This window comes from Rhopalosiphum maidis, chromosome 3 (assembly GCF_003676215.2).
Source record: "Rhopalosiphum maidis isolate BTI-1 chromosome 3, ASM367621v3, whole genome shotgun sequence".
NCBI classification, from domain to species: Eukaryota; Metazoa; Arthropoda; class Insecta; order Hemiptera; family Aphididae; genus Rhopalosiphum; species Rhopalosiphum maidis.
In genome coordinates, this window is record NC_040879.1 from 24,658,309 (window position 1) to 24,802,487 (window position 144,179).

Here is a 144,179-nt window from a genome sequence, read left to right on the forward strand (position 1 = left end):
TGTGCGTATTATAATATTGTTAAAGTATTTCCGTCCGCGCGTTTCTGCGGCCACTGCGGCAGTCAAGAGTGGCATGTGTATGTGTGTGTGTGGGGGGGGGGCAGTGTTTAGGGCTGTTGCGTGCTCGAAAATAACAAACTGGTATTATTGTTATTATTATTGGTGTGACACCCCATCGTCCGTTTTGTCGTATACACTAAATTATAATACTTGATACACATATATATATATATATATATACATATTATTATTATAAATATCACATGTATAATATATAAACGGCAACGGCGACAAAAGAAAAACGTATTTATGTCTTTGATCGTCATCCGTTTTCGGCTAATCTATGTAAGACGCACAGGGCGGTATAACATTATACCCTACACATGCCTAAACCTGATATCGTTATTATTTTTATAACAGACTGTCTGACTTCATTTTTTTGTATTCCGAATGTACATTAATGCGATAACAAACTATTTAATATAACGTCAGACGGAGCATTGTCGCGTTTGACGGGGGTGCAGTAAATACGGCTGTTATATCCATTTCGCGTCCACCGACCACGACTCTCCCGAAACGTCTGTGAAATATTTAAAAATCAAAACCGTATACGACCGCATCGAAGGTTTTAGTTTTTACGATGCGTCCGATCATTCACATTCGTATTACAGTTATTTATATATTTGTGTTGGATATAGACATATTATAATACATGCCAATTATAAATCGTGTAACGATATGTCTTATGCGGCCTTCATAATTGCCTACGCAAGAATGTAGGATCCTATAAAATATAAAAAAATAAACACACTTATTTATATTACAAAAGTTTAATTACCAGTTATAGCCGACAATGTTAAAAAAAATCGATTATATGATATTGGAAGTAAAAGTTTATTAAAATCCACCAGTCCATTTCTTGAACACCTAATATTTTGTCTCATTTAATATTCTAGTTATGTGTTCACTATTTTCAATATTGGATACATCAGATTTCCTATCAATTTAACGTCTCCTTTACACAGGAAATTTTTCAGTTAAGCCAACTCGCAATTCTAATACCATACTCATCTTAGGCTACTATTCCAATCTACCTATTTGGTCTATTTTGAAATTTGTGATTTCTAATTATATAAGACCACATGTTTCACTGGCCATAGGTATTTTACGAGTATGTGTATGTAGACCGCGACGCTGCAAAACGATTACAACTCGTTTAACCTCTCAACTGCCGGCCCAGACACAAAAATTGCACAAAAGTCTCTCTCAGGCTCACTTTTCTTTCTATCTTTCTCTCTCTCTATTTCTCTTCCCCCTTTCTCCTCGCCACACACACACACACACACACACACACACACACACACACACACACACACAAACCTTCTCTCTTTTTCCCTCTCTATCACAAACTACATCATCCCCCTTTGACGACGAACTTTCGCGTTGCGCAAACATTGTGCGTGTCGCTATGGTAACGGTCGAGCACAGTCCGCGAACGCGATTCGTCCGCGAAAACATCAATACGTCCAGGTAACGATATCGTACGTACCGTGTTGATACAAAGACTACAATAAGGGCCCGAAATTGTGTGCAGTTCTATAAACTCGTGACTCGTCTCGTTGGGATTAACATGGAAACTATTATTATTTCAACACGCATAGGACATAGAAATTCAACTACACAAAAAAATCTCATGTATCTAAAATATGCATGTTTTAATATTCGTTATTTGAAATCTCTAAGTGTTATTCCCAAACGTAATAATTACCTGCGATTAAAATATAAATAAAGTTCATTTTACAATTACTTTTATAGAAAATTCTATTTATGTAGAACATAATAATTTAAACATATAAAGTATATAAAACTTTTATTTTCAGGCAACAGTTAATATTATAGTTATATACGTATTACACATAGTATAGTTATTAATTTACAATGCCACTATGGCACTATGTGTGCATGTGTCAATGTATAGTAATAAATGGAGTTAAACTAACAAAAATTAAAATTAATTTGTACCCGGCAAAATTAATTTACACTTTTTACATTTTTTTCAAGTACAATAATCTATATCAGTCATATAAAATCAAAAACAATAGTATAAAGTGAATATAGTATGAATATTCAAAGTGCAATACAAATTTATAACTTCTATCAAGTATACTATCTCCGAATGGTCAACAATCGACTTTTATCTAATTATTTTTTGATTTTTAGGCAAGAGGCATACCAGTGGCTTAATAAATTGTTAATATAAAAATTAATAATGATAATATTATATTAATAAATTGTATTTATCATTACGTGTGAAAATTGTTATGTGTATAATGAAAAATATTCTAAAATGTACAAATAAATTGTATTTTATACAATAATATATTATAATATTTTCACATAATATACATAATAGGTAGTTTTTTACCTATTATGTATTACATAATAGGTTAGTTATTTTAAAATGTGTTTCAATTTCAAAACGTATTATACACTAATTTCATTAACATATAAATACAGTGCAGTATAGACTGTATGAGGTACGTGTTATAACTATTGTCGGTAGTCGCTATATAATATTATTTACGATGATCATATCGATTTAAAGACAAAATTATAAAGCTGAAATTATTCCTAATCCGTGGATAAAATAGGTTAGATGCGTTTTATTATTCAAATTATTTATAATAAAAATTCGGTTTACATACATCTATTATTATTTATAATAAGTACTTAAACTAAGCGCTAATAAAAACTGTACGTTTGAACAATCAATGTTACTATGTTAAATGTATAAAAAATATAAATGCTCGGTGATAATATGTATTACCCACGTATATATGTATCACCATGTGCATGAATTTTACATTATTTATGAGACAGAAATTTATTAATATTGTTATAAGAGTATAGTTCAACAAATATTCAGGTATTATCGTTTAATATTGTTCATATTTTAATATATATATATATATATATATATATATATATTTATGTGTACACATAAAAATAAAATAACATTCAGCTTAAAACTCGTTTTTATAATACCTATCTTAAAACCCGATTCAATGTAATATTATGTTTTATGCATATTGTATAAGGTCCGTTGTCAAGATGACAGACGAATGTATATTTGCATATTTGTATCAAATTCAAAAACCATATAATTACTAACTAACTATAAAACCGTCTGCTTATTTAAAACAGAATAGGTAAATGATTTGTTTAATACAAAAATCATTATACGTTTTGAAATTTCAATTGGAATACGTATTATATTATAGTTGTAATTATATAATATTTAATAGGAATTGCATTTTGTTTAAAAATATCATGTTTCGGGACACGATGATAAGTTTATATGTACCTAAGATGTATGGGTACTTAAGAAATATGACGATTGACGAGGAATTTCTGACAATTTTTTGTTTAAATTTGACTTCTCTGATGTTTTCATAAAATCGATAAGAATGACTCCCCCAGCACAAGCTTAGCTTTTAGGAGGTGCTGTAATATTATAAGCTTGTTAATTATAACACAAAATGTATTGTATATTATTGTTGCAAATATATATTATAATTATTATTATTATTATTATTGTGGATGCTTACGCGTACATCAGTGTTCTATTTATTTTCTTTTTCTGCCTTACGTGTAGTTTAATAAATTTGTATTTAGCAGAATCAAACTTGGATTGTTAGATTTACTATGAATAATCGACGACTTAACCAATTATAAAACTTACATTTATAAGCTATGCCTTTAGTATACGAGTATGCTATAAGTAGTAATGTAAAATATTACAATTTAAAAATGTTCATATATCACAAAAAAAAATTTATATGTATTAAAAAAAGCCAACTAACAAATTTAAGTTTTAAAATAGGTAATTTAATTTTAAAATTTAAGCTAATAATATAATACCAGTAGTAACAATAAAATAACAATTTTGTTGAATTAAAATGTGTGTGCATGGAATATATAGAAATAGCAAATAATTCACAGATGATATTATCTTAAGTTCGATCAATTCAATCTTACTTGGAAAAAATTTGATTGATGATGTTGGAAAAGCCTAGGACATGCATGTGACCATAAGTACCATTGTACCAATTTTGAAATGGTAATGTAATATATAAAAATTACACACTTAGTCGAGTTGTTATAGTGTTAAAATAATATAATACGAATACCCGTGGCGTAACCCGTTTCATTATATTATAAGTAGTTATGTGATTTAAATTAAGTTGACGGAAAAACAAAATCCTATACTTTATTTGATATAAAATCAAAACTTGATTATGTGGGTGCAAATTTCCTACTGTGCGATGAGGGTTTCACGCCCACATAATACGTACGTTGGTTTGAAAAAAATTGAAATAATGATCGAACTAAATGCGTCTTCGTTGTATGACTATATAAGTACTTACCATATTATATTATATATAATGTGTCAACTCACCATGTATTATATTAGTAGATATTAATATATAGGAAATATATATAAGGTGTTTATTGTTACATTAAACATACATTATTTAAAAATTATTTAGGTTTTAAAAAATACCTGAATACTTTTTTTTATATAATTTGAATTTATACAAAAAGAAAATTTAAAAAATAATTAATATCTACAATCATTTAAATTTTAAATATATAGTTACGTAATATTACTAATTAGTTAAAACTGTTTAAAGTATTTAAAGCTGTGGTGAGCAGAATAGTTGAGTAAAATTTTGCATAATACTCATAAATAATCACTAATTATATACTTACAGTTTGCAGTGTTTGTACACATGCAAATTCTCAGAAAAACATTTTTAACAATAAAAATATTAAATATAAATAATTTTTTCTTATCGAAAATGTTGTTTTGTTATAAAAGTGTTTTGAACCACATATAACGTAAATTCCTTAAGAAACAATATGAAAATTACTACGATGCTTTGCAAACAGAACCGATTGCTCAGAAATGATAAAATAGTCGAAATATATCTACCCCATAAAAAGAAAAAACATATTTTAAACCATCACAATCGTCATCGTCTTCTATACGTGTCTACGATTCGCAATTGTTGCGATCACATGGAAAATTGGTTGTCTGGATCCAAGGGGGCGGGGTAACAAAGTGATTTTTTAAATACGAAAATAATAACCAACTCATCGCTAAAAAAATGGGTTTGATCGTCAGCTCGTATTTCGTTTGCATTCGACTGTCGAAAAAAAAAACCAAATAATGATAATAGCAAAAAACAAAACACGATGCCCCGACACCGTGTACCGGTACAGACTATATTATTGTGTGTATACAATATAATATGTTATATACACACAATAAAATCCCCCACGCACCGTTTTATCATTATTATGTTACACTGATTGCTTGTCGAACGGTCATCATCGCACTGTCGTCGTCGCAGTCGACGGGGTAGTTCACCGACGGGCGACGGCGGTGTGAGTACGGCGGGCGAGGGGCGCACGGACGTAATATAATATAATGCAATATTATAATAAACAATATATTTATTGTGTACAATATATCGAATCGGCCGTTGTCATATTTTCATTTGGTGTTGTCGTTTCCCGAAACGAACAATAAGAGCGGGGACCGACCACCCTGACGACCACGTGCCTCTAATCCCGAGTTAATTGTCAGGTGACGTGAACGCCACCGCCGCCGCTGTGCGCACTTCCTTCTTTTTGATTATTTACTCGTTAAATACGCGACGGTGGCCCTACTCGCAACCTATACGCGCGTACACACATAATAATATCATGAATATTATACGTATGCACGTCACAACGAAGAGATTGTGTTCGCCGAACCGATCGCTACACGCGAAATCGACGGCAATAATTATCAAACGTTGTATAATATGATGGCCTTTTATTATAATAATAATAATAATAATGATAATAATATGTCACTTTATATCATAGTTGAGTATCAAATTAATAACAATGAATAAATATTACGTCCGATCCTTAAACGCAATCGGGCGGGTAGGGGGCCTAAACATTTTTTAAATATGATTTACAACAGATTTTTATTTTTTAATATTATAAGAATTTTTTTTTCGTCTACATCACTAAAACGCAATCGTGGTTAACTGTTAATTTATAATTGAATTTTTCATCAAAAATGTTATATGGTCGATAATAAAAAGATTTCAAAATCTCAATTACGTAAAACATAGTAAATTTGCCATCAGCAGAACCAATTTTGTGTTACCAGTTTCAAATTAGTGAATTATTCACTTATTATATTAAACATAAAGATTAGAATATTATCTGCCGTTTTAAGCTGCTTCGTTGGATTTTTCACAATATTTCAATATTTTAATTTTTATGGTTTTTTTTTTTTAAATTAAATGGTTTAAAAATTATCAATGATCATTATATCACAAAAAAATTGAAGTATGTAAATAAATGTCAACGTGTGAATTACAATTAATAATAGATCGTTTACTCTAATATAATTTTTTTAGATTTTCAGCGGAGCAATGAATGTACCTATTAATTTTACAATGATGTGCGTGTGTGTTTTTTGTGTATATTTCATAGTATAGTGTTATATTATCATTATGATTATTATTAGTATCATTTTTCCGTGATCAAAGATGATAAACTTAAAGAAAAAAAGTCCATACTATCAATAACCTAAACCAAAATACACCAATACTGGCAATACTTTACATAATATACCTCTTATAAAACTATATGAATGTCAATATCAATAGTGAATATTAATATACAGCGTAATTGTAATCAATTTATGACATTCACTACAACACACACACACACACACACACACACATATATATATAACCTACTCGGATAAATAAATTATCTGCGATAAGAAACAAATAATATACCATGGTGAATGAGTAGAATTCACGTGACCGATGAATGATATATTATTATTGCAGTATAAGATGCTAAAATAGTATCTTAAATATTGTGTTGTACTGTTGTATATACATTATCTTTACATGGCTTTGGAGAAAAGTGGTTTAATTTCAATCGTACAAAGTTGTAAATGCTGTGGGTCCCAATTATATACGAGTTTTATTAAATGCAAATGACTTATGTATTGTTGTAAAACCTGAACGTAAAGACCGATAAATGATTTATTGTAAATTATAAATCAATAATGACCACTCGACGCCATACACATACCGCAAACGTCATAAAAAATAGAACATGCGATATAAAAGAGAAAAATATACTGGCTAAACTATACTTAAAGTCAGTGTACATAAAATACATAAATACTTATATTTATACAAACATATATATACTATCTAATAATGAAAAAATACAATATTAAAATTCTGAGTGGAGCGATGAATGTATTGATTTTACAAAGTGTGTTTTTTTATGTATAATATATGAGTTAATATAACACTATATGTCGATAAAATGCTTCTATTTTCAACTTTGTGGATGGTTTTAAAATTCCTAGTAGTTTTTTTTACCATTAGGAAAAACAATCAAAAAATTATGGAAAAACTGGAATTTTCACGCTAAACCAGATTTAAATTTACTAACATACTTATTATTTATATATAATAGCGAAATGAAGCAATGAATGTAATACTGATTTTAAAATAATATATATTATTGTTATTTTTTTATTTTGGTATGAAGACTTTTTTTTAATTAATAAAAATGTTTCATTCTTCAACTTCATAGGTGCGATTTCTAGTATAAAATTGAACCTAGTAAAAAATTTTTTGGTGGGTACCTATGATACATTGTTTTGTTTAATTTCAAAATTATATGCATATTGATTTGTATCTAATATTTAACGCAAAAAAAAATATAAAAATATAAGATACACAAATGAAAAATGAATTTAGATTGTATATAGTGGTATTGGGTACTATCGACAAATGTTAAAAAGATACACGATACAACTGTTAGGCACTGCTTATATTTTTGTGCAGTTCTTATAACCATTATATCGTTAGTAGCTACGGTAACCTATAGCAACTATATATATATATAAGTTTTGTTGTATAGACGACCACCCGTTCCGATTTGCTCTGGTCTGAGTCTATAAAAGAATATATTTTTCAGCGTTTTAGTTCGAAGTACTATACGTGGCTTAACATAATTAAATATTTTATTTTTTGACCATTTCGTAAAAATGTGCAAATTAATTAGTTATTTATATCATAACAAGCACCGGGCAGTACCAACAGGTGGATTTGCACTGAATGATTTTCTGATTTTTCGCCTTGACAATCACATGGTGGCGAATTGCCAATTAATATATGAATAAACTTATAACATATTCAAAAACAAGAAGTATTGTAATAGGTATAGGGGTAAGTAGCCCCATTTAGATACTGAATTATTATAAAACTCGCAATCGGTCCGCATCGACTGCAGTGTAGTATATATAACGATGACGATATACGTTTCAATCCCTTCCGCGAAAGAAAAAAAAACCGAACGTTTGACACAATTAAGGGTTACCTGTGTATTATACACACGGCGCACACAGTGGTGCTGCAATGGATAAACGTGACGACAAAAGGAATCAATTAGATCGATGTAATAATAATAATAATGGGCAGGCTTATCCGCGGATCGAGCGCGAGCTGCAACCCGCGCGGATACATTACACTGCACTGCACACACATCATCACGATGAGGTAGGTACGGACGGACGGACGGACGGCAGACTACAGCAGACCCGGAGAATGCGACAAAACAATTTTCTCGTCGTCACAACAAAGGTGACTCGTTTGACGGTAGCATAACGTCACGTCATAATATATATATATATATATATATATATATATATATATATATATACCCATCTCGCACACAGCAGTGGAATACGCGCCGTTTAACATCGCATATTGTACGTCACGTATATAGGTGAGGTATAGTGGCATTTAGGTGGCAGTCGCGATTTATAGCACAACATAATAACGACTCGCACACGTCGTAATACATGTAGGTGATAAAGAGGGACTGACGAGTGACGAGGACGCGGAACCAAACGTGGCTAGGTACTAATAATAGGGTTTACGGGACCGATGTTTTTCAGGCACACAAATAGTAGCGATAATAATAATAACAATAATATGTATGATTGTGTGAGCTACGTGGGATCGAATAAACGATTATGTAATGCACGGGGTGCAACGTCGTTTTTCTATATCATAAAACATACGTGTTTATTATTAATACGTATAGATCTCTCCGCGGACGACTGTGTGTGTACAGGAGCAATATTTATACGTCGGGTGAGAAATGTCAAATATCCATATAGACATAATATAGTACTTAAATACACACACATATATATATGTATTATTTCTTTATAGTTAATAATTTATTGTCGTATATACGTCTTTTCAGTGTATTATGTGGGGCTATATTTTTTGTAATTTTTCATACCTATTAGTTACATTTATTTTTTTATACACATTTTTAGTATAGTGCACCACCCCCACACTCGTCTAACCTTTGTAATACTTATTGGTACAATACCAATATTTCTTCTTGCTTTGTGCAAACTTTATCCTTTTGTACGTCGTTTGAATAATAGGCCTGAAATCGCATTAAATAATAATTACTCATTATTAATTAAAAGTTAAAACACTTCTCTTATAGTTTAAATGTTAGTTTATTTCATATTTATTTTATGATACCGTTGATGCTCATAAAGTCATAACACATTCCTATATTTATTTATTTGTATTTATACTTTTCAGTATTTTAATTAAAATTCAGTGACCGTAACTGTGTACAATGTTGAAATACTTGATAAGTACAAGCCAAGTTTCTCGTCGATGACGGTTTGCAACAGCGCGACAACCAAGTATCGGCCGCTAGACGGACTGTCAGTGGACTTGAACCGCGTGCAATCGTGCAGGAAATGACCTACAACGAAATCGTACGTACGACCACGAGTCGTATCATACAATTCGCGTATTATATCATATGTTATGTAATTTTATACGCACAAAGACGCGCTATCGTTTATCGGACAATACGATTTCCATAATATACTGTTTGCAATTACTCAAGTAAGTATATATATAGTATTGCTTGCCGCCGAAACCAAAGAGCATAATACACATAATAATATATTATATATATACTGTACGCGCTATATTGTTAAACACTCGCTGTTGTCGGGATAATAGTAATTCAAACGCTATATTGATAGGTCATCAAAAAGTTTGTTTTTTAGGGACTCTGACAGGCATCTCCGTGTAATGAGGAGTTGCCCGTACACATTAATTATAGTGTAATAAACAGTAGTGCGCATTCAACCCATATATATATATATATATGTATACAGGAAACGGTAGCGCGCGATTATGTGTACATATATATATATATATATACGAGCGCCTCGTCTAGAAGCTCTCGCCCATTGTGTTCGAGTGTGTATGCGCGCGCGCGTGGGGTCGACCTTTAGCGGCGGCACAATGGGGACCCTTTTTTTCCCGTTTGGTTTCAATCACTGTCGGATTAAAGTGCAATGTTTGACTGAAAAGAGGTCAATATTGCCTTCATTAGGGGCGGCGGTGTAGGCGCTGTCATCGGCTATCGTTGTCGTCGTCATCGTCGTCTGGATTTCTGAATAAAATTACTTTATTAAAATATCGTGATTATTAGTACCTATGTACCTACTATACGTATAATATAGTGCATGAGATCGCGGCCGTGTTTCGAGAACACGTTTTATTTTATTCATATAAAACGAGTAATGAAAGAATTTGACCATAACGGCCGCAGTGATAAACCTTATAAACTCATAACCAAGCAGTTGTCTACAATCCAATTTTCCGGAGATCAATGGAGATTTATAAACGAATGCGCCCGTTTACCTTTCATGGCTTTACACATCGTTTTGATCAAACACTCTATACATATAAATCCAACGCGGCAAATTCAAATCCTCAGAGATTTCGGATAAGTATTGATATGTTTTTGAATTTTTTCACAGCCCCAATAATAATTATTTTCCGAGAGTAACCAACAAGCCGCCAATAAGTGTGTAAAAATAAGTTTAATAGGTACATTTGCGAAACGATCAGCAGGAAAGTTGTAAATTATGAGTTCTAGAGAAATTGTGTTTTAGGATGGAATTTGGGACGGTTATATTTTGACGATCGATTGAAGAACGACCAAAGTGATGTACTGAAAAAAAATTAAACTGAAAAAAAATTAAACTGTTGCAGCCAATATCATAACATAGCTGTGAGTGATATAATACGTGTTATAATATGTGCGTAATAAATATTATCGGCAAACTATTCTACGATGAATACAGTATATAACTATTTACTAAATAAGCGAGTATACTGGGATAATACTCAAAATATTTTCATAGCACTGCTATAATTACTGTATACTAAATTGTAACTTAGTCTGAGTCGAGAAAACTATTTTATTTTATAAAGTTACTTTGACTAAGATTATGAATGAGTATGCTGAAATATGACTCATTTGATTATTCTTTATTAAAAGAAATGTTATCAATTTATTAAAGATAACGGATATATTGAATACATGTAATTTAAAAGAAAGACAATTAGAAATATTATTATGTTTAGATTTGTTGATTAAAATGTTGTTATATCTTTGTGTATACTTATTAATATACGTTTAAACTTATCATAACGTATGACCCATAAGTTATGAGCCACTTAAAAATAATACACTAACTTAAAGTATAGAGAAATTTCAACAATAAAATAATCTGAACGCTATACCTCTCCGAAAGTACAGTGGTCCTTGTTGCACGTACCTAGAAGTTGTCCACAACATACTACAATAGGAAATCAAATTTATAACAAAATTAATCACGGATAATTGAAATTTGAACACAGATAAACCGGTAAATGAAAATAATATTATAAAAGTATCAAAAAATATTTGCAATACATTCGTCGTGATTTCGCTTGGTGGAAACGTGTCATGGCCGTCGAAATCGCGCGGTACGAACGTCGAGAAATCAGATTTTTTTTTTTTTTTTTGTAAATCTTGAAGAGTAATAAACGGATATATCCAAATATCCAATACTCGTGTGTATGAATAATGTATACCTCGTATATTTTAGTAATGAAATATTTTCATAACCCACCAGGTGATTTAGACAGGTACAGCACTGCTGACACGACAGTTAACTCACAGAAATGTGACTTGTAAATTATAACACGCACGTCTTACCATACTGTCCGAGATTGCATGTGTATTATGTGTATAGTAAAATCTGTACATGGAGTGTATACAGTTTATAATCACATGCGAGTTAGAGACACGGTAATGTATATATATATATATAGGTTGTTATTTTAGACGCATATTATACTTGTAATGATCCGTAACAGTATAATATATTATACGACAATGGATAGGTAGGATAAATAAAATCCCTTTTGAAAAACGATTACGTCGATCAGATGAAATTGTTCATAATTTAATGTGGAACACTGGCACACTGCAACAGTTATATGATGATAAATAATAATACAAACACGGTGGCGGCGGCGGTGTCAATAAACGGCGAGCGACGCCGTTGACAGTCATTATTACTATTATTGTCGTTATGCTGTGTCGGCCGCGCGAGGGTCCCGCGCATTATATTTGGCGCATGCATTATCATATACATAAACGTGTCCGCGCGCACATATTTTATAATTTATACGATTTGAAGAACGTTCGCTTTAAGCAGATGCACGTCAGCGGTGCGAGAAGCCCTATATCCTAATCCGTTCTCGAGGTTTGTGATATCATAATTCATAGTAATAATAATAATATCCGAACGAACGACCGATTGCCATCGGAAACGCGTGTCCCCTCGCGGTGTTGTTTTTTTTACACCGTTCGACGCGCATATTATACAACATACATTCATATTATTATGTACATTATGCGATATGCAAACGTATGTTTGTTCGGGACGCGGCGACGGAGAGAATAAAAAAAAAGGGTTTGCGTTTTGAAAAAGTGCCGGAGAGACTGGCCGCGAGACTTAATGCCCGGTAAATTTGCGACACGCGTGATGTATGTATATATAATATGTGTATGTGTGCGTGTGTGACGCGTGTGTACATAAACGTGTACGCTATGTAGAACTATACTACGTCGGACCCTTTACTACTTAAGCCCCGTCCTCTGTGTTTGCTTGTCCGTATACATATGCACACACACACACACATTAAGTATATTATACGTAGGTATTGTCGTCGCGTCTAAAGCGGGGAAATACGTACACTAGAAGAAACTGGACAAAGGACGGGCATATTTTATGATATTGTTATTATTATTTTTTTCCAACCACCACCACTGTACATATTGTGATATTTATAGTCAATATTATCGTCAATCAACTGTTAATGCCATCCGAATAGGAAGCGGAACATTGTTTTCCCTTTCGTTTCACTAAGTCCTCTTATTGTCCGAGAAAAACAAATAATTTAAATTTTAATAATATATTATGTTTACAAATATACGATATCACACTTTAAGTCGCATTTCATTAATATTACGCATTATTGGATAATTTTATGAACCACTGGACTTTGACTTATCTTTTTCAGACATTGAAATAAAAATATGTAAATATTTTGTACTTGATTTGTAGTTTCGACAATTTGAATTTAATCGATTTTAAATTTATATAAATGTCTTTATACAAATATATATATATATACTTAGATATATTATATAAAAATACTACTACCTACATAATATAGTTGCATATTTTTTTTACCACCTTACATTGACTATTTAAAATGTCAGTATTTATCTACATAATTACTATAGTGTAGGTATTATATTTCCTATATCTATACAATTCACAAACTATATAATATGCAATGGCGTACTCAAGGGGGTAATATAGCCTCAGTGGCAGATTATTAAAGTATTTAAAGGTGGCAAGAATAATATTTATTTTATTAATATTTTATAACAACCATTGTTCATCATGAACATTTTTTATCAAATAGTAATGTTATGCAAAAATTAACATTTTTTTGCTATAAAAACATTTGAAGATTTGATATGTAAAGAAAATAACAAGTAACATATTTTTTTAATAAGAGAAATAATAAAGTTGGCATCAAAACTTTGCTTAAGACAACCTTATTTGAATGTCAATATTCTAAATACGTCTCTGCAGACTATATTATGTGCCCATATCACTTTCGCAGCTAAATTATCGCAATAACTGTAGTGCAAAACAATACAGTTGTGATATAGGAGATTTCTTAGGATTATTTATAGTTTTGACAGATTGTTGAAATAGAAATAAATATTTCATTATTTTAAAATGTACTTTGCTGATAACTAAAACATATCGTTTTCAACCTTTTCTTTATTATAATTTATAAGAAGTAAAAAAATAGCAAATATAATGTAATATTTATTCCGAAGAATTTTTTAATGGCTGTAATAATGACTATGACGCGCACTGTGTTTTAAATGTAATTAGGCATTTAATTGTGCATGTAAGTCGTTCCAAAAATCTGCGACACAAAGCCCCGAGGGGAACCTTACATCTTTACAGCAAGGGAGCTGCGGAATGAAATATCTGGTCTTTAAAATAAATCGGAGCTACAAAATACAAAGGCGGTTGCCCTATGACTAGTCATATTTTGATCAAAGAGAATGGTGTTATGGGAAAAGCTTAGTTGAAGAAAGTTGAAAACCCCTGTTAACACAATAGTCTATGCATAGGATAAATAACGATAATATAAAGTTAAATCAATGAATTTGATGAAAACTATTCGTTTTCTATCATATCGATATCGTACACTGTAGTATAATTTTTTTTCGCTATAAAATATTTTATAAGCAGACCACTTTATTTCTGAGAAGTGAACCATGAATATTCTGACCCGGGTATACATGCAAAGTCAAAATGCTATTGTACAGAAATTATTTAAACATTCAAAATACGTGGTCACTAATTGCATACTTATCGCTTTTATAAATTATAAGTTATATATGCATTGATCATAATAAATTTATATATATTATTATATTATCGAAATTACATGCCGCGTATAATGTTTTATAATGTTATTATACTCAATACTCATTGTAAATACCTATTATTATTATTTTTTCTACAAAATTTGTATAATGTAGTAATCCATTTAAAAATATCCCTAAACGTCGCATTATATGTTCCGACTGTATTGTATAAAGAAAGCAGACAATAGGTCCTTTCTAAACGAAGTTGTGTAACATATACTACGAGAAGAGAAATGTAATGAGAAAAAAACAGGTCAAAACGATCCTTAAAAAATGCATTTTTGCTGTCGTCGTCCAACAACAAAGGGAGGTATATGTTTTTTCTTCCGTAAGAAGATTAGTTTAATATATGTGTGCTTCGGGCGAACCGGAGAGTATTGAAATGAAGTGGCCTTTGACATTGTTGCGCCTAATCCGATTTTTCGTAAACACATATCGGTACTTATACACCCGTGTCAAGAACATCTTTTTATATTTAAAAATAATAATAATAATAATACATATGTATTATGTCTCCGAGGTGGTTCACACGCCCCCGTCCTTGCATCCTTAAACCTTTAAATTCACGTTATCCTACACAGTTTCTGAATCATGTAGAAGAGACATCTCCTTGCCTTTATAATATATTGTTAATACACGGAGGGGTAATGGAATTCAAGTGGCTTGTATTATTATTGTCATATATACGATTCCGTGACGTGAATTATTAATACTGCTGTGGGATGCCATACAAAATATAAAATTATAAATTATGATTCATGATATATTTGTACAAATAATTTATATCGTTTTTGTATCTTTTTTTTTCAATATATCGAATGTACAGTATACGTACAAATAAAATAGTTAAATTAAAATGTCATAAACATTTGATTTTAAAACGGTGATCTAAAACTGTAATTTTAAATTCATAATTTATCATAGGATTTTGTATCAAGCTACATTTTTTCAAATTTGAAATTTTTATTTTTATCGAAACATATAAGTATATATCACTTACCTACTTGACAATGATTTTTACAAAACCTTGTTAATTCGCATAATATAGTAATTTTATAATGTAACTTATAGTAACGGTTTTGTAATAACTTGAGATTGGTTGTGTTACCATATTTCATATTATTTCCATTTTATTATTATATATTTGTCTCATATGATTAAATTAAATTTATGCTTGTCTTTTGATTTTTATTGACGCGTTATTGACCACTTGTTTATTTTCGATTTTAATGATATTTTGTTCTACTCCTTTCGGTTTCATATTAGACGCTTTAACTGTGGTTAAACGATCAACTAATTGTTTCCTTTTTTTAATAACTTTAACCGGCTTCGTAGGTAAAGAATCAACACGGACTCCAACTTTGACTTTTGGTTTTGGTTTTGTGAAACTGGCAGGCGGTTTATTCCAACTATCATCGTCTAAACGTACAATAATACATTTATGAAGATTATATTCAAGACAACTATTTTAGGTATGACTATACCAAGTTTGAATAGATAAATATCTGTCTTTAGTGCTGTTTTAAAGCGCGTTTTTACGCATTTAGAGTGCATTATCAAGATTTGTTTAAATATGTAACCCTATTTGATTACGCTTAGTATTATTTAATTACTATTGATACGGCATTTTAATTATAAGACAAATATACAGAGATAATAGCAAATATATAATAGAAATCTATGTTTTTGGAAATATATAGAATTATTACTTATTTTTGTTTGGCTATTGTATTCAAGCAATTCGTCCTCAGAGGAGTCTTCGAGGAATATCGTTCTGCGTAATCGATCGATTCGGTCAAATTCAATACATTGCTTAGTATTTTTTGTCATTTCTCTGAGTTTTCATTTTATACAATGATGGAAAATAATTTTAATTAATTGTATATTATTAAAAATATTAACCCAATCATACCATTATACTGCAGGTACACCGTATAATACACCGTAATTCACCAAGCATGCTCACTTTAATAATGAATAAATTAGGGATTTATTCAAATTCTAATAATTGGAATTTTGAATAGGATACTTAAAGATTATATTTTTAAATACTTTGATTTTTATGCTATTTAAGTAGTTTCGCGTGGAGATAAAACTTCATTTTTTAAATGACAATCATCTTTTTTTACTGTAAATTGTTAAGTAGATTATTTTTTGAAAATATTAAGACCTATATACAGTTAAAATTTAAACAAGTAATTTTGAGTAATTAAATATTATGTAATTATTAAGGATATATCATATCTATGATAATAGATCTATCGTTTGAATGCTAAGTTATATATACGTAAAAAATATTATTTATTATATTAAATATTACACACTTGTATATTGCGAATGGGATTTTATTTCTTTAATTAAGATTTGTAATACTAATATTATAGTATATGAACTATAATTTTTAGTAGCTGCATAAAATTGAATAAGTCAGTAACGACAGAATCTGCTGTTCAAATTTTGATTAAGATGCGTGAAAATTTCTGAAAAAAAATAATTTACTTTATCAATTGACCGTAAAAAGTTTATACCACCGCGAAATCGTAAAGAATACGCTCCCTAAGTCACCTAATATAGTCTTTATATACACTTACAAATTCTAAAAATTTGAATTTGAATAAATACACTATTAAAGGAAAAAAGAGGGTGAGCATAGTTGCTGAATCACAGTTTTTGATAAATTATAAATATATATTGAATATCGTAAAGGACGAATCGAAATGATCGAAAATATTCTAGATGAATGAACATTAACGAGAATATTTTTGTTTCACTTCACGTCATGCGTCCCAATTAATAATTAACAAAATACAGTGTATTATATTATGGTTAATGAACAGCAGGTTGGCACAATGGCACTCTATATCATCATCTGATATAAAAATGTTTAAGAACGCTTGATGGAAATCATTAAATTTTCACGCAGACGAAACTCACATTCGACAATAGATACACTGTAGTCCAAAAACGCACAATACCTACCTGTATATCATTGAGATTAATAACATATATAATATGATTTTTTTGTAAACCATCGCTATCAGAAAACGACTGGACTCGTTGGAGCCAACGCTATACACGATATTATAATAGCCATACGTATCCACGGCCGGCGGACTATTATATTATTATTATTATTGTTATATCGAGGAACGGAACTTTGCGGTGAACCATGGTCGTCTGTACCGCGGGAGAAATAACAGGGGAGGCGAGGGATATGGCACGGCAGAGAATAGATATATATATATATATATGTGTGTGTGTGTGTGTGTGTGTGTGTGTGTAATATTATACATGGATGTAAATGGAAACCACAAATACAATTATTATTATTATTATTCTGTACACAGAAAAACCGCCATTTTTTTTAGAGAGATAGAGAACGAGCGATAGTAATAATAACCTCCTCCACCGCCTCCGCCTTCGAACGTAAAATACAATAAATGACACTTTGTACGACGTCACGCTCTAGCAAAGGTTAGACATAAATGCGGTTTCGACGCCAGCAGATTTCCCACTAGCCATCACGCTTGAATACGTATTATATGCGCGCACATAGGTAGTATTATATATGTATGTTTGTGTAATACAACAACACCGATGTAACAGGTATACGATGTGCGCCTTGTCAGATTGCGCAGACCACAAAAATTGAAATAAATAATTTACACCTATATGGCCACACAATGGACTTGGGTATTGTTACTTTTATGATATAAATACCTACGAAATATATAAATTTGACTATGAAGAATATTAGGGTAGGTTACCACCAGGTGTCTATTCTTTATATTCCAATTTCTTGAGAACCTCTGAACCTAAATCCATCGAATTGTAACGAATATACGCGCCTCACGTCATATATATATATATATATAGTACTATCTATATATTATCAAAATCCCGTTGAAATACATTAAATTATAAAATGAAATTACATAAAAAGTACGACAAAATGTTAATTGCAAGTTGTACTATACGAACAATCTATGTTAACTTAAGTATTTAATTTTTAATCCTTTGTTATTAAAATTGAAAATTGTATTTTTTAACCATATGATAATACACAAAATGATGACATTTAAGCTTAAAACAATCATAAAATAAATTGTAAATGATATTTATATACCTTATGACAAACTTTGTATTCTATATTATAATTTTAGATTCTGAGTAGAACGATGAATTTATTGACTTAATCATGATATTTTTTTTTTGTTCACTAAATATTTGTATTATTACTCGTATTTACTAAACACAATAACATTTTCAAAATATTTTTACTCTTTTTGAACTACGAGTATATTATAGACATTTGAAATTTTTGATTTATTTTTTATAGATGTCGATATAAACTTTTTCACTTGGTAAAAACCTTGAAAATTGAATACAAGGTTCCTCATAACTTATAAGTTGTTAGTATACTAGTTAATACTTGAAAAATATAAATAATGTTATACACAATATTTTTTATAAGCGTTTAAAGCTAGATTATTGACATATTTTGTCAAATTTGTGAAAATTTGGAAATTATTTTTTATTTAAAAATGTTTAGCAATCTTATTATTTGTACTTAAGATTTGAAAATTTAATATGATCCTCATAAATAGTACACAATTCAACCAACATTATATATTTAATATATACATTATACTGATATACTCAATGGTAAAATACAATCGACACACATCTAAACTATAGTATAGATTGGTAGAGTGGGACCTTCTTCCCCCTTTTTTGTTTGAACATAAAATTCTTATAAATATTTATTGAAAAAAATTGTGTATATATATTAACAGCTAAAATATTTTTTAAAATTATGTCGTAAACATATTGATAAAAATATTTAATTAAATTTAAATTATCTACAGTTATTCATTTGTAATTTACATTTACATTTGCATAAAAATTCTGGTTTATTCCCTATAATTAAAATAATTTTATAATAATATAAAATGTCTATAGTTCTTTTTAATATTTTTTCCAAATTTTGAGTAAAGTACAGTTAGGAATTTTTATATTTTCCATTGTAAACAAAAAGCCACATTGTAATATACCAAAATAAATCAGTCCAATTCAGAATTTAAAATGTATAATATTTATACAACTATAACGGAGACGCTGTCTAGAATTTTTATTTATGATAAAAAAAATGTCTACGAAATTATTGTACGTACCTTTATAATATACGGACAATTATCAACGTACTCGTGCCGTAGTTATATGGTGGTTTGTCGTATTGTTCGAATGAAAAAAATATTTTGGATGACAGTGTAAGTAACCGACGTTTCGTTTTTGGCACAGTCGTAATAATATAAAATTACGATCTACACGTTATTGTTGTAAATACGAAATGAACAAAAAAAAATAACTAAAGAATTAAATTTAAAAAAAATTGTTTGTTATAGAAGAATTAAGTGAAGTTGACATGGAAACCATAAGGTTGTACATGTTGATTCGCTTTTTGTTCATAGTCTCATATTTTATGTTTATATATATACACCATAACAGTATAGTGTATATAATTGTATATTGAAATACATAACATTTTATTCATAGTTTACATGTTACATTGTTGATAAAATTGACTTTGTATAGTGTATAATATATTAACCTTGTAAGATATTTTTTATTTTACCCTTATTTTTAATTTATTTTAGAGTTTTTGCGAAGCGAAGGATTTATAAAATGATTTTACAATGATTTGTGTTTTTTTAATTATTTTTTATGTTTTTAAAATAAAATAAAAATGTTTCAATTATAAACTTTTAAGGAATTTCAGATAGTAAAATGCATATAGTTGGTACTTTTGGGAGGTTGAAATTGAAAGTTCTCAGCACTTTTTTTAAATAATGGGAAATTACAAAAAAAATAAAGAAACATTTGCTACAATTTTAATGTTACTATTAAATTAATTATTTAGTTACCTTGGTCACCAAAAATTTAGATTATCTTTACTTAGGTTCTTCATTTTGTACAACAGATACCTATGTTATTGAATTCATTTAAATCATTAATTACAGTGACCTACAGAATTTAGTGGTTATGCCAAATGTATTCAATGAGGTATTCTTCACCTTGTTTTGTTATAATGTTATTTTTGAATTTTCTAAAAGATCGATAATTAAAATGTTTTTAATACACTTATAAAGTAACTTTGCGGTTAAAAATAAAAACCATAGTACATTTTATGGTGGATTAATAAATTTAAATAATTTTTAAATAGGTACTTGTATGTTCATCTAATAGATACACATATTTGTACATAAGTACACCTCAATAATACGTATAGGTAATAATAATGTAACAGAATTATATCGTAGTTTTAGTTAACAAAAGTATTTAGTAATAATAAGTAATATGATCATCAAACAATGTTACTAATTTTATGTAATATGCTGTTTCATCAGAAATTTATTCGAGAAATATCTGTTTTTCTTCTTACGCGAAATACTCTGTTAATAATAAATTGTCATTATTCTATGTAAAATGCACTGTAAATTCCAGATGTTATATTGCTTCATACCTGGTAGGTTCGGTCTAATATAGCTTGACCTAAGTACGTAATGTTGTCGAAATAGGGTCACATAATAAATATTGAAAAATTACAGACTCAACACGTGTGCCGTGTCAACTCATTTGTGAAATTTAACCCACAACCTCTTGAGTCCTTAATCGATTACATGACAGCATACAAAATATCCTTAGCTCGTGCCAAAAACACTTCCGGCAATACCTCAAAATGTCTAACGTTTCGCCGTATTTTCTAAACTACGTATTTTAAAATCCGGGTGCACCATCTGAACCATGAGTATTGAAGAATATAAACTTTTAATTTGATATATAAATTATACCTATTTGCAATCTCTATAATCACAGCACTCACGTAAAGAACAACATAGATTAATAAACAAACGACGAATAATTATAGTTTATTCGAAGAATCCAAATCACTATTTAAATGGTCTGGTATATCAATACATTTTATGGATGTTATTAAAGTAGTTTTATACTATAGAAGTATAGATAATTTAATTTATTCGTTATCATATTTTAAAATTTGCAAAGTTCAAATAAACATGGAATGTTAATGTTTCTAATTTATTCGAAATTATGTTATTATTGAAATTTTAGGTGCTAGGTAGTATATTATGCTATCCATGGAAAATATCTAAGTCATTAACAATTTTGTAAAGAAATATTAACTTACAAATTACACAATATAATATATTGTATAAAACAGAGAATCGTGACCACACATTTTGACCAGGCTTACAAATAAATAATGTGACGGCTAAATAGGTTCTGAAAATATATCATTCGGAAATGCTACTTAGAAAATACGAATAGAAAATTTTTTATAGTTAATAATTAATTGTATAAAATATAAGCAGATACTGTAATACATCACCTTAGTCATTGAAGTAGTCGAATTAGGCATTTTTAGAAGAGGAATAATTTAGTTATAAGGGATATTTAGTTATTTGATTATAGTTTTAAATTTAATTATCATTATGACATTATGCCGGTTATGCTCCAATCACTTGCAGTTTATATTACGCAGTATCTATTTAACTAAATAAAGTTATATATATATAACTCGCCTAAGTCATTCAATACCAATGCAAACTAGGTCACTTAAATATCTATCAGTTTTTTCGTAGATTAAATAATGTCAGTGCGGGGGTGACTAAATGAAGAACATTGCGGTACAATAAAGTGTATAATAATGTGTATATCGACTAATATATATGCTATAATAGCTTTTGAAAACCTTAAATCTTTATGATTTTAGTTTGTTCATTTTATCGATGCATTCCTACTTAACTTAATTTTTTGTCATATATAACCTAACTAAATAAATATAGCAACTGTAACGTGTGTAATTAAATATTTTTGTTTAAGTAATAGATGATTATATTGTATTTATATACAAAACATTAACATTAAATCTTATAAACTATTGAAATATACTATAAAAATAGTTGAATTTACATTAAAAATGTATTTTTATATAATTATTGTCATGTAAGGTTAGCGGTTAGCATTCTCTGAATTTCCTAGAAATTGAAAAAACTTTTTTAAAGTCATTTTTTTTTTATAATAATTAATACTTTATAACATTTATATTATTAAATTAAAATTAAATTGAAAAAAAATGTATTATATATAATATGATAATATAACGGTATTAATGCCAAAATAAATATTAATAAGTGAATCAAGTAATGTGAACCGTTTCATTACTACGAATATATAATTCAAGATTTAACTACTATTAATTTTAAACCCGATGTTTAAGTTGATAGGTAAAAAGTTCTGTACAATCCATGTATTGGGTCTCTATATGTATATTATTTTTTAAAGAATGGTAGTTATAACAATGTGAAACCACTGAATAACTATTTTTATTCTGAGGTATAATGCCTATGCTAGCCGCCAAGTAGATGTTATAAACATTTAAGAGTCGTCAATTAAATTCGAAATGTTGTCACATTTTCACTTAATATTTTACACTTACATCTTAAAGTTACACACACGATACATCTTCTATTCTTCTTTATAATGACAAGTTAATTGTCAAGTTATACGTTTCCGGAAATTGATCGATCGCATACGGACTCTGTGTGAATAAAGAATAATGTGTTTATTCTTCGTGACAATAATAACACATTCTACGCAATTCTAACGAATTCTCAGACATTTTATTCTATGTGACTTTATAAATAAAATAAACTGAAATCAGCATGCGTTCTAGTGAAAATAAATAGGACGTTCCGTTTTAAAATGTCCGATTGTGCAGAAGGTCGTTTAGAAAGTAAAAACTGTAATTGCAAAACGATGTATGGTAGTGCTATTGAATTGTCACCTATTGAGAGTTGAAAATTAAATGAAGATCATGAATTGTAGTATAAAATCAATGTTGACTAAAATCTACAATATACCATTTTAGATACTAAAGGTTCTTTTAATTTAAAAGGACTAAATAGTATATACTATGGGTTTTTTTTTTTATTTTTCAAGTGACTGCTATTATTGTTATTAACTACTATCTATCGGTCGTAAATACGCAGAAGCACTATTCTCACGCATAGACACAATATTATTTATAAACATACTATGAAATAAAAGGTAGAATCACAAAGATTAAAAATTTGGAAAGTCCAATAAATCTATTACCTGCTAGCTATACCTAAACATTGGTGTACAGAGACCATAATAATATCAATAACCTCTTACAATTTTTTTTTTTAAATAATTTTTTTTTCATTCTAATAATCCAACACTATAGTTTAAACTGAAATTTTACATAAAAACATAATACAACTAAATTATTATACATGTAACGTTAACTACACATTAAGTGGAGGACTATATGGCAGCGATGTGTCTGTAATCTTCTGATGGGACATGGATGGTAGTAGGCAGCGTGTTTTCATACAAGTAATGATTAGAGGCATTCCTAAAACTTATAGCTGTGGAGAAAAATATATTCAATATTAATAATACAAATAAGACGTGATTGACAGTGTTAAAAACAAAATTGATTTACTATAGATAAAACTATTATAAACATTTTTTTTGAATTTAATTTTATGTTTCGTTTTTAGTACAAAATATCGGTTTTTTTTTTTTGCGACTACCGCAATATAATATTATTGTTCTATCGTGTTACACTTTAAATTAAATTTTTCAATATAAACATTCCCCGACTGTTTGGAACAAAAAAATTCTTCTGTTGTCAAGTATTTATACGGTTTTTAACGCCCAATCGTTTGGCGGCGGCCGCGCGCGTAGACCTCCCGTGTATAATAGTCAGGCATTGAAAATAGCAGGGGAAGAGCAGAGGAACACAAAAAGGGGTTAGAAATGGACGAGATTATATTACGCGTGTTGCAAATTTACCGGGCATTAAGTTCGGGTCCCCCAGTATTCGATTTTTTTTTAACACTATACCCCTTTATATTATTATGATGATTGTGATTTTTTTCCTTCTTTCGTTACACGCTGGCAAAACATGCGTTAAGCACAGCATAATATAATAGAGCTCGGCGGCGTCACAATGACGGGGATAGTTTTAGATCAAAATCGGTAGCCGAATGTCACATATACATATTATACATTTATGAATTATGACATCAAACCTCTGGAACGGATTATTTAGAACGACTCTGAAACATAAACCCGAATAAATAATAATAATAATATAATAACTCATCGACCATTTACCGACATGTATAAAACATACCTCTACCTTTGTTTCCCTTAGAATTACATCTACTTATCATTTTAAAATACTACTACATATACACACACAAAAATACACACCCAGACCGATTCATTTTGTAATATATGATGAATATAATCTGATCCAACTGCAATGTACAATACGTCATGTAATTTGTAATATTTATGAAAATTATTTCACTTTAAAGTTTATACCATACATTGTTGCAGTGTTCATCAACCAGTGTGTCGCTGAATAAGTCCAAATGTATCATGAAGTATAATATATGACACAAAATATACAAACATTTTTGACACGACTTAAAAAAAACTAATAAGTATGATTTGATATAATTGTTATGATAATTGAAAATAAGTTCTGTTATCGACATATTTTATTTTACCAATTAAAATTAAACATTACTCATTGTTCTTATTTTTTTATTGTGTAACGTAAAATATTAAATATTTCAATACTGTGCAACAATATAGCACGAAGACTGAAAAAACATTACATTGACGAAAATACTCTACCGTGTAGTACTGTTCGTAATTTGAACGTAACATTATATTTTATGAAATTATAAAATAACTATTATTTTTTGTGAACCTTATCATTTTCACTATACAATATAAAGCGAAAACTGTAGATATTTGAACACATGCTTATCATTTACCATATTATAATGGGTAACCTACCTAGATATGCGATTGCAAATTTATTGTTCTTATAATAAATTCACAACAGGCCGACATATGTCTTGGGGGTAGGTTATAAAATAATCTGAACATTTCTAATATAGTTAATAAATATTTTGATTAAATGTTTTGTTAGCATAAACAATATATGTACGAGGAATAAAAAAACCATTTCGATTTGACATAAAAACGTCGTTTGTATAAGTATAGAAAAATCTGTTATCGTCATTTTTCTAATAGATCCGAGTCAAAAAAGCAATCGTTTCTAACCCTTTTAGATTTGTCCGGACTCAAATGTAATCATCAATCATTTCGTATTTTTCGTACGTGAAACATAAACAACCCCCTTTTTGTATGTCGCATGATGGTTACTATTGGTCGACAGTCAATTGTCGATTATAAAAAGAAAGCTGACTCCGCTTACAGATCCTATGGTCAGATATTAGTACTTACCCCAATGTACTATTAATCCGTTCCCCAAATAATATAAATGCAAAAACGAAAAAATAACAACAATGCCTTATTATATATAGATTGTATAAAGTAGTAAATAACGAAAAAAACACAATATAAAATAATGAAAAAAACATAATATAACCCACAGAAATAATGTACGAGAAAATATTATATTTAGTCAGAAATACTGTAAACACGTATTCCAGTATAATAACATATTATTACTAAACCACTTTAATGTTCATAACAATCATAACACACACACAACAATGTTATTGGGTGGTGTGCAATACACCGTGTGTTTATAAATATATAAAAGAGAATGTATCAGTTTTAGCGATTACTATGCTATAATAAGATTCATTGGCGCAAATCGGGGTGCTAAGGGTGCTTAGTAAGCTAAATTACAATTGTAGTACCTCAAATCCCACGATTATTTCAAATAATAATTAAAAATTTTGGACACACGGGGACTATCGAACTTATCGATTTTTTTTTATTCATAAATCAAATAATTCTTAATAATGAAACCATTTTAAATAAATATGATAAAATGCATACAGTGTCATTGAGTGTGTCTAATATGTAATTATCACATATATTTAAATATTAATAATAAATACGAATAATTTATTTTGCGTAGAATATTACACATAATTGATTTAAATTTTATGATCAATACAAATTATATCAAATGAACCTATACATGAATCTGTTTCTTCTAAAATTTATGTTTGGTATTAAAGTCCGTTATATTTTTTAGCGATTTGCGCCCGTGATTATAACGATATGCCGATACTCTGTAAAACGAGATTATTTTCTAGTTAGTTTATATTGTGGTCCCGTAATAACCGTTTACTATGTTACATTATCTTTGCAAAATAAAAAATTCCAAAACAGTCAATAAACAATAAATGACAAAAAATTTTCATTTTCAGAAAAGTAGGGATTTTAGACTTATTTACTTATACGTGTTATGCCTATAATAATAGCATAAATGTAATTTTTTATCAAAATCAGCGAATTTAATTATTATTAATTTACGGTTGTAAGCCCAAAATATTTCTTGTATTTTTTGCTGGCTTTAATAAGATAGACTTCCAGATATCTAAGCATTATAGTTGTCTACATTGTTTTTTTTCTTATTAGTCATTTATCATTATATACTAAAATCATAACTTCGATAAAAAGGTATTACAAATATTGTATTTTTTTTCTAAAGCAAAATCAAATTATTTTGTTTCATCGTTTACGTATTCGGTACCCATAAAATGATAATAATAATTATGATAATAACATAGTCGTGCACCTGTCCAGACGGCCATTTGGGCTTATATTCCTTACGTCCCGGGTCATTAGAAACTCCCGCGCCGCGTCGTTGTTGTCGTCGATGCGCACAGTGCCACATCACCGGTGAGTGGATGAGTTGATCGGAGGGAAGTCAAGGGGTAAGGAAAAACGATTGATCGCCGGATGGAGGACTAAATTGTAACTCAGACCAAATTACCTTACGTAATTACGGGGCACAATACTCGACGATTTTCGATTTCCGAGTGTTTCGAACGCGACTGATGCGCGTGAGACGTTTATAAAACAATTTCATCGATATTTTTTTTTTTTTTTTACCTATCCACCGTTCATCCTTATTTTTACGGCGCAGGTAAACGGTCGTAATTGTACCCGTCACAAAACTAAAAACAAAAATAACGTACAATTATTTTAAACTGTTGGTTTGGCTATTATACTAATAAGTCATATAACGCCAGAGTATTACCTTCACAAAACGAATATATTTTGACAGTTCGACGAGGAATGAGGACTGTTTTACAGGAAATATGATAAGCGTATATATAAATATGTTCGTGTTTTTATGTACGTAGTTTATTTATGTCTAATAGTTTATACATTGAAACAACAAAATTACTCTATACGATATGATGAATTTTAATATATATATATTTACTGATTTATTTTCAAATTATCCATTTTTTTTTTAAATTACTTATTAAAATACGTAAAAAACCCCGATAAAAATATAATAAAATGCAAAATCAATTTCTGAAATAAAATAGCCTGCAGTTGTTACGATATATGATGATGAAGTATAAAATTGTATTAATAACAAATATTATTCTGTATATTCTAATAATATTTAATCATACTACGACTATTGGAATTAGTTTAGTTTTTTTCATTTTTATTTTTTCTTTAAGTTTCTACTTGTAATGTTAGCATATTAAAACTTATATAATATTGCTTTAAAACTACTATACTAGATATAAAGCCTAAATTGAACAGTGACTGAAATATTCTATATTATTTTGAAATATTTTATATTAAACTTTAATTATAATTAATGACCTTAAACTTTATAGCTTTAGTATTTATATATTTATAGCTAAGTTAATTAAAATCGTTTTAATTAGTTAAATATATAAATGGAACAACGTTAAGTAACGGCAAATGCAAACGAGTATAATATAGAGTTCTCAAAAGTTCTTTTAATTTAAACAATTTTTTTTAATTTGGCGATGATTCAAAAAAATGAAATATAAAAAATAAATAAATTAATAATTTCTATATATTTAAATAATACGTTACAACCACCTCTTATTACAGTAGACATTCACTTCATGATAATACGTATCCGTTTAAAAAACTATTAAAATCCAAATAAATAACTATTTATTTCATATCATGTACATTTGTTATTACCTTTTCGTAAATGGATAAACATTAAGTTCACCCATATTGTGTAATGTTATATATTTATATTTTAATATAGTTTGTACTATAAAATTGACCTACGTAAACGTCAATAACACACACGTTATACTTCTATATAAAAATATGTTAGAGTCGAGTACTTGTGTGTACTTTTGCCTCGAAGATTTGTCAATATATAGGACTTATTGCCCCTTCTTTTACTGAATTTAGAATCTATAATCGCACCTTTACTTTGCAGAATTTTTATAAAATAGTTCAATAAAATACTATCCAACACATGTTTACATAAAAAAATAAGGCTTTCGTGAGCGACAGTTTTCGGTTTTTGGATATTTGAAAAAATTACGTTGTCTCGTGCCACGTACATACTTACCTAAATAATTACACTTTCATTTACGGGGTCACGCCAACAGCTGTATTATAAATACATATTGATACCTTTTTATTTTTTACAAATGTATTTATGTGTATATAATAAACACCCGCTTTATATTTTGTGTGTAATAATATAACGATGTGTGGGTGTGCGTGTCTGTTTGTGTTTAGGTTTATGACAGATATAATGTACAGGAAGTACATTAAGCATACGGTCGTCGGTCAATTTTAAGACTCGTTTTGACATAATAACAGGTGGATAACACTTTACCGTGACAATACTAAATTATATACAAAGTGCCATAGTTTATACGACTCTTAAACGTGTCAAACTGTTTCTTATTTTGTACATTACCTAATTACATAACAATGAATATATAGAAAAATAAAATCTACTCAAAAGCCCCAAAAATAAACAAGCAATGTAACAATGTATAACTATAACGATAATTTTTAATTATTTTATATTGATTTAAAAATTATAATAATTAATTCAAGATTTTGTAGGAAATAAGTAGGAAATAATATGTAATATATCATATTGTACAATTTTTATTCTATTATATTAATGTACCTATTTAAAATAAATGTTTCATACAAATTGATGTTACGTTTTATTTTATAAAAATTACGTATTTTATGTTATAGTAGGCATAAGAGAGTATATTCCCTTTATAGTTTATAAGCATGGTCTTATACTTTTGAATAGCTAAGGAAGAGTAATCTTTAGTCCTAGAAATTAATCCAAAATCCAAATCTAAATAGTGTACATGTATTATATATTATGTTACATACAAAGTCCGGAATTGTACGTTTCGCAATTAGTACAGTGATTTTTGTTCACACTGCGAATTGAACAATGTTGCTGTACAAAGTAATCAGATTGTACAAGTTATATTATACGATTCGCGATGTGTACAGTTCCGGACTTTGTATGTAACATATATATCATGTACTAGTATCCTATAAGAAAGTAAACACACAGTCTTTTAATATCAATTGATTTACAATCAACTATAGTATCGTCTTTAGACTTTTTCAACCCTCAAAAAAAAAAAAATATATAAATTCAAGTATATAAATAAATAATAGGTACATCGAAAAATGTAAGCAATTAAAAATAGTCAACATTTAATAAAAATGAGACAGTTTCCCGCTTAAATTCGATCCTTTACACTACCACTCTCAAGCCAACGCTTGATATCTATTTTAATCATTATTATTATTATTATCATCCCGTTGGAACAAGTGCATAATATAGCGTGCAAGTGTACAACACATGTACGCGGGCAATTATATAATATTCATCGTCAACTATGATTATATATACACGCATACGGCCGAGATAGAAACAGAAATGCACTTTTGATACATCTCTTCAGTGTAGGTATTATAATATTATGAGTGGACTACAATATATAATACGCGACTGGTGCAGGTGGATAAACTGACCCGGTTGTCTGGTGCAGACTCGTGAGAATGTGATGCAATCTATACTCCGGGGGACAATGATACTATTACACACTGTTCGCGGATATCCAAACCGTATATTACTATCTAATACATTAGCGATCGCGGACATTATACGCATCGTTTTATATTATTACTATTATTTTTTTTCGAGGGCATTAACGTCGTTCGATTCCACGACGCGAATATAATATGTATACACACGTAGTATGACGTAGGTATATACACCACACACACACACGCACACGTATCGTGTATAATGTATAGTAATAGAAAACGCCATATGTTTCGTGGAATGGATACAATATAAATGGTAAGAAAAAAATCGTTTCATGTGACAGAGCGTGTTGTATATGTTTTATGACGCCAAAACCGTGCCGTAGTAAGAGGAGGGTGACTGCATATAGCTGCTGCACGCGGTCCATATAATATTGTATTATACGACGTGTAGTGTGTTGGCTAAACATTGAACGTTTCAGCCGTCATCTCTGATACTGCTCAAATTACTTAATATGCTGTACGTCAACATGTATAGGGTATAAGGTGCGAATACGTTCAGACGACTGTTTAGTATCGCACATTAAATGATTTAATATTTTGTTTAGTATATAAGTATTCGAAAAACTTTTATAAATGGTTTTTAAAAAACAGCTGGGTAAAGGCTAAGACTATTACATTGGCACTGAAAAACGTTTTATTTATACGGTTACGGTAGAAATATGTTACACCGATATAGCCTATAACTCTATAACATCAATAGGTTAAATTCGAGTATAAAAACCTGTTAACTCCCTTTGCTGTATTGTATAGGTTTCGAGAGTGCACCTCGTCATCATTAAGTAGGTCATTGTATAATACATTTGATACATTTTAACGCAATGATATAAAATTGTATATGAAAAACGACTCCGATGAGAGAGTGTTAGGTTTGACTCCAAACGTTTTTTATTATTATTATAAAAGTATATATGTATATTATAATATATATATTCGTAGTACAGCAGTAAGTAAAAATGTAAGAAAATATATTGTCTCGAGAGAAGACTAGCGACACCACTTCAAGAACTATATAACTATAAATTATGTATTTGCGATATTTTTGAATTATCGTCAGGAATTTTTACGAGGAACCTTATATTAAATCACCAAGCTTTTTGATACGCAACATATAGAGTATACTTATTATCATCGATAGTCCGTCTCGTACTATGTGCCTTACAGCAGATTCTATTATATTCAAAAACTGGTAAAAATAATTAAATGATATTTCACGCATTAAAATTTAATGTCATCGCGATGTAACTCTTATATTTCTAAAAAAAAGTTCAAATCAACAGCTTCGCGCACTCTCCACGTCACCGCATCTCATCCAAGTACTCCATATATATATATATATGTGTGTGTGTATAAATATGTGAACCTGCGCAGTGCGCACAAAACGCCAGCCGACAAAATCCATCGCCTCTTTCGGACTGGCGCGTAAGCTGTTCAAATAGAACAATTATTCGCACGGCGACTCAGTGCGCGCGTGTGCCAGTAGTGACCGTGTAGCTGAATACTCTCCTCCACTTCTCCCCGTTTGACAATTTTCCAATTTCATTCACCCTCTCTCTGTCACTCCCTCTCTATCGCCACTGATCCCTGACACACAGTCCTATTGCTATTGCAGCAACGACCGTTAATAATATAATCTGTGCGCACGCCGCACCCGTCGGCGGTTTTACATACGTTGCTACACGTTTTTCCCATTTCGTTCGATCAGCGCCCGTGCGAGAAATAAGACGAAATCAAACACAAGTGCAAAGTACTCTCACGGTGCGGCCGCGGCATATATTAATCATCATCTCTCAGTTCAGTGATGCAAAGCTGCTAAAACACCAATATATACATATATTACATATAAATGTTACATAGTATAATGTTTATTGTTTGTGTATAATACGTACTCTATATTTATATAATGATACATATAAATAACTGATAAATATTGACGGAACGGTCTGATTATATATCTGTATAAAGACCGGGATATGTATATTATATATATATTGTTTTCTCTCTATCCAAAATATTTAGACAAATGACTAATGTTAATATGACCATTTGTTGTATTTTTGGAAAAACTACATGGGTACAAAAAAAAAAAAATTTGAGTTTTAAAATATCTACAGCATTTTCGATACGTTATGATAAACGATTAATGTTTCATCTGATGAAAAAAAAATACTCGTGTTTATACATAACATAGGTACATACTTGTCAACGTTGCTATACAAATTTGAATTTTTTCTTTTTTAATATATATATATTTATATATTTAATAAACAATAATCTATATATAAGATACACAATAAGCTTATACTCGTATGCTAAGGGTGGGAGTTGTTATTAATTCATTTATTTATTGAATTAATTAAGCAGCCGTCCATTAGTGACACTTATTATCTTCATTAATTTTAAAATTGTACCTATATTAATAATTTAAAATTTATATTCTTCGTAGTATGAATAGTAAAACAAATAATAATTTGTTGTAAATTATATCACGTATAAACATAGATAATTATAAAAATGATTAATCAGTTTTAAACTCAAGTTAATATAATTATTGTTATATGGCATTAAACAAGAAAAAATATGCACTAACTATTATAGTAAGCACTAAGCTTAATATAATATCTATTCAATACTCATTTTAAATTATAATTAAGCTATTGTAAGTAATTATATATAAAGGCTATTGAATTATACAGGGAGAGTGTTAAAATTTTCATATTTTTTTTTATTTTGATAAATACAATCAGGAGTTTATACGTATAAGAGCTCTTTAATATAATAATAAAAATAAACTTTTGAAAATTTACCTTATTTCATTCGATAAAATAGTTAAGATATTTTAAAATTATATTTGTTTGCATATTTAACTATATCAAACAATTTTTTTAAACGATTCATAGTTAATTTCTAAAAGGTAAAATTATATGAAATACAAAGTAATGAGACATTAAACACTAAGTAGGTAAGTAGACAATACATTTTACATGAAATATAATATACTAATATGCCACGTGAATCGGAACTTCTTACCAGTAATGATGACAATTTATGAAATGTATACATAAGTACATGAAAAAAATATAACAATTTTATAATAATATAAATAAAACTCAAGACTTCGAGTTATCCACGAAATATTTTTTTATGTATGAAAGATTTCATAATACACTTTGAACTTGAAAACTACTAAAAATAAGGGGAAGGGGATGAAAAAATTTACGACGTAGGTACCTTGTTAATGATTTATTTGTGGAAATAATAACGATTTAATTCGTTAACTATATATTTCAATAATTTTAGACGTTTCTTTTACATTTACGTAAAATTATACATTTATACTTATACGTATTAAATTACATTTTTAACGTTTATATATTTGATACCTACAACCTACTTTTAATGAGATAGTTACTGAACCCACTTATAAGTAATGTAATTATAATAATGCTTATTTGCAGCCAAAGTAAACTAGTACAATGAGTGGGTGCTGTATAGTTAAGTATTAAGACATTATACACAGGTATTTTATTACGTTAATTTATTGTTTGTACATGCCAATAAACTCATATAACTCATATAACATTTTATATGATAAATATATTAATTGTTACCTAGATATATTATTATGAACTTATCATTATGGATACAATTTAAATTAATTTCAGGTAGATATTATAATACAAGTATTTCAATTTTAGAAATTTCACGTAAAATATTTTATTATTTATATAATGTATTTAATATGAACTAGCTATCATATTTTATGTATTTTATGACTTTATTTAACGGTTATAATGACAAGTTATATAATGCACACAGAATTTTTCTTCGACTCGTAAAATAGGGGCCGAAAAGTGACATGACTGGTTTATTTTCTCATTGAAAAACACACATAGCTTAGCTAATACTAAACGTTTGATGTTATAAAATCGTAAAAAAAAAAAAATAACTAATTACGCATTCACAATGTGAAACATACCGTGCGATGTGTTCGTCACGCCCATTTTACATTAATCGGCATTTAAAATAGCCCTTTTCCAGCATTGTTTCAAAACCGGCCCTTTTAGACGGGTCCGGTTGGAAATTTGAATACAAGAAAAATGATCATTTTTTTTTTCAACGCAAAGTAAATGCACATTGTCCAGAACTGGTCACGCCTATATCCCGTAAAAATATATGAATGGGTGACCAAAGGCCTTTTGTACACATATTTGTTTGGGGGTCGTCCCTTTGCCTGGGGTTGTTATTAGCTTCCCGTAATTAATATTGTGTAATTGTGTCACGCCCCAGATACGATATTAAAATTCGGGACTATACTATGATTATACTACCTAAATTCAAAGTAATTGTCCATGGTTGTATTATAATATGATGAGCGATGTCATTTAATGAAATATAATATAGCTTGAAAATCTAACTTTATTCTCTACTGCGTCCAAACTATTGTAGTTCTCCGAACATATATTATGTAGTTAATTATCTAAGCACATCACGAAAACGGGACTAATTGTAATGAATTATTTTTTCGTCTATTGACATTTTTTTTAAGTTATCCTATAAGTTAAAACTTAAAGTGGAATATATGAAATTATGAATGAAAAACATGCAATTACGTTAAAACGTTTAGAAATGACCCTGATTTATGGTGTATTAAATATATGTGCATTTTTATTGTTTCCTTTAAATTATATTTATAATTAATATCATAAAAAAGATTATTTTTTAGTTGAATGAAGTCGTTATTGTAAAAATAAAATTGTAGAATAATATATTAATAATTAATTTTTTGATTAAATAATTCTGTAAGAAGATGTTTCATCTGCCGCGATAATAAGCTCATACTGGTTCTTACAAACAGGTGTAGACTTTTTGACTATAATAAAAGACTATTATTCAGCATACACTGGTTTTAGTTATATTTGTGCAATACAATTATAATGAATGAATAAATAAATATTTTATTTATGAAAAACGATTAGATCTCATTAGTTATTCGGGACAAGAATTCTAATTGATCTTTTTATAAGCACATTGTGAAGTTTATGTATAATAATTAATTGAAACTATGACAATTTGACTACTATTTGTTCTGAAGGCGAAATTTTATTCTAAGGGCTATGAAAAAAAAAATCACTGCTTGTATTCAATATTTTTTAATTTTCGCACGATAATGGTATATGACTTAATACTACTTGACTAAACATATTTATTTAAATTTAGTTTTAAGATTTATCTATTATATCATGATGTGCAGAGCTTATATATATATATAAAGATTTAATTTTTGACCAAAAATATAACAGTCGTATAATAATATGTTATTGTTATTATATGTACATTTTATTTGCATATCAAATTAATTTACTACCAACCACTGGGCTGCTAAAAATATCCACTGCAAATAAATTACATATTTTTTAAAGCGCTTCGTGCATAATATATGATATATTATTGTTGAAATCACAAACATATTTGCAGTTTAATTTTCTAGTGAATTTTGTATACGCAGCATCATCGTTGTACAATATATTTTATGTATCTAACCAATGTATGCGGGTATTGTGTTGCCAAGTCCGGTGACTGAAAGGTCCGGCCATGTCATAGGAATTTGCTTTGCGAATTTTCTTTTAAGCACATCCTACTGGCAGACATCCAACGTTAACCGGAACTTGGTTGTTGTTGGTTCCCGCGGTAAGTGTGGTGACATAAACGCTATTGATCGTAGTATTGTTTTATTGCGTCACGCGCGTGATCCTCGGAGAATTTGAATAATTGTTATGCGAAATGGTAACGTATTGTCACGGTGACTAGTCGTAGTTTCTTTTCTCGATAATGGTTTATATTTTTGAAAAAACTGTTCTCAAACACAGTATATAGTACATACTCATAAATACACCATACTATACCTATTACCAGACATCGTCCGGATTAAAGTTAACCTGTATGTAGTGAGTAAATTTGACACTCAATTGTGGTAAGAGTGCAATTTGTCTAGGATGGCAATTATATATTGTTTATCGTTGTAATTCAATAAAAATAAAATGATAAACGATTTAATTTTAAACATTAGATACTTATTTAATTCCTTGTACGGAATAGTATAATAACGTGAATTAAATATCTGAATACCTTGTTTTAAGGTTCTTTTCATGTATAAAAAGTGCTGATAGTAGTATTCCCATGTCTGCGTAGAAAAAATTAATAGTATGATGTTTAAAATCAACATTTATTGATTATTTTAAAATAATATTATTTCCTACTGTCCACTTTGGGCTTTATCGCCTGTAAAAAAAAAAAAATGTAAGACATGCCATCACTTCTTTTTTCTTCTCTTATTATATTGTTACCGCGAAAACTGCAGCTATGTACTATGTTAGAAAACAACTGCAGTCGCATTTCAATAATGCAATTCCCTACGTCGTGATGACACGAAATACACGCGCTGTCTAAACACGAGTAGGTAGATATTTTTTATTGTATCGTGTAACGTAAGAGGTACTTACTCTTTACTCATACTTACTATTTAGATATATAAAGGCGCAGGTACAGCGTGCTCTCTGCGCAACTGTCCTATTTATATACGCACCGGTAAGAGATGTTCGTCCGGAGGGGGTAAAATTTTCGGCGTACCTATGTACAGTATTCCCTTTCTGGTAGTATAATAACATGCTACTTATTATTTATTATCTACGCGGATCATCTGCCCCTCGCAACGAAATTGATACGTAACATCGTACGGGAGTAGGATAATCATGCGCATATACTACATAATATACACGCACACACGCGCGCGCGCGGGCGCATGCTTATCTACACGGTACATCTCCGCGGGGCGTTATATATACTTGTTATTTCGTCGGGTATATGTATACATTTTATGGACACTACTGTTTCAGAGACTCCGCGCCGCCGCCGCCGCCGCCGACGACGACGGGAAAACGTGTTTTTTTTCTTCAAATTTCGTTATTTACCCTTCTTTTTTCGCCACCAAATGTGACGGGGAGTTTTTTTTCATCGTAAGCCGCTTGCCGCTCGGCTTGTGACTCAGAACGGTTATAAATATATATATATATATAATACGCGCATGTCGTGGTGGTGTGCACTGTACATAGTACATTATACAACTGTGTGTATACATATACACTCTAGCTATATATATATATATATATATATGTTGTATTATATTCATCTCACATTCTCACCCTTATTACCGTTTTCCGTTTGCTGCTCGTGTTTGTGCGCACCGTGCGTTCCGACTGAAAACGTATGACGATGATGATTGTTATTATTAAGTATATAAATCATTAAAGTGTACGTAAAATATATTATGTACATGCGTACGGTGTAAACAGGATGTTGTACTGACGCCGTTTAAACGAGAAAAAAAATATCAAACGATTTTAAACGTCATGTCATATTAATTCTACACCCATAAGTTCGTCAGACACGGAAATACTACTACCTATGGACTTAAAAATAATAATAATAATAATAAGACAATAAACTGAAAAATTCTATAGCGCATAAATATACGCAGTGCAATAAATCATACTCACGTAAAATGTACTGTTTAGAGTATTCGATATTCATTTATTTCTTCGACTTTTGGTATATTATTGTGCATTTGTACTTATATTACGAGTAAACAATTATATATTCAAGTATGAGCTATTACTTCTAACTCAGTCGTCTATTAATGATTACTTGACTTTTATTGATATCGTCTTACGTATATCTGTAGATTATAAATCATAATTATTTTTTTGCTTATATAGGTGGTGCTGCAATCTAATTTATACTATATTTTATATATACAATGTATCACTTTATTTATTTTGCAAAATATATTATATATTTATTATTATTAATAATTACCCATATATGACTTATTAATAATATAAAATGCGTCCGTATCGATACACCTGCAATATCGTTGAGCAGTGTATTTAATTCAATTTTCTTAGTTGTGACTTTTGTACACCGCCGACTGTGATTACATCCGGTTGACATCCCACATTTGACTCCGCGGTGGCCTATACAGAAAAGGATTTTCGTTATACTTATAAATATTATAATCGCTTTAATGCGACTCCGTTAATAGTGCCCTCCTCGCATACGTATATTATATATATATATGGCGTAATTCGATGTTACATTTCATTAAATTAACACGTTGGCCATAATTTACGATTATCTAAATCCGCCATGCAAATGCGGGGTCGTTTATCGAGCTTATAGACACGTCGCTGAGCGACGAGGGTGGACAAGAAACGATTTGAATATCGTCGTGGATCGCATTATATAAAAAAAAAAAATCCCCGGGCCGTTGTCCCCCTCTCCACTTTCTCCGTCTGTTTTTTTATAATTGTCGCAGTCGTAAAACAACCCTTTTCGTTTTTTATTATTTCATTTATATATTGTTTTCGCTTTGACAAATTGTTTGTTAATTACGATATTACACATGTCGCGCGCGATAACAGTGTGCAGTGCTGCTGCAGGTGCACTAAACGATCGTCGATATTTCATCGGACGAAATATGATTTTATAAAAAAAAATAAAAAAATCTAATAACAACACGACTGAGAGCGTTTTATTGAAAGGGGTCGTGACAATAACCCTTTGCGCGTAACGTATGTCCTAACTATATGTGTGCGTACGCGTAATTTGAATTTTTGCGTCTGGCGCGTTGCCGACTTACTACGCACACAGGCACACATATGGTTCACAGTTCGTATGCATTATAATAGTAATATATACGACTCGAGCAAGATTTGCGAATCGTTTGAATTTTAGAAACGGGCCGACTTGGCTGATCCTGGACGGACCCCTATTATTTAACAATGCGTATCCTACTATCCGTCCGCGCCCGGCCACTGCAGTGGTTTATTAAAAACGAACAAAATATTACACACAATAATAGGCCCCATCGATTGGAATTTTAATAACATCGGTATATTACGCATACACGCGTGGATAAACTTACTCATACTCGTATGATAGTATATATAAGTACGTCGAAAAAAAAAACTAATATATACGTTTCTATATATGTATAGTAAAAAATAGTAAAAATGCGCTTATGTGAACCGAGTAGTATTTCAATAGAATAATAATACCATTTACGTAATTAATATTATTATTATTATTCACTAGTGTAGACATTTATTATTAATTTATCAATATATGCATAATTTTTATTTGTACTTGCTACTTACCATGTCTGTTATTCATATGATGTGATAACTTTAAGTCAAATATTAAGGAGTATTGGCTGAAAATATACTACAGCAAATCTAAAAAGCTAACTATTACAATTTGAGCTCAAAATTTTATGAAAACTTGTTTCGTTTTCGTACAATTTAAAAAAAAATTGTATAAAAACATTATTCTAGTAATTTAGTAATATATATGTAAATTTATTTAAAAATACGCCATTCTATTCATTAATTATGTTAACCCAATTACTTATGAAATGAACAAAAATTAACCTATGCCGATATTTTATAAAAAGTGTAAACATTTTTTTTGTTTTCATTTTGTATTCTCGCTTTAATTTTAAAATAATAAAATATTCCTTAACATTATATTAACTTTAAGTGTATCTAAGTGCATTAGTACCGTATATTTTCCAAAAAATATACATCCTTAAACTTTTTTATTTGATTAATCCGTTCTTAAAAAACCAAGAAAACTACGCAGGATGTCGACTTTAATTAATAATAACACATTAAAAATATTAAAATTTTCATTAAGAATAAATTACTTATTAAAAAATAACATATATTTGTGTTTTAATTTTTTAAATACTGTTTAAATTTATTTGTAACACTCTCAAAAATGTTAGTTGTATAAATTTAAACGAGTTCTGCATTTAGCAAGGAAAATATATAATATTATAATTATAACGTTAAAGGATTTTATATTATTTAAAATTTAACTGAAAATAGTCATATAAATGCTGTACACTTTTAAAAAAACATCAGCATTGATGTTTTCTTCATTTCACAAGTAAGGGTTATCTTAACGAATAAATATAATTTAAATTTTTAAATTATAATACCACAATAACATGTTTGTATAATTTTTTTTAATTTTTAAACCTCAATTGGTAGTTGGTACCTACACGACAATGAAACAAATTTTTTATTTTTCTATTAAAATTAAGATTAAAGTGCGTTCTGTTAATTATATCCAATAAGACTTAAAATTTATCGAACGGATGTTCATATGTATTGAATTAGATTTCTAGTCAACCAAATCCAAAATTTAAAACTCCAAAAATAACACACTCTAAAATACAAGTCTTACACACACAATAATATCCATATTAAAGGCATATATATATTTATTTTTATAGTCATACATATATATATATATTTATATAAATATTATTTTGGAATTATTATTTTACCGTGAAGTAATATTATATAAAGTACACCGCCGTCATCGCCATCGTAATAATTGTATAGTCCTTGGTTTTAATGTAATTTTTTATTGGTGACTAATACATATTTATATTCATATCTTAAATACTAAAATTACCTGCGGCGAACACCGATGCGCAATAATAATATTGCGTTTACGTAAAAAAATTAAAGTTTACGATAAAACTATAATTTAGAGGTTTTATCGTTAATGGCCGCATAGAATCGTTATTTAAAAAACAATGTTTAGTAATACGCAATTATTATTTCAATAGGTACATAATATGTTTCGTTATTTTTTCTTTAGAAAATATTTTGAAGCTAATTTATATAAATTGATAATATTTCGGGTCTTGCAACATATTATATACACTATTATTCTAATATATTGCGCTATTCAAAACGTTATAAATACTCAAAATGATAAAATAAATAAATAAAAACTATACTTTATTATTATGAATAATTACCATATTACACGGATGATACACTCATTATCTTAAAAAAATACGAATGTTTTTTTAAAAATTTGTTGGTCACCAAAATTACCTTAATGATTCATATCGGAATATTTTTTTTAATGAGCTGGACGAAGTTGGAAGATCAAATTCATGCACATAATTTGAAATAATTACAAATCACCATTGAATTTATAATAAATGTATAACAGTAATTCAATAAAAGTTCGATTAAACGTACTTTTCATGAAAATATGTGATTATTTACCTTTAAAATCTCCATTATACCTACATGTAGGCAGGTATATACTGATCGTTTCGATTTCTGAAAATGTCAGCGACATTCTGCGTGAAAATTACTAACACGTGCGACTCGTGCATCGCGAAAAACAATTGTAGATTATATTAAATTATTATTTATTGTATATACTCTTGTTTGTGCGTAGTATATTTCCTATATTTCCTATAACATGAGTGTGGCCGAGGACAATCCGTGGGAAAAAATAAACGGAATAAAAAGAGTGACAGAAAATATTGTGTTCGTTGACCGCAAGACGACATAATATATAGGTACGCATTTCTTTGGATCGCGTATAGATCTTTGGCGCGCATTGTGCCGGTTCTTCGAAACCTCCGAATATTGTAGGGCCGCATAATATAATGTATGCCTCGTACAGCTTCCCCAGTCTGCAGTTCGAACGGTCCGTCCGCTTTATACAGGTATATAATGTATAATATTTTAAATAAATTATATTATAACATGTATATGCGCGGTATGTCTGTGCGAGTGATGCTCACGCTATAGGGGACGATAACGCGCAGTGAATACTGTAAAAGAAGATCGCGTCGAACAGTGTGTACTGCGTATACAATGCCCGCGCGTTCTGACACAATATAATAAAATATGTCTAAGGACACTACGTTATACCTTATACGTTATAGATATACCATCATCTACACGCGCGTATATTGCGTATACGAATCTTAAAAGAAAACAAATTTATTACTCAATCGATTTACGGAAATTTAAAGAAAAACGTTGACATATTACCATCGGAGATCTCGCTATTTATACGGGTAGACGGATATTAATCGATTCCCGGCCCCACGTACGTATATTATTGTTATGTGAATACTACATCATTGGAACATTATACTGCTACCTAATAAAGGGAGACGATTCGAGACCTCAAGATTATCTTTGCCCAATATTCATCTGCACGCGCGTTCGCTGGTAAAATCCCGAAACAACACTCGCTGCTTTCGAGGGATATCTGTCTGTGTGGAGAATGTATATTATTTTTGGTCCTTTCTCACCCTCTCACTCCCCGGATTCCACCTTCGCCACTACGGCTGTCGGCGATCGGCGGCGATCTCTTATCTTTGCGCACTGCACAGGTACTACTAATAGCCTTCCATTAGTATAATATATGATATCGTTGTGTATAACATTATATATTATACGGCGCGCATACCTATATACATAGACACAGACGAGACGAGACATGTTATTATATACTATAGACAGACGATGTATGAGACGAAACTGCAAACTGCGTCACTGCAGACAAACGGATGTATTGCAGCCGAATCGTCGCGGACGACTGAAAATAATATAAGACGAATGATATTTTAGAGAAATTTTTATAATCAATACATAAACACACGTTTGATATACATATACGTACATAATATATATATATATATATATATATATATATATATATTTATAATTATGTCATGGGTCCATGGGCGCCCGGCGGGGGGGAAATACGGGGCATTTGCCCCCCCCCTAGAATTCAAATAGAATGTTGAACATTTTAACTTTTATCTTGATTTATAAACATTTCATCGATATTTTTACTTTAGTGTGTGGGGTTGGTATTTGATTTCATATAATTCTAACATATTTTGTAGTTCACAAGGAATAAACATTTTTAATATATTTTTTGGTGTTAAATGTTATTATGCCCCTTCCTGATGAATTTCCTGCGGACGCCCATGCGTGGGTCACTTCGTGCGATACAGCGAAAAAAATATACGTCGAATATACGTATTTATATATGTATATATATAACGTATAATATGTACACGTATAATATGATTTCCACGTCAACGGAATCTCTATACGGCGTACACACGTAGATATTATAACAATGCGTTTGGCTAATACGTTTCAATTTCGCGTCCCCTTCTGTACATCTTTATACAGTGTGTATACCTACATTATATTATATTATACGAGTAGGTTTATATTTATATATTACATCACACACCGCTCGATGATCTTATGTCGCGATTATTCTCGCCGATCCGGTAGGCCGCTGCACCTGTTGCCGCCTGACTGTGATCTCTTAAATCTCCACACACAGCAACGTGAGAGTTTATGTATACTATAATGATAGCTCACAGGCGCAAACACGGCGAGTTTGAAGGGAAAACAGGAATGACAGGATGTTAGGATGGCTGAAAAATTTTTTTTCGGTTACCGTACACAACCACGATTGGTATATAATACCTAATATATTATATATAATATAGTATCACGAGTACCTACACAAATGTGTTTGGGTTCACCCACCAGTCGAAGTTGTTGGTCGTCCGAGTGAGTCCACCGTGTACAATTTTAATATGTGTTTCTTAAATATTATCTGCAAGTATGATATTATCTTTATGTCTTACTTTAAGAATTATATTTGTTTCTTTTGGTTTAAAAGAAATTTTAAGTTTTACATTACTATTTATACTATTCGCCATACAACATAATACAAAACATTATTCCGTTTTAATCGTCGATAGCAATTTTGTTGTTTCTTGTTTATTAAATTTTTACTTTCAACTTTTCACTTCACTAATTAAAAGTTAATATTTTTAAGCCTGTTAAAAATATAGAACTAGCGTGGCTTTTGTTAGATGTTACAACGATAAATTTCCCGTTTAAAAATATTGAAAGATAACATTCGTTATATAGTGCAAATCAATCATATAACTATTGAATATGACGAACTACAATATTGTCAATAGTATATACCTAAACTAAATGATATAGTTTAGCGTGGTTATATATTATCAAATAATATAATGCAATATGTAAGTTTTCGAGTAAGATAATAAGAAGTATCAAAAAATTATCGACTAGTACGATTAATGAATACTTCATAGTTCATAATAATGTAGTATTATACTATCATATTATTATTATTAAAGTGTCAATTTTTCCCTAATCATTTTTTTAATATAATTTATAACATGGATTTTTTTTTTAATTTGATAAGAATTTTTTCTTCTTCATCACTAAAACCTAAAACGTATTGTGATTATCTGTTAACTATTAACCGTAATTGTCATTAAAAATGTTATACGGTTGATTAAATCGATTTCAGCAAACTTTTTTTCAAAATCTAAACTATGCAAGACATATCAAATTTGCGTTATTCAGCAGAATCAATATTGTGTTGTCAGTTTCAAATTAGAGAATTATTCACTTGTTGTAAGACTTAAAGGTTAGAATATTATTTGCTGTTTTACGTTGCCTCGTTGGATTTTTCACAATATTTGAGTTTTTATGGTTTTGTTTAAAAATGTTAAAAATAGTCAATGATAATATATATCACAGAAAAATTGAAGTATCGTAAATTAATGTCAAGGTGGACACGTAAAAACACAGATAATGTCAATTATAATTCATAATAATATATCGTAAACTCTGATATAATTTTATTTTAGATTTTGAGCGGAGCAATGAATGTACGATGTACCTATTGATTATAGTATTATTATTATTATTATTATTATTAATAGTGTCACTTTTCCGTGATCTAAGATGATAAAACTTGAAATAAAAATCGATACTATACCTATACCTAAATACACCAACACCTATACCTCCCATATAACTATGTAAACGTCAATATCAATAATGAATATTTACATATAGTGCAACTTTAACCAATACGTCACATTCACTACAGTACGTACTATTTAAAATTTGAATAAATAAATGATCTACAATAAATAATACATAATATACTATCACGGTAAATGAGCAGATCTCACGTGACCAATAAATGATATATTATTATTGCAATATACTATAATGTCTAATATTATAGTCTCTTTTAAATATTATGCTATACACATTAATATTAAAGTGGTTTTGGAGAAAAAAAATCTAGTGGTTTAATTTCATTCATACGTAGTTGCAAATGCAGTGAATGCCATTTATATATATATAAGTTTTATTAAATGCAAATTACCCATGTATTGTTGCAAAACATAAACATAAAGACCGATAAAATATGATTCGTTGTAAATTATAAATCAATAATGACCACTCGACACCATACTCAGACCGCAAATGTCATAAAAAAAAACACCCAACATGTGATATAAAAGAGAAGAAGATAATGGCTAAAGTATACTTAAACCCAGTGTATAATGTATAAACAATGTATTATATACTTATATTTATAAAGGCATGTACTGTACTGTCTAATATTGAACATTTATTTTTTTATTTTTTCTACTTAACACTTGTGTCTACGAATGGTGGACATTATGAAAATATATATATAATCTTCGCAAGGGCGTCCTCGAGAGAGAGTAAGTATAGAGATAGTTATCCCCTCTTAGACTTATTTTCATACAAATTTCACTATTTCGAGTCCATGACCATAATTAGAGCATAGATTTTCATGCAATCGTATATTTTTTCTTTTTATACTTTTGGATTTTTTTGTGAGTAATCTTTACGAATCGTAATAGTGTCAAGGTAATGACAATATTATTTTCTGCATACCTATTCAACGACTATTATTTATTGCATATTGAATTGATATTATAATATATTTTTATACTTTATTCAAAATCTAATGAAGTTATAAATTAATATCCCGTCTATAAGAATTTTCTAATAACAAACTATTTATTTTACATTTATACCTAATTAAATTTTTAAATATATTTGACGTTTTGTTTGGTATACGATGCATAAATAATTATAATAAAAAAAATTTAATAATGAACTTTTATTTTTACCTATTTTTTACAAATAATCTCGAATTTTACTACATATTAAATACACGATAATTATATACCTTCTATTTTTTAATGTATAAGAATCTATGCTTTTTAATTTTTATAATCATAATAGTTATAATAGCTGTATGTTAAATAATACATCTTACAATGAAAAATAGTGACAACATTAATAATCAACTTTTTTGTAACTATACAATTTTCAAAACTTCAATATATATAATATAAAAACTTTTTTTAGCATCAAAAAAATTCTTACAATGTTTTAAAATTATGGAAATTAATTAATTTATAGTTAATGCAACGACAAAAATTATCCTAAAAATGCACGTTTTTCGACATGATAGTATTGTATTATTTAGTATTAGTATTATATTTTTATTATTATTATTATATACTTAGACTGTATCAGAGTATATTTTAACATAAAAAGTAGGTGGTATGAGTGCCACCTTGTGGTTAACGAATGTGCACTGTACTCCATACCCCAAGTTCTGGAACACATAATTATCATTATTATTTTTTTTTATAACTTATACCTATAGTAAAAAATCCTTAAAATATGCTCTGGAACGTATTGGTATTTTGATATTTCATGAAATGGCAGATATAAATAGGTAGATGACACCTACATTACGTTAATACCTGACTAATCAGGCGGATCGTTATTAAACGTGTATAGGTATTATAATTTTAACTCAATAAATAAATATTTATCTCTATGCAGGCGAAAATCTCCCCGTTAGTCGTTACAGTGGGCGTTTGTTGTTCGCTTATGTTGATGTGTATAAATCGAAATTGGCGGAGCTCCTTTCATCCGAATAATGTTTCTCATCATAATATATCTGACCCAGCGAAATAAAATATAGGCACTGTTTACAACACACCATAAATGGCTATAAATAAATATATATCTATATATATAAGGATGAATGCATAGTATATGAAGACTTATACTACACAGGCGTATGGTCAGAATACATTTTTTGAAAACTTTGTTTGGTAAAAATAAAGAAATGTTTACACACAATGGGGTAGACTTCAAAAGAAACCGTAAATCATTTACGCCAGCCGTCGTTGTGCATCGCGGAAAGTAAAAACGTTTCACTCGACGCCGAAACATTGATGATTTATGATATTCCCCCACGGTTTCATTATTATTATTATTATTATTATTATTATTATTATTATTGTAATGTGTATCTTCGTCGAGTGCGAAAAAGAAAATAAAGGAAAAATGATATTACAAGGAATAAAACATTTGACGTCGTTGAAATGGTACAGCAGGTATACAAATACAATATTATGTCGTATGTACACCGCGCGCGGCTCTTTTGTACAAGCCCGATGAAAAATACGATTTTTCGTTTTCACTCTTTTCGACTGCCACGAGACACTTTTGAATTCCTTCGGGGCACTCGCAAACACAGCCATTATGTATAAATATATAATATATTACGTCGGGACTTCGGGAGACATTATTAAATATTTTATCACTCTCCGTACAGCCCCATTGGGACGTGTGACAGAATAATACGCATCCTCCCAAACATAATGCACAGATCACGGAACGGATTTTATTGAATTTTTATATTTTTATATTTGTGTAGATATAAATTGCATTTCATATTTTCGTAAATAATTGTATAAATAATACATTTTATATTTATATCACATTTCTCCCATAAAATTGTAAGGTCGTTTTCACATCAGACATTATACACGGACCCGATTGAGCTCTGCAACAACAGATAATTATAAAAATTTTAAAAATATGTCCAATAAGTTATTTGTTTTGAACACGTTTTTTAACAATTTAATCACTGAGCTATAGTGAGTTTAGAGGCATCACTGTCATTTTCTAGGTCAAGAGAACCCACCCGCCAGATTTTCATTTTACCGAACTTATTGGACCGTATTAAAACGACATTTAAAACTAACCTATATAGAAGATAAAATACATTAAATCCAATAGTATTTCCATTACAATATTGTATTCCTTATTAAACGAAGAAAAATTTTTCATTTATATAATTTTTATATTATTAGGAAAACAATGACAAGTTTTTTCGTTATAACTTCGGCAATTATTTTTAAATACCTTATGACCTATATGAAACGAAAAATTCATATCTCATACGAAAATATTTTTAAAAAATCGTTCATAGATATTCATGCTTTTGAAAGGAAATTTTTATTTCATTGTATTTTTTGTGTATTTGTTTGTTTTAAAATACTAAATTAAATTGATAAAATTTATATATGTTCTAAGGTACATGCTTCTATCTTAATAGTTTCATTTCAAGACCAATATATAAAATATCTTATTTTTTTGGTGCCATCATGAAAGGTGTTAATTGATATTTGCTTGACTAACCTGTGCGCGGGAAGGATGTAAATACAAAATATTGCGTTTATGTATGGCGTGTATGATAACGAGAGAATTGAAATACATAACGATTTCTTATGATGTGAAAAGGTACACGGAAAGTGACAAGAATTTTCAAGTATACTCATTTGGACTAATAACTGTAGATAAATTTATAATTTTTTGTAGCTACTGAAGTATAATATATTGTGGTAAATAGATGACAAGACACTATATTTATCTAACATCCGCATTTATTTTGAAAAACGAAATGAATATACCTGCGGTAATAGCTCTAACTTGTTTTGTTTTTGTTGTTGAAATAAATAAAAATCAATATTTTAATTAAGCATAAATAATCTTAAATTACGTAATTATATAGTATTCCTGTATTATCTTTATTGACTCAGTTTTGCTACCTTGTAGTCGTAACGACAACGAACATAATTTAAGTGCATAAATACTATAGTGAGAGAACAACTCACCAAATAGAAAGTGATGTTTGATTTGATTTTTTTCAAACAGTAGCAAATAGAATATTTTAAAACCAAATCCTCTGGAAAAATGTTCGCTTTATATAATATACAGTGGCGTATGTGAAATTCGATGAGGGGAGAAGATATTTTCACAATACGAAATAGTTTTCCCTCCTCGAAACTCATTAACTAACTTTTTCACTTTTTTATAGTAATATTTATATTTTTGATTTTAGGTAGTTGGTGGATTGAAATACTTATTCACTTTACAGTGATGTGTGTTTTATTTTTACGTCTAAAGATAGTGGAGAAAATGCCTTCATTTTTCAAATTGAGGGTGGTTTCTGGTAAAAAATTGTAGAGAGTTTATACTTTAGGCTTTATGGTGTTAAAAGTAAAAAAAAAACTTTTCAAAATAGCTAGGTCCAAAAAAAATACGAATATTTTTTGAAATTTTAATATTATTACTAAATTAAAGAATTGTTTGATATTGCTCTTTAAATAATGTACATCATAAAATATACTTTGTAAATAGCCTTACAGACCGTTTTCGCTCAGAATCGTTTTTTCTCCTATACAATGATTCGTTGTTGAATTCAAACTTGACACATCTATCACAGTAGCCTATTTAATTACCGGCGGTTCACGATTCCGCACGTACCTTATCATTCACAGAATTCCACACAAAACTAATTTGCAACGTTGCCAATTGTATTTTAAAAGTTATTTTAGACATAAAAATGTAATATTATAACATTATTTTGGTTTTTCCCCAAATACTTGCCAAATAGGGACAAATGGACGTAGCTGTTTGGACTTAATATGAATTGGACGTAAAAAATATATATAAAGAAAATAAATAATATTATAATAGATAATCATCAAAATATATTAATCTAACCTAAAAAATATTCAACACTTTAAAATATAATTTTTACGCGGATTCGCTCAAAATATTTCTCTACATTAAAATAAAATGTTAATATTTTTTTAATATTATTATATAAGATAAATACTTAATATTATTAATATAAATAACTATGTTTGACCTTTATACATTTTTTAGATATTTTAAACAATAAATAATTTTTTATATATATTTTATATACAATTTTACGTACTTACTAAAATAAATATAATTAATAGAAATAATTTTTTTTTGATATTATATTTTAATTGTTGGCGTACCATTATAATAAAAATTTGTTTTCGATATATTTTTAATTTTACTATTTTATATAATAAAAAATGTGTTTATTTAAATATTTTTGACTTATTTTCATAAACATAAACGGCTTATTAATTGTAATTACTGATTTATATATACATATATTTTTTTTACGTCCAAACAATGGCCACGTCCTAATTGCTATATGTCTGTTTGTCCCAGATCGAATACTAGCTTACCTGAATAGTCTGCACTCTGCAATACTCTACAGTGTACTACATATGTTTTATCTGGACTCACCAGTGACCTGTTCGATACTCGTTCGTACGTATGTATTACGATCGCATTATTGTGTTTTACGTGTTAATTACAAAAATACAAATTAAAATGAATAATTAATTATAGTATCAGAATAAAAAAAAATATAATGTTTTTGCAAGTTATGGCTATTCTGTAATTATGATGCGTCTCAATAGCGATGCGACGATTTAGGTTAAACAACTCGTCTTGCAGTTCATCTCGCCAATCGGAGACTATCACATTTTTTTTTTAAACTGCAGCGTTCAAAAGCTATACTATATTGACAAAATTACCGTTTTTGACCCACTGTACACGTACACCGAAGTCCAGCACAAGAATTGCCGAATTTAAAAAAAAATATATATAAAGCACCGAGGACGCGGAAATCAAAAATACCGTTACGCAATATCGCAATAATATAATTTATACCTTACCCATATAAATATAAATATAACGTTTATAAGTGTTTTCATATAGTCCGATCAATCATCCGTCAAATGGAAGCCAAACCGTCTACAAAACCGTATTTCCTGCAACGGGGAATTGACGACGATAATATGCGCACGGGGAAATCGAACGTTACTACCGGTGACCGCCGATTTTTATTCCGCGCGTCATATTTTTACTTTTGCGCGCCAATATTGTATCGCATTATTATAATACAATAAATATAATAATATATATATTTATTATAACATTTAACAGATCGATGACGTTTCGACGCGATGATTGACCCGTCTGTCAAGCGACATATACCCATCACCGTATCCGTTACGATGGCTAAACGTGGGTACGTAATACATATTATCCTCGTGGATATGCCGCGCGACTGCAGTTATTATTATAATTCACCGGTCGCAGCAATGTGACATCGGCGGACGGGGAAGTGCTCGTGTCAAAAAGTGACGAATTGGCGACGCGTGCACGCCGCCGTCTCATTGTACGTCGGACTCGGAGGTTTTTTTTGTATTTTTCTTTTTTTTTTCGTCACACACCGTGTAAGTACGTGGCGACCGCTTTTTTCGTCTTATCATTGTTGTCGTTATTGTTTCGTTTTTTTTTTTTTTGCCCTCCGTCAAAAGGTGTCCGGCCGGCGCCGAGGTGTCGATCTATCGGGCGCGTCACTCGATCGGGGGAAATCGACCGTGAAAACTGTATATGATCCGGTGTGTGTGTGTGTGGGGGGGGGGGGTGGAGAACATTCGAATATGACGGGCGCGCTGACGGAAAAAAATAAACGGTCGCGTTTCGGTAGCAAATAACCATACGTATACTGGTCGGTATAATAGGTATACACGGATTAGACATGCGTGTTTGATATACGTACTCGACGACGCGAAAATACATTTCTGTACCGCGGCTAATGTACACTATATAATAGGTACGCTTTGCGGTTGTTGTCAGGCCCACGGCGTCTTCGGTTGATCGAGTGCCATTATTTCTTTATATCGTTCTATGAAATCATACATAATATTGCATAGAAATTCCGCGCACGAGTCTCGTCCACGTTTTCGATTTCTTGCGAGTATTATCGACATTATCGTGCACACACGATGTAAGTGATAATATTATATTCTTCTGCTGAGAGAAAAAGGATAAGCCGGCGCGAAGCGGTTATGGATGAGAGACTGTGAAGAGGACTGTTGAAGAGGATCAGCCTACACGGAAAATACAAAAATAACCAAACAACATAATTATTAAATATCTGTATATGATGGGTACGTATAATATACTATAAAATATGATCAGAATACAATTATTTATATTATTTAAATTTGTAAATCGGTTGACAAATTTTATAATCGTACAATATATCATTATAAATTATAATGTATTATATATATATATATATATGTTTTACAGTTGAGATTAAAATCCAGCAGTGGCGTATTTAGGATTTCTTTAAGGGAGGAGATATAATTAAAATTGTCGATGCCAAACAGCTCAAAATTGTAATAACTACTGATAGTAGATAAATAGAAAAAAACACAACTATAACCATATAAAAATAGCTACAAAAAAATGGGTCAAGGGGGGATATGTATCTTCCTAATTCCCCCCCCTTAAATACGCCACTGCAGTCCAGTGGCGTATTAACGGTTGGTCCGTACCCCTAGAAGCAGATATTATTTTTTCTAAAGATGGGTAAGTCACAGACAAAAATTAACTTGGGTTTAAAGGTTAAAAATTAATATGCGAAAAAAAATACAAACTTAACTCAATTAATCAATTAAAAAGAAGTTAATGCATTTTTTTAATAATAATTACTTCCTGGGACATATATTATAATATAGTGATTGTGCAACTTTCATATTTTTGAAATAATAATAACTAAAAATTCCGGTGTACCGTAACTGCGCACGTATCGTGGCCATTTTATAATAATATATCACTTAAACTCCGCACGCAAAGTTTTTTTTTAACACCCTAACTTCACACATCTGTTTTTGAACACCGTAACTCCACACACAATATAATATATATATATTATATACACATATTAGATATAGGAAATACCGGACACGGCCTAAACAACCTGATCTAATATTTATATCTAATGAAATTCATATGTCACTACACTAGTTCAGTGGTGGATTAATTTTCACGGTGCCCTGAGACACGCTCAGTGTTTACAGCCTCCTTTTTTTTTAAATACTATCCAAGGATTGTAGTTTAAATGGGCTAACATCGAAGAGTGATGGGTTATCGGGATAGCCTCCCCGGGAGTGAAAAATAGTAATGGTTCAATTTTTTTTTTTTTAGTTCATTTTTTGAGAATAAAAATAAAATAACATATCAAATTTGTCACCCCCTACAAGTTGCCGCCCTAGGCTTGAGCCTCACGAGCCTTATGCCTATAGGAACTGTAGTGGTTAATCCTTCACTGCATTAGTTGCTATTTTAAGTTTTATTAACTTGGAGAGGCGATCAGTAATATAATCAAGTCCCATTCGCTTTTTTCTATCACTAATCATCGTTCTAATCGTTGTTTAAGTCGAACAATAATATTGGTATCGAATGTATCGATATGTTCATGTAAATGTCGGTACCGGTAGAGTACGATTGCGCGTAGTGCCGGGATAACAAAGAACACGAATTCGACTATTCAACGGCGTACGATTGCGCATGAAATTGGGTGCGACATTGCGAAATTTTTTATAAAAAATTTAAAATCATGATTATTTTAAATATTTAAATACAGATACAAATACATCATTAAAAACATTTTAACATTAATGAATCTTTATTTTATAATTATTTTAATTATTTAATGGCATCTTCTACTGATGTAGGGTAGGGAATAGAGTTTAATTAATTATAGAAGTTTAGTTAATTGTATTAGCTACTAGACATAGAACTTGTAGCTTTTCGTTTGCAACTATCCCGCAAAACTTGACTATCAATTTTTTGAATTGAATCTACAAACTGGTTATGTTTACTGTATAGACTAGGGGTGCTCAAACTTTTTTTGGTTACGATCTACTAAAAGTATATTTCACTTTTGAAGATCGATTTCTATAGAAAATTGTTTTATTACTAAAAACAAATTCTAACATGGTCGACTTTAAAATTGTTTGGCGCCCCTGGTATGTATACTGTTTTTTACAGGACCTCCATCTGTCATATCCATCAGCCCACGGTCTGAAGTATCGAAATGTGCGCCCATTCACTACTAACCAATCACTTCACCTTTCCGAAATATCGCACCCATTACGTGAATGCGTACCCGATTCCTGCGAAAAATTATTATCAACGGCAATTGTGTATAATTTTGATTTATATGTTTTTTGTTTACATTTCAGTCCGATTTCATTTTTTACTAACAGCACATTTCTTCGTTGGCTGTTTACAACACTTATCTCATTTTTCATATTTAAATAAATAGGTAGGTATGTAATAATTTAATAATTTTAAAGAATAATATTTTAAGCAACTACTTTAAGCAACTTAGGAAATAAATATATATGTTTTAACATTATTAATTATATCAATTGTATAGCACGCGAACTTTTGGTGTTTAAAATATTTTTAGAATGCGTTCGTTTTTTCGATCGTGCGAAGATACGGTACATGCAAAATTATTATACCTGTATTGAAACCAAGATCTAACTTATTATTTTAGATTCTGAGCGGCTCCAATAAAATGAATGTGTTGATTTTACAATGATGTGTGTTTTTCTTTGTATGTCATAGTTATTATTTCGATGCATAAGTTTTGTTTTTTTTTTCTACGATTTGTCGACCATATATTACCTAATTTAAATTGAAAGTGTACCCTCTTTATTCGTTTTAAATAATTTTAAACTATTATTAAAAACGTAAGAACAAATAATAATTTCATTTTAGAAAGAATCGCTAAAAGTCACTGGAAATGCGCTACTAAATCTTCTATGTTAAAAAAAGCACATCTACTATATTATCAAAAGTTTATAATCTATATATACCAAGTTGCATAAAAAATTGATAAACTTAACGGTTTTTTAAAATGTAATGGATCGATTTCCGATCACTAAATCATGTTTAAGAGGCCATTAGCTCATTAATCATTATTGATTCATTGAATGCTTAGTAATTATCACTAGCTATTGTTTATGCAACGTAGCAATAAAATTACAGACGATTTCCAAAAGTATACTAACGGTTTTACAATTGAATATAGTTTGACACTTTGTTCGGAAGATTAAATATCGATTTTTGCACGTTCCTCAAAAACTTATTTAAATTTAGATAATATAAAATATATATATAATGGTATATGACGATATTTTAAATTATTGATTGTTTGACGTGCAAACGCAATTCATAATAATATATAATAAATGCATTATACGTAAGTCACTGCAATGGCGGATCTAGGATTTTTTGTTTTCTTTTTTTGGGGGGGTTGCCTAAAATTTTTCAATTTTTTATATATATCTATCATATAATTGTGTAAACACAAACACAATATTTAGGATTTTATGTTATGCTTTACAATTAATATAATATATATAACTATCAAGGGGGGGATAGAATCTAACCCCTTGAATCCGCCACTGTGAGTCAGTATAAATATAATATATATAAAAAAAAAAAAAAATAATAATAATCATAATATAATAATTCTATAAATAAGTAACAAAAATAAAAAATAATTATAAAAAAAATAATAAAAACATAAGTATTTTCTCACACACACGCACATAAATACACATAAATATAAACGCACTACAATATATTATGTAGATGTATATTGTGTATACGTATATGCGCGTAAGTTGAATCTGTATGTAGGTATCTAATGATTTAATAGTTCAATCTTCTTTTCACGTCTAAATCCGAATCGGTAACACCGCGCTCTTGGTGTCTGTAGGCACGAGGTTTATCCTGATATTCTCTGATACGATCGTTGTATCTCTCGATTTGCTCTTGTAACATCCTGTTCTCGATCTATCGTAACGTAAAAAAAACCCCGTTTAGATCAAATTGTTACCCACAAACAGTTTTTGGGATACCATAGCATAATAATAATAATATAATATATTTATATACATCGAAATATATTATAACGGTTCGTTAGTAGGAATGTAGACAACTTTTCTATAAATTATAGCTTAAAAAATCGCTTTACAAAAATTGATTGAATGTCGGCAATTGACTAAGTGGGCCTAACCGACGCCGATGGCTATTATATGCGTTTAGACGTAATAAGTATCTCTTAGAATATAAATATATAATATATATAAGGTACAAGTACATAAAATCTCGTGAACACGATTATAGATATAGAAAAATGTGTTGCTTATTAAATACATCAAACCTATGTGAATTTAAATTGTTTTAAAACGTCAAACGCAAAACGCTTATAATGGAAAATTGAACACGCGTCGGATATATATTGTTTCCAGGGGGCACGATATTCTCGGAGTGCGTGTAGCAGTAATAATATGCACTCACCATTGCTCGTTCTTCGTCAAACTCCAGACAACCGATGCCGTCCAATTTGTCCAAGTCGATGCGCCCTTTCCACCGGACGCACACTCCATTCATTATGAAATGCGACAGTATGTGAACCTGTGTGGGCAAAGACAAATCGACGGAAATTAGTTACAAGTAAGAGCAGTGCAGTGTGTTAGTTAAAGTCAGAAAAAAAATAACAAAGAAAAAAAACAATTATACCATACAGGTATTATACCAAGCTATAATATAATATACGACCTAATCGTATACATTTGTACACGTGCACAACAAGATGAAAATATTTTTTAGGAAAAAACAATACTCTATTCATAGCTTTAATTTTAATTGCTAATTAATAATTATTGATAACTATGACATATAATCATAGTTCAGTAACTTAAAATTTATAAGTAATGCGTAATATATATATTTTTTTTTGTGACGAAAATTAAAATTTGTTCTGTCAGATTGCAAAAGTTGCTAAATGTCCACCGTATTTCAGATATATATAATTATTATTTGAGAACGCGAAAAAATTTAAAATTCAGCTTTTAAAACATAATTTTGATTTACAAAAATTATAGCTCTATAAATTAACTGCATTCGCTTGTGTAATAATATTTTTAATGTATTCGTTTATTAATTTTAAGTTTAGGTAAATTGAAAAAATATATAAATCGTATTTTACGACTATACTCGTATATATACCTAATATAGTATACAGCAACCGTGACTATGCTAATATTTAAAACATACGAATTAGAATAAAAGTTATAAATGGGGACAGAGACGGCGAGACATGTATAATATATTTCAATTTATAATAACATATTATTATTATCTATGTACATTCCACCACTGTCGTGTTTGAATAATGATTAATATTTTATTTGAAAACCTACCATATATTATATTTATTAGGTAAACAAAACCATTATATTCGATTTAATTATTATCATATTATCAAACGTACAAAGTATGTATATTTTTATCTTTTCTCTATAAACGAAAAAGACCTAACTTTTCGACTCACTCGTATATTTACGTAATAAATATTAAAAACTAATACACGTATAAATTATACAAGTATGTATTATGTCCTGTCATATCTTACACATATATAAATAATATAAATCTATTATAATATCGTATACACTAAAAAAACGATAATAAACAATTAAACATAACTTCCGCGTATAGAGCACGATATTATGCCGTAAATGTATAACCGTTTATCCATCGTATTTAATTTATTATTTCTATAATCAAGGGCTGAGGACATCACATGTATACCACATGTATAGGTTTAGTCATTATAAATTCAGCTAGGCCGTATACGTACAAAACGTATATATGTTGTGTGAGAGAGAAAAAGAGCGAAAGGTAGGGACGAAACGATGAGAAGAAATCGGCGGCGTGTCGGTCAAAACCGAAAGGCAGAGAACACGATAAAAAAAAAAATATTAGTATGGGGTCTTGGCAAAATTGAAGAAAAAAAACAAAGTATACTTATTAGAAGAAACGACGATATTATACTCGCATACTCAAACACGGTCGCCGACAAGACCGTAAACATCGATTTATGTGACCCCCTCAACCACCCACCCACTCGTCCGGCCATTATTATAATAATATTATATACTTATATTCTGGGGAGGAGTAGAAACGGACGGATGGATACGGTGCTGCTAGAAACCAGTACTGAAATCATCGATAAATTTAATCCTCCGAAGACACAAACGGCCTCTTATTATATACAATATATATATACCTCGTCTGCGCGATTGTATTGCTTGAGACAATATTGGAGCCGAAACAAAATGAATTTTTTTTATTATTTTTTTTCTCTTTCCCTCAACACCGTCACATTATAATCTGTTCGGTGTCGTGATTATTACAATAATTTCTAAAAGAATAACGTAACAAACCCCGAAGTGGGTAGGTATATATACTATATATACGTCCCGTGGCGGGTTGTTTTCAAACGTACCTATGTGCGATGCCGCCGCTTCGTTAAACGACGAAATTAATATTAATAATAATAATCCGTCACAATTACACTACATGGGTACCTCCGTCTGAAAATTAATCATCTAATAATACCTGAACCACTGGCAGAACCGTAAAAATCTACGACCTAATTTTACGACATTCACGCCGACCCGCAGCGCTGAGTTTGTATACGATTAATCGTAATCGAGAATAAGGCAAAACATTGTATGGCTAGGCGCCTAGGCATACGATAAATTATTCAGATGGTGATTTTTTAAATACATATTATATTATTCATAGTGATTGTTATAAAATATACAATTTAGATGAATGTAAAGTATCAACTGAGCCAAAAACAGCAATAGAATATCAATAAAGTATTTAAGCCACACAAAAATCTCGCCCATCGAAAAAACAATATTTTATAAAATTGTTTTAAAATTACCACTAAGAATTAGAAAAAGGTTATAACTTATAACTCATAAAAAAATTAATTGTACATATATGTATAGTACTATAGTGTATATTATGTTACGGCTAAAGTCCAAATTAAGCTAATGTACACATTATCCGGTTAATGCGCATATTATCCAATTTCGGATTTTAGGCGTGAATAAAAACTGTTAAGAAATGGATTATGTATACATTACCCGGCTAAAGCAACTTTAGCCATCGTGTTATGGCTAATGTAAAATGTTATTAATAAATTCATAATATATAATATTTTATTTCAATAAAATTAATTAATATAAGTTAACAATTAAATATTAAACTACATTTGATGCAAATTAACTTTATTTCTATTTATTAGATAACATTATTATTATTATTATTTATTTAAACATGGTAAACTTTGATGACATTTAGAATTGCATAAAATCAGTGGCGTCATTTTAATTATTTTTTTAATATTACACATGGCATATATATAGCAGGCCACTTAAGTGCAAGCCACTATAAATTATACAGACCTATTAATTTATAAACATGGGCCAAATTACTACAATATTAGATTTTAAATACGCATATGTATACCCTGCATGTGCGGTCCAAATAACACCATTGCATAAAATGCCAAATGCTTTGCATTTGTATTTATTTGTTTTGCAATTTGATTTATATGCACAACGTTGATAACCCTGATCACCTAACAATAACATATTTTTTGCGATTTCTCATAACAATATTTTTGTATTTGACACCTCGTCTACTGTAATGAATGGCTAAGGACAAATATCAAATTGAGACCTATTGTAATGTTTTTCTGTCGTTCCCTCGTTATTACCTAGTTCGTAGTATTTATTTATATTTATTTTTAGTATTACATTTAGTGCCGTTGAAAATATAATTGTATAATAATATATTTTTTAGTACATTTTTTCTACCCAGTCACTTCATCCATCAATCAATGGCTTATGTACAAAATATCCTGTTAATATACGAAACTATGATTCTAAATGTTAAGTATTTACTTTATCCATCTAGTATGGATTATGTGCGCATTATCCGGATAATGTACACTTTAACCATGTTTCGGACTTAAGCCGTAACATATACATTGTACACCGAACTATCTCTCTCTCTCACACACACATAGTTACGAAAAAAAACAAAAAATTTTATTTATTTTTATTTAATTAATTTTCTAATGATTCTGGTGACTGTGAGCCGCAAAAGAGGCTTAGGTCAACGGGTCTGATGGTGAGATCTTGGGTTCGAACATATAACACACATGTTTATAAGCATGAAGATTATAGCCTATAGGTATATACTAACAGGACATTAAGTGCTGCCCCAACTCATGCGATATATGCAGTTATACGTATATATATACGATCGCTACAAAAAAAAAAGGGATCACGAGCGAGTCCTTTTGTTTACCAACATCCAATTAGACGTGAAAACCGAATACAATCGCGTCGCACAGTAACGCATTGTTTTTACTCTGATCTATTGTGGAAACACGCGTGCCACGTGTTCTCCTCAAGACGTGTGCTTCTCATTAGCGTCGCACGACAAAATCAAACAAAACAAAACAAACGCGCGTACGACGCGTTGACAATAATATAATAATAATAATAATCGCGAAACGTACGTGCCGACGTCATAATACATTATTATTCACCTATATATTATATTATATTATATTCGTACAATGCACGCGGGAACAAATTTTACTTAAAATTAATATGATTTTGTCCGGTGATCATAATACATTTCGTGTATGATTTAATAGCATAATATATAGATAAGATTTAGCGAAAAAAAAATCATATATTGTAATAAGAACGCAGCGTCAGTGTTCGCAGTGCGTCCTTTGTCCCACGTTATACCAGAGCTCGTTAGCGTATGCGCATACAATAAGATTATGTTTATACATCGCACGACGTATATATTAATGTAATCCACGTACAAAATATTTAATGCCATAAAATACGTAGGTACCTATAATAGCAAAGGCGATAAGTTTTTAATTTTCTTTTTCTTTTTTTTTTAGTTAATTGATTTAAATTTTAAAGTTTCGAGAAGCGCAGCAATAACGAAACGCGCGATGTTCGAATTTAATAACAATTGAACGATAGTATTATTTTACCTAGATGTCCATACTCATTAACCGCGGCATCTATTATACCCGTCCATCGAATAACGCTTAAAAGTTAAAACTGTGTGTTCTTACATAAATTTCATAAATCGTGTAAAAATTATTTCGTATTAAAATATTTAAAATTTTAAAAATTTAAACAGTAAATGGCCGTCAGATAATGTATATCGGTCTTTTATATTATAATACATCTACCAACCTGCGGGGGGTGGATTTAGAATTTTGGTGGATCAGGGCAAAAATGATTACGATCCTGTGGATATAATACATTTCTTCATTATTACCTCAATTTTTTTTTTTATTTATTAAGGTATTTGCGCAGACAATTGATATTTTATTGCGTTTAACACACCTAGTCTACGTAATAATGTTCAGGACAATCAATAATGTAATCTAAACCAGTTAACTGCGAGTATTCCAAATTAATCTAAGTAAATTTTTATCGAAAATCCTCTTGTATTTAAACATAATGTAAAAATATATTGTGTTATTATTATTTTTATTATACTTATTAATATATTCATATTCACATTCCATAGTCTATTATAGGTACTGTAAATACGTTTTAAAATCATTCGATTAATACGAATTTATTCACCGCAGAATACTTAGCTAAAATGTAAAGTGTAAAATATGATCCACCACTGTTATGCACCTATAACATATTCTCGCAACCCTTACTACTCGTATACAATATTTTAGTAACAAAAAACCATTATTTCTGAGCGGTAGATCACAATATACACCTGAACGCAGGCGTTTTGATCCCGTATACAAATATACCTATAGGTATGTATAATACTTCATACTTGTTTACTATTATATTTATTTTTCTCGTTAATTCCTTCTTTCTTCTTTCTTTTTTTTTCAGAGGCGATGAAACGGACCCGAGTAAACACACGACATCACAACAGTGGCGTGAATGCGGAGAAATCGATCCCTTATAGACGGAGTATAAACACGTCACGGACACAACCCTTTTTTTTTCTTTTTCGATCATCCACACACAAGTTTCAATAACGATATAAAGTCACGAGAAACCGGATCAACGTCAAATAAACGCGAACAATGAATACGCCACATTTCTGTCCTATTTGTATCATACCATACACTTTGAAAATAATTTCACAGGGATTTATAATATGTATAATACTATGTATATATATATTATTTATTATTATACGAGCCTCGTATACTGCGAATAGCCCCCTCGGCATGCATCCCGTCGCATTCTTAATCAACTCTCAGCTGCCGCGTTTTAAATTTACTGTACATAATATATATATAATATAACAAATACAAATATATGTATATATATATATATAAATGGAACATATTATTATATTGAATATGGAATTTCTTTCTTTACAATTCTATAGGTCGATTTATTGCCAAAGAAAAAAATTTAACAACGTTTATAAAAATCCAATCTGTAGAGCATGTCATACATATTATATTGTATGTGTAGCTGTATATTTACGAATATAATATATATAATATTGTACAGAGGCACTTGAAAATATTATTCCAAAGAGTAATACGGACAATGATTATATTACTTTAAATGTATCCCGGTACACAGATTCATTAATATAATACAATATTAAGTATACCACGGTATAGGTGTAGTGGGCAAATCTTCGTTTGATGCAGTGAAGACACAGTAAAATTGAGAGGGTCTCTCGAAGAATAATCCCTCAAAATCTTCAAAGACCCCAAAATTAAATTTCATTTATATTTAAATTAAAAAATAATAATAAACATAAATTATATTATTATATTATAGGTATATCAATAACAATTAGTCTAAACGATATTATGATGTAATATAGGTATTATAAAATGTCATTAAAAACCATTATTTACCTGAGGTTAAATATTAAATTACTTCAATACGACAGCCACAATGTGACCTTTTTAAATAAGTAATAATAACCACAAGTTCCAATTTTTAAACAACATAAAAATAAATCATAAATCATTGCATCACACAAAAATACATTATCAATTTAACAGTTTAACACCTCGTAATTCATAATTCACAAGAGTATTATCTAATATTATCCGCCCAATGTTTCCAAAGCCACAATAGTACAGTACCTACTTTGAACATTTATCAATACAACTTTTTACAATATTTGCTACCGGTATTTATATTTATTTAAACAATTTTAATGTTTTGAAAAACATAAACATAGAATGTCTATCAAAACTAGAAAAATCTTCGGGAGTCGTTGTTATTTTACGTATATATAATACCTATTACGGTTTCCTAAGATTAAATACTGTAAATCTCGCAGGAAAAAGATCCGTGTATGAACATCTATAATATAACCTCAAGTCCGCGACAATAATAATTATATTTCATAGAAATATGATATATTTGAATTTTAAATGTTTTTATAGTTCATATATAGAGCGTAAATCATTAAAATAAAACGAAAAGTGAAAACTACGTTTATATACAACCAATAAGTTTGTATTTGCAGCGTTTCTCAATCTTGCAAACATTTGACATTACGACCACATTCGAGGAAGCGACCAATTTTAATTGAACACTACCAATTAAAATAGTTTTTAATTGTTACAACTGAAACATCTGAAACTGATTACAAGAACTACAGAAAAAAAAACCATACCTACGTAACCATATCAAGCTTTTAACCGAATATACGCAGTTTATTCGATACATTAAATTCTAATTGTTTTAAACGACAAGACCACGAAAACTTTTTGTATCATGAACACATATATTTTTCGTACATCGAAAATCGACACTCTATTATATAGGTATATAGGTATATTTTTACGATTATAATCAGTGTTGTCATTTGTGAAATGTCGAATACAAGGGTGTATTACATTCTATTCAATATGGACTCGCTATTAAAATTGATAGATGTGTTTTTAACACTAACCATAAACATTTTTGATATTTTTAAACTTTTTAATAATAAAAGTGATAAAAGATTTTTTTATATTTTGATTCATCTCATTAGTTGAATACATTTATTAAATATTATAAATACTTTTAAATTAGTTAAGTATCTTGAATAATTTTTCGGTATTTATTTTAACTTATTGATAATTTTTCATGACAAACCATAACTACTAGTCTATTCTTGAATAAAGCTTTATTTTACAACTATAAGTGTGTTTAGGTATCTAGATTTAATTGTATTACAAAAAAAAAAATAATGATTAATTATAAAACAATTTTGCAATGATTAATAATAATTTTTTTAACTGAAAGTAAGAGCCTATTCATTGAGTGATTTTTATTATGATTTGTTATCTGTAAATTATTAAGCATTCAAGTCTTTTACGCAAAATCCTGAAATGACGCATCCGGGCTTAATAATATTCGTGTACTTTTACTTTAACTCTCGTCTCGTCACCGCATCGATAATATCGCTCCGCCACTACCTATATACAATATTCAATGCACCAAGTTGCAGAAAACCTAACGTGACTAAGTATCAATAGAAATAACACTCGTATAAAACAACTCAATAATATATATTATACATATTATGTCAACATTGGTCGGACGTTTAGCGGGTACTCAGTTCCATAAATTAAAAACTAAAAAATAGGTACGTATCTATGAAGTATGTTAATATATTATTATATTTGAAGATGTCGCACACTATGTGAATGATATAGAACTAACAATCGTTTAATGGTTTATCGTTTATTGTTAATGGTCGTCGATCGTTTGCCGATTTCTAATCGTATAATAGGTACATATTATCGACTATCGTATACTTCGAAAATATTTCGCCCATGGCAGATTGAATACAAAATTGAATTGCCGCACTATGACTGACAATACATCAAATTATAATATTATTATTGTTATTCTAACAACAACTCGTATATAGATACATATTATATTATACGCTTGTGCATTATTATAATATTGTTACATTATATATGCCGACGAGTTTGAATTGATCGACTCGGAGTGCTGACGGTTTGACATCGTAATAATATTATATTATTATGTATTATATAATATACACTCGTGCGCATTGTTTAATGTAGCTGCTGATCGCAGGATGGGGAAGAAATTGAAAACAAAATTCAACTTCCCCGCTGTGACGTATTTACGTGTGCGCGGGTTCGTCTCAATTACCAGACGACTGGCAACGGGTCGCTATTAATAATAATAATAATGATAAAACATTATTTCTCTACTCTTTTGTTAAGTGTCCGATGCGCGGATAATCGGTGGATAACGACGATACGCGACCCGTTATGTATATATGCGCGAGTTATACTACAAGCCCGCCGACGAAGAGCGATAAAAAAATGAAAAAGGGTTTGGACATTGTACTCTATCTCTCACTCAATGTACATGCGCCGCGTCGTACTACACACCCGTTTAAATAATAACAAAAACATAAAACCCTTTCGCTGTAAACTGCCGTAATTAGATTTGTCACGAGTTTTTATCATCACGTGAACGCGTCCGAGTCATAAATCCGTGTTGAACACGCAATCACACGGTCGATTCTATATAATATTATATTGTATCATGTTCCGTCTGTGGACTAATCCGTGAAACGGACGAAACGGTATCTCTCAATCTAAAAAATAAAATCGACGGCGGCGTATGTATTACAAAAAGAGCTACTGCATCCCGCGTTGGCATACACGGTGATTCACTAAGCATGATCACCTCCGTTTATTTATTTAATAACCAATTGATTTAAATTATGAGTTAATTATGATGAATTTTAAACATTAATTAGACCATATTTTGGAATTTTTAAGATTTTTTTTGTACTACTCAAGAATTTGTGTTCTTTGGGTCATAAAATGTTCTGTTTATTAAATGAGAAGCCTCTTTTTTCTGTAAATTAATTAGACAAGAATTTTTTTAGAAAATGTTAAGGCTTAATAGAATTTATTATCGTATATACGATATACATTCATTATTGTAAGTTTATTCAGTAGATGCAATACCTTCTAATAATAGGATATGTTTGTAAGCCGAATAATAATGAATACAAATTTTCTATTTATAATAACCAGGGCAAAGTATTAACTATATTAATCTCTATAAACAATATGTTTAACAACTAACTGATTATAAGAATATCAACTTTATCAAAATCACTGGAATATACGGTTATGTTTATAATATTGTAAATAACAAATGTGTATCACATCATATGTACAAGTAATTCTTTTAAAGGAAATATTAGGTGATTACTAATCACTTATTTTCCCGTAAATTATTAATGTTTTTAGAAATAACTTTTTACGTAAATTTAAGTCATTAAAAAACAATATTTATGAAAATAATTATATTTTTACTATTTTTTAAGGTTTTACCTTTTTTGACAATTTCATATTACATATTTAACTTAATACGTCTCGCGCTTGTCTTCTTGTAATACGCACACACACTACGATGTAATATTCATCATCGGACTTGTGTGGCCGTGCGAGTGTGATACTACATATATAGAACTATAGAAGACGGCATTACAAAATATGGACTCGGGCTGTGTTCGAGGTAATGAGCTAATGCGAAGGTACGTTACGACGTCATTACACCACATATATAATATTATATGGGTATATGGATACATAGTGCAACATACGATACATGCGCATACCGAGTTTGCCGATTCGGAAGTAACGTCCGTAGACAGGGCCACCCAGACTATAACGGCTGTAGCGGTCGGGTAGATACTATATTATAATATTATACTATATTATGCGATACATACGATGATGATGTTACTCGTGACGGTGGTTTTATATTTTTCTCCGTCGTCTCCACGCGCGCGCACACACGCACAATATATTATTATTATTATTTTAATAATATATGTGCCTATGCGCGCGGACGTATTGTTGTAATATATTATAATGGTATGCCCACAAGTATAGCACACACTTATATTATATAGGATGATTTGCAAAGCATGGTTACCTCCTATTCTTCAATAATGCACTTATGAAAAAACGATTTTTGAATTTTCAAATATGCCTAAAGACCGCATTATTTTCAAACTTTATATTACTTAAAGAGTATACTGCAGATACACAAACTTGTGTTTTTTAAACGAGAAACTCTCTTTTCTACCGTAAAGGGAGTATTCGTTCTAGTAGTTTTTGAGTTGACTTTGAAGTGTATAATACAGATAAAAGCATCATTCTGGTATCTGATGGCTTAGAAGATTTGGGGACTACGGTATAATTTAAAAACTTTAATCGTTTATATTATTCTATCAATATTTTTAATTTATAAAAATACTCCAAGTATATTAAATAATTGATTCTATATTACATCTAATTTATAAACCCGTTTTTAAAAACTATTTATATTTTTATATTTTTTATCTTATTAAATTAAATTTGAATAACTATAGTTACTATTTCAGTAACTTTTTGTTTAAATTTTTAATTAGACATGCACATAAAAAGGACACTGCTTAAGTAGTACAAAAAATGCCAATAATTTGAATACATGGTCGTTAAATAAATTTAAAAATTCCGAATTATCAAATGAAAAATAGGGGTTAGCGTGCTTGCAAATGAATCCTTCTGTACATAAATAATATTAGATACCTACGAATAAAAAAAAAAACCTCATATAATACTATACAAAGGTACAAATACCTATACTGTTTTCAGGGATCGGTAGCTAATAGAGGATCACGGCAGGACCGGAGATATGATATGATGTGTATGTATGTGACTCTTCGGTCGTGGTTATGATATTATACGTGTAGCGGCGGTCGGTCGGTCGGGGAGAAATCGGATATGTAAATTCGATCTTCAAAAATCACTGCGGTCGTACGTGTGTGTAATAATAATCATATATTGCGGTCAGTACAAGTCGGTGGTTTTGGCCGTTGCGCGCGCGTATCGTGTGTCCTGCGCCAGGCTTTTTTTCGTATAATCAAAACAATCCGAAAGAAAAGTAACGACCAAAAGCAAGAAACAAAAAAAAAAACCACACGATATGCGTCGGTATTATATTATATTATGATTATATCCAGTCAAAATATTATTACACGGTTGAACGATTGCAAAATATAATATAATACTTGCATGTATTATAATATAATATTATTATGTAACGGACAACGGTCGACACCTCATCTCGTGCGATTGGTAAAAATTTATCGCTACTGCAGTCATTATAGATCGCATAAATCAGAAAAACAATGCACATATACTATGCCGAGAACGACGTTTCCATCATGTACGTACCACACATTAAAAATTATAAAATTTTTTTTCAGTAGAAAATTAGCATCATGAATTATTCGACTAATTAGATAAATAATAAACAATTTGCGAAATAAATATAATATACCTAAGTACCTACGTTCGTTTTAGCTGATTTCCGATGATTTTTTTTTATTTTTATGACGCATGAGTTGTGATATAATTTACGAATCTAATATTTATCCAATAAATATATTGCAAACTATTTAATAATATGGTTAGGTACTCATGGGGAATACACGTGAGTTGCGTGAACTGCGAATGAGGCCAACGAGAAAGTCAAAACTGACACACATCGCGATGACTCGTTTTTATATCTATAATATAATATACGCACACAATCACAATAATATTATAATATTATGTAATACGCGACTTTATGGATTTCGCTTTGCGATAAAAATTAAAAAATGGGAGATCCCTAAAAAACAAATCCTAATTCCTAATCTATTGTTACCTACAGTCTACACAGCACACACGCATATTATATAGGGCGGCACGCGTATTATATATCATATTAAATGTACGTTTAAACGGTTGGCCTGTACGGCTGCACAGTGGGATCGTTCACGTCGGCGAATCATAATTTATAGACATCGATAAATAAAATAAAAATCGGTCGCGGGCAATAAATGCATAAAAATCACATATTTGTATAATAATAATAATAGATAGGTAATATGCGTTTAGCGGCCGATCGGGTTAGGTTAGGTTAGGTGGTGGGCCGTTTTCACGCTTGTCGTTATTTATTTAGAACGGTCGTAGCTGGGGGGTGGCGAAGAGGACCCGCAGTGGCATAATATAATATTATTTATATATAGTCGAAAATGTGTACATATTATATAATATTATGTATGATGGGGACGGACAAAAGGGTTGCGTAAACGGACTCGGCGGCGGTGACTGTTGACAGATGTCTGTCTGCGATAAACAAACACGTATACACAGTACACACGTCGTACATACGTATATAGACCTAAATTTAATATACTGATGATGGATACAATTATTTATTGTCATGCGTCAGTCGAGTGCGTTCGTTTTTTTTTGTTTCCACGTACAAGTGCACCGCGCGAATCATTATCGTAAATGTACGTCCGAAAGCGGATCGACATAATATATTATATTGTTGTAATACGTTCGCGCACCTCGCCGCTGGACTTACATACAAAGACAGCGGATGCGATGTGTACCTATAAACACATACATATACGCGGTGTTTTTGGATCACGCTGGGAGAGTCAAAGAGGCCTTAATGTGACGACAAAACGTTCACGCTGGCAGTTGTACGCGTACGAGAGGGTTCGAATAAGGTACAAGTCATTACGACACGAGGGTAAATAATAAAAATAAAAAAAGGGTAAAAATAATCAAATAATATCAACGACGTGTGTGTGTGTGTTGTTTCCAGCTGAGAAATTCTTCCGAATCGACGCGCGTTCTCAATCGATTGGCTGCTGTATAGGTAGGCAACAATTATTATTCTACACAATAATATAATATGAGAGGTACATGTAGTAGGCACACTACAAACATGTATAACTGTTTTACTTCTATAGTATCTCATACGCGCGTTCGAGTGGAAATCAATTAAAATGGTTTCGTACGCTAAATCTTTACGGAAAAAACGAACAAACTTTTTTTTTTGTTCATCGATCATCATAAATATTTGCTTTTCAAATTATATTAAACACACCAATACATCACGCATTATAAGCGCCAACAATAAAAAAAGGGGCTAAGCCCCTCTAAACAAATGAGCTACCAAAAAACTAATACATTACGTAAAAATATATAAGTATCATAAAGAAAGAAATTTGTCAAATTTCATAAGTACAACTTATCAAGTAGCTCCCCATCCCCTCGAAAAACGTGAAGCCTATCTGCGCCTATATACTTTGTATATTATAAACTATAAAAGACAGACTTAACTACTTAAGATAAAATATCCAAGAAAAAAATGTCCAAATTGACATGTTATATTTCACGATGATATTAAAAATTGTAATGCCAACGATATAATATATTTTTTTTCAATTAATGGTCAGTGAATCGTGGAACATATAATGTATCTTAGGCATTAAAATTATATTTACGCTTCTTTCTTAAGACAAATAATTGGCGATAATTGAAATCTGTGTGATCACGTCATGTTAATCGGTATAAATAACTTTTATTTATAATTTTAATGTATTATTAATGTGTTATGTAATTTGCTATTATTTCAAACAACTCTTTTGTTGTTTTTAGTAGTTTTGTAGTGTAACGATAACCACCGGCGAAAAATCGCTCGCGTTATTATTTTAAGTACAGCACGTATAACCTCATCCATTCCCACGTAGTTAGTTTTGTTTACTCTGAACAATGCACCATATATAATATGAACCTATATTATTTTTTTATGTTTTATCACGCGTTCGTATTAACACCAATATCCGTCGTTGCAGACCGGTAATGTACGCGGTCGTTATAAACGACCCGCAATTAATTTCCGTGTCACACGGGACAAAACAAATAACGTTTTATAAAGAAATTATTATAAAATAGTCATATGAAAAAAAAAAAATAATAATAATAACAACAGAAAAAAACGTAAAACAGATCCCTTAAATGGCAGGAAATTTATATTATAATATATACCTGCAGGTATAACGACCATGGAGGTTATAGATAGGTACCTACGACACGTTAATAGATGTTAAAATGTTCTTCTTATTGTTTTAACGTGTCACGATTATTTTACATGCGTTATAATGCTGGAGGACTATCGAATCAGCTATAGTTACCCTTGGGCTTTGACAAATGTGAAGTCGTTTAGAGGGTTTAAAAAGGGGCGCGCGCGACGTTTCATTATATATAATAACGAGCAGGGGGGCTATTATTCTTGAAAAATAACTCAAACAGAATAAAACGTTTCGGGACGAGGTCATCTGCCGGATCAGCAGCAATTTATATATATATATACGTATACACTATAATATTGCATCGCTTAACGACGACGATAACGACGACACCCTCCAACCTCCCCATACACGTAGATTTTCGTCAAGTCATTACAGTACTATTATTATCATTATTGTTATTCAACAACGGCAGGGACCGAATAAGCAGGCCGATCTGCAGCAGTGTACACACATAATATATAATATTATTATGTAAATACTAAATACATAAATTGCACATATTATAATACACCTATTTATAACACACGATGCCGGTCTAACGATGCGCAATAATACGCCGCGGAGTGCTGCAGGTTATACACCTATACAGACATAATACAACACGAAGTCGTGTAGGTGCGTGTGTATGTTATATAGCCATATAGGCACTATCTGTTGCAGTGACGATTGCAGTTTGTAGTTGTTATACGCTTTGAACGCCAACACTGCGTATATAATATAATAATAGTATTAAATGCGTATAGCTACCTAATATGCTGTTACACCTGTTCACCGTTTAGCCCCTCGTTTTTATACATTATAATTATTATTTATATGATAACTGTGAGGATAGTTGGTATCGTTTAAATGTTTTATGTGAATAAACGCTAGAAATCATAGTTCTGTAATTTTTATACGCCATCGATGTTGATTTTTTTCAAAATAATGTATTATTATTTATATTTTTTCTAGACACAAAAAACTATTAGTGATGATAGTTAAATTCACGGTAATAAATGCACAAATAAATGCTTTGTTGAACGTCAAACTGCACTAAAATACTGCGGCTATGAATTTAGTCTCCTCGCTTGAAAACACTTGATAAATATCACCTGCGCTTACCAATAATTACTATATACATTTTTTAAAACGGAGATCTGCGCATCAATATGCCAACATAATACAGTCGACTACTGGAGATACCGCCATTGTGCAGGTAAATTTGTAACACGTTTCGTTTCGGTCAGTTTAAATAATTCCTCGAGAAAAAAAATATCTTCATTACTATCATCCGCACGGAAATTCATTCACTCAATTTCACATAATCCGGTACTATAACAAATCGTACCTCATATAATGTGTAAAGGAATACTCAAAAGATCCTTTTTCCTTTCTATAGTATGGTTCTTGGATCGCACCGACCAATATGTTCTATACTAAAAACGTAGAGGTTATTTTTTTCGAAACCTTAAAAGAAACATCCGCGTGGACCGAAGAGATTTAGATACTTATGTGTATCTCCTATTGTATTTTTTTTGCTAAATGACCATAATCTGTTTTCCCTTTTATTATTACAAATCATTGTTTTTTTTTGGAGAGGGGGGACATTATACCACCACCAAGTAACTTTTAAATATATTATATTCGTTTTAAAAATAACGGTATTTTCATTCATTTTATAATACCTTTAAGGTACCATTAACTGCAGCAAACTATTGTACTCAACTAAATAGCCGTTATAGAAGATTATTATATTATAATACCAAATAAGTACCTACTAATACAATATTCATAAAAGTACAGTTAGTACATAAGTAGATACATTTCTACATTCTATTAGTTATGCTTTCGTCGATTTCGGAATTTGTCTTAACATTTCCATACTCAACATATTATTATTTCTGAATAAAATTAAATTATAAGAATGGACATTGATAGTAAATATTAATACTCTGCTTTAGGTAAAGTTAATTCAACTTGAAAAATTTACCATAGATACCAACGTTACAAAGCTAACAATCTAACAGAATATAAAAAATATTTTTCAAAAACCGATATAAATAATGTAACGTTAGGTATATACATAGATGGTATAATACACCTATATAATATTATCTATATCGTGTTTTTAAATCTAAATAGAACAATTACATAGTATATTATACATTATACATATTGTCTTGTTATTCTTATACATTTTTTTTATATTATTATTACAACCACGTTTTGTTTTACATATTATTATTAAAAATCATTCCAGACCGTGTTGAATTATTTTCATTCTTACGGCACCAATATGGTATGGATGAATACCAATATATATGAGTACAGCATGTTTTTGTGTGTCCAATAGATAGATATTCAAAATATACACGCTTTTATGTTATAAACGGCTTTTCGCGCTACCAGTTCGTGATAAAAGACCATCCTATACCTATTTATACACTTAAGTTAGGGTGTACGGGGATATGTATTTTTTTTTTTTTATACAAACATCTGAAATTGAGACCCTGCAGTAAAACATTCAACCGGCCCTTCAGAAATTTGTCAAGCCTGTCTAGAACGCATATTTTCTATCAAAGAAACACGTCCACATGCCCTTTTATTATTTTATTGTTCATGGCCAATTTTGAATGTGACGTACAACGTAACCAATTGACATAAAGATATTATGCCGTCGACGATTTTACACGGTAGTCATGTATTCTAATTCAACGGTGTATATATAGAAACACTGACATAAAAATGCATTACCTATTCGCATTATAATATTGCAACTTGAGTTGATTTCGATACATGAAAATTATGCGAATCTTGTAGGTACTATAACGAATAAAATTGATTTTATAATTAATGATTTTTCAAACAAAAAATAATTTGGAGTAAGACAAGTATATATATTATGTATGTACACATAAAATATTATAATCAAATTAATGAAATCAATTTTTATATAAATTTAAATACGGCTCAAATTTCCAAGACCACCCCGTATGACGATTGACGATTTATATTATGGTCTTTATTATATTATACGTACGATTTGAACACAATCATATATGACTTGAGGGTGTATAATTTCACCGAATATATTATTTTTAAAGCTTTTATTGCAAATTAAACTATTGTGAATGTACCAGGGTAATTTTTTTTTTATATATTTTTTACCCAGCGTGCGTGTGTTCGCAGCATGTCGGGATTTGTTCGGGAAACAAATAAAAAAAAAAAGAAAAAAGAAACTACTATTTTTTTGTTTCCCCGACAAAAGTCATAAAAGAGAATAAAAACATATTCTGAATATTAAACAATGGATTATTGTTAATGATATAATAGGCACTCAGGGTGGCGGATCGGCGTGAAAACTAACAGTTCCAGTCACCCGTGGTGATTTGACAGACAGCTAACGTAGTGACGGGTATGAGTTTTATATATGTATAATAATATTAACCGTTTTGACACCACCCTCGTAGATTGCTTTATTTTTTTTAAATAGTTATTGTGTAGGTGGATTAAACGATGTAATAATGAGCTATACCGTATTATATAAAACATGTCTAATAACTAAATCATGTCCAATGCCAGTGATACCAAAAATTACGGTAATATAAAATATGATTTTCGCTTAAATATTTAAACACAATATATGGATACTATTTAGTAATTACGGAAATAAATAAATGTACCTATTTAGAATACTTTTATATAAGTATGTTAATATAAATTATACTCTTAATATTCTGGAATTTAAAAATACAGTTTGGTAAAGGTTAATCAAAGTTGAAGACTAGAATACCAAAAGTCATACCTATATATTATATGTAAAAAAATCTAAACATCTTCGTTTAATCTTATTGTATATAAGCTCTCCCGATTTTAATGGCCTCAATCTCCCAATGGTACACTTTCCCATGTATACCTATTTTAGTACTACCTAAAGGGTAAACGTTATTTTTCCCAAGTACCCGTCTATGTAATAACATCGTTTTTTCGTCGTATTATTGTCTCATTATAATTTATGTTTAAATTAATATGAATATACAAATATTAAAAAATTGAAGTATATAAATTATTTTCTCTAACTGTGTGCTATAATAATAGTAAAGATACCAATAAAGTATAGGTTTTAAGTATAAGTCGATTATATAAATTTCAATAGACTAAAACTTTGAACTTTTAATTTTGTACTAAATATTGATTATATACTATATATTATATAGATACTTCAGATAATCAATAAACATATTGCTAACCTGGAAAAGCTTATAATTTTTAAAAAAAGGAGAGTTTACCATATTCCCACTAAAATATCAAGTAATAGGCAACAATAGCTTAAATTATTATAGACTAAGCAAAAGTTTTATTTCAAATTAAATTAAATGTAAACATGTAAATTTAAGTTAACTAGTTCATGTTGTTTTTTTTAATAATATTTTTCGTAAAAATACATTTTAAGAGTTATTTTCTATTCCTATACCTAACCTTGAATTTAATAATATTAAATTCATAATACATATACCTAAAAATTTAGTCAAATAACAGTTAAATATTGGCCATGCCCGATAATTCCACGGTCCTATGGTTTTATGTGTCGTATAAAACGCAATACTAGGTATATAATAATATAGTAAAACTTATACCTATTATATATAGCACCTCATCATAAATTATATTTATTATGTTTGTGTCTGCATTCTGCTGCAGTGATGTCTAATGCGCATTTCTAAACAATAATATATGATGTATATAATGTGTTTACATATTATTTTCGGCTATATAACGTGTGAAGTACGATAAAATGGTGCATATCTGTTTTTCCATTTTTTTAACAGCTATACAATTAGGTTCAAAAAGAAAAAAGTCGTAAAAAAAATAAAGTAAAACATCCGATTAAATGTTTTGTTCGGCTCCAGAATAAAGAATGTATAATAGAAAGTCTTTGTCGGTCTTTTTTTTCGGCGACACATGCATATTATACACTCAGGCGATATCTTAAATAGATATATATGTATAAGATTTCCTACATTTTTTTAAACTTAAACTGGCAACAAATCGGTTACAATGGCCGTCGCATCTGGTATGTGCCCGGAACAAAATGGCGGCGACGGCACCCTTTGCGCCCTTTTTTCTCTTTCACTATTGATTTCCGTTTCCCCTTGTATAATACCATACACGTATTTGTCGCCGCCGTTTCTGTATATACGTACAGAGCCATTCGGCCGAGTGAGATGTTACATGTGTGCTGTGTCTATGTGTGCGTGTGACAATAATAATATAAATCCCAGAGGAAAAAAGGGAGAACGCGTCCCTCTCGTGCATTACATATACATATATGTTACGTATACATATATATATAGTTACAGAATATTACGAGTATTATATTATTATTTTAAAAGGATTTCTTTTTTATCTCCCCTATTTGCCCTTTTCTGAATATAATATACCTAACCTACAATATAAGTGCGCGTTTGTATTGTAAAAAAAAACGTAATCTACGCGAAAATCCATACAGACACTCCTCTTCCTGCTGCATTTTCGTCGCGTAAACACTGCCCCCCATTGATTGTCAACGCGTCCATATTGTTATTGTTATACTATTCAGTTGTTGATGAAATGTAATAATAATATATTAACATTGATAACACTGCGTATACATATATATAATCATATATCGTGTTATATACGTGTGTGCACGCGTGTGATATATAGATGAGTAGAATTGCCATGTTTGTATGTCTCCCAACAGAACGTTTTGACAACCTAAAACGGGCTATACGAGTGGAACACTGATTAATCGATATTATATGTGAAAAGAAACGTGCCAGTCATCAACTATATATATATTATAAATATAAAGATACCTACCCACATACATACAGTATACAATATCATAATTTTCGTTCGAAACTTGAAATGGTTACGCTATATATAAATATATAAAATAATTTTATTCAATTGTACGTAAAATATCTAAAATTATAAAAAACTATACAAGATACCAAACAATTTAAATACCTAGAAACTTTTGAAGTACAGGATAAACTCAAATTAAATATACTAAAGCCTAAAGGTATCTAAATATTATAAATAAAATAAAATATTTAATATTATGGACAACCATATCTTTATTCTTTATTATATTTTTAATTATTATTATGATAGTTGGCTAGTATTATGAAACAGAATATTTTGCATTGGTATTATGATAGATAAATAAATAAATATTGTGCATCCAACCATCAATAATAGTTCTATTATTTTCGTTATAATTAAAATAAAACTACATTTAGATCGATTTATACTTGAAATAAAATAATAATTCAAATAATGGCTTGTCAAGGAAAAAAAAGAAAAGAGTCACATGATGAAGACAAATATTCGTGCCAATATTGGAAAGATGTATACAAGAAGAATAAGTTTACTTTGAATTCAATTATTTGTATAGCGTGTTTTGGAATTGGAGTGATTGTATCTAACCATTTGAATAGATAAACAGACCTTTTTTGTTACCAATTCAATGCAATTGCATAAATAAAGTATACTTACACAAATAAGTTTTTGAATTTTATAATGCATTTATTTTTATACATTAAAAGTTTAAAAATAATAAATAAACAAAAAAATATAGTTCATCTTTCAAAATATATAGGCACAATAATATTTTTACAAATACGATATTAAATTTAATATTATATACGTTTATGTATTTGTTTAATTAAAATCAAAATGACAAAAAAAATACTGTTAAACCGATGCGTTTTTTTATCATATTAACGTAATCGTATACAATTCCAAATTATGTAGTCATTATTCTCATGTTAAATTATGAAACGTGGGAGTATAGTTTATACGAATCTATCATATTTTTCCCGCAATAGTTAAAAACATGCTGTATCAACCTAGATAAAACAATAATTGACCTAAATTACTTCAACCACAAAATCATATTATACTGAGTTATCAGCGGCTATTTATATTATTATATAATATGTTGTTATAAAACTATAGTAATCGAATAATGTAAAAAATTAATTGTATGAATAAAATATCAAATAGAATATATTTTAGTAAGTTTTAGTAAATTTAAATTATGTTTATTCTTAACTTCTTAAGTTATTTTTTTGCAGTTATGGGTTTTACTTACCATTCCCCGTTCTTTTTCGAAATTACAAGTACCATTGGTAGATTGATGGTATGGAGGAATTGGCATACTTGGAGTAAACATTAATTGCAAATTGGTTCCAGTCGCGGTGAATGCCTGCAATATAGATAAATAAATAAAAGATATAGGTAGTAGGTATTTGGGTATATTATATATTATTTTTTTATAGTCTTTAAATTTTTCTATGTTAATTAATAGTTACTGTGTGAAATCAAAAAATATTTAAATACAAGTTTATATTTTAATCATTAATAATTGTGTTTAAAATAAAAAGAACTTACAATGTCTACATGACCTTCACGGCATCCGATTTGAAATCTACTTTGACGTTCTTCGTGTGGTCTGTCTCTGTAACCGGTGTATCGAACCTAAAATCATATTATAAAACAAGTTATTTATATTTCAATATACAATATACATTATACATATTTGACGAAACAGAACTCAAAATGTATATATTATATTGAATCTAACTTTTCAAAATTGTATCATAATATACTATATGTTTATTATTCATGAATACTATTACAACTTTCAACTTCTAAGTTATAATAGCATATTAGCGTATCATTGCTTATACTTTTTTTACATTTTTTGAAAAAATGTTAGTTACTCTTTTTTTATTTAATTTTGATATTATACAATTTATTGAATTTTTGGCTAATTACATTTGTCAATTTTAATCTATTGCACACAGTACTTAAATAATGTATGTTTATAGAAACAATTGAATTTATAAAGGTAATAATTTCACAGAAATTTTATTTTTTTAATAATAAGGTTAACTATTTATATTGTGTTAACTATTCCTCTATAACGGGATAATTTGGTTTGATTATTTATTTTTAGTTTTATTCGTTTGATCAACTACAATTTTTTTAAAGAAAACGATAACTTAAATTAATAATATAGCTTAAATATTAGTAAAATATTTAGTGTACTTTGAACTTTTAACTTCAAAGTCACGACGCTCAATGAATTTTAAATATAATTAATATAAAAAGTAAGCCAACTTTAACATCAGTCTCTTCTATATAGTTGTTTAATTAACTTATGTAGTAGATTTTTAATATCTTGAGCGAATTACTTATTGATACAACACCTTTCGTATCATAAAAATTATTGTGAATTTATATTTTTATTTAAACCAGTAATATCTTGTATTATTTTTAAATACACAGGCCTAAATAACAAAATATATATTTCCAAGTTTATCCAATATTACAATTATCTCTACGTAGTGTAAGACTACATTAAGGCAATAAGGCTATTTAATAATAAAAATTTTGACCACAAACTCATAAGTTTGGAAGTTGTATCTACAGTATGTTATCTTGAATTGTATGTATACATTAATGTTTTTTATTATTTATTTTCTATAAGTGACAAACTAGTCAAACTATCAAGTTTAAGGCATAAACACATTACCAAGTACGTTAGTGGCGTCTCCAGCACAAAATAATTTTGTTCTGTATTGTGGGCTGGATTTAAACTTTCAGATAACAAGGATAAATCTTTATTTGAGGTCCTTAACAGTAAAAAATTTAAAATACCCAATATTTAAGTAATTAAGGAAAAAAATTAAATTCAATATTTGATTGAAATGAATAATTCTGTGTTATATCATCAGTGTTGAGTTATATTTAAGTACAAATTAAGTACCTACATCTGCTACATCTTATATAGAATAAATAAATTAGTATCTCGTTGGTAACTAAGATTTAAATTATGGAAATCTATATAAATCTCGATGTGTTATGCATTTTCAATGATCGTTTACTTATTTAGTCGTTTAAGCATTTTACATTAAATATAATATTACCACGACACCTTTTTATATATAGTATATATGACTATATGAGTACAGAATAATAATACTTTGCTAGGCTTTTCCCCTGTAATAATTTTCTTTTATGCTGTTGTCATAATTTTTAGATTACAATAGTTTAATGTTTGGTAAATCATATAACTATTCAAACGTTTATATCTATATACTAAAATATTGTTCGCTGGATGCCCCAATTTTGCTCTAGTTAAGTACTCAAATTATATCTTGACGTATTAATTTTAAATGCCCTGAAAACCCATCAAATCCGGATTGTAATTATAACTATTAGGGTAGATTTCTTCTATTACATAGGACATACGTATGATAATAAGATAATAATATTCAATAATAAATATTAATAATATTAATACCAACATTTTTATTTTTGATAGAAAAAAACAAAACAGTAAAATAAAAGTTGGGCAGGCCCGAGCCTAGTCAATAGTCGGCCTACCCTGTAAACGTGCCACTGATTTTTATAAATACGTGCAATGTGTTATTATATCTCCATATTTATATTACGAGTAAATAGAACATATATTTCAATATTTGATTTTACTAATTATTATACTAGATGATATCTAGGTAGGTACTAAGTATATGTAATTATGTTTATAAGAAAATAATTTTCATAAACAAGTATTAGTAGTATTACATTTGTTAAGAACATCTACAACATATACGAGTATTTATGTGTAAATGGGTTGTGCAGACTATATGTAAATAAAAAGGAATAAATCAATTTGGTAATTTTTCAAATAGAAAATAAAAACATTGGTAAAAACTAATAATATAATATAGTAATTTTAAATATAATTATTACCATAACACAACCTCATCGCCATACTAGTGAACATGACTATTGTAATTAGTCGCAAAAAATATGAAACTCGTTTTATACATTCAGTACAATATACAATAATGCGGTTAGTTACTTATAACGCATTCATTAGGTAAGGTTGGAAAAATTTCGTGATTCACCTTTCATTTTCTGTTGTACAATCTTTAATCTTTTTTACCTCTTTTAGATGTATGTTAAAATATACAAATAGATTGGAATATTAGATATAGGTAAACCGAATTACTCACTACCGTTTTGAACATACCTTATATATCGTTGCAAGTTATACAGACTTTTTAATCACTATACACAGCCATAAATTCAGCATTGATCATGCTCATGCATAACAGGGTATTATAATAAAAAAAATACATAAAAAATATTTTATAACAGGTCAGTCAACATTGTCATACAACAAATTATTTAGGATTTGAAATACCATCGGTGTATTAATGAAATAATAATATATTCATATAATATACAATGAAGTAACGTTTATTAGATCTATCTATTATTATATAAACTCATATAATTTACTATATTTCATTAAAAGCGAAAAATAATGTTATATTTAATTACGTTGAAATATATTATTGTATAAAGTTATTATATCGAAACTGAATTAATATAAATACCGAAATATTATTATATATATTCCCATATTGGTACTCTTATATATATTATTTTATTTACTGTTTTAGCAGTGTATTGCTATATGCTTTATAAACCCTTCCTCCCCAATCTAAATTGTCAAACCATCTCAGGTATTTTATTTAAAATATTTTTCTGTACTTTAATACTCATAATTGTCTTTTATTTATTTGAATTATTATTATTTATTTATTTTTGGCTGTCATGGTAGTCATAAAACAGTGAAAATAAAAAAATATAAAGCTCTTTTGTGTATTTAATAGAAAAACTAATATGTGAGAACTGTGAAGAATATAAATAACTTAATAAAAATATAAATTATCAAAACATTTAATAATTTATTTTTAATATAATAACATATAATGTATTGTGATTGTGTAATATTCATTAAATTATTATACTTGAATATTTGATTATTAAAACATTATTTATATTATATAATAACGATAAAAGGCGTCAACTAAGATAATACAAATAGTATACATTTTTAAACCTTAGTTTTACAAATTTATAATATAATCCGTATAAACTACAAAATAATAAATGTTTATTGAAAAAAACCCAGTAAATTTTCCATAGTTAAGTATCTATGATAATTTTCATAAGTATTGATGATGTACGTCAGTTTAAAAAATTAGATTAAATTAAAATCACTACTTATCGTATTAATTATTAAATAAACACTTTAATTTAACTGTAGACATTATAATAATATCATTATTCATTAAAGATTAAATAATAATTGTAAAACTATACTTGAACAATTTTATATAATACATTAAAATTTGACGTCATTAAATAATTATGTATTTTTGTACTTGGTCATGTATATCAACTTTCCTTACCACTGTACTTACCAGTGTTAAATGAATTTATTACAACCCTACTGTAATGATCATAATCATAATAATATAACCCTATGTAATAACAATAAAAGAATACTGTGTCACCGAATTCCAATGATACAATACCCATACACTTATATTGCCGGCCGAATTTTTCTCATTTAAAAATTCAATACCTACTCAAAATGCAATTCATACCATGACGTGATAAATAACAGTCTTTACACCCACCAACCTGAATCAGCGGGAGACTGCTTTGAAATACTCGAAAATCGTTTTAAACACACATCTACCATTAACCAGTTGTACCGCACGATATATACTATACATTTAAGTCACTAGAAAACCAAATTTCACGGTTAAATTATTCTGTTTAATTATGAATATGGGACTTTTAAAAATACACATTCAGTGATAGCTATGAATTATTCTGTATGTATTTGATATATCTTTTTATGATACTTAATAAAATAACATAGTTTTATACAGTTGAATGTGAAAATGAATACCTCTAAATGGGGCTTTATTATTTAAATGTATAAATATACATTATATCTAAGAAAATATATCTAAAAAGATTAATTAATTAATTAATCAAAATTTTTTTTTTTTTGTATAATTGTTGGTATAATGGCATAATGTTATGAGACTCCATACGTATTATTATCGCAGTATCATAGTACATTTTAAAACATTCTTAACTTGCTTCAAAATTAAAATATCAACAAAAAAAACCTATGTTGGTATTTAGACAATATTCTCAGGCACTTTTAAATTTTACAATAAAACAATTCACTCTAATATTAAAAATAACATAGTAAAATGGATTTTTCATTCTTAACGTATGAATGTCCTCTTTTAAAGAATATAAACTGAGGGTTTTCACACTAATGGGTCTTCCTCCTCATATAATTCATGTAGTATTATAATAGTAACAAACTAAGTAACTATAAGTAAGTTTGTTACTTAGTTATAAACTAATAATTAATGGAAATATTTATCTGTATACCTATGCTAATTTTATATTTATTTTAAAATAATACAAACTCCGTTCTTGTGTATAGCTATATACAAAACACAAATAACCAAAACTAATAATAGGTATATTTAAAAAAAATAGTGCTGCGTGTATGAAAACACCAATTTATATATAAAATATTATATTTTTTCTGTAACAACTAATAAGTAAAGTATTATAATACCTACCCGATAAGTAAATAACCTACTTCTATTTTTTACTTAAATGTGAGTTAAATGTTTACACAATATACTATAATTTTATATGTATAATATTATTATTTATTACATTGTGTATTATATGCGATAATTTATATGACTTAAGTCAAAATAAATAGAAAATATTAATAAATTGTTCATTAAAATATGAAAATGCGGTTTTTTCATACAATCACTATAGTGATCAGACATACAAACATTAAATTTCGTTATTTGCAGTTAATATAATAACAAGCTTTACCTATAAACTTATAGCTTAAATCCTGAAATCAATAATATTTATTTTCTCAATAATTTATAATTATAACTTACTATAAATAAATACTGGTAAGATTAAATTTAAATGGAACAACAAATGTATGTAGCCTATTATTAAAATATATATAAAAAAATAAGGTAAGTTTTATAATATATAGTTTTTGAAACGCAGATATAGCTATATAGGTCCATTGATAAGTCATATACGATATACCTAAGTAACCACAGTCAAAATAACATTAAGACTACACACTTTTATAAATAGTCTAAATACTATAATATTATAATATGAGTGTTAATATTTATAATTATCTAACACTTAACAGTCTACTTAATCAATACATCTCATAGTATTCAGTGTTACTCGTCTGTATTTAGGAAGTACCTACCTATATTATGAGTTGTAGCGAGTATAGTCAATAGTAGGTATATTTGTATCAAATAGTAAAATCATAAATAAATAAATAATATCGAATAATAATGTATTTTTTTGACTCATAACATGTAAAAACAATTTATGGATTGCATTGCATCGTACAGCTTAAATTAAACTTATAAGTTACTAAGTTAGATATTATTATACCTAACTTAGTAACTTATAAGTTTACAAAAAACCATAATATATATAGTTAGATATGAAACTATTTAAATTTTTATAATATAGTATGTAGGTACCATACTACCATTATATCGGAGTGTATCAATACGTAAATACACTTAAAGGTACCCATATGGCCATGTATAATGTACAATAGGTATTTATCAATGGGAATGACTTTAAAGTTATATAAATATGTAGAGGTAAAATAGGTTACTCACGTCACTCTCACGACTCAAACGCCTGAAAAGTTCGTCGGTTTCAAATTTATTCTTCTGGTCGGGCACGACGCGCGGCATCTTGAATATGAAGCGAGGCTTGGGCGGCTGTTGCTCGTAGAGGCTGCCGCACATCGGGTCAAACGGCATCATACCGGCAGCCATCGATCCCAGATCGTTCATCATCAACATTATTTCAATATATCTCGATTGACTTTTTGATTTTTAATATACACCTATTACGTGTATATAGGTAAGTGTATACGTTGTGTGGACGGTACGATATTGTACGACTGCAGTGGTCTGTGATCAAAAAAAGAACACTTATCGACTACAGTATCGTCTCAGAGTACCTAAATATGATTTGGAGTGTGCGCGTGAAAGTAATTACTAGTAAAAAATTTTCAAAAAATCCAACGTGCGTTCGCAGAAGCGGACGGCACGACGACGCGGAACCGTTTGCCGCGCGCGGACGAGGTGACGGCAGCAGCAACGAGTTTCTGAGGGGCGCGCGCGTCCGTCCCGACCGAACGACCAATAGCGAAATTTCACGAGCAATCCGGTCTCCACCCATTATTGTTAGCGGCCGCGATCAGAGAGGGTTCTTGGGTTTTCACCCTTTGCCGACTGTTCGATGTCTTATTAAAATCACAATTATGCAATGTATTTCACTGCAATTGTATACGACGTGAAAAATTAAAACAATATTTATATGGTCCTGCAATGTTCATTATATATTATTATTATTTTATGTTTTATAATACTAAGCTGATACTGCATGACGTCGTTCGTGATAAATTAAATACACATATTCTTAAGCTGCATTAAATGTTAAGTGGGCAGATTTTTGGTTATTTGGGTTGTTTTGATCAAATATAAAATACAGGTCTAAAATTATATCTAATCATTTATGTAAGTATATAAAATAAATATTTTTATTTTCTGTAACAAATAGTAACAATGTATAAATAAAAAAATACCAATAGTTTTTTGTGAATCAAATATACATTAAATATTTATATGTTAAAAAGTAAAACGTAGCATATGATAATACGGATTTATTGATGAATATTTTATGAAAATTATTCGAAAACTGTGGATTTGCATAAGTTGTAAGTATATGAGTCGTATATGTTTTTGGACTTTGACTTTGCAATGTCTATAGTAAATATATTATTAATTAAAGCTAAATGCTGATCCTGCACAGCATTGCAAATTTTTTCAAATACAAAACAATTTAGGTACCTACTTACTATTTGATGAATTTTAGATTTATAAACTTATAAAAACAACTTACGAACTACGAAGTTCCATGTATTACATTATTACATTTTCCAACTTATAAGTCAATATATTGATTGAGAACTTTTATTTTTAACAGCATTTAAAGAAAAACACTAAAATAGTTTAAAATGATTGTGTCTACTTAACTTAAAAACAGTGACAGTAACGTACCAATGGTTTTAGACTAAGACTATAAAAACTAACAACTTGAAGAAGTTGTCTTGACCAGAGAGGTCAAGACGCATAATATTCACCACACGAAATATTTTTCGCAAATATTTAATATAGAGTATAGACTATAAAATTTGTATGAATTTATTTTCTAATAAACTAGCAATATGTTGATTTTTTAAAAATGCTTCTCCATCTCTACCATAAAACAAATTGTTTTGTGCATAAACTTTTTACGTATTTTATAGGTAGGTTTATTTGGGTTCTTATTTGGTTTCTAATTATATACGTAGATAAATCAGGATTTTCCCAATACTCCTCCAGATATCTGTAAAAAATATATTCATTATCGTGTAAAACCCTAGAACAACTCAAAACCTATACCTACGGCTTTACCTATCTAACAAACTATTTAAGTCTGAAAACTGATAAGTAAAAAAAAAAAACTATATTTATTTTTAAAAAATAATTATAAAAAACAAAATACCTACTTTAATATTTTTAACTGTGTATAATAAAATAAAAAGTATAAATAGGTACTTCATTTGCTAAACAATTTAACTTATAAATAAATTTAATAAAAATAAAGAAAGAAAACAATAATAATAAAAATAAGCAGATAATTTAAAATTTGAACAAATATTTCTTTAGTTGAATAATTGTAAAAACAGACATTCAATTTTTTTTTGTTTCTGTTTTTAATACAGCTAGGTAACTGGTGATTTTAAATTTAAAAAAATATATATATCCGATTGAAGAAATATTTGTTTTAATTACTGTTAAAAATGATTAACTAACCATACATTTGATGTTTTTGTACAATTTTTCCAGAACACTATTTTGAGTATTGATAATAATGACAAATACGAAATGAATAAGAATTTTTTTCGATTTGGTACGAAAAATCATCTGGTTGATGAAAATATTTAGTAACATAAATACAATAAAAATATTTTCATCCAAGAACGCTTCGCCTATCACTTAACCTCGGTATTATATTATAATATACTTACTGATTTGATTAAAACAAAATCAGACTGTTTCAACTACGGTTTATAATATTCTATCTTTTAAACCGTGGTTTCAACTTTCAAACACAGTATGACGATTAGTAGGTAATAGGTATAGTAGGTATACATGTATAATATTTAAATTTTAAATTTAAAAAGATATAAAATTACGTACCAAATGCAAATTTGCATTCTATATTTCTATTACACAGTGCTCGAATCTGGGGGGGGGGAGACGTAAGGGGACGGAACTCTGCTACTTTTTATTTATTTTTTTTTTGCGTACTCCAGCTTTATTTTTTCACATGGACGGGAGGATGGCATAAACTTATGTCCAAAATAATTTTTATTAAAATGTGGATTTCAATTTATAATATAACGAATTTTACCAAATATTGTTCATATTATATCTAATTATTAAGTATTTTAAAACAATAAAATTTAAGTTCGAGTTTATAAGATTATTTTTTTTACTGACCAACAACCATTTTAATTTCTATATCCACAATCAATTCTTACACTATTAATTATTACACATTAAATTTAAAATCCCAAACAATTATTTTTCAATTTCAAAGAATAGCTATAAAATGCCATAAAAACCTTAAAATTATTTTGCAAGATTTCAAAGAAGAAAATTTATTTTTGTCTTCAAATTCAGTATAAGAATAATTGCATAACCAAAAAATAATTTTTGCATTGTGCGCTTTATTGTTTCTGCAATAGTTTTTCCGACAGAAAGTGATAATTCTGAAATCTGAAAGATAAATAAATAACATGCTATGTTGAAATTAAGTAATAGGTTAAATTCATAAATGTCTAAATGATGATACTTACTTTATCTCTATATGATTTAAGTAACATTTGAAAATGTAGTAGATAGAGTTTCCTCGTTATATATAGTCACCAGTTAAGTACAGGTACAGTAGTCAAATCAGAGATTCTTGTTTCACCCTAGTTCTAAGATATTTTTAACATTTTCTAGCATTTCCTTAATTGATTCCGGTACATATGATAAATGTTTAATATCTTATTTCAAATTGAGTAAATGATGTTTTTACATATTCATCGATTCCTTGAAAAAATAAATAAAAATAAAGCACATCAATAAATGTATATCGTCTATATCACATTGAATTGAAGATTTACTAGCCCGATAAGCTCTTATTTGGAACGGAGTATACATACTACGTACCTAACCTAACCTTTACGTATTAAACAATATGGAATTCCGTACTTGTATTGTATCCATTTGTTTTGAAGCCATGCATAATATGCCGCAATAATTATTCCGCCTATAATGGCTATTCATATAATGATGTGTTAGTAATTTTTTATTCAATTGTATGCATCGATGACACTTTTCATAAAATTATAAATTCTGGCCCAACTTGATTTTAACCATAAACATATAACCATAACCATATAACAATAAAAATTGATGTTAAAATGAAATCATTTAAATGTACCATTATACTTTAAAATAATAATTTAATGATACATTATTAAAAACGTTAGCTTAACTTTTAACTTCTGAATTATTAAATATCGTGGTATAGTTATATTCAAGACTAGATTAAGGGCATAAATGATAAATATTAAGGGGGTACTCACAAATACGGTAATCGACTTTATCACATTTTTAGCGATCAATTTCTAGACACCCGATCACCATTCCCTACCGAATTTCCAGTGAAACGATTTTCACTCAACCACCTCAAAGGTGCCGAAGGCGGCTTTTACATACCAGAATCGAGTTTCACCAGCCCCTAGTAATAATAATACATTAATAAACTATTATCAAAAATAATTTTGATACTAAAAAACGGGACAAACCTGAAACTTATGTTCAAAATAATTTGGATTTGTGGATTTCAATTTATAATATTACGAATTTTACAATTTTCAGTATCAAGATTATTTTTGATAATGTTTATTAATTTATTATTATTATTTTTATCACTTATATATTTTTTTGAAGTTTACTTATTAACTAATTATAATATCACACTGTTTTTGCTTATAATGTATTATAAATATCGATTCTATAAATTAAAATATTTGTGTAACTTAAAAGTGGTATTCAAAATATAAGTAAGGTTGTCAAGGGTGGTGTAGGGGCAAAGCCCTCCACTGGTCTGTGTTAAGTAATTGTGAACTTGGAACGTAGTTTTTAAATCGTTTGATTGAGCTCCTCTACTTAATTTTTCCTAATTTGAGCACTGACATAAATGTTATTTTAACTAATTATACAAATTATAATGATTTTGTTTATACATAAGTTAAAATTAATGTGTAACATTTTATTTATAATTTATAATTTTTAGTTTTTACATTCAATAAAAATGTTATAGCAATAATTCATTTAAGTACTTACTACTTATATATTGAATATTTATAGATGGATACAACAATAATTATTACAAAGTTTTATTTTTATAGGTACCATTTTATATGATAATGACGTATGTGGTATCTATATGCATATTGCGGTTATCACAAAACTTCTGAGGGGATGCATTTAATAGGTAGGTAAGTAGTATCAATATTCAAAGTAAAAGTATAGTATGTATTATCGAAGTATCAAAAAAATAAAAATTATTTCAAAAATATTAGTTCCATCTTCTTGTCAAAGACTATCCTACTTCTATTTTATTCATGTCATAATTTGAAACTTTTATTAAATTGTTAACTGCTTACATATTAAAAATAATTAAGTGATTTACGAAGGAGTCTCTCAAAGACCCTTCTCAAAATCATCTCCGATGGCGTACAATAAATACCTAATACAATTTTGATTGTCGCATTCAAAGAGAGGTTGATTAAATCTGAAATTAATTTGGACAAGAGTCATCAAAAAATAGTATGTACTATATACCTACATAAATCGTAATTATATTATGTAACAAAAATTATAATAATTTCGATTAATCAAATTATTTCATATAAATGTACAACATTTTGTCCGCGACATCTACACATATTTTACGAATAATATTTATTATTATATTTTTTTAACAAACAGCGACCTCCAGGATGATTGAAAAATTTAGTAGAAATGAAGAAAAATTGAATAATAAATTAAATGTATTTGTCTCATTAGTATGTTAAACTGTTAGTGAGAGAGAGAGATAAGCATAGGTACATATCATGTAAACGTAATAACATGTTATACATCTATATATGTATATAGGTACCTACCTACTTTCCCATTGATAATTGTTATAAATTTGAATAAAATGTTTTTTTTTTTGATAAGTGTTTTTTCTGCATAAAATTCTATTCAATATTTTTGTCCCAACGGACACCTTGGACCCCCCTCAGATATGGCCTTGACAATTATATATAAATATATCCATATTTAAGACACTCATTGTGATCAATGTTTGTATTTTTGAATAAACTATTCTCATATAATTTAGAATATTTATTACACTATAGGTACAAAAAAATATTTAATTTATTTCATCCTAGTGTTTTTTTAAATACATATTTTTTCTTTAATAGTTTATAAACTCAAGCCCAATACCGTTAATGTATTGATATAAAGGAAATGTCAATTATTGAATATAATTGTTTTAACATTTTAAGTTTCTTTAAGTGGACTTATAATTTGTGAACAAGTGGGAAGTATTAGAGTATGGCTTTATAAACATTTGTAAAATAGTCAAACTTCAAGTATGTTTTTTTCTTGAATTCCAAACTTACAATATGAAATAGATTTTCAGTATGTATTTATATGAGAATTTATCAGTTAAAATAAATTTACCTTCTTCATGTAATATTTTAATTCATGCTAAAAATATTTATACAAATTAGTATAAAATAATAGGGTTTATTGTCATCTTGATAATCTAAACATTTGAAATCAATTAAACAACATACAAAAATTGGTTAGTGTATTGCTTAAAATACAAAAGGTTTACTGTATCATTAAGTAATTATAGCAAAAACCAAAAAGTTAAATATAAGCTCGTTGTTTTTTGTACAAAGTTATTTTCACAATTTTGAATTAGCAACAAAAAAAAACAAACAAAAAAACAAAAAAAAACCAACAGATTTTTAACTTAATTTAATGGAATTAAATGTGGCTGTACTGAAATATAGTTTTAATATAAAAAGTTATGGTACCTATGAAGTATGAATATTCTGAAAATATTCTAGTTATGTAATGTATCTAATTAAATAGTTAGTTTCACAAATTACAATTATTATCAAACATATTTAAATTTAAATAACAAGACAAAGTAACATAATTTCTATAAATAGTATTATTTTGATAAAGGTACATGTTCTACAATGTAAAATATTATCACTATATTTCAGAAACTTAATTTATATTATATATTGTATTCATAATAAATATTTTAATTTATCTATATAACAATATAGGACTAAGTTAGTACTGTGTTAGTGGAAAAAAATAAATATTCAAACAATTTTTATAATTTTAGAAAATTTAAATCATATAAACCACAAAACATACAACTGTATTTTAAAACAATATAAATTAATAGGTACTGGAAAATTAATTTATTACCAATATTGTTGACTTCAAAATATAAAACTGAATACACTCAACACAAATAGGTTTAAAAAAAAAAATACGAGAAAATCTGAATAAAAAAATTAAGTGTAACATATAAATAAAATATAAAATGAAAAAAAAGAAACAGTAAATTGGAGTTACAAATAAGCCAAATAATAATAATAATAATAAAAAAATTACACACTAATTATTAAAGATAACATTTGACTACAATCTGTATACAACAGAAATGAGATCGCTCAAATAAATCAAAAATTAAATTAAAACAATGTACATTATGCTTGGATAAAAAATAACACCGAACATTTTTTCTTTGGGCTTATTGGTACCTTTTCAGGCTGAATAGTAATTTCTTCAGTTGATAATGTTTTAAAAATATATATATTATATAATTATCGTGAATACAACAGTATGGTGTTAATACAATTATTATAATTTATAATATTGGACGGATTCAACTGATAGAAAACACTGAATATTTTGTATTTCTAAAAGTAGAAAACACAGCCATGTTTTATAATAATTGCGTACAATAAAGTAAAAAAAAAAAGGAATTAAAATGTATACAAGAATATTTGTAAAGCTACGTAGGTTCCTGTAAATATTATAATAATATTTTGATTTATGAACAATTATTCTGTTTAATCCACAAGTGTACAACATTAAAAAAAAAATGTAGGTATAATATAATATAAATGTGATTTTAGCTGTTATAGTACATAACCCATTACAACACAGTTATATTTATTGTAGTATTACTATTTTTGTAATTCATGTTTAGACCTTTTCTGAAAAGGAGAGAAGTAAAAAAAAAGAAGACACCGATCTAATGGAATATTTTACATATGTCATACATTGTCTACAGAACTGGATTTATGTTTTATATGGTAAGACTATGTGGTTAAAATAGAAAGAGCTTCGTAAACATTAATATTATTATTATTATTAATATTATGTGCACTGCCTGTATCGCGTGGATTTGAAAATTGTTGTTAGTATACTGTTCTTAATGCCTTTATAAACTAGATATGTACCTATAGAACGAAAATCGAATGGGCTCAAAAAGCTAAAAAGTATAGTGGTGCGTTAGTAGTACAATGTTATTATGATCGAAAATGTTATAAAAATTAACGTTTTAAAAAAAAAAAATTAACAAATTATTCATTCAAAAAATACTACACATTGACGACAGTTTGATAAGGCTTAAAAATTATATAAAAAAAAATATAATGATAATAATAATGTATCGTAAGACACGCAATTAACAGGATTCACCACTTGTTCTATGCCGTCTCTTTAGCGGATTAAGGCACATTTTTGTCTTATTTCTGCTATTTAGATGTCTATTGTTTGCAAGAGCATATGCAACTGTCTGAACACATTGCCTAAGTTACCCTGCACCGTTTGCCTCTTCAGTACAAATGACCTGATATCCATAAGTATGTTTTGACACTTGCGACATTTGTTATATCTATAAATAACAAACGGTTAGTGTGATTTAATTTTGTGTAGTTTAAATATAATGTCTAAATAAAACCAATGGGCTAAGGAAAACTACAAAAGGTTAGGTTGTACTAATATAAGATCTATAAATGTGTACACTCAATTTTATTAATCAATTATTAAGATATAGTAATAACTATATAAATGGGTATATTGTTTTTAAAATTACTTAATATACTATTATATTCATATTAACAATTAATTATTCTTAAGTATAAGCATATTATTAATAATTACTGTTATAAAAAAAGAGTTAGAAAATGTATTTGAATGTTTATCCACGAAGACAACTATTATCTTAAATATTACAAGATTTTATAATAAATTAAATCTTACTTTTAAAAAAAAAAATTCTACTAACCTTTCTTCTTGCATAATATCAACACCTATTGCAGAAGGTGGTCTTTGTATATTATTCTTAATGACTGGCATAAAATACTGCAGTATATCTCTTATGGCTTTGAAACTTATATTTATGAATCTGAAAATCAATATCAAATAAAAAAAATTAAGAGATTTACATAAAATTAAACATTAGATAGACCATTAGGTGGTTGAATGTATCATACATAAACTACATGTATTAACATTATATGTTTTATGTTTATAATACATTTAAAATAATTTAAAATTATAAAAACTAAATTCAGACCTATATCTCATTGATAAGACATGGATCATAAGCATGTATTTTGATTTGCAAGGAATTCAAAAAATAATTTAGTTATGCATTTATCATTGAAATTAATTATGTCATAGTAACAGCAATGTTTTAAAAATGTCAAATGCATCCCCCAGTCAGAATAAATGTTCATGTTAAAGTAGTAGTTTTTACTCTTAGAAAATACTGTACAACAAATAAATTAATAACAGTTCTATTTTTAAACTGTTTTTACTAAACTAAACAATCAATTAAGGAAAGTAAGCATCATTTAAATCCTAAGGCATAAATGGGCATAATATATTGTATTATTTTAAAGTTATAATAAAAGGTTCTAATTAATAGGGATAAATTTAAAAACATAAACATAAAGAGTATCTATTTTATTTACATAGTTTGTATTAATTGATATATTTAAAAATTATTCTCATGTAGATACAACCTATACCGATTTCAATAAGGCTTTGACTTAATGAATCAAAATATATTAATTAAGGGACATCTGGTTTTGATAAATCTTTTTAGTTCTAGTTTTGTTTTTATATATTTATGGAAGATATTTAAATATTTTCAAGTTAAGTGTTTGGTGTATTTTCCAATATATTTTGTTTACACTGGTGTAAATCAATAAAAACACCTATTCCTATTTATTTTAATTATTTGCCAATAGTGCATATAAAGTATAAAATCTCAGTAAACAAAGCCTATCCTTTTAAATCAAATTAACTTAAAGGTTCCCAAACAAACTATTCTATCATCCATTAATTTCTGCGTTTTTCCTAGTACCATTATATCATTAATTTCTTAACTAATGAACCACTTCAAAAAATAATATATTTTTTCAATGTGAACACATCCCACCTTTAATAATATTGATAGACTCATTATACTTAATGATATACATTGTAATTTTATTTAATTCATTAAAAATTGTATATATTTTCAAAGGGCTAAGCCATTCAAATAAAAGCCTTTATTAAGTACTTACGCCTCATTGCCACTTTGAATTAAATCAGATATCGAAGGAAGAAGCATACTGCAAACGTCTAGGCACCAAAGATTTCTGAAATAAAAATAGAGCACAATTTTAATTAAAACTAAATACATTTAAGCACAGTGGTATACACATAAGAGGTGTTAAGGTATTCAACATTCCTAACCCCCCCCCCCCCCCATTAATTTTTCCGTGACATTAAAATTACAAATGATCAGTGTTTTAAATCATTATTAATTTTAATTTAGATAAAAATTAAATATTTATTTAACAATAATAGTAAATATTCAATTGTGTTAAAATTACATGATGTTTTACTATAACTTAATATTTATATTTATTTTTATTTTTATAATGAAAATAAGTAGCGAATATTTTTTAGTATATACAAATAATAAATATATATTGGTAGTATTTGAAAGTGCCAAATCAAGCATAGAATTATTTGTGTAATTCATACAACTAATTTTAAAATGATTATTTAAAGAGTACCATAATACTTTGAAAGTTTTCTTATGGTTTCAATATGACTTTTACAATTCATTTCAAATATTACCAATAACTTAATAATTCTATTTAAAATTTTAATTAAACCTGTTATAAGATTTTTCTTAATTTAATCAAATAAAAGTTAAAACTAATAAGCAATAACCTATGTTACTATATTTTTATTATTATATATTATTATATATTATTTTTATAGTAACATAGAAAATTTATGTATATACCACTGTTTAGATATAATACTAAAATACAAAATTTGTAACTTACGGGCGTTGTGTAATAATAGAAATGAGATCTGATATAACAGCATCATCATTCATGGAAACAGCAGAATTTACAGCACACTAAAACAATAAATAAAGTTTATTAGTTTATTAATATACATAGATACATAATATAATTTGTTTCATATAGGTACTTATTATTACAAACCTTAAAATTTTTATTAGTCCATAATGTCTGTATAATGTTAAGATAACGTTGTCTTTCTTTGAGCACACCCATAGTGGACTTATGGTTTTTTGAAAGAATTTCCACTATGTCTTCTTCATCATACATGACATTATTTAAACTCTAAAAAAAAACACATAGTCATTACTTTTTTTGTTATAAATTATACACTTGTATTATTATATTTTACAAATTAATAGTTGAAATAATGTATTACACATTACTTTTAATAATATTGATTCTAGTCAAAGTCAAAAATTGTAATAAATAATATAAAAGGCAAAAAAATAATGTATTATATTGAATGTTAATTTTGGTTTTGAAATTTAAATATAATTTAATATTTTTCAACTTTTTATGTTTTAAAAAAATTCCGCACATTTGTACAAACATTTTTTAATTCCCCAAAATCATCTAGGGGAAGTTCAAATTTCTTTGCGATGATATCAGTCTTTTTATGTTCTGGTGTAACTAAAAAATCATCAGCCAACAGTCGTTTATGTTGAGGTAATGATGTAATTTCATCTGGTATTATTTTTCTTTGAGATTGAGGAGATGTATACTTATGTCCATAAGCAAAATGATCTAAAATATATAAATATATAATCAAAATATATGATTTTGCAAAAATATATATATATATTTTTTTTCTAACCATTTTGTCTAAATACTGGTAAAGACGATGGACGTTTAGTTAAGCTTTCGTTAATTACATTAGAAGATACACTACGCATTGAAACTGATGATGTTATATAAGGATTGTGTCTTTTTTCAGATGCCTCAATACTATCAGGTGTTGATAAAGGAGTTGGTAAGTCAGGAGTATGGTAATCACCAGAACTTTCAAACTGAGGTAACTGAAATGAATCACAGGGAGTAGAATCCACGGATGAAGTTTCAGCTTCTGAATAACTACTTTGCATTACTCCTTGAGAAAGATCTGGTTAATAAAATTGTAATATAAATGTAAAAATATAATTTATAACATAGTATAATGTATAAGAAAAATAATATACCAATGCTATGTTTTTTATCTTCTAATTTTGCAGAAGTTGATTGATTTCTATTTACTGAAAATTAAAATACGTATTTAGTTTATATTTTTTTTTTATTTTTTTATTGTTTTATCTTACCTTCACCAGTAAATATATTATTGGAATTATCTGTAAAAAAATGCTAACATAATTATTCATGTAATTAATAAATACAATATGTATAAATATCAATATTACCGTCTTCAGATAAGGGTGAAAATGGAGGTGGACTTCTATTTACTGAAAATTATACAAATCTTTAGTAAAAAAAATGTTATTACTGACAACATACTAAAATAAAAATGATTTTAAACAAAATATATTATTCAGTATTTAGAACATTAATTTGATATTTTAAGTTAATTATATTTATGCTCTTTATATTTAAAATAGATGAATTCTCATTAAAATTTATTTTTTATGAACATGATTACATTTGGTTTGTTTTTTAGGATTAAGTATTTACTTACAGATGTATCAGATTTTAAACAAACAATTAACAAACCATTATTGTATATGACAATATATAAATTTACCAAAGTTAAAAACTACTAGTCACATTAAATTATTATTGTTTTAAATTTATAAAAAGTATTGATTTTTTTTCCATACACATTATATTTAACACAATAAACAATAAGAATTAATATTTACTAAATACTGAAAATATATTTATTTGCAACTACATAATATGTAAGATTTTCAAACTATAAATTCAGGTAAAAATTTACAATTGTATAATGATAGTATATCACAATTTTATACATTTTAAGTAAATACCGGTTTTATAAATGATAAATAATATAAAAAATATCTAAGTAAATAATGCACACAAACACAAAAACTGCTTAAACAAATGTCAATATTATATAAAGTATAAATATTGAGATAACATTTATAGTAACATCACTTATTACAATTTATAAATTTATAATATATAAACTTGAAACTAAAGCAAAATTGTTTTCACATTTCTTATGATATAGTTAAACTGCTTAAATGTTATAAGTTATAACTAGGGCCCGACTTTTAATGCTAAATGTATTATTTATTGAATGCTCTTTGACAATGTATTCTAAGTACATAACTCATTTAATACAATAGATACTATTCTAAGATGAAACTTTTATTTTGTAAGTTTTGCATTTATCAATTTTTTTGGTTTTTAGTGCATAAATGTAGATTGAAACATTATATAAGCTTTTGGATTAAATTTGAAAATTCTAAGTATTATATCAAGAAATATTGTTTTCATGATACAATAAGAACTCACTAGTCTAACTTCAATGGGACTAAGGGTTGTCAGATTATTTAAGATTTGACCAAAAAAGAAAAAGAAACAATGTACCTTTTATTAATGCAAAAAATATGCTTGTATATATTTTTAATTTATAATTTGTAAATTATCTTGACACACAAATTAAAAACTCACAAGTAATTTAAATATTATAGTGCATTTAGCTATATTTTATCAAATATATATTGTGGATTTCCAAACCATATCATTATACACAAATTTGTTTAGTGGGCACATTATGTTTTCAAAGAAATAATAAAAATAAAATAAATAAACGGAATGTTCTATTAATAAAGTCAAATTTACAAAATATGTTTCCCTCTAATTTGCATAGTTGTGCATCTATAAGAAAATGATGGTCATTTTTTAAGTATTATTGTGTTGAAAAGCCATATTTTGTTAATTCTTTAGAGAACTTTTTCATAGCTTTTAGGGCATTTAAATTCGAGCCCTAATTTAAACATTTAACATTTGTAAATGATTACTAACATTAAAATAAATAGACATACTTACATATTCTACTTGGTTTAAACGCTAAATAATAATTTATAACATTATTAATTTTTTATTTACATAAAAATTATTATTAGATAAAATAACTATACTTACAAGTTCTATTTGGCTTAAACACTGAATGGTAATCATGAACATTATTAATTACAGTTTGATTTTCATCATCGATATCAGTTTCGCTTTCATCAATTAATTTCATATTTGTTCTAAAATTATATAAATAAAGATATATAAGTAATTACCAAGTTAAAATGAATACTTTAATAAAAAATAAATATTTGAAGCTAACATGGTTCACTAGTTAAAGCCATAAATATATATCAGAAAACTTTCAAATTTGGTATTTTATAAGTATATTTCGTTATTTTTCTTATTGCACATATTTTTGTCCCTAAATTTTGTTTCAACTTTTTAGGACAATATTTCAACTTATAAACAATGCCTCAGTTCATAGATTAATTAATTGAGCTGATTCATATTATAATTTAAAACAACTTAGTTTACCATTGTAAGTATTTCAACATTTATAGTTCCAGTGGGGTAAAATTCTTGTTATAACATAATTTTTGTTCAAGAGCACTAAAATTAACTGTTAAAAGAATAATAATTTGTTATCTATGAATATTTTATCTGCAAAACATAACACCATTATTTTAAATAAGTTCTAGTGGGGATTTGTCATAACAATAGAGTTGTTGGTTACATTCACATAGTTAGGTTTATCAATTATCAATGGGAGTAACAAACAACTTGAGTCCAGCCATTTTTAGCATCCATTTAAATATGTCCACAAGGTCAGCATTGCCTAATTAATTTTAACTTTATAAAAATTTCTCAAAGTATTATTATTATTTTTTAATAATATCAAAAAAATTAACCAACAAGACCAATGCAAATAATTTTAATTTAAAAATATAAATATATATTTTTTTATGTTCAAAATTTGAAATAATTAAAAACTGATAGTTGAAACCTTCATAAATATTTTAAAAACATGACTAAATCAAAACATTTCAATATTAGGTTTATCAATTTCAAAAACTAAATAAAACTAATATATTATTTTCACATACTTAGGTTTTATCATTTCTCGTGACTTTTGTTTATTAAAACTTTTTCGAACACTAGTATCTCTTGTAAACATTGTATTAGTTTTTGATGATTTATCAGGTGGTGAAAATTGATTCTTAAAAGGATATTCTTCAGGTAAATTAATTAACCATGTTGAAACATCTGTTAATAAATGTGAAGCACCAACCTATAAACAAAACATGTTTAAAATTGTTTTTATAAAAAATAAATTAACATATAATACATAGAACACACATTTATATATATAAATATATCTTGTACTCAATTATGTATTTATTCTATTCAATTTTTACACTTAAATATTTAATTACTTACAATGCGATTATCTTTTACAACTAACTCGTTCATATTTCCCCATTTTACAACTACAGAGTCACATACTCTAGTTGGTTCTACACCATATACCCCAAGGTAATCATTACCACCTCCATATAAAACATCTCCTTTGTCATTGAATTGCAAACATCTAGAGAAAACAATTTTAATTATTATAAATAATAACTCTTTTCTATTAAAAAATATTTTTAAAAAACATGCTTAGAAAAATTAGTATAAATAATGATGTACCTAATTATAGATTTGTCTGTATCTATTTGAGAAATAATACTAAATCGCTCCAAATCTAATATATTAATTTTATTATCTGTTCCACTACTAGCTAATAAAAATACTAATGGATGAAATTGAATTGATGTTACTGCTCCTTTATGTAGTTTATCAAAAACATGAATCATGCGTCCAACTCTCAAATCCCATATCTATAAAATAAATAGCAAAAATAAAATAGTTTTACTATTAATATATGAATAATTAGACTAATAAAATATTTTTAAGACAATATAAAAAAATGCAGTAAATTAAACTGAACTTGAAGCTATTAAAAAATTGTTATCACATTGTAATTTCATAATGATAACATTTATTACTATTTGTTTACTTGTTATTAATAGCAATATATTTAACATTTTACAGTGAGTTTGTAATGAAAATCTAGACTTAATTTTATGAAATACAATATATACCATACAATTATATTAATAATATCTAATAACTAACCTTAACACATCCATCTTCATCGCCAGAAGCAATCCATAAACCATCTGGACTGTATTTTAAACTAGATATAGATGCTTCATGACCTTTATACATCCCTATACAATGTGAATATCGATAATCCCACAACTGTAAAAAAAGTATGTTAGTACATTATGCTATAACATATTCAATATAAATACTTGATTATTAAAATTATACCTTAACATTGGTATCTTTTGAACCCGTTACAAAATATGAAGATGAAGCAAAAGGAAAAAAATCTAATTTTGTAACAGCCGATTTATGTCCACTAAATGTTTTAACTTTTTTTCCTTTAGTTAAGTCCCATACTTTTAAGCCACCTGTTTGGCTACCAGCACCCACTAAATACTCAGATGGATCAAATTGTACACATTCAATTGGAGTTACGTGACCACATAAGCTCTAAATAAATTAATAAAAATTGTTTAATAAAATAATTCTTTTTACATGAACTTAAGGTACTAGACTTTTTTTACAATAATAAAACATAGAATTTTAAGGGAAACAATTATTACCATAAAACATGTTTCACTATCAACTTTCCACAAATTCACTTTGTTATCTGCACCACCTGTAGCTAATACTAAGCCACTCTTTTGACCAAGAGCCAAACAAGTAACATTTGCATTGTGTGCAGCAAATTCTTCTACATAAATACAAAAGTTAATACAGCTATTATTTATAAAATTATTTTACCATGAAATCATATTTAGACAAATATATATATATTACATAATACAAACAAAATAAAAAAGTCAATGATGGATATTTAACTCAATTATAGCTCACTTTGTAATATGTCAGCATTAATTTATTATTCCAAATTAAATAAATCATTTAGAAAACAATTCTGAATAGAATAATAATGAACAAATGAAAACTATAAAAGTTATCAATAAAAAAATTAATTTGCAGTTTCATTCTTAAAAAAAAAACAATAAAGTAGGAAACAGCTCAGCTGCATAGTAAATATTGAGAGTAAATACCTTATTTGTAATAAGTCACTATAATGCAGTAGTGTAATTATGGGGGCTGGGGAGGATATGGAGATATATCCCACCCCAGACGCTTTTTTTTTAGAATAATCATGATTAAATTCCTGTTAGCACTTAGCTTTAAAAGATTTTAAGATCAGAAAAATTTTAAAATAAAAAATAAGAATTCATGGATATTATCATAGTTGAGATTTTTTTTTTTTATTTTACTAATTTAAAACTATGATAGCTCAACAATTACAATATATAACAAGAAAATTGTATAGCTCATAGTTAAAAAATAACACTGACTGATAAAATCTACAACTTACGACTCTTGTTATCATTTTTAACTAAAACTTTTTACAAAAATAAATAATATGAATGTGGTTTAGACTGCAGGGCTTATTCTAAAGCGCACTTGGGCTTGTTTTGCATATTTGGAAAAACAAAATGCGCACTTGATAATCAATTTTAGCGTAGTTGATTTTTTATAATTTATTGCTATATTATTAAGATAATACAGCAAATATTAGTTCCTATAGATATTAATGTGTTTTTAAATTTGAAAAAATTAAGTTATTAGAAATTATAGACAAGAGCCTTTATTGATGAATATTTTGTTAGTATTAAACATGTATAGCTAACCTTGATTGTAATTTGTAATAGGTACTAATATTAGAAATGCATTTGTCATTTTGGGTAATGATTTAAATTTAGTAGATTTTAACATGTAGGTGTAGATACAAAGATTAAACATAATAGATTAGAAGAAATACAAGTATTTTTTTGGCCATTGTCTAAATTATTGAAGTGAAACATTTATCTGCAGGGTCCAATGAGTTAAAAAATAACACTATTTTAATTGCTTGTGTTAGTTACAGCACTGACGTTGAACAATTAATAAGTAGGTAAAAAAAAATTTTAATAAATCAATAAACTGTCAAAGTTTGTATGTAGAAACACAAGAAATGGAAAATTAATATTTTTTTGTTCATTTCAACATGCCTGGCCCCCTGCTCTTCAAAATTGAAATTCAACTAATTCGAGTCATTCAAGACCAGCAATATAGATATAGAAATTATGAAATTTTGTATCAAAGACTCATGTGCTGAAGTCAAAGAACAAGAATGAGTTAATGGGGTTTTAATGGCAGTTTGAAGTTTCAAAAAGAAAATCTAATGATGAAAAAATATCAAACTGAAAACAATTTTAAAAAAAGAACGTTATAACCTTATAACATTGTGTTGTGTTGTATCAATTACAAGAAAGGTGATCAAGTGGATATCGCTCTGCTGTATAGTAGAGATGGAAATGAGTAGGTCACTATAATGGATGTGTTAAATTTTAATGCAATGACTAGTATCATTGTATAAAATTTCAAATTTCAATGGTCTATAAATAGTTTAAAAAAATATTTTGAAAATTTAATCGTAAATAGATAACGCTAGTATTAACATTTGATAAAAATTTCAAGTATTTACAATGATTCGTTTTTGAGTTACAGCAAAATCAAAAATCGATTTTGTCGAAAAGTGGTTATGCGTAAAAATTCTCGTTTTTCCGTTATTTTTTCAGGGTTTTTCCTCCTGTTTTTCCTGACACTTTTGAATACTTCTGCAAATTTTTTAACTTTGACCCCCCCCTCACTCCCCCTAAGTACCAACTAGATGCAATTTCCTTTACAAAGAGGGGCTGAAGTCAAAAATCAAAGCATTATTACTACTCCAAAACGTGATGACAAACACAATAAAAAAATAAATAAATAAATAAAAAACGCACATCATTATAAAATACTAAAATCAATACATTCATCACTCCGTCCAGAATCTAAAAGTAAAGTAGACATTAATTAAAATAAAATATTTTAAACGCGAAACACGAATGTTTATTATTTTATTTCTTATTTATAGGTTGAATTTTAAATTATTCCACTTCAAAGCTAAAAATATTATTACTTTTGACTATACCTAATAGGTATCTGATATTATTTTTCGATTTATAATTCTATTTTGATAGGCTTATTTTTTAAACAAAATATGTAGTTGATTAAAATTCTTAGAATAAACCCTGATAGATTGGTAATGAATAAAAACATAATATTATTTATTCTGTGGTATAAGGTATTAACTATTTTTCGAATATTATATTACTGTAAACCACGGACTAAAATATCTTAGTCCGTGCTATAAACCTTGAGCAACAGTAATAATCATTATTTTTGTAAATAGTAAATTACATATTAATTATGAACTTTTACTAACTTAAATACTTAATAGGAACGCTTGAACGGACTTACGATGTTATTAGTGTATTGGGACATTAAGTTGAACCCCGATGACGTACTGGATATTTTGGCGAAAAAAACGAAAAGAAAAATTGACTAGATATTATAATTTATGAAAAATATATTAAATTTAATTTAATTGTTTACTTTAATGTCTTTTAAAACCATTATTATACCATTTACTTCATTGAATTTATAATAATAAATTAATATAATATTGAGATCTATGAAATTTAATGGTCAAGGGTGGTGTGGGGGGGCATAGCCCAACTAGAACGATAGTATAAACTTATATCCCAATCCCACCCCAGAACCAATTCCTAATTACGCCACTGCATACATAAACAATATACATATTACACATTATATGTATAGGTTAAATTTAAATTCAATAATAAATCATCTTATACAAAAAAAAAATATGAGTGAAGACAGTTTGTCAGACTATATAATATATTAATATATACCTAACCAAGTATATTTTATGATGTACCTATTTATATCGAATTTAAAATATAATTTATTTTACTATTAGTAATGTGGTAGATAATATTATTTTTGCCAAAAACATTACATTTAAAAATGTCATTGTGTATATAAAATATAACAATATACTATAAAAATTTCAATTACCAACAAATAAGCTTTTGAAATTACAAAAATATAACCAAAATTGTTATTTTCGACTTAATTATCAAATTTTGTAGAAATTATATAAAATAAAATCACTTTTTAAATTTTTTTATTAAAGTATAAACTACTTATGAGAAACCTAGAATTAAATTTTCAAAAAATTTTGACTTATTAAAATATTATTTATTACCATTTATTTGAGGATAAATAGTTATTTTATGGGTGAATATATCCAATATTTTAAAAATGTTTTACTACAATCACTCATAAAAATTTAGTTTGATATTCCAGTAAAAAAATTTTTTTTTTTTTAAATAGGTTGAAACTTGTAATGAACACTATATTAAATTTTCAAATTTAAAATATAAAAGTTTATAATTGCAAAATTTTTAAATTGAAACGCTTATAAAAAATATTGTAACTATAAATGTTCAATATTTTTTAATTAATAAATAAATAACTTACAAGGAACCTTGTATATTATTTTAAATATTTTTACCCATCAAATAATATTTTGACATTTTTAAAAAAAAATTTAAATGTTTATGAATAGTCAAAGTCAAAATATTTTGAAAATTATATCATGTATAGAAAATGATCATGATAACATTTGATAAAATATCAAGTATCTATATGGTTATTAATTTTTGAGTTATACCAAAAAACCAAAATCGCTTTTGTTAAATACTGGATTTGTGTAATCATTTTCATTTTCCTTATTTTTTTTTTTTTATATTTCCTGGTTATTTTGATATGTACTGAGAATTTTTAGATCCAATTAGCTATTGGAAACTACCCTCAAAGATTTTTATTGAATTAATTTTTTGACTACTTATCATGTATCCATATTACATACCAAACATACTAAAAAAACACATACGTTATTCTAAAAAATTAATACATTCATTTCTTTGCTCAGAATCTAAACTTTCAATTTCAGCTATCTATTAATAATTAAAAAAGAATAAAAATATTTCAAAATTAAATTATACCATTTATTTTAAATTTTAATGTTTATAATATTGCATATTGTTTTAAATTCTTAAAAGCATTAACTTTTTAATTTTAAATTTAAAATGTTATAACTTTTCAGTATTCTCATTTCATAAATGCAATTTTTAGTAAATATATATTATGTATTTGGTATCTTTTTTAGAACCTGAACTAAACAATGAATGTACCCACTAACCCACCTTTTATTAATTTTTATACACTCTATGTCATTATAAAGCGATGATTTGGAAGTATAGGAAGAAGTAATTTTTTCCGATACCTTTATAATTACATGGAAGTTTTACTATACAAAAAAAGCTAATCAAAAAAAAAAATCATTGAAAAAACTAGGAATTTTCAGTATCTAAATCTAAAACAATATTTTATTTGTGTTTAGGTATATAGTTATACATTATATATATGAACAAGTCATTATAAAATTTAAAAAAAATATTTTAACTTTTTAAATATTTTTTTTTTTTTTTTTGCAAAATAAGAACAATTTTATATGGTCATAAAATATAATTAATTATTATCTGGCTCATAATAAGTCAGTGTTCTACAGATTGTTTTTACAATACTTAAATAGTGATACTTACGTAATTTGCAAATATGTTTGTTTGGATTTGCCATTTTAAAGACATGTACTCTGTAAAATTAAAATTAAACAGTTTTTTATTTAAATTAAATAATTTATAGTAAAAATATAACATTTAAATTAGGTATTATTAATTACAATTTTATTTTTAAAAATACATAATATAATTCATAAAAAAATTTTTAAATTATATTTCATTCATAAATTAATAAATGAGTTTTTGGTTAATATGTGTTAATGTAAATCAATATCTATTAAAATTTAAATATTTTACTGAAGGTTATAATATTCAATTAATTTGGTAACAGTTCTTTTACAGGTCTGATTTACTATTTATAATTTCAATAACTAAAAAAAACCCTATATTACATTAATTGAATGTTATAAATGTTTAAAAAATTATATAATTTTGTTGTTAATAAGAATCTGTACATTTTTTCTGCATTAAAATGTAAAAATATTAATAATAAAATATAAAAAATAAAAATATAATATAAAAATAATAAATAAAATAATAAAATATTAATATTAATATTAATATATTAATATTTATTAATATTGATCTGGATATATAAATTATTTTTTGTTAGTTATTAATAGTCTATTTAAAATATTTCATGGTTTTTACCTTTTTTAACTGATAAGCTATTTCAATACTTGTATTACTTGTTAAATTGATCATATTTTTTTTTATAAAACATTTTAAATGCAATCTTTTACAATACGTTTAGGTTTTAATTTTAAATCTAATTTAACAAATATTAAATCTAGTTTTTCAAAACTCATTAGATATATAAATCATGATATATAGCAAATTAATATTTATTACCTAGTATAATTATTAATAGATAGTAAAATCATCTATGCATGTTTTTACTTCTAAGTTTACTCAAATTATATAAAGATATTTAAAGTGTTTAATTTAATTAAATGTTATAACCTATTCTATTAAATATGTATAAGTAGCTAATAATATGGAAATCCTATTTTGCACAGTCTTCAAAATACCTACATAACTTCAGTAAGAATTTAGTTTTACATAACTTTGATAAATGGATACATTTTGAATAAGTAATCAATTTTGTAATAAATTATAGGTAATACAAATATAATAATATTCTAATAGCTGAAGTACTATAATCAGATTGTAGGTAAATATATTAAGACACTTGTTACCAAGCAGTAATGATAATAAACATTTAAATTTAAACAAGTTCAGCAAACATTAAAAAAATAACCAACAACAGAACACCATAAATAAGTAATTGTCTACATTAGATCATTTTATGTTGTAGTTAAAATTCATCTATACTAAGGTTTGTTAAGTATATAAAATAATATTACAAAAAATGTAATATTTATAACACAAAATGTAAATAAAAAACATCAAAAAGATTTATGACTTGAAAAATATAAATTTATAACTATCATACATTTCAAGTGAATTATTAGTATATATTTAAACACAATACTGTGCAAATCATTTAAGTGAATATGTTAATATAAGAAAATTAATAACAACTGACAAATGTCAGTTGTTATTTGTTTTTATACTATTAACAAAAGCTTGGGTACCTATAGTATTAGTAATGCAATAATAAAGCATTTATACTAATTTATTATTTAATGATATTAATGTCATTAATGATCTTATAATTATTATATTAAATAAACCTAATATATATATAATGTATAATATATAAACTTTAATGAAAAATGTAATACAAAAAATAAATCTCAAGAAATATATGAAGAAAAAATTTTTTTTTGAAATATTTAAAAATTAAGATTTTTATTTCAAATTTAAATATTTAATAGCAGATAATAAAAAGTTAAGTGTATTTTGTTATCACATGACAGCTAACACAATCAATTAATTAAATAATTGTATAAAAATATTAATTTAAATAAGTACGTACATGATAGACGTACATAATTAAAATTTTTAAAAATGTAGATACTATTTATATGATTAATCTTTGTACTTTAATTTAAGCTATGTTTATTTTTTTTCTACAAAATATGTGCAAACAAGATTCAATGCATCATAAGAATTTATAACGATATTTTCATTGTTTACTATAAGTTTTATACAGTGATTATATTACTTATAATAAAGAGATATTACAAGTATTTAAGTTGAACTTAATGAACTTTATACTATGCTTTTTTTCTATCTTTTTTGAGAGAAACTTATCTTTGACCTTATTCTTGAGACTATTTTTCTGTTAATTAAAAATGTTACTAACCTTATTAATACAATATGAACAACATTATTTATAAAAATTTTTTTTTTTTTTTTGACCCTAATAACAATGTTTCTAAACAAGTGTGTTGTAAGTATGTTTAGTTTTAGAATACATAACTAGGTAAACAACGTTTTAAACTTACATTTGCAGAGTGACGAATAACCATAAATTTGATTGAATATAGTCAGACGATAAATACAAAAGCAGTTCGAGTGGCTGTTAAAGACTTTGACTGCGATTTTGAACGTTGTTTTGATTGATGTTGCTTCTTACACGAAGAACGTAGAAAAAAAGTCAGTTAATTCGACTACCACGGGCATCTGCTGCTATGCCTTATTAAAAATTGTATTTTGGCGTTTAGCATTGCCGTTATGAGGGGGCACTGGTCTACAAGTCAATGTTTTGGTTTTTTTCTCTTTTTTTGATAATGACACAACGATGATAAGAAAATTTGCTCCGTTTACAGTGATTACGTTTTATCAGCGATTTGTCAGACGGGAGCGACCGCGCAGGCCCACGGAACCGCGCAATAAACCACCGCCACCACCACCGCCACCGCCTTCCCACCAGTGATCGGTATAGCCGTAATACCGTGTCTGTGTGTACCTACTGCGTGTAGGTCACAAGTACAAAATTGAAAATGTACAAAACCGAACTACAAGCTGTTCTGAATTTCCGGCGACTGCGTTCTGTATTTCTGTGGCAGTGTGGGCAGTTGTCGTGTACGCGACGTCTGTTCCTCTGTTCACCGTGTTGCCGTGACAATAATGATAAAAAAAGGAATAACAATAAAGACGATTGTACTATATTATGTTGTATGAAACCATGTCCACTATCCAATATGCCGCACTACCACAGTGCCGCTGACAGGACCGTGCACAGATCTGAGGTCACACACTCACACACTCACACATGACACAGATGCCAGTTCTGAACTCGCTGTGATCACAGGTGTCGATCGCTTAAAAGTGATTTTACAATAATATGACATATTATTATTGTCGTCAGTTTCCTGTTTTAACGTACGATATTATAAATTGTATGTATCTACACTGATGACGTACAAACGATTTAGAACGCTTAATCTTTCGACGAGATCACCTCCAGCTATAATTTGTATTTATTTAAATGACCATCAAACGCGTTTTAACCGTATACAATGAATATTATGTTCAACTATTACACATCCCAAACGTCCCAACGAATGTCGAAACCACGATACTTTTACTTTTCTCCGTCCTAGGTCAGCGAATAATAAATAAATTACCTACATATAGATATTATTGTAAATAACAAGTAGGTATAGATAGATTTACGACTTATTTATAGTCAAATGGACTGTAATAAATAATTAAAAATATTTTTTATAAGTGTCTACGATAGGTAAAAAAAAGCTTATTTCATCAAAATAAAATATTTTTAAAAATATAAACGTGTGCCTACCATTATTGTTAGGTGGTACCTATATATTCGCCTATGTAACTTTGTGTATGAATATAAACGTAAAACCTATAGATATATACCCAAAATCTAAATATACAATTGTTTATGATCTAACTATCTAAGCGTAAGGCTTATATAATATATATTATTATATAATAAACCAAAGATTTTAAGTATTTCAACAATTCAATCTTAGTTATTAGTGCCTAATATAGGAGAACAGCGCGGAGCTGTTGCACCGCGGAGTGATAATTTTTTACAAATATTCATTACTTTAATCCTATCGGCTATCAATTCATTACTCCGTTCACTTGTTTCCTACAGTGAATATTATATTTTAGATTCTTTTCTTTTCTGTGTTATAATTTTTTTTAGAAATATCAATAACCAGTATTCGCTGATTCCTCAGACTCTTCTACTGCTAGGTCAGAACTCAGAAGCTACAATAATTTTTTTTTTTTGGGTTACACACAATTTTGGTCTAATTAATGTAAATTAAAATTAAAAATAACTACGCAAATAATTTAAATGATACCGTTTTTATACATTTTATTCTTGTGTAAAATATCGTATTGACTTAATCAACACACTGCACACAGCTTGTGTAAAATTTCATAAGACAGTTGGGACACAATTCGTGTACAAGAAACTCGTCAACTGCGATTCTTGTTCGTTGTTGTATGTAGTTGGTACTAAGTTATTACCAATTATTCGTGACGAGTAGAATCTATTTCGTTGGAAATTGAAATAAAAATTAAAATGGAAAAATATATATTATTAACACAGATTATCTTAGTCAGTTGTATTAATATATACATACTCGGAATGTTGGGATGACTATCGATAAGATTCGAAGAAGGAACAATCTATACATGTAATAATTAGATTATGAATAATTTGTTAGGTATATTGACATATTGTACATATTTTATGCATGGTTAAGTTTATTATTACTTGTAAAACAATTATGAATACCGTGAACACTGAACATCTATTATAAAGTCTATAATAATTATCAGTTTGTACTTTATACAGTCTATATAAACTAAAGCGTATTTACAATGTATAATGATTTATGTGTACATTAATAAAATTATACAAATTGACGGGATAATATGTTTAATAATATTTTAGTATTTACTGACTTATTAATGTGTACTAAGGTATAAAAAGTACTTAAACCTAAAAATTACATTATATTAATTGATTATATACTTGATAGATTTTTAATATGTATAACTTTTTATTTAGCTGTATGTTTAAACTCATGTAGATTTGTAATTGCTATCTAAGTACATGGTTCAACCTTCCTCATCAAGAGGAAAAAAACATTTTTTTATTGTACCAAAGTATTAATAAAGTCTATTGATTATAGAATAGATCTATATTCTATAATAAATACCAGAGGCGGCGTGAATACCTAGCTATTTTATAAGGCGGCCGCCTCATGCAAAAATGAGGATGAGTATCCCAATGACTCCAGTCTCCAGGGTTTAGTTGGCTAGACGGTTAGCCTATTTTGTAATTTATACTTTTACATAGTCAGACCTATACTTAAGTAAATATTAGTTACCCTACGTTATATTATTAAAAAATCGCTGCACTAGGAAAAAAAAATGTCACACCGTCACTGATCAATACTAGTACTGCGTTAATAGCCAATATAGGCATTAGGCACCAATATTAAAATTAAATGAGTCTTTGAAAAATAGATAAATGCATAGGCGTGCGCACGGGGGGTTCCGGGTGTGCCTGGGCACCCCCCGACATGTAATTGGGGCCCTAAAATTTAAGTCCTATATAGCAATATATGGGTCCATATTTTAACTAATGTTACTAGAATAAAAATTATATTTTTTCTAAAATATGTGGTAAAAGAAATTATGTTTCGGGATAAAAAAAATAATACAACGTAAAATATTTTAAATTTGCGTGGTAAAACTTATTACGATTATAACAGCTAAATGTTATTAACTACAAAAGTAAAAACAACAAATACATATTGTAATTATCTTGAAAATAGATTTTAGATCCAACTATCTAATGAAATGTTATATAATTTGGTACTAGTAATACCACTGATTAATATATGATATAATGTAAGTAATGTTTATTCGTGCATTATAATTTATTAAAATATGTACATATAATATGTTAAGAGAGGGCCCGAACTGAGAAAAGGGCCCGGAAAAATTGCAGGCACCCTCTGAAATTCAGGTCTGCGCACGCATATGAGTACCATTGATTGTAGATACAATATTAGTTACCGTGTATATAATAGGTATAATTTAATTATATTACTGCACGCATCAGAATATAAACACCATAGTAAAGTAGTAAAATATGATGTTATATTATTCCATAGTATGATTGAGTGCACTTTGTGTTACAATTTAAAAGCCTAAACTATGAATATAAGTATATAATTATGGACTGGTTTAAATAAACATTAAATAATTTTAGTTGCGAAACAAATTACATAAGTACCTACCTAATTATTATTTTATCTATAATATTTACACAGTATTACCTATTAATTATTATAAGCATATATATATATATATATATATATATATTAGTTGCATCTTGTATGCTTATATATATATTTATATTAATTTATAGTATATTAGTTTGTAAATAATTTCATTATATTTAAATAGTTAATTATATCGTCTACAATTTAAATACGGGTCTTTAACGAGAAAGATAATATTTTAATAACTATATAAATTGCAATCTTATACATTTTCATTTATATTCTTTAAAGTTAATTAATATCTAATATAAGCTAATTTATTATTATTCTAGTAGTTTCTTGATAAAATAAAAATCAATGTGCAATTACAACAAATAAAGTGTTAATTATGTATACGTGCCTGCAATATATAACATTATAGACCTATAAAATATTAGAATTGTTCGAGTAAAATAATTCATATTTTGAGGAAAATTTTCGTAATCACCATTTCAACTATTTCGTACATGTATTATGTATTCATGTATGTGTCTTATAAAGTTTAGACACAAACTACAGAAATACTAGAGACTGAACACGAGAAAGAATTAGGCACGGATCCAGAGCAAAGATCTGGCCATCTGAGGACATTTTTTTACAAATATTTACAATATAATTATAATATAGGTAATATAGGTACTTTATTCATAATTTAAACATTTTTTAATAATAGTAGATATAGGTAATCAATGTGGTAATTATTGATTATTTAATATATATTACAATATTATTATTATTTGACAATATTATGATAAAGGAAGTTTAGATTTTAATAGAGAAAAATAAAATGTCTGAGCGTCTGAGGGCTTGGGACCCTAGGCCCTCCTGAATCCGTCCTTGGAAAGAATAGTGATATCAAAACAATGTTTATTAATATTAAGTATTTTATTTAAGTACCTTACACCTAATTATTACAGAAAATATAATGTTTCTACTCAAGTCTAACAGGTAAAACAGTAAAAAGTAAAACTATACATAATTATACCTACGTTAATTTCTTTTTTAAAAGATAAAATAAGATGTCATGAGTCATGACTTATTAAAGTTCATACTTGCACAACGTCACAACTACAAAAATAAGATAATTACCTAATAAGTAATACAATGTAATATAATTTCTATATGGCAACAAAAATTAGATAAGTACGTATCTATAAATTATAATAGTTGAAATCTTATTTTATAAAATGTTTAGGCCTTAAAAAATAACCAACAAACTGTGAAAATTGTAACCACATTTTTTAATTTTATTTTGTAAACTGTACTCAAATTAGGTCTAGATGTCTACTTTTTTGTGTACTTATGAGTTATGGCTGTTATTTTCTATTTGAGTATTGCATTTTTAACATTATACATATACAAATGTCGTATACATTTATTATTATTATATAATAATTATTCATTGTATTTTTTATTTCGGATGCCTGTATCGATATAAAATAAAAATCATTATTAACTTATACAAAATTAAAGATTTCAACCACATCAACTATTTAATATATTGATAGCTTACATAGCTTAGTGAAAACTGAATAATGTATTTTTATTACGCAACATATTTTAATTTTATTACTTCTATGTATTATGTATTATTTAGTAGATACTAACATATTGTATCAAAAATACCACGTATGTGGGTATTGATATATAAATCAATTCACATAATATATATCCGTATATCTTGTGTAAAAAATTCTATACTTATATATATATATAAATATATATTATAAGAACAGGCTTTATTTATGTTCCAATTTTGTAACGAAACTATTTAACTTTTTTCCAATTATTTTTCACAGAGATGTTCTAAATACTCTTTTGAGTGTCACCACATCGCCCGATTTTTCATTTTTTTTTTGTCTAGGTGGAGGGAGAGGGGATTTGTATTTAAACTTTAAAGGTTACGGATTTTTAGTGTGTCATTTAAATAATTTAACGATTTTTTTTTCACAAGGTTGTACCAAATGAGCCCACTATAGTAAAAAATCACTCTTATTATTTCCAATTTCATTTTATTTATTATTTCACTTATAAATATCATAAATTAAGTCAAATTACAAAAAATATTATACACTATATGACTAGGCTTTAAATAGTTTAATTATAAATTATAATAAAATAATCAATTTATATACGAATTGCGATTATTTAACACACGAGCGAAATCGGGTTATTCAGAGCTGATTATTCTATAACAGCATCTATCGTTATTTTTACTGCAATTCGTTCTTATTTATATATATATCCTTTCTATTAATAAAAAAATAAATAATAATTTATAGAATATGAATACTTATTCATAAATAATAATAAAACAAATAATTATACCTACAATAGTGGCTGGTGTGAAAACTGATTACCTACCTTGTCAAACTTAAATCCTATAATTTGTGAGCCATCATGACAAGTCTATGACTAAAATATTATGATTTATGACTATTATCTTACGCATTTGTATTATTATTCATTATTCAATACTCATCAGTCATCAGTCATCACATATCATACGACAGTACGAAAAATATTTTGTAATTCATCATTATTAAGTATTTGCGTATATTTTTATAAAATTATAATAAATTAGCAAACTTTGAAAATTAAAAATTTGAAATTTTTTTTTATTATAAAAATTAAGATAAAAATGTATTTTCATATTTATTGAAAAATTGATCATCTTGTTAGTATTCTGCTGTAGATACTATGGGTATCTTTCAATCCTGTGAATTCATGTATTCGTATTTAATGGTAGGAAGTCTGTAATAGTTAGTTTGATTTTATTAATCAATTGATTCCATAAACAGCGGTACTTTTTAACTGATGAAATCTTTTGGATAAAATTCAGCTCTTATATGAATACCTACTATAGTACTGTATATATTAGATATGAAAACGAGAATAAAAATGCAGTGAAGTTTCTATAACGATATAATACCATTCTGCTGTACAATTATAGATATACAGTGTGGTATAGTGTATTTATTTTATGGCGAAATTATAAAGGTATCTTCTATCTGATGTAATATGGAATAATCAAAAATCTTCGTTTGTTTAATGCATAACTTAATTAAATTATTATGTATTAAAATCAGTTCTGATTTTGACCATAAAAATGCATAAAAACTATGTGCTAAGTAATAAGTGATTTAATTATCTACACTTATTACGATGAAAATGATTCTAATGCAATTTAAACTAGCTTAATTTAACAAATTGATTTATTTTAGAAATTTAAAAAAAAGTTGAGCAAAAATCCACAAAATTATTTTATAAATATTTAAAGAAAGAATTTTAACAAATTTCTTCAAAATCGCGATAATTTGCAACATTTTTTGCAGTTAAATTTATAAGGTTTTTAATATTCATACCTTAGATTTATAAACTATTTTATAAGTCTTCTAACTTATATTAAAAAAAAATTACCAGAAAGCCAAACTAATTTTTATGAGCGTTTGTATAGTGCTAATTTTTACGACATTCCATATCCATAATCACCCGTAAAATAATTATTTCTCCTCAAACTATTTTTATTATTTTGTGGTAATTAAAAAAACAAATAACGTATACTTGTAGATTAGTGGTTTTCAAACTTTTATTAAACACAACAGTACGACTCACTGTGCTATTTAAAACATTTTCACAGCATATTGACCTTTTTTTTTAAGTACGTTACAATCATGAATAGTATGTTAACTTATCTCTGTATGCAATAGAAATATTCAAAAGACATAAGCATTACAATTTTTTTCCGAAATTGGTCAAAATCATGAAAACTTAAAAAAATACAAATACTTATCAACAAAATTATTTTTATAAACATTCAAAATTCAAATTTTAAGGAAATCACATATTATTTAAACAGCGGGTAAACAATATTAATAATAATATAGCAATAATCGTTATTTTTAAAAACATTATGTGTGACTGAAGTGACTGTGTGAGGACTTAAAACTTCTTTCCTCTCCACATATGTAATATATACCATACTCAACATGAAAATATTTAATTTTTTTTTGTGCACATTGCTATATAAGTAAATGATTGTAGGTATCATGTATTAATTAGTTAGAGGTATATAATACGTATGTATCCTATCTTGGCTCGTTAATATACCAAAACACTGCAATAACTAATAACTAGTGTTAATATTTTGATCATGATGATATACTATAATAGTATCATTTATAATTATCTACCCTGTTCGGCTGTACCTACGTATTATATAATACGTATGTGACTATGTCCTATATACATATGTATTGATTATACGTTTTATGGAAAGACCATAAAGCCATTATAGGAAAACAATATTATATAATATATTTTATGACAATAGCAGACAGAACTACGAACGAATTTAAATTAACAATTTTTAGAATTTTTTTTTATGGCAGGGGTTGATTTTAAGAGACTTTCCACAACATTTATTTTATGCCCTGGTTATATCTATAATATAGTTCAAGATAAGCTTCCGATATTAGAAAGACATAATATACTAGACCCTGCAGGCTAGACCTATCACCTATGTGATGGCTACGTATGTTGTTACTGCGTAAAGCGTAGAGCTACTATAATTATAGTTATTAATAATAATAATAAGTTATAAAACCAAAATTATGTCTAAATAGCTATATACATCGACACAATATTTTTCGGATATTTTTAAATTTAAGGTATAGCTGATATAGGTAATTTTAACTTATACGAAGAACATTGTATTGAATTTTCATTACTAGTGAGATATAATTAAAGGTAAGAAATTCGATGCTTCATACGAAATTCATTCATGTCCTATAAATTTAAAATAATACACTAAAAAATTAGTTATATTAATAAATATATTAAAAATACAAAATGTTTAACATAATCTTTAAAATTTAACATGCGTTGTACATATAAAAATATTATTTTAATTATTAATAATGAAAATTTGACGATGTATTAATTAAATCGAGTATACCTAATGATACCGATTGGCAAATTTGATTTATTTATAATAATAATTTACTGTAAATAAGAAAATTTACAACAAATAATAACGCCCTTAAGGCAAATAGTACAGATATATAGAGTAAATACAGATAATATAAAGTAAGCAATTTAAACAATAATTTCAATTAAATACATATTAAATTGAAACACAATCGAACATAAATGTCTAACATATAATACTATAAGTGAATATTTAGAACATTTTTTAACTTTCTTGGTGGATCAAAAAAAAGTCAAAGTTTTTAATGGAATTACCATTTGATAAAATTCTGTTTATAGGAGCATAATGACTGTAGTTTTGTTTTTTTGGTTGTATACATATACAGTTATTAAAAATTATTATTGTGTTAAGTTACCCAGGTACTGTTGTACATAAACCTATAATATTTCCGATTGCACAGAATTTTAATTTTACATAAATTTTAATAAATTACTTACGTTGATATAGAATTTATATAAACAAGTTATAATCTGTTAGAATCTTGAAATATAATTTTTAAATCAAAATTTTTGTTTAAAATGCCTTGAAAAATGCAAAAATAAATTTATTCATCTAACAACATATGAAACAAATTTTTACTAAAACGCTAATTGAATACCTTTGAAAAACGCTTGTCAAGTCAGAGGTCGGCATGTAAATTTTCTTGATTTTCAATTTTTAGAAATTTATTAATTGTATGCAATATGTATGTATAATATATTTTATTTTCATTTAGTAAGACAGATCTCTGAAACCGGAGAGCGAATTTTGTTATTTGGGGAGTTTTTAGACTCACATTGGCTAGTAGAAGTGCAGTGAAGATTTTCAGTACTTTATCTTTTATGGTTAATTCACACTACAGAGCTTCAAAAAAAAATTTTAATACATTTTATTGGGCGTTTTTTTTATGTTTTTCAGCTTTATAGCTTTGTAGTGAGTTAATGAGTGAAGATAAAGTTCTGAAAATCTTCACAGCACTTCTCCTATGTAGTATATTTAAGTAGGTAGGTATATTATTGCTTTACAATGTAAAGTGTATGTAGGTATTATATAATCTTCTTCTCTTGTGTGACTATAATATATTCTACATAATATGCCTGAATTATATAGGTATTAGGTACATTTAACATTTTACTTTTATTTTTATATTCGTTTTTAAAAAAATAAACTTTATAGTGAATTATCAGCTAGATACTTTATATTACTTAAATATGGTTGAAATTTATAAACATAGTCCACAGGGTCACATTTTACTGAAGTTTTTAATAATGTATCTAGTTTATTGTGCTCTAATATTTGATTATGATATATAATCATAAGGATATTATATTATAAGGAATATATCCTGTCTTCCGTTGATAGTTCGAAGACTTATTTAAACATTTCTAATAATTATTAAATATTATACAGCTATGATTAATCACCTATATAAACAGTACACGTATATTATACAAAAAAAAAGGAAGTCTATAAATAATTGTACATTGACCAGTAAACAGTTAACATTAGACGACTTTAGTTTATACATTATTAACACCTTGTTTACAATTCGACAGTTAAACATCCGTCAATTAATATAGACTATTAAATTCATTTCCATTATTATCGTTAACATAACTGGTCAGATCCACGACATGACAATATAAACCATAGAGTATCTAACTTATTTAAGCATAGAATTGAATTTAAGCTAAAATTATTCTATACTTTTAAATATTAATAATAATAACATAACTTGCAGGTTATAATTTTTTTTAAAAAAATTATTAGGCAAGGGGGTGATAATAACCCAACAGTTATAATTGTTAAAAAATAAAAAAGTTGGATGAACTCAGTTTTATATTTTTCTGTTTCGGCATTTCGACCAAATAAGTAATATTTGGTTTCAATAAATCTGTATTTTGCTATTAGGTATATCGATTTATTCTTATTATAACTTATAAAAAATTATTAATTAATAATTAAACTATAAAAGTATTGCTGTCTAACATTCTAGAATGTATTATAATAGAATTATTGTGTATTTGTGTATAATATTAGTATACTATAGATTATAATAAGTAAAACTATAATACCTATAGGTTGTACCTACCTATTTAACTTTTCTGTTTTCGTATGCGATACGCCTTGCCAGCTATTGATCGGACCAGCTATAATAGTGGTAGATATTATATAATATGCACGCAGTCATATTATGACTCATTATGAACAATGAATGGTTATAATATTTATTATTATAGTAAAAAAGTAAAGTGATGCTTTTATAAGCCTATAACGCAATGACACTTGACAAAAACGATATCTGTATATCTGTATATTATATCTAATATGGAGTTAAATTTAAGATGAAATATTACTGTTAAACTGTATACACGTAGGTTTATTGGTATAAATTATAAGATACATACTATCCATTTATCTATAATCTATATGTATTATACTATTATTACCTAAGACTTAAAAGCCTCGAGTTATCAGGTATAAACAGGATTCAGCACATTCAACCAACACGTGAATTAATAATCTAAATCACACAAAATATGTGGATAAAAAAATCTATTGAAATTAAACTTAATTAAATTAATAAAATACATGATATTTTCAATAAATAATATATTTTATATAAGTATACATTAAAAAAAAAATTTTGATTCTTTTTGTTGAAAATGTACAAATTATTTTGTAGTTCAAAATATATTAAATGTTAAATTTTTATAGTTTTAACTGTTATAAGGCTTGAACATTTAACACTTACTTCTTTATAAGCTGTTTATGTTTATACTGGTTATCAAAAAAAATTGAAAAATATATTAAGTAGGCAACACATTTTTTATAGACCTTTTAAATTCAAATTGGAAGAAATTAGATATTTAAATAAATGATACACGTAAAAAATTCAAATCTTCACGAATAATATTTCAAATTGTCACAAAATAACTAAAATTGTATTTTTCTTTGTTTAATCATCTAATTGCTCGTCCAAATTTGAACTTCAAATGTCCTTAAAAAAATCTTAACAATATGACGTATCTTTAATTTTTTTAAATAGTATAATGACAGCTTATGAGGAACTTAATTATGTTATTTGTTTAAATTAAAATTTTATAACAAAACAAGAAAATTAATTTTGTCAAAAACTGATTTTGTGTAAAATTTACTATTTTTACTATTAATAAAAAAAATACTGAAAATTACTTTCATTTTTCACCCCCTGAAATACCAATTACTTTCACTAGAATATATTATATTGAAGTTTAAAATCGAAACATTTGTTGTACTATAAAAAGTGGCTTCAGAAATAAATTAGTAAAATAAACATACATCATTGTAAAATCAATACTTTTTCGCTTCAATCAAAAACATTGATAATGTTTATACATTAATACCTAAATATATTGCTATATTATGCGCTATTGTAATTTGTAGCATTGTTAATAGTACCTAGTACCTACCACTTACTCCTTACTCAATGTATTTAGCCATATATAATGTAATAGGTATTTTAATTAATTATTAGTTAATAGTTTATAACTAAATGTAACAATGTACCTACCTATTTAAAATTAGGTATATAGGTACCTACCTAATTAAAATATGAAAAATTAAAATATTTATATATGCTGCTTATTTATAATTTTATAAATATAAAATAAAAATTTACATTAGTAATTAAAGTAGTTAATTGAATTCGTGATAATTTATTAAAAAAATATAGGTACCTTATATTTTTTATATTTAGCCATATAGGTACTAGGTTATTTTAATTAATTAAATCATAATACCTGTTTTAACAACTTCAGTTATTATATTAATAAATATAAAAAGAACTACCCACTAAAAATAACATTAATTATTTATTTTTGATAAAGTCACATAATGTAACTTTCAGTATTTGCAGCCATTGATTAAATTACTTAAAATCAAAAATCTTGAGATGATGACATCTGAAGGAAGCTGATTAACATTTTTAGATAGACTTATGCATACATGTATACAAGTGATTTCGTACAGAAGCAATAAAGATGTTAGGTATTGTTTATACGTTGTAAATGTAAAATGAGAGTAGGCGTAAATCCCCCATTTGTTCTCAAATACACGACTGTAGTCATGCGAATTAATTATGATAATTAATGAACTGATAAAGATGTTAAAAAGATTCTAAAATGACCAATTGCAATGACATCCCAAGATAAATTTAGAATAGAATCAATGCTCAGAATGATAATTATTGGCACATCCGGACATCCGGTTAATTACTGTTATCTAATAATTATGAATAATTATACAGTTTGTTGTCCAATACATGTTTATATTATAATTTATAAGCACATTATTATCATATACAGAAAATATGAAACAGTTTATTTTAATGATGTTTTAAGTATTACACAACTTGTATGAAATAATTATGTTTAACGAATTAAGAATATAAACCATTACCTATATAAAGTAATTAAAGACATTGTATAGTAAATATCAAAGTTTAATGTTTTTTTATTATACCGTGACAATAGCTGCAAAATAGTACTCAACTATGTATTCTAATACAAACATATTTTATCAAGAGAGAATGAAAATCTAAAGAATAATCACAAAATTATTTTATTATTTTTATTATATGCTTATTTTAATGTTTTAAGTGTTACAGGACTTGTGTAAAATATGTTTAACGAATCAAGAATATAAACCATTACCTATATAAAGTAATTAAAGACATTGTATAGTAAATATCAAAGTTTAATGTTTTTTTATTATACCGTGACAATAGCTGCAAAATAGTACTCAACTATGTATTCTAATACAAACATATTTTATCAAAAGATAATGAAAGTCTAAAGAATAATCACACAATTATTTATCTGTACAGTATACTTTGACTTCTGAGTGCCTATTATATTAATAGGGTGGGAAACTATAGTGAATAGTAAATATTTAATATGAATATGAATAGCCTTGGCTCTTGGACCTGTTAGTTTTCACCAATTTTTTTTTTCGATAAAAACCATATTATATTACTTAAAATATAGTCACCTCGCATGCCTATATTTGGCATTATTATAAATTAAACTGATTTCAATTTAAGTTAATGTACTAAATTTAAAATACACGAATAGTGTTAAAAAGTACCTAATTAGGTGATGAATCAAAACGAATGATTCGACCACTAACATTTTCAGAAAAAAAAGCACTACTAAATCCTCTAAATGTCGACGAAACTACGGATCAGTGCAGTTAGGACCATGGCCTGATCTAATGCTGACAAGTTATCAATCTCAAAAATTATACAGATGTGATAAATAATAATGTATATGATGAAAAAAAATGTATTTAAAAAAATCTAAAATACCGATTTGTGGTTATTTTTCCGAAATATAGTGATGAATATGATAAATATATATTTTTATCACTATTTATAATAATAATTACACATAATATTAGCATCTTCTAACTGACATAATTATTGATAAATTATAAGAAATAAACAAATAAGAATAGATTTTTAAAATATTTTATTAAATACAATAAATGAAAACTATATTTAGGTACTTACCTATATATTTTGTTTCTATTTAATTGATTTGTCTGTATTTATTAATTTATTTCAATACAATGTACTTTATTTCAATATTCGATTGTGAAGGGATTTTTTCAATATGTTTTCATTAAATATTATTATAAATAGTGGTGGTGACTGATGTCTACAGGCCATATTTTCGTTGTGGTGACACGGTACTTGCATAGCAAAGCACAAATAGACTGCGAAATTTAATAATTAATAGTGTATTTCTTGAAATTCAATGTAAAGCTTGAATATATTGTAATGGTATAATAATAATAATAATAATAATAATATATATATACAGGGTTACTATATATATGTATAATGTATGTTTATATAAAAAAAAATACTTATATTAAAAAAGGTATATTAATAATAGTACAAAAATCAAAGCCCTGCAGAGTATCAATTCTATGAACAAAGGAAAGTTCTTCTATAACATTAAAAAAATATACAAATTTTAATAGCTAATTTTTTTTTGGTGAGTGGAGGGGGTCAATTTTAAAATACTTTGGCCTAATGGCCTGCCATTTTGCAAATGTCTCGTTTTGTTTATTATACTATTAAAATAAACTATTACCTTTTAGTATTTTTTTTAAAAAAATTGTTGCTGTTGGTACAACTGCGTCTTTTAAATTTTAAAATTACCATACACAAATTACCCGTCAATAATAAAGAAAAGTCTTTTTTCATTGTTTTGAAATTTCTGCATAAACATACTAGTTACGACCTACATACAATATTGATCCGTATAATCATTAAAAAATTTATAGCGTAGGTACATCATTGTGTGGTAATGCTTTTTTTTATTATGTCGTTACACATAATAATATGATATTTACATCCTATATGGCTATATCCAATAATCACGAGTATATAATATAATCTCGGGTATAATTTTTGAAATTCTATATATGATTTAAAGTTTTTTCATTGTCTTTGTACTTAGGAGTTACAATCGTAAACTTATACGTTAAGTTTACCGCATACCTATAGGTTATTATATTATCCACCTAGTACTTATTCGTATTTCGTATAATCACTACAGTTATGCGCAGTCATGTAAATATAATATATAATATACATATACCATTATAATAGATTATTATACTACGCATAATTAAAGCTTTAATAAATCTTTGGAAATGTTTAGTGCAGTTGATTTTTTTCTTACAAATTATTCTAACGTAATATAAACTCAAAATATTTTTTCATGTAACAACTGTTTGCCTTGATTGTTGCATAAAATGGTTTTACATATTACCAAATAATAATACATATAATAAGGTATTATGAAGGTTATACTTTATACATTATGCCTGTATACGTATATTGCAGTATTTATAGACTATAGTAGATAATATTGTAATGACTGACTAGTGACTAGTAATGTAGTACCTTTATATATGTACCTGTTGAGTGTTACATTCACAGAATAAACTCACAACTGACTACATGGAAAATTAGGTTGGGTTTTCATATAGTAGATATGTGCAAAACCTAACTAAATCTGTACCTAAAAAAGTACCTATGCTATACCTATTGGTCAGTGTTTCCCAAAGTGTGTGCCGTGAAATTTGAAAAGTGTGCCGCGATAACTTGAACTTTTTTTATAAAAAAATATAATGATTTGTTTCAAAATACTTAAATATAATTAATATAAAAATGAACTTTAAAATTACAAAAAAGATATAATAATACATTTTAGTGTAAAACGTGTGCTTGATGTTGTTTGCATAATAGTTCAATTTTAGGAGTGATCGACAATTCACACACCAGAATTTCTTGTTCAACTGATTAAAGTAGTTAATGGTTTTTATTTCTAATATTTGTTAGTACGAAAAACCTAAGTTCACAGAGGTATGTTGTAGAAAATGGTAATAATATATTTATTGAAATTTCTGTAATTATCGGATACTATGTTTTAATAAGACTCCAAAACTGAAACTGTTTAAGTTCATTAAATAAATTTTAATTTCAATAAACGATTGTATTGAAGTTCTAAAAGTTGTTCTTGTTCAACTAATCCTGTAGATGTGATATTAAATTTAATGTTACTGCAAAAGGATTGCGCACCCAATCAAGCCAATCACATTCGTTAATAGGCAAAGATGGAAAGTACTTTTTCATTTTTTCTTTTAAAATTATCAAATTAGATGTTACCTACGTATTATTCGATAAGTAGATAATATTTATTCAAAGTGTGACGTGACTTATAATAAGTAATAATAATGTGTCGCGATAGGAAAAAGTTTGAGAACCGCTGCTATAGGCTATAATACCGGGCTAAGTACTTTATTCTGTATTTCAATATGTCAATATAATATAGAACATGAATATATTAATTTAATTTAATAAGTTATTTTGTTAAGTATTAATAAAACCTATAAATATGTATGTTAATTTTCATTATAGACTTATAATACATAATATTACTCATATATCATAATACATGCAGTATATTTAGGTAGGTAGGTATATTGCTTTACAATTTAAAGTGTATGGAGGTATTATATAATCTTCTTCTCTTATGTGACTATAGTCTATAATATATTCTACATAATATGCCTGAATTATATAGGTATTAGCAGGGGTGTTCTATAGTTAGGTTATACTCTCAAAAAAATTAATGGAAACACCACTGAGTATTAGGTACATTTAACATTTTACTTTTATTTTTATATAAGATTTTTAAAAAAAAACTAAATACTGAATTATCAGCTAGATTCTTTATTTTACTTAAATATAGTTGAAATTTATAAGCATAGTCCACGGGGCCATATTTTACTGAAGTTTTTAATAATATATCTAGTTTATTGTGCTCCAATATTTGATTATGATTATATTTCTGTCTTCCGTTGATAGTTCGAAGTCTTATTTAAACATTTCTAATAATTATTAAATATTTTATAGCTGTGGTTAATTATGTAAACAGTTTTTTTCAGTTACTACATTTATAATATAATCTATACAGTACACGCGTATATTATACAAAAAAAGGAAGGCTACAAATAATCGTATATTGACCAGTAAACAATAAACAATAGACGAGTGACGACTTTAGTTTATACAAAATACATTATTAACACCTTGTTTACAATTCGACAATTAAACATCCGTCAATTAATATATACTATTAAGTTCGTTTCTATTATTATCATTAATATAACTGATCAGATCCACGACATACAAAAATTACCCGTCAATAATAAAGAAACGTCTGCATAAACATATATACGAGCTACGACCTAAGTACAATATTGATCCGTATAATCATTAAAAGCTTATAGCGTAGGTACATCATTGTGTGGTAATGTTTTTTTTATTATGTCGTTACACATAATAATATGATATTTCCAATATTATCCAATAATCCCGAGTATATAACATGATCTATATATTATAATAGATTATTATGCATAGCATAATAAAAGCTCTAATAAATCTTTAGTTGACCTGTGGTCCGCCGCGGCGCTGCCCGTATCCTAAGCCCGTCCAATAGGAACATTAAATTTTTTAAGCCCAGCCCACCGATTGGTATTCCGTACCGTCGTTTCGTTATCTTATTAAAACAATAACTATAATTTTTATTATATCTATATATATTATTTTTTCGTTAAGTATTATTATTTCCTTTTTTCTTTTTTTTATTATATTATGTTATTATTACGAGTTTATGTTTAACAGTAGGATTGCCTACCTGGGAGGTTTAGTTACGTTTAAATCGATTTTCCCCGATGATAACTGACATCTTCACTTAAGTGTTAACATCACGTCATTCAACTTTAACATTTTCTCCTACAATACAAAAGCAGACTTCCTACGTTAGGAGGTATGACAATCCGCCTATGGCGGATTGTCCAGCCATTTATCGAGGTGCATCCGTTGAGGACTGATAGCTTGACACTCATCAATTACCATTTTCGGTATGCATTTATTATTTTTGAATTAAAAAAAAAGCACCGGGCAAGTGTCAACACAGACTTTTACACCAAATAATAACTCATAAGCATGGTAATAGACTTCATCACATGTTTTAGTGACCGATTTCTAGACACCCGATTACCATTTCCAACCGAATTTCCCGTGAAACGATTTTCACTCGACCATCTCGAAGGCAGCTTCTACAACGCCCGAGATCGAGGCACACCGGCCGCTAGTTTATAATAAAAAGATTTACAATAATATGATTAACATAAAACAATACGTTTTTGAACTGAATTAGAATTTAAAATAATTGTATGGGTATACCTCAAAATTAAAATTTATAAAATTTATAATATTGAATATTAATTAAAATTAAAATTAATTATTATTTTATTCTCAACATTTATAAAATATTCCAAGATACTATAAAAAGAAAACATAGTATTCCCTAATCCCTGAAATATTCTCAATTATGCAAATATCGCTTTTTTTCATTTGGTTAAATGTTGTTTAATTTTTCAATACTTGAGAACTGCTTAGTAATTGCTCCACTAAAATAATTTTTACTTTTATTAAACATGAAAATACAAGTATGCAATACTTATACTATATTATTCAGTTTATCTACTTATTACCTAACAGTTCTTATAATCGTATAGGACTACCTATTTCCTTTTAATAATTGTATATATTCGTAAACCGTTAACCATCTGTGGATCGCGAAAAAAATATTCTACATTATACTGTTATGTTTTTTTTTATTAATAATAATGAATTATATGCAAATACAATTATTGTACAAGCTTAAGAAGTTCTTCTCGTTTCAATTTACCGGCCGGAGATCTAGGCACGTTGTCTACGAATATAATACCGCCACGCAGTCTCTCGCAGTCTTTCACTCTATCTGAAAAATATTTACAAAAATCTTGACAACAAGAAACTAAACACATTTCGGCGGGACATATTATTATCCATGACTGTAGAGTCTTACCATTGACATACGATACGAGTACGTTGGGTGCGACATTTAGACCAGATTTGACTTTGACAACTCCTATCAACAAATCTCCGTGAACACTGTATTTGCCCGTCACTCCGGCATCGAGTACGGCAGGATGACTTAATAAAACCGTTTCTATGTCGATCGGAGCGATCTATGAACATTTATATAATATATATTATTATGTATAAGTATATGTAATAGCGTGATTTTATGAATATCACACGGTTTTCGATCGAAATTCTAAATCGAATATCTCATCGTACCCTCTGGTCTTTGTAAATCATCATCTCTTTAATTCGACCGACAATGAACAAACAGCAATCGTCCGTATAGTATCCAACATCCCCGCTTCTGAACCAACCGTCTTCGTCGTACGAACGAATCGTTTTTTTCATGTCGTTGACATATCCCATCATGTTGGACACCGATTTAATACGAATTTCGCCTTCAGTATTGGGGCCAACACATTCACCAGTTTCCAAGCTAACGATCTAAAAACGATATTTAAAATATAATTATTAATTAATAACCACGACAAACAATTTTTTTATTCGACTAACTTTGATTTTTATACCAGCTGCTGGTCTCCCGACAGATCCGTCTCTGACGGTACCTATACCCGAATCCATCGACCAAACAGCTATAATACCTTGTTCAGATGCACCGTATCCTTGTTTGATCGGTATCCTTCCCCGCAGTAAATTGTTTACCACTGTCTTTTGTAAATCAGCTCGCATCGAAGACCCACCAACTACGCATGTCGTTAAACTCTGGATATTATACTTATGGCCATTTGCCATTTGACAGGACATCATTTCATTAATTGCAGCTACACCAGTCATCAAAAATGTTGGCTATATAACACATAAACATAGCTAAATCATATCGTATAATAGATGTGATACATTCTATAACGCACTATTATATTATGCGTGTATATATATATATAATATATAATATGTATTTGATTTAGCGTTATCTATAACCTAATTTTACATATAAAATATATTGTAACTTAAAAAATATAAGCTGTTATTTAATATTTATAGTATAGTAAGAAAAAATAATAGTATTTACTGCTTACTTTAAATTTTTCTATTGAACCAAGTATTTGTTCAGTAGTTGATTTTGTCGAGAAAAATAGTCTTGGTTTACCAAAATGAATACTGAGCATCATTAATAAAATTCCCGTGTACCAAAATATAGGAGAAGTGATCATAAATTTATTTTCAATAGGTTCTTCCATTAACGACCTTAAAACATTTAATGTCATAATAGAATCATGCCAAATCACTTAACCACGTTAAATTTTAACAATATTTTTTTTTAAACTCATGTACTGATCTACTGACTTATTTAATTTAAATACTCACTGCTTGAACGATATTAAAGCCGATTTCATAGCGTCGTCAGATAAATAAATTCCTTTCGGAGTTCCTGTAGTACCACTCGAATATATAATAGCACATGGGCCATTTGGATTTTTTGATTTTATCGGACGGACAAACAAAATTTCTTCCACCGCAACAACGATGCTCGAATAGGTAGTAAAGCCGTCACGAACCACGGTAGAAATCTTCAATATCGGTTGATGCGTAATATTATTTAAAACATCTGTTATTGTACATATACTAAGCGTATTACAAAATAATACGCTTGGTTTGGACTCGTTTATGAGCGCTATCAAGACACCTATAAAACATCGTTAATGATAAATAAAACAAAACAAATCAAGCTATATAATATTGTACGAAATCAAATTATTATTATTACTTTTTCTTAAGCTGTGATCCAACGCAGCTATAGTTGCTCCGATCAAAATCCCAGCTAACATAATTACTTGCGCTTCGTACGAGCCATGGTCTGTAATCATCACGACGTCTCCGTGTCCAAAATCATGTTTTTTAAATGCTGTAGCCATTGCCAAAACGTCTTTTTTTAATTTTGGATAACCGTACTCTTTACCGGTAGAACAGTCGATCTGTATACATAGATTTGATAAGCATTAAAACATATAAATACTAAAATACATAATAAATATATATATTATAAATGTATGTAAAAAACTGTATGTGATGCGTAAGCATCGTAAAATATCAAATAACTTACACCAAAAAGACCTTCGTTGTTATTTAATTGATCTACGAACATTTCTGCTATTGTTTTATTATGCATAATCACTTTTGGTCCAGATATGTGTATATTGAATGCCATTTTTGCAAACGTTCAAAAAGCTTACTAGTATTAAGTGTACGAGTAACTGTACGAAAATTTGAAACAACCTCATATTTATAGACAAACTGATCGCGTGTTTACATATTTTTGGACCTGTGGACTTGTAGTTTTATTATATTTAATACTTTTGCAAATATTATAATCTGTCTATTTGTTAAGTCATTATACATTTGAAATGATGTTTCAGGATAATTAAGTGTAATATTCCCATGTAAAAACTTTTCGAAGGCCAGTGTTTCTGTTAATTGTTTGCCGTTCCTCAAATCTAGAAGTAAAAATAATTGATAAGCATATATTATATATATATATATATATATATATATATATATATATATATTCATTATTAATAAGGTTTTAAGGCACAATTATTATTGTGCAGTTCAGCAGTTGACACAACAGTACAATACTTTTCATTTAATTAATAATACTTGTCTAACAATATGGGGTGACTCTTTATCACGAACCACTTATTATTTTAAAAAGTATTCATGTTTTTGAAAATATTTTTTTACATTGTTTCAAGTTGTTAAAAAAAATTATATTTTTAAATATTTTTTATTCTTAATTTTTTTTTCTTTTTTGAATGACAACATAGAGTTTTAATTTTATATTCCAAAGCAGAATAATCTTTTGAGTATTTTGATACATAAAAGTCGAATTTAGGGCGAGTAGCTTATGAACTATACGTATTTAAAGTTTAGACAAGCGGAGTAGTGGACAAACATTATGGGGGGTAGCCCAGTACCACTCCACTCCACGCATCAAAACTTTAAATACTAATAACTCATAAACTACTCGCCTTAAATGTATCAAAATACATACTCAGAAAAATATTCTGCTTTGGAATATGAAATTTTACTCTATGTTGTCATTCAAAAAAGTGAACAACTTAAAAAAAATTAAGGTTAAAAAATATTTAAAAATATATTATTTTTTAAAAAAAACATTGATTTTTTAACAACTTGAAACAATGTTAAAAAATATTTTCAAAAACATAAATACTTTTTGAAATAATGAGTGATTTATGATAAAAGAATCGCCCTGTATAATAATATAAGATTATGTAAATACTAACCTTATTTCTTTTTGATTTTTTTTTTTTATACTACCTATTTATCTTTTCGATATTTCAATACAATATTTACATTGTGATTACATTTTTAATATGTATTGTGTGTATACAAATCGGAATGTGTCGAGTAGGGGGTAGTAGGCTACCTATCTATACATTATTTAAAATACCCTACCGTCGAACAAATCGTTAGATATTAAGTATTGATATAGTCATAGGAGACGTCAATGTAAATTACATATAGTCTACACTCTACAGTCTACACAGTGTAAACCAACGCACAGTTACAAAATCTAACGTTAAATATATAAAAACTTGCAAACTGAAAAATATTATAATATATCAATATATCAGCTCTATGCCTCTATCACCAATATTACCATCTATAAATATATACATACAATATACATAGTAATACATTAATAGTTAATACTGAAGTAAGCAGTTCTCTGTTAATCATTACCAATGTTTTAATTATACATTTATATACATACCTAGTACAAGTCTATAACACTCTGAACTCGGTAGTCCATAAATCGTAATCACTCAATATACCTATATTAGCTGAAATAGACATTATTTTATTACATGTACCTATAGGTACTATGTTGTATATATATTGTTAATTGTTTATATATTAAATGTTATTTTTTTTATATATAGAATAAATGTCAGCGAAGTCTTTGAGCTCGTGGCCTGAATAATCTTTCAAGTACTTACATTATTAAATGTTTGTTCGAATTTTATCTTATTTACAACAATTTCTAAATTCTAATGAAGTATAATATAGGTATGATTACAGTTTTAATATAACTATTTTTTATATTATAGGGTACCTACCTAATTAGGTTACTTATATAATTTATATTTATAATTTAATATAGATATAGGTAATTGTATGTTTAATTTCTGATAATCCGGATAGATCATTTCGATAAATTTAGATTCGAATTATTTTATGGAGAGCGAGGGCTAAAAAAATGTTTTACTAAAAATAAGTGGGTAACACTTAACATTAAAATTTTATTTTTCGGTCACGCAGATAGGTAATAAGTAAAATACTAATACGAAAATGTTCAAAGTCAAAATATAATAACTATACAAATATTATTATCATAAATTATATAGTATTTTATTTATATAATAAACAAAGAGTAATGAATACCTAGTAGATATGTTCAAATATTATACATCTATACTATCTGCATAAAATATTATATTATGTGTTAAAATATTAAAAACATGAAATTAATTATAATTTAAATTTATAACAATATTAAATTAAAACGAAAATTATATGAAAGTAATTGTATATTACTTTGGTTTTAGTATAGATAGGCATTTAAAATAATAATTGGTATAAAAATAAAATAATAATACAATTATTACTTATTTTCATACTAAAATAAGTACTGCTAGATTATAAGTACATAAATAATAATATGTATCTGTGACAAGTACCTATTGTATATATCGATTAATAACATTTTTCAAGCTATAGCGATAGCCGATAATTCCCCTTTACATATTTACAGCCTTACAGGTCTCGTAGACGTGTTTCCGAGGCACCAATGTCCTAAACAAATAATTTATTACAATAAGTACTTAAATAATTTGTAAATTTGAATAAGATATTGTCGGGACGCACTAGCCTCGTCTCGTTATATCGCCATGGGTTGAGTAGGTCGAGCAAAAAAATAATTTAAATAAATAAATAATCATCAGTTATATAGGTTGGACAGGTAGCGTAGTACGACTGTTTACCGCATAGACCTTATGCTACATACTTACCTACTACTTACTACCTATACGGTTTACTGTAAATTGTGGGTACCCTTGAAACGATTATTTCACATTAACGAAGTAATGACTAATCGGGCCTTAGGGGGAGTAGTAATTGACGGTGGAGACAACGGTTGCGACTCTATTGGCCCTCAGTAGATCAGTTGGCTTTAGTCCCCTTTCGTTTTGCTAATCAATTTTTACATTGTTATCAGTGTTCGTGATTTTCCGTCGAAAATCGAAATTATCTATTTCTTGTTGTCAATACTTATAGGTCACCTCGTAGAAAGATGAATAAACTATAATAACGTTGTTTATCGTCCTTTCCGTAATTCTGCCGTGAAAAAAAAATTGTATCGTGATTAAAATACGATGTCGGCTGTGGGTGTGTACATTATAGATCGATGCGATGCTGAATTTATCATATGGCCTGTAACTGACTGGTAGACCAGCAAAAGAACTCTAGAAACAAATCATATTTGCCGAGTAAGTCACACGCTTTTTGTTAAATTGTTGGCAATTTTATAATAGGTCGGTATATGTATAATAAAATATCATATCTTTACTATTCAATTTGTGTCCATAGGTAAGCTATGGGTACATTTTAAAATCGTTTTTATTACTTACAATACCTACTCAGACCTTTATTACAAAATATAAATACTGAAATTAAGATTTCTATGTATAACATCATTGTATAGTACTGAAAATTTTAAATTTTGAATAATTAATCAATACCTATTTTTTTATGCTTAAACTAGTAATGAATTAGAAATAATAGCTTAACTTAGGTAGTTTGAAAATAAAACAAAGTTTTTTTTATCATTAATTCCATATTATATTTAAATATTTTGTGATTGTACTTCTTTGGAATTGGTATTAAAATAATAATGAAAATTTACATTATAAGAAATCAATTCACTTAGGTACTTACTTTATATTTGATATTCTACTTTTTATATTATAATGACTAATTATAAATATTATGGAATTTTGTCAAAGTGAAATTTGTCTATTTTCTAGTATTATTCTATAGAATTAGTTAAATATAATATTGTAATGATTGATACCCAACATGGTTTTGAAATTCTAAAAATTTATAATATAATGTTTTTTTTTATTATTATAATTATTGATTAAATTTTAGATTTAAATTAAGAACTACTACAATTTTACCAGTATAAAATTTACCTAATTTTAATTATAGAGATAGATTATTAAGTATTTTTTTTTATATATATAAATTAATAAATAGTTTATTGTATACTTGCTATGTACAGTTAAGTATACTCTACACTTATATCATTTACCAAAATTTATAACATGTTTAGAGAGCCAAACAACATTTTTAGAACTTTTCATTGAAGCAAGTATAATTTTGCTGTATAGAAATATGAAGTAAATATTATTACATAGACTAAAATTAATAATTTAATGTCTTATTACTGAATACTATATAGGGAATGAATTTTTAATAAATAAATATTTTTATGTACTTTGAATATCAAAAAGTTGTATATATTAGTTGTAAGTATATTGAATACAATTTTAAATATATTTACATACATTTTCTTAAATATTTCAGTAATAAAGTCATATTTTTTTATATAAATGTACATTTGTTATTTTGTTTTATCAAGTAGGTATCCCAAAAATTATGGAAAATTACATAACATCAATATTTTCAAAAAGTAGGTTGTTTCAAATTGTTTTTCACACAATAACAATGACAGCAATTCCAAATAAAATATGTTATTAGTATAAAACACATTTTTTATTAAGAATGGACAAATAGTATTAAGAAATTAGGAAAAATAATATTAAATTATGTAATAAATTAAACAGTATTAATTATGTTCTTACTAATGTGTTTTACTAAGTATATAATTTTTATCAATTTTAAATAAATATTATTAAATGTTTTATTTTTTATACTAAATTCTTTATAAACTCCAGTCCTTATTGATAAGATTTGTGAGTACCAATGCCTGAGTTTGAAAATGTTGACGGTATATAAATAATTGATTGATAAATTAATTATGCATCTTTTTATTTTTTATAATATATATCATTATTTTTGTGTGATAGGCAAGTATTCAATAAAAAAAATGTTACCTAATTAAATTTTTTTTTACTAAGAGGTCAATTAGATAGCTCACTGTAAATACCTATTTATTTAACTTAGAATGTATATTCTCTGTTATTTAATGTAGATGGTGAAACACACAGTTTTTTATTTATTAAAATTATAAATATTTTTAAAACTAATTTTATAAATCAGTCCATCCTTAGAACTTTCAGCATATTTAAGTTTTTATATTTACTCATTGCTGTTTCATTTTAAGATTATGGCATTAGCAGACAAAGCTACATTTATACAAATGTCTTTAAAAATTCAAATTCAAATTCCATTATTCCTGTCTATGTTCTATGTATAATATACTCATAAATATTTGCATTATTAATAAAATAATTAGTAAATTATACTTATTGAGTATTATTGAAGTAATTTATTACTTAGGTATTTCTCAGTACATTTAATGATAAAGTTATAACTTTATATTTTAACACGTTTCTATGATTATATGAAAACAAATTAATTTGGAATTAAATAAATAAAGTATAAGTTATCTATAACTTGAAGATTTAAATGCGCATCCAGAACAGCTATTTATAAATTAATTTGTCAAGTTATTGCCAAATTATTATTGTTATTTTGTTCACATGTATGTGTATTTCGTTTATGATTATTATATTGGTAAATTGCCAACATGTTAGAATATATTGTTCTACTCTACAAATCCTAGAATGTTAAATGCAATTTTAAATATTATTCTTTTTTACAATATCGGTACATTTTTTTTTTTTAATTAGTTGTAGAAATTGTATTAAATACTGTTTATATAATTCAACATTATTCAAAGATATAATCAAATAAATAAATTAATAATAATTGAATAAAGTACCTTAAGTGTTTAAAATTTTTAAATTAATAACCTAATATAATATAGTAAAATAATAGGATTTAACTTATATGAATAGAACTTTATTTTTGATAAAATCAGATTAAAAATTACAATAGTAAGTTATTGTTTTTTTTACAACATTTTTAAGTTAGAAACTTAGTAATATACTTTTGTGTGTTAACAATATCTTATATGATTATTTAAGTTTATATGCATATTTGAAATTGATTAACCTCTTTAAGTCATGTATGAATATTTTTATTTTTATACCGTTTTGAATATTAATTGGATAGAAGTACTAGTACTTACATGTTCTAATGAATATTTATCAAACTGAAAATTTAACATTAATGCAAATTTTCTTTTGATCCGTGTTAAAGTTATTTTAATAGTAATACTAAAATTTTAGTAATGCGTCATAAATGTATACATAATTATCAACAACTTTCATACATTTAATATAATTTATTTAAATATGTTTATATTTAAAGTCTTTTAATTACAATAAAATATAATTGTATATTATGTCTTTATCCAATAATAATAATAATAATAATAATAATAAAACTATAAGAAGCTTTTAGCTTTAATTAGAATATTAAAAGTGTTTATTTTTATAATGTAATTAATTATCAAAATTAGTGCTTCTAATTAATCTATTTAGTTTTAATGTATAGTAATTATATTATAACAATATAATATTGATTAGTATTTTACACGGATTAATTTTTGCACTATTAATAATATAATACTTATAATATTGTATCTAATAATAAAGTACTAAAATATCAATCTCAAAATATTTTGTTGATTGTTTAATTTTAATATTTTAATAATAATTATTAAAATAAATTAAATAAGTAACTTACAATGATGTAGTTAAGGTTAAGAATAATAAAAATAAAATAAAAAATATATATATCATATACAAATAAAAGTATTTTGTATAAATATTAACTAGAATAATTCTAAATAAATGTTTATCTATGTATAATAAAGAGGAAAATAGAAATTCAGATAAAGAATGTATAATTTATTAGTGGTCAAAGGTCATTTGAGATAATATTAGTTTGGTTCATAATTATTTTATTATTTATTATACATATTTAGTTTTGATAGTACATTTGTGTCACTAACACCTAGGCAACAGCAATGCTCGCTTATCAAATTCTATTAGAATAACTTGTGTCTTTTAATATTTTATTTAAAAAAAATAATTATTATAAAAATTGTTTTATTTTTTAATAATGATGAAATTCAAGTTAAAAAGAAAGATATCCAATGTGTCAATAAACATGGCTTCAGTGTGGAAACGGCTTCAAAGAGTGAATAAAAGAGCAACAAAATTTCAATTTACATTATCATATCATCAAATAATATGTGAAACTACTTCTAAATGGTAAGGGTTTTTTTATTTTTTTTGTAAAGCTAATTTTATTATTCTATTACATGTCTAATTTTTTAAGTAATTTTTATATATAATTATAAATACAATTATTATTAAGTCAAAGTATAAAATTTAACTTATGTTAAAGTAGTGAAATACATTTAAATCAAAGTTAATTTATCTGTATTACATTTTATTTTATAAACATTATATACATTGTTTACATTTTACAAGTTTGTTTACTAAGTATTGTTATACTATATAATTTAAAGCTTTAAAAATTCAATTTTAGATTTAAACTGCCTTTTCATTTAAAAATACTACAATATAATATTTTTTCTATATTTATAATATAAACAATATTTTGAAATGTTTTAATGTGCATCCAAATTATTAATTTTTATGATTTATAATATATATTTTGAATTTATTATTACTGTATTATTTTAGGACTCCAAACAAATTGGTTGTAGTACTAAGTCGCAGAAGCCGTCGTTTTGTTAGTGAAGCATTACCGTGGGAACCTACAATGAGAGACCCACTAAGAGGAGTAGTTATTTGGCCAGTCCCAGAAAATAAACAGCTATCTGTAACATTATTTAAAGACCCTAGGAGTAATGAGCATGAAGACAAAGAATGGACTTTTGCTATTGAAGATGTAAGTAATAAAGAACGAGGTGTTTTCAGCTATAATGTTATATTTAAAGCAAGATTTCTATATTTATTTAAATATTGTTGATGATATGATATTTTATTATTATTATTTAACTTGTACACTTTAGTACAACAGTCAAGCATAGTTAAATATTACGTATGTATTTCACTAAAAATAATAATTATTTTTCATCAAGAAGTTTTTTTTTTATTTAACTGCTATTAGAATTGAATGCCTAGTTTGATTGCCTGTTTAATAGAATTTATTATTTAGGCACTTGTAATTTATGCCATTTAGGTGTAAGGTAGTTTCTATTCCCAAACAGTTGCTTGCCTAGAGAGATGCTGCCCATTGTCTAGTTTGAACCTGCAATTGTGCGTATTGAAAGTTCATTTGATTATTCCATTATTAAGTATTAAGAACTGTGTTTCTTATTAATATTTAAAAAGTACGATTTAAAAAATTGAATTAGTTTTAGTTCAAATTAAATATGTATTAAATAAAGTCATTCTTATTATGTTCAATTTTTTTTTTTTTAAAGGAAATACGTTTGAGTTATTAAATATTAGTGTTCTTATTAATACTTACTTTAATCTGTCGTACAAATTACTTGTACAATATAGTTTTAAAATTGTATTGATAGGTATTACTTACTATTAGCAGTAATGAATAATGATCTGGTGAATTAAGAGAGTAGGTAATCAATAGAATTGTTTTCCAAAATCAAAAATTCAAATCCATAACTTAATTTTTTGTTTTTATACAAGTCTTAAAAATATTAAATAATTAAGTATATAAGAGTACTTAAATGAAAGACATTGTAATTTGTTTGAAAAAAAAATAAAAATAATGTGATGAATGATGATAATCCTTTAGTCATAAATTCATAATTAATGAAATAATATTATCGGGTTATTTTTTCAATTCAGATAATATTATAACATTGACAATACATCAACATAATTATTATTATACAGTAAGAGAAACGTGAAATAAATATACTTAAGGTAAAAGTATTTTTATTTTATAAATGTATGTTAGAAAATTTAAATATTTCTGCTTTTAAAGGGAAGTAAAATGATAGCTTTGCCTCTTATCACATTTATCCCATTGATTATTATTATAACATAAATTTCATTAATATATTGCTTGATATAAATGATGACATTCACAAAAGATTTGCAAAATAAATAAACATTGCTTATAACCATGTTATTTCCAAATACTTATGATGTATTTTATATTTATATTTTATTTTTGTAGGTGAGTAATTTAGGAAAACATCGACAAATAGCAGTTGCCGTGTTAAATATGAAAAAATATGCTAGTGTAGATTCTACACAAAGTCAAATAACATTAGTGTTTAAACCTACTTCAAAAAAAATAACTTCTGCATCTCTAGAAATGACAATAACAAGTGTATTTTTAAGAGAAGGAAAAGCTACGTAAGTTATTTACAATAATACCATATATTAAATTTAATTAAGTTTATAAGTTATTTTTAATTTTATTTCTGTTCTAACTACTCTTCTAAGAATTTTTATTGTCTCTTGAATATTTCTTTATTTTATTGCTTTGAGCTATCATTTAACCAAAAGTATTAAGATATTTTTATACTATGATCTTTAAAATTCCCAATCAATATTTAGGACACTAAACTTTTCTTGTATTATTTTTTAAACTATAATTTTATTATTCTAAAATATTCCCATAATAAGATTAGCATCTTATTATTGCAACTTACAAGTTAAAAGATAATTATTTTATTTTTGTAGTATCTAAAATTTATTTATTTATATGTTTATCTTATTAGTTACAATTAGTGCCCAGAACTTAATAACCTAAACATTTTGAAAAAAAATGCATAAAATGACATAAAAATGTTAAAAATGTATATTTTACTGTAAGAATTGATAAACATTGTTTTGATACAAATTATAGTTATAAATTAACTAAATAAAACTGTATGTAAAAATATACACTACTTTTTATAAAATTTATTTTTTGTTGAATTTCTTGTTTTTTCAAACCAGTCTATAGAGCAAAAAAACATTCTTTAATTTAATTAAAGTAAAACTTTAACTTAATCATTTCTATATATTTGTTTTACCTTCCAATTTGTTACTATGTACAATCAAAGTTTTCTTAATGTTTTCAAACAAAAATGAGTGGCATTATTTAACAGAAGTGTTTTGTAAATCGAAAAACTTCTCTCTACCTCAACAGATGTGGCATGGATGTATTTAAAATATATGATTTCTTTGATATTCATATCATCTGATAAACTATCTAAATTGTTTGTTACATCAATATTTTTTGCGTTTAATTGTATTTTTTTCAAAAAGTTTGAAAATTGTGCTATAATTGACGTTTTCTAGAATATTGGTATGAATAAGACAATCTTATCTGGTGAATTTAATTGTAATGTCTTTATGGGAACATTTACAGTGTTAAACTCTTCTGTGTTAATAGATTTGTCAATAGAAACCTAATTTTTTTTTCTTTTCATGTATTTTTTTAATCTTTTCTCATGATTGGTTTGTTGGGAATATTTTTATTTGTGCATTTTTTCAAAAAAAGTTTTAATGCATCATTCTATCAATTTTGTAGATATTTGATCACAGATATTAAAGCATGACATAAATTGTAGTTTAAAAGATGACTTTTTAGATGGATGAGAATCAAACGTTGAAAATTACTTAAATTTTGTTCATTATTCATGTATACTTTTTTTTCCCATTAATTTGTAATGCAAGACATACGTTGTCACAGTAAATTTACTGTCTTCAACAACCTTCATTTCACTAATTTTGTAAAACAATCTTGTGATCTATTCCAAATACATCAATAAATACTAATTAACGTGATTTAATTTTAGGCATTTAAAATGTTAATTTAAAATTAATAATTATGACATAATACAGCATTTTAAGCTCTATACAGTAGACACTATTAAACTGACAATGCTGTCAAACACAAATTTAAAAAAAAAATGGAGATACAAAATAATGTCAAACACGGGTTTTTGATATCCGATAAATAATATACTTAGTTTGTACCTATCTACAATTTATTAAAATTGTTGAGTTTGACAACAAAATATAAATTTAATGAATATATGTTTATATCAACAAGTTAATCGCAACTGAATGTGTTACAATAAAGTAACTTTCAACAAGAAAAAGTAGATATTTATAAAAAAAAAAGTAGAAAGTGAATAAATTTGATCATAAATATAAAAAATGATAAGCATAACATTTCCTAAAAATTCAAAATCAAAATTTTACCATTAGATTCTATATTCCATGAATTAAATTTCTGTAGAGAAAAAAAAATAATGCAAATATATCAAATTGTGAGATCTAGTTATAACTTATCAAAATCTAATAATATAGTAATATGTAGATGCTTAATCTTGTTTTTATATTTTTTTTAGTGATGAAGATATGATGAGTATGGCTAGTCTTCTTAGTACAAACAATAGTGATATTGCCCCCCTTGAAGATTTTGACGAAGAAGATATTGAAGGTAGTTTATTATTTAGTTATTTTTTGATCTTAATGTGTGTGTATGTATATATATATATATATATATATATATATATATAAATATATTTATTTAATCTTATTATTCGAATGTTTTTCCAGATTCTTCATTTAAACATGATATGAACAACGTATCATTTATGACTAACAAAATTGAACTTTTAACGAATAGTTTAAGTGATCCTGAAATTATCGATAGTTCTGTTGGTAGGTTGTCTGTTTTTAAAGTGTTTTAATAGAGAAGTAAACTATTTTATTTGTTTGTCTCGCTAGGAAATGATTTTTCACAACAAGAAGATTTGTCAGAGAATACTAAACATTTCAATTTATCAATCAGCGATAATTCAAATTCTGAAAATAATTCTACTTACAATAATCTTTCATACATGTAAGACAATATACAAATGTATATTATTTAGATACTAATTATTATTGTACTATATGGTGTGAGCGAAAAAGTAGACTAAAATTTTGTGTGGTATTTCCATACCATTCCTCTCCACTAACCGAAACTTTAAATTTTTAAAACTCAAAAAATATTTGTCCAAATTTCAGTTTTTATCTATTGAAATACTTTGAACAGAAAATATTTTCATAAACAAATATTTTTTTGAAATAATGAGTGTTCGATTAATGAACTACCGCGTATAGTTCTATATAATAAACTATATAGCAGATACTATAATTCCTTATAGTAATTTAAAAACTACATATATTGTTAAAAAAATTTAAAGTACATAAAAAATGAATTTTACTAATTAGTTTTTTTTATTTATTTTATAAAGAAATAATTCTGGTTCTGGAGAAGGTATAAAGAACACTCGACCATCATTAAAACCATTAAACTTAAAAGATGTAAGTAAAATAATAATTTTTAAGAATGAAGTTCATTTATCATTATCAATTACCTGTTTTAAGTATTTTAACTGTATTGTTATTTATAATATCTTTTTTTTTCAGGTCCATACTGATAGTTCTTCTAAGGGTACCGAAACTACTACACCTGGTCAAGATCTACTTGAATGGTGTAAAGACATTACCAAAGGATATCCTGGAGTAAAAGTTACCAATCTTACAACTTCTTGGAGAAATGGCCTTGCTTTTTGTGCTATAATTCATTACTTTCGTCCTGATATTCTGTAAGATAATTTAAAATTATTTGTTTTCTGTTTTTACGCAACAATAATCATGATTCATGAACATTAAAAGTTCTACAGCAAAACAATGTCAACAGAAATTTAAAAGATTCTACTTAAAAATTGTTAAAAATTTCTTATAAAAGATGTGCATATTTAAGAATTAAAAGACATTTCAATCTATTTTTAAAGTTATGACTTTAATATTACTTTTAATTATAACATGCAAACATAATCTTTTCCATACATTTATTTGATGTAAGCAGAACTTAAGATCAATTTATTTTTATGGAACTTGAGTATTCACTTAAGATACTTCAGATATTTTATCTGAATAATTAAATTTAAATTTTTAACCAACACAAATACATTTATTATTATTAGTAGTAGTAATAGTAATACATCTATTGTAATATAAATAAAATAATACAAATTTTAAAAAATTTAATTTTTTATAATTTAAAGGTTTTGAGATCTTAACATTTAGAGTATTTATCTAGCAACATATTATTTTAGGTAAAAATTGTAGATTTTTGTCCTAATAAATTTTAATTTCTTTGACAGTGCTGTTTAAAGAACAAGCTTATTATTATTAAATTTATATTTACCCATTAAAAAAAATTGTTTTATAACCGTATGTTTGCTAAAATTTCAGTGAATTTGATGCGCTAAAACCACACGATATTAGAGGAAACTGTAAAGCTGCATTTGATGCCGGAGAACAATTGGGCATATCCCGTGTTATTGAACCTTCTGATATGGGCGTTCTTAC

General features: G+C 27.3%; 5 protein-coding genes across 9 annotated transcripts in view; 1 reads left to right on the forward strand and 4 right to left on the reverse strand.

Annotated features, from left to right (window-relative positions):
• Positions 1 to 16,183: 16,183 nt before the first annotated feature.
• LOC113557864 lies at positions 16,184 to 16,845 on the reverse strand. Its single transcript, XM_026963405.1, has 2 exons — positions 16,725 to 16,845; positions 16,184 to 16,434 (listed from the first exon to the last, which is right to left on the reverse strand). Exons 1-2 carry the CDS (start codon positions 16,843 to 16,845, stop codon positions 16,184 to 16,186), a joined length of 372 nt encoding a protein of 123 aa, XP_026819206.1.
• A 39,557-nt stretch (positions 16,846 to 56,402) lies between these two features.
• LOC113557178 (protein big brother-like) lies at positions 56,403 to 85,531 on the reverse strand. The gene is made up of 5 exons (XM_026962533.1): positions 85,343 to 85,531; positions 79,146 to 79,232; positions 78,847 to 78,960; positions 57,192 to 57,308; positions 56,403 to 56,684 (listed from the first exon to the last, which is right to left on the reverse strand). Exons 1-5 carry the CDS (start codon positions 85,529 to 85,531, stop codon positions 56,541 to 56,543), a joined length of 651 nt encoding a protein of 216 aa, XP_026818334.1. The 3' UTR covers positions 56,403 to 56,540.
• Positions 85,532 to 92,438: 6,907 nt separating this feature from the next.
• Positions 92,439 to 109,634, reverse strand: LOC113556071 (katanin p80 WD40 repeat-containing subunit B1). 3 transcript variants are annotated; one of them, XM_026960805.1, is made up of 20 exons: positions 109,355 to 109,634; positions 106,965 to 107,014; positions 101,994 to 102,124; positions 101,656 to 101,880; positions 101,458 to 101,583; positions 100,969 to 101,159; positions 100,717 to 100,867; positions 100,383 to 100,567; positions 99,406 to 99,515; positions 99,310 to 99,330; positions 97,698 to 97,739; positions 97,599 to 97,628; positions 97,482 to 97,535; positions 97,121 to 97,405; positions 96,857 to 97,050; positions 96,448 to 96,588; positions 96,283 to 96,359; positions 95,506 to 95,580; positions 94,218 to 94,337; positions 92,439 to 93,824 (listed from the first exon to the last, which is right to left on the reverse strand). In XM_026960805.1, the coding sequence occupies exons 2-20, from the start codon at positions 106,996 to 106,998 to the stop codon at positions 93,689 to 93,691; spliced, it is 2,328 nt and encodes a 775-aa protein (XP_026816606.1). In that variant the 5' UTR covers positions 106,999 to 107,014; positions 109,355 to 109,634; the 3' UTR covers positions 92,439 to 93,688. The 3 variants fall into 3 exon arrangements, with proteins under 3 accessions (XP_026816606.1, XP_026816605.1, XP_026816607.1); XM_026960804.1 differs by having other exon boundaries at positions 92,440 to 93,824; positions 96,845 to 97,050; XM_026960806.1 differs by lacking the exon at positions 99,310 to 99,330 and having other exon boundaries at positions 92,440 to 93,824; positions 96,845 to 97,050; positions 109,355 to 109,633.
• An 18,783-nt stretch (positions 109,635 to 128,417) lies between these two features.
• LOC113558656 (luciferin 4-monooxygenase-like) lies at positions 128,418 to 130,875 on the reverse strand. The gene is made up of 8 exons (XM_026964150.1): positions 130,739 to 130,875; positions 130,403 to 130,610; positions 130,003 to 130,321; positions 129,714 to 129,882; positions 129,190 to 129,483; positions 128,893 to 129,120; positions 128,618 to 128,780; positions 128,418 to 128,530 (listed from the first exon to the last, which is right to left on the reverse strand). The coding sequence occupies exons 1-8, from the start codon at positions 130,841 to 130,843 to the stop codon at positions 128,418 to 128,420; spliced, it is 1,599 nt and encodes a 532-aa protein (XP_026819951.1). The 5' UTR covers positions 130,844 to 130,875.
• A 3,033-nt stretch (positions 130,876 to 133,908) lies between these two features.
• Positions 133,909 to 144,179, forward strand: part of LOC113556094 (EH domain-binding protein 1) — a 14,974-nt gene continuing 4,703 nt past the window's right edge. The window contains exons 1-10 of one of the 3 annotated variants that reach the window (XM_026960836.1): positions 133,909 to 134,204; positions 137,947 to 138,083; positions 138,522 to 138,729; positions 139,990 to 140,171; positions 142,163 to 142,254; positions 142,374 to 142,478; positions 142,545 to 142,659; positions 143,057 to 143,126; positions 143,232 to 143,410; positions 144,063 to 144,179. The exon at positions 144,063 to 144,179 is cut by the window's right edge and continues 59 nt beyond it. In XM_026960836.1, the coding sequence (XP_026816637.1) occupies positions 137,980 to 138,083; positions 138,522 to 138,729; positions 139,990 to 140,171; positions 142,163 to 142,254; positions 142,374 to 142,478; positions 142,545 to 142,659; positions 143,057 to 143,126; positions 143,232 to 143,410; positions 144,063 to 144,179 (1,172 nt within the window). In that variant the 5' untranslated portion in view covers positions 133,909 to 134,204; positions 137,947 to 137,979. Of the gene's footprint in view, positions 134,205 to 137,931; positions 138,084 to 138,521; positions 138,730 to 139,989; positions 140,172 to 142,162; positions 142,255 to 142,373; positions 142,479 to 142,544; positions 142,660 to 143,056; positions 143,127 to 143,231; positions 143,411 to 144,062 lie in introns of those variants that run through there. The other 2 variants (XM_026960835.1, XM_026960834.1) reach the window with 2 other exon arrangements.

Bases quoted from the DNA above. Each gene is read 5' to 3' on its own strand.
- LOC113557864 (XM_026963405.1), bottom strand. From the start codon at position 16,845: ATGACAAAAAATACTAAGCAATGTATTGAATTTGACCGAATCGATCGA. The intron at 16,435-16,724 runs GTAATAATTCTA...TTGTACGTTTAG, and splicing joins CAATAGCCAAACAAAAATAA to ACGATGATAGTTGGAATAAA.
- LOC113556071 (XM_026960804.1), bottom strand. From the start codon at position 106,998: ATGGCAAATCCAAACAAACATATTTGCAAATTAC. The intron at 101,584-101,655 runs GTATAATTTTAA...CTTTTTTTACAG, and splicing joins CAAAAGATACCAATGTTAAG to TTGTGGGATTATCGATATTC. The intron at 97,536-97,598 runs GTAAGATAAAAC...TTTAATTTTCAG, and splicing joins TAATATATTTACTGGTGAAG to TAAATAGAAATCAATCAACT.
- LOC113557178 (XM_026962533.1), bottom strand. From the start codon at position 85,531: ATGTTGATGATGAACGATCTGGGATCGATGGCTGCCGGTATGATGCCG. The intron at 79,233-85,342 runs GTGAGTAACCTA...ATATGATTTTAG, and splicing joins GTTTGAGTCGTGAGAGTGAC to GTTCGATACACCGGTTACAG. The intron at 56,685-57,191 runs GTGAGTGCATAT...ACGTTACGATAG, and splicing joins TTGACGAAGAACGAGCAATG to ATCGAGAACAGGATGTTACA.
- LOC113558656 (XM_026964150.1), bottom strand. From the start codon at position 130,843: ATGGCATTCAATATACACATATCTGGACCAAAAGTGATTATGCATAAT. The intron at 130,611-130,738 runs GTAAGTTATTTG...CTATGTATACAG, and splicing joins ACAACGAAGGTCTTTTTGGT to ATCGACTGTTCTACCGGTAA. The intron at 128,781-128,892 runs GTACGATGAGAT...AAATGTTCATAG, and splicing joins TGATTTACAAAGACCAGAGG to ATCGCTCCGATCGACATAGA.